General features: G+C 38.9%; 2 protein-coding genes across 2 annotated transcripts; both read right to left on the bottom strand.

Moving 5' to 3' along the window:
* Positions 1 to 7,624: 7,624 nt before the first annotated feature.
* Positions 7,625 to 10,307, bottom strand: TMCO2 (transmembrane and coiled-coil domains 2). Its single transcript, XM_065896616.1, has 2 exons — positions 10,016 to 10,307; positions 7,625 to 8,022 (listed from the first exon to the last, which is right to left on the bottom strand). Exons 1-2 carry the CDS (start codon positions 10,235 to 10,237, stop codon positions 7,708 to 7,710), a joined length of 537 nt encoding a protein of 178 aa, XP_065752688.1. The 5' UTR covers positions 10,238 to 10,307; the 3' UTR covers positions 7,625 to 7,707.
* Positions 10,308 to 16,789: 6,482 nt separating this feature from the next.
* Positions 16,790 to 97,405, bottom strand: RLF (RLF zinc finger). Its single transcript, XM_065891765.1, has 8 exons — positions 97,172 to 97,405; positions 65,196 to 65,350; positions 64,184 to 64,265; positions 60,428 to 60,560; positions 53,945 to 54,147; positions 32,308 to 32,444; positions 26,431 to 26,572; positions 16,790 to 21,908 (listed from the first exon to the last, which is right to left on the bottom strand). Exons 1-8 carry the CDS (start codon positions 97,403 to 97,405, stop codon positions 17,259 to 17,261), a joined length of 5,736 nt encoding a protein of 1,911 aa, XP_065747837.1. The 3' UTR covers positions 16,790 to 17,258.
* Between the last annotated feature and the right edge of the window lie 20,364 nt (positions 97,406 to 117,769).

The following is a 117,769-nucleotide window of genomic DNA, read 5'->3' as shown; positions in this document are numbered from 1 at the left end:
CCTGGCAGAGCCGCGGACTCTCCGCTTTCTAGCCTCCCGAGTGGCAATTTCTTCTCTTCGTTCCGGGGCTTGCCCTGGCTGGGCTGCAGCCTGCGCCGTTCTTTCCGCGGTCAGGACCACTGGTCTTCGGGCTAAGCGGGAACGGACAGAGTGGGCCGCCGCTCCGGCCCTGAGGTCGCTGGGAAGAACAGCAGAGGAGCCGGCTTCCCAGGCTCTAGAAATCATTCCTCTGAACTGGTGCTTCTCGGACTGTGGTGTGTTCATCCCTGGGATACCTTAAGACTGAAGTTAAGAGCGGGACTAGGCATTATAAGTGTGTTTTGGCCTATATTGGGCTGTTCTGAATTCAGGCATATTAGAAAGTGGGTAATGAGTTTTGTTTTTATTTTGAACCCCTCGTGCAGCTTGCAGGTCTTAGTTCCCCCACCAGGGATTGAACCCGGGGCCGCGGTAGTGAAAGCCCAGAGTCCTAACCACTGGACCGCCAGGGAAGTCCCGTAGGCAACATTTTTTGTTTACTGAAATGGCAGGCAGCATTTTTTTTTTTGTCCACAAAACCAAAGAATTGATTAATATTCTAACAAAACTACAAGTATTATCATACATTAATGTGAGTAATATTTCTCGGCACCGTATCTACTAAAACAAAAAAGAAATAAAATTGAAAGTGGACCCTGCTTATCTAACAGTAAGAAACAGTCATTCAGATACATGAATTAATTGGTGGAGAAGCCCCATCTATCTCACTGAGAGATGCATTTCCAGTAGAATTTTACCTTTTATGTTTATGTGTTATCGAATTTGTAATCGTGTCAAAAGAGCAGCTACATGTTAAAGGTAATTGTAAAATTACTCAGTTCAGAAGAATTCTTTCTAATATGTAGAGCCATACAATTACAGGAAAAAAATTTAAATTTTACTTTAATACATACATATTTTTATTGCAAAGATGTGATCTATAAAATGTTTTTCAAACATAAAAAGTGTTACATTTGGATAACATGGGGAAGTGGAACATAAATATAAGTTATAAAGGAACAGTGTAGAATTATCGAATGTTAAAGAGCTCATTCATGTACTTTTAAATGGGTGGTGGTTATTCAATTGTTACGTAGATTCTGTTGGACACACTATGAAGAAAGATTTAACAGTTTTATCTTATATTGTCATTATTTACAATTTGCCAGAATTTACATCCATTGCAACTATTTCAATTTATGATGAAAACTTTTAGATATCAACTTAAAAATATGAGGGGATAAACATTTTTTCAGAATGCTCACTTGGACTATCACTGCTATGTCCTCTTCAGTCTTGTCTTCTCCTGTCTGGGTCCACCCAGCCTGCTGCAGTTAGTCCAAATCCTCACAAAGCCCCTGCCACCCAAACTGTGTGGCTAAGGGCACAGGTTTAGAGTCATTGTTTACGTTCTAGTCACAGCTGCACCACATATTAACAGCGCAACCCCTCTGTGCATCACTTCCTCATCAGTAAAATGAGAATAATAGTATTTACCCCTCACACTGTGAGGATCAAATAAGAAAAATCATATAAAACTCTTAGTCATGTGTCTGGCTCTGAATAAGTGTCCAATAAGGATTAGCTACTAGCTCACCATACTTGGGAGAATTGCACCATAGTTGATCTGTCACCATGTGTCTGAGGAGATAAGGGATCAGGAAGCTGGTATGAGGTTTCTAAAAGTCAAAACTGGAATTCACTCATTTATTCAACAAATACTGTGTGTCTGCTAAGTACCAGACAGGGTTCTAGGTGCTGGGGATATAGCAGTGAACCAAAGCCCCTTCCTCTCCTGAAACTTAACATTCTTAGTGGGCTAGGGTGGATGAGGAGTTGACAGATAAGAAGCATATATGTAACAGTAAAAGCAGAGGAGGTGGTAAGTGCTATGAAGAAAAAGCAGGGAAAGAGGGATGTAGTGTGTTGGCAGGGGCGCTGTAAGATGGGCAAGGAAGAGCTCTCAGGTTGTTACTCAAAGACTGGGTCACCTCTTGGTGGGTATCGAGCCAAAACACACAACCAATGGGAATTCCCTGGCGGTCCAGTGGTTAGGACTCCATGCTTTCACTGCCGAGGGCCTGGGTTCAGTCCCTAGTCGGGGAACTAAGATATTGCAAGCCGCAAGGCACAGCCAAAAACAAAAACAAAAACAAAAGACACAACCTAGCCAAAGAGTGGGAGAAGGAAGGATTTACTACTTGCAGCAAGTAAGGAGAACACCAAGGATCTTTCCCAAAGCAGTGTCTCCCCGAACAGCAAAATTGGGGAAGTTTAAGCATATTCGTGAAGGAGCTTGAGCAGAGGAGAATTCAGCATAGAATTGGGGCAAAGGTTGCCAGAGCCCAAGCTCTAGTTGACTGAAGTCATGAGGATCAGAAAAGGTCAACATCATCATTCCTTTGGTTCCACCCAGTTTGGGATCTTTTCATGTAGTTACCATCCTTCACCAGGGTGGGGACTTAAGTTCCTGAAGAACAGCTCAAAGATATGTACCAGATTCTTACAGGAATCTGTTTTAGCACTGAACTATTGTTTCTTTTCTTTCTTTCTTTCTTTTTTTTTTTTTTACTGGTGTATAGTTGTTTTACAATGTTGTATTAGTTTCTACTGGACAGCAAAGTGGAGTTCCCTGTGCTATACAGCAGGTTCTCATTAATTATCTGTTTTATACATATTAGTGTATATACGTCAATCCCAATCTCCCAATTCATCCCACCTCTCTTTTCCCCCCTTGGTGTCCATACGTTTGTTCTCTACGTCTGTGTCTCTATTTCTGCCTTGCAAACCAGTTCATCTGTACCATTTTTCTAGATTCCACAAATATGTGTTAATATACGATATTTTGAACTATTGTTTCTTGACTGCTTTTCCTTTGTTCCTGCCTTCTTTTGTTCCCTTAAACTCATTAATTACTGAGACCTGTTCAAGGGCAAGCATTGTGGCCAGGCTTAGATCACAAAATGGCATAGGCCTAAAATGGCTTCTCTTATATCAAGAAAGCCATGCCTGGTTCTTTTTCTCTGGGGTCCCCTACCCTATCTGCTTACAAGATTAGCTGACATTTGAGTACAGACCAAAAGAAAGTAAGAGAAGAAGCCAAGGCGTGTGGGTCTGGGAGAAGTGTGCCATGCACAGTGAACAGCAAGAGCAAAGGCCCTGAGGTGTGACAATGCTTAGCATATTTGAGGAGTAGTAAGAGAGTGGGGAAAGAGTGAAAAAAAATAAGAAGGAGGGGTATGCAGATCATGCCGTAATGCAAAGTCTTTTAGTTAAGAACTTGACCTTTACTCAGAGGGAAATAATAAGCCATTGAAAGGTTTTGAACAGAGAAGTAAAATGATCTTTTCACCTACTCTGTAGAGAATAAATTGAAAGGGGACACAGATGGAAGCAGGGAGTCCAGTTAGGAGGCCAATTCATAAATCCAGGTGAGACATGCTGGTGGCTTGGACTAGGGTGGTAGGGGTGGAGGGAGAAGGGAATCATGGAAAGTAATAACTTGTTCCCCTTTGCAGAAAGATAGTGTTAATAGATGGGCTGGTCCGTGTGGAGACTGACATGGGAGCCTCAAAACAGGCTATTGTCAGGGTTTTGCCAAAGAAGAGGGTACGAATGCTCCTCCCTAGTGTGTGGCCACTGGTGTAAGGTAGTTCATCTACCCCATCTAACCTGAATGATAAAATGGCTCTCAAACCCTTTCCCTATTTTGCCTTGATTCTCTGTTTGCCAAGCATCCAAGATCTCTTAATTGATGCCTTGGACATAAGTGATCTGATCTCAAGAAAAGAATGACCCCCCACTAGGAATGAATACTTGGTATCAATCTCTTATGATTGTGGTGAGAATCATTTATCTTTTCTGGGGAACTGAGGGCCAGGAACAAGGTGACCCCAAAACCGTGTAACTCAGATTGGGACTTGCACCCACGGTCTTTTAACTGAGATCACACCTGGTCTCAGGACTTAATGAAGCTCAGGTTCTTGATGTCTCATCACAGAAAGAATTCAGTGAGAGACAAAGTGATAGGTAAGAAGTGGATTTATTTAGGGAGAAACACGCTCCACAGACAGTGTGGGCCATCTCAGAAGGTGAGAGTGGCCCCAGGGTATGGGGTTGTCAGTTGTTATAGGGGTGGGTGATTTCATAGGCTAAATGAGTGGGAGGAGTATTCCAGGTATTTTGGGGAAGGGGTGGGGATTTTCAGGAATTGGGCCACTGCCCACTTTTTTTTTTAATTTAATTTTATTTATTTTTTTATACAGCAGGTTCTTATTAGTCATCATTTTATACACATCAGTGTATACATGTCCATCCCAATCTCCCAATCATCACACCACCACCACGCACCCACACCACTTTCCCCCCTTGGTGTCCATACGTTTGTTCTCTACATCTGTGTCTCTATTTCTGCCCTGCAAACTGGTTCATCTGTACAATTTTTCTAGGTTCCACATATATGCGTTAATATACAATATTTGTTTTTCTCTTTCTGACTTACTTCACTCTGTATGACAATCTCTATATCCATCCACGTCTCAACAAATGACCCAATTTCGTTCCTTTTTATGGCTGAGTAATACTCCGTTGTATATATGTACCACATCTTTTTATCCATTCGTCTGTCGATGGGCATTTAGGTTGCTTCCATGACCTGGCTGTTGTAAATAGTGCTGCAATGAACATTGGGGTGCATGTGTTTTTGAATTATGGTTTTCTCTGCGAATATGTCCAGTAGTGGGATTGCTGGGTCATATGGTAATTCTATTTTTAGTTTTTTAAGGAACCTCCATACTGTTCTCCATAGTGGCTGTATCGATTTACATTCTCACCAACAGTGCAAGAGGGTTCCCTTTTCTCCACACCCTCTCCAGCATTTGTTGTTTGTAGATTTTCTGATGATGCCCATTCTAACTGGTGTGAGGCGATACCTCATTGTAGTTTTTTTTTAAATTTTATTTATTTATTTTTATTTTTGGCTGCGTTGGGTCTTCGTTGCTGCATGCGGGCTTTCTCTGGTTGTGGTGAGCAGGGGCTACTCTTTGTTGAGGTGTGCGGGCTTCTCATTGCGGTGGCTTCTCTTGTTGTGGAGCACTTTTTGACCTTTATGGTCGGCCTTGGAACGGTCATGGTGCCTCTGGCTGTGTCATTTAGCACGCTGTATTACAATTAGTGTATACTGAGGCTCAAGGTCTAGTGGAAGTCGACTTGTCCGCCATCTTGGACCTATTTGTTTCTAATCAGTTTATGTTGTGTCCCCGGGCTATGTCATTCTTTTAAAGGTTGTGCCGTGCCCCCTTCCCTACTGTTTCAACCCCATCAGTTTCTTTTGCATCTAGCTCATTCTATCCTCTGTCTCCCACACAGACTACCAAATCTATGTTACTCCCCTGTTTAAAAACCTTCACTGGGCCATTCCCAACAGTATGGCATGAACTTTAAGGCCCTTCATTACCTGACATCACTCTACTCTTCTAGACCTTCTTCTGACACTTTCCTTTGATATACCCCAGAGTGGTAACCAAGACAAAAAGACTGGAACTGTGCACGAAGGCAACTGAAATTTAGCACAAAAAATTGAGACACTGACTTTAAAAGATTGCGTGGCACTCCTTCAGCAGCACAGTTCAAAACCTTCCCACCTACACCGTCAGATAATGCACATTGTTGATAACTCCCATCTGTTCTGTTCACATCAGAAATTAAAGCTGATCTGAGGATGAGGTTAGTGTGTCCTTCCCTGAAGCCAAAATCCTTCATTGTCGCTCTGGAAATAGGCAGTTCTCAGTCACCCTGAAACTCTCCTTGCCCTCCAAGTAAGCCATCCTCTCTCTCACATGGCTCTGTGGTAAGCCCACCAGCAGGAATACTTTCCATTTCAGTGTCTGCCTGTGTAACCCCTTATGGGACAACTCAAGTGTCACCTCCTCTGCCAAGGCTTTCCTGGCCACGCCCTGTATTCACCAGCCTGTTCTTGCACTACACAGTGAAGTCTCACCTTTATTCAGGAGTTGCATTCTAACTCCCATGCACTGGACAAAAATTATGACCAGAATTACCTGCAGAAATCCCTTAGGAAGATGTCACTTGTCATGCCAAAACCTTGGTTCTCTGTACACCGACGCCAAACAGAAATACAGCGACAGAGTTATGGAGGAGAAAGAAAGAGTGGCTTTATTTCTTTGCCAGGCAGAGAGGGAACACCGCAGGCTAGTGCCTCGAGAACTGTGCCCCCCCTCGTCCGGGGTAGTGGTCAGAGGTATGTGATAAGGATCTAGGCAGCGACAGTCTTGCATTCTTCTTTCTTCAGCAAAGTTGCAAAAGGGTGGGACTGCTGACAGGATTAGGGTGTGTGGAGGGTCTCTGGTGGTCTCCTAATCTTGATGAGCTTCTCTGGTCCCTTTAATCCTGCCTCAGGTGGTTTCCTGGCTGCTCCTCCCTAGATGAGCAACTGTTCAGATCTGCCCTTTGGCACTCAGGGAAGGTCATGGAGGCTGGAGTCTTGCCTACAAGAAATGGGGGACAAAAACCCCTCCATGCCCGGGAACCCCACAGGGCCCTGCTTGGCATCACTTGGGAGACTTATGTGTTGTCTCCTGTGGAACAAGGCAGCCAGTTTTCCTCCAGCATGGCAACAAACCACTGTTTATAAAGTATTTCATTTAGGTGTCAGATGGTTACAAAGTGTTTCAATGACTGTAATCACATTTACTGTGGCAAAATGCGCACACGATAAGGCTTGTAGAATCTGAGACCCACTGAGACAACCATCTACCACCATCTCCCCAGTACGCCATCTTTCTCAGCAGGGGACACACTCATTGAGTGGAATGGCAGGTAGGTGCCTCCTTCCCTTCTTCCCTCCCTGCTAAGCTAGGATTCACACGAGGAGAATTCACCTAAGCTAAGATATGACCCTTGTTCTGTATTATGTTTTTTTTTTTTTTTTTGGCTGCACGGCTGCGGGATCTTAGTTCCCTGACCAGGGATTGAACCCACGACCTCGGCAGTGAAAGCGCGGGGTCCTAACCACTGGACCGCCAGGGAATTCCCTGTATTATTTTTATAATCCCTTGTTCTGAAATGACCTGTCCAACCAACCAAACTGAGTGCTCCAGAAGCACTCAGAACAGATTCCCAAGGATGATCACAATGCTTTCTTAGCACAGAATAAGAATTAGTAAAAGTTGGATAAAATCAAACAATCTCCTTTATGTCCAGCCCCACCCTTGCCCACCTCTGAATAATTAATGCAGGGAGACTCCAGGCCACGTATTTATCTTTAGGCCAAAAACCAGCACAAGAGCCAGCCTCCCTCTTTATAGGACAGTCCACAGCATCACCCTTAACAGCACTTTCTTGCTGTTTTTATTATATCGAATCCAACCTCTTCAGCATGGAGCTCAAGGCCACATCCCTGACCACTCTCCCTTCTTTTCCCACTCCCATGATTCCTTTTCTATATGGCTGCTTAGGGTCTCCAGCCTGCCAAGTGGGCACCACAATCTCAGACATTTTTAACCACCACGATCCCCCACGTAACCCCACCACACACACAAGTGGAAGCTGGGCCCTGCTGAATAGAGAGCCAGTCCTGGCTGGGTAATTTCAATATAGTTCTCTGTCTTTATTGATACACCACTGCACACATGAGGGAAACAGTGCTTTTCTAGAAAAGATTGGAGTCCATCACATTTCAGATGTGGATGTAAACCCTGATGTAAGTAAGGGACTCTGGCAGTCAGAGCAGCTGCAGTTGCGCTCAGAGGAGCAATCCCTCTTTGTGGCAGGTTTTTGGGAAATGATCATCCCTTCCAGGTCCTTCATTTTGTTTTCCACTGTCTGAAGCTTTTCTAGAATTTTCTCTTGCAGACCCAAAGATAGGAAGATATTATTGTCTTGAAATGGGAGACCATTCCCTTCTGGGTTGACCAGCAAAGCCTGAAAAAAATCTGAGCCTTTCTTGTAAAGTTTGTAGAGTATGATTGCAAACAACAATATTTTCTAAAATAAAACAACAGAAGTTGAACGTTACTTGTTTATAAATGTGAAATGCCACAGTTTACTGTAGATGCAAAAACAAAAGATGACTCTAGAAGTAATAATAATCCCTCATTCCTATGCCAAGCCTTCTGTCTAACAAAACATCTTCACACCTATTTTGTCTTTTGATCTTTATCACAAAATGGAGTGGTAGGCAGGTCAGGGATTATTGTAATTAATATAATTTTAAAAATAATAGTAGATACTGTTTGCTGAAAGTCTGCCTCATGCAAGGCTCTGTGCTAGGAGTTTCCTTCCCTACGCAGGACCTATTTATGTAGAAAAAAACAGAGCTGGATAACCATTTAGATGCCTTGCAGTTTGGACTCTGTCATTGTCCAAGGTCATATATTTGGAAATGGTAGAGCCAGGACTGGAATCCAGGAATTCTGATTTCCATGTATATTCTCTTAGGACACAGTGGTCTGAAACACTGGATTTCCTGGTCATAGAAAAAAAATTTTTTTAATGTGCTAGGACAGAGTCCTGGTGGGAAAATAAAAAAAATCATCTTTTTTCCTTATAATAACTAGCACTGCTTACTGAGTACTACTGTGTGCTAAGCTTTATACATACAAGATCTCCTTTAATCCTCACCAAAACCCTGAGGGAGGCACTGTTAGCAAACCGATTTCACAGATAAGGAAACTGGGGTTTACAGGCTAAGTGACTGCTCTCACATCACACAGCAAGTGATAGAATGAAGAAGCCCCCGTAGTCTGACTCCAGAGCTTATTAACCACTCTGTTATACTACCTCTTTTTCTTGGCTGAGGTGTCTGGAGGGCTGCAAAATTCATCTTTCTGATTGAATTAAACAATAACCAAACAAGAGCAGAACCCAGAAGTACAGATAAGAGTTTGGTGTTTTGCCTTCTATTCTTCTATATTCTAACTGAAATACATGTATATGAATATGTAGACACACAAGTCCCTGTTGGGGATTTAGGTCAGTTGGACTATATTAAATGAGATTTTTGGAGAAGAATTTAATTTAGAATCCTAAAAATTGGGTTCAAATCTCAGCTTTTACAATCTATGTCACCTTGGGTCAGTGATAACCAAGTTCGCTCACCTACAAAATGGAGATAATAATCCCTGCCCTGCCTACCATGCAAGGTTTTGAGAGATTAAGAGAATGCACGTGACTGATTTCTCAACAGTAGTGACATGAAAATAAGTGAGCGCTACAAAATAATCCAGTAATAACTTATCTCAGCATTTACCAAGTAAACCAGTCACCCTTTAACAAAGCCCTCTTTAAGTCCCGTCTCCTTAACTTTAGGCTGAACCTCAGTGCACCTCAGTTTCCTAGTTCGTCATATGAAAATAACCTCTATTTCATGGAACTGTTGGGATTCTCAAAGCATTTTAACTATATTGTCAATATAGCTATAATTGGTAATTAAACAGAGGTATGTTTGTAAAATCCTAAATGTTTTTCATAATCCCAGCCAATTGTACTCCTATTCCCCAAAAGAGCCCCTGTATATTCATTGTGATGACTAAATAAATATACACGCTTCCTCATCAGTTACAGAGCAAAGGCACAGTAAGAACAGAAAGGCGAAACCCAAGATCCCAGTTATACTTGCAGTGCTATTCTATAAGAGGTACTCCACACGGTGTCTGGCACACGGTTAGACACTCAAAGATGAATACAAATATATGATCAAATAAATTTGGAGGTAAGGCTGCCTTCTCAGATTATGAACTTCTTTAATGTGTTTTATCTTAAGACAAGCCAAAGATCATTGTGAGAAAGACCATTTTTATGCCAAAAACCTAACCGGTGGAAGTTTTTAAGGATAACGTACTTTCAACCAACTTCAGAGACAAAGGTTCACTCTGGTTTATATGCATGGTCTTAAAACTGGGTGGCAGCAATATGGGAGGGAACTGACCAAATTTCAATGTAAAACTATTTAAATTTCTCTGTAACGAAAGAGTATAACCTGAATTGACTGAACACTTCGTTTCCATAAGGCATATACTCCTATTCCCAACAAAATCAAAAAGGAAATCCCCAGGATCACTTGCAGAGCCGGAACAAGATTATCTAGTAGCCCCAAACTTGCTTGCTGAGGCACCCTAGTCTCTCCCAGAAAAGTTGCTTGTAGATAATTCCATATCGAGCTCAGAGAGATGATGTCCCAGATAGAAGACAAAGGTGACATTTTAATATAACAGCAGCTCCAGGAACTGCATGTGCAGAGGCTTTAGGAACCTAGATACGAGTTAGGAAGAGTTGTCTGGGAGTCCGGTTCTGAAGCCATTGTGAGCTGTGCTTTGTGATATCACGGTTCTGAAGCTCAGCTTGTTTCCCACTCACCCACTGAACCTTCTCACTCAAAACCAAGCAGACAGTCGTCTGAATTTTCAGTTCAGTCATAGCACTCTCTCTAATCTTCGGCAAGTCCTAGCTCTAACACAGCACTGTCCGACAGAACTTTCTGCAATGGTGGAAATGTTCTATATTTGCTCTGTCCAACGTGGAAGACACTAGTCACTTGAAATGTGGACAGTGTGGCGGAGGAACTGAATTTTACATTTTATTAAATGTAAATGTAAGTAGCCACGTGTGGCTAGTGGCTACCCTCTTAAACAGTGTATAGAACATTTCCAACAATCCATGGGATGGAGAGCAATTATTTTCACATTTCAACTGAGAAAACTGAGGTTAAGTGGAGAGAGAAGAGACAGGATTTAAAAAGGGCTTTCCTAAAGAGCGAATAGTTTACTTGGTAAATGTGGAGGGAGGTTCTTACTGGATCATTTTGTAGCATTTCCTTTTTCATATGTCACTACTGCTTAGAAATCGTGATCTTTGGAAAAGCTTTTGACATATTTGAGCCTCATTTTGCTCATCTGTTTACATCTCCTTCATAAGATTTATACTAGGAACAAATGGTATAATTTCCTAAGCACTTTGTAAACAGTAGCATGCTGTACCATAACCTATATGCCATGTTATCAAATCCATTATTTACTGACTAGTACCTATCTACTCAACAAGGAGGTATGAAAGTATAAAATATAAGGTCTGTTCCCAAAAATCTTACATGAAAAAAAGGTAGTTCACACACAAGCGTATAATATAAATTGTGAGATCATTTACCAAGACGGCAAGAATCCAAAAGAGGGTTTGCATCAAGAGGAGGGGGGGGGGCATGGTAAGTAAGGAGAGAAAGGGTCAGTTATGACAACTTTTAGAAAAATATTGTCTGATGCTATTCTGATTTGTTCATCTGGTTGACTGAAAGAAAGAAGATGAATAGGGAAGCCTGATGGAGAAAGAATAACTGTTTTGTTCTTGCAGGAATCAGAGGTATGGCAAGTTGCTTGACGTGTCAGGGACACATCCAGGAAGCGGAGTCTAGAATGTTGTTGGATATATAGTACCATGTCAGGGCGAAATGACCTACTGATTTAGGAGCGGCTGCTAATGATGTTAAACCCATAGTCTGCTAGTGACTGACCACAACCAGAATCTTTTCTAGAAAGGAATACAAATTACTCAGATAAGACTTGGGATTTTACTATAACAAGTTAAACATATGTCAGAACCCATTAAAGAATGATAACCAAAAACTTTTAGGAGAAAAATATGGTTGTGACAACCGAATCATTACCCAAGACTTCCTATACTAGATGAGATCCCCCTGTTACATGGCACCTTAGACTTTACTTTCAAAGCACTTGACACGATTAAGGTTATTTGTGCAATTTTGGGTTTAATATATCTTCCCTGACTATTGTAAACTCAAGGAAGACAAGGACAAAGTCCATTTTATTGACTACTGTATCCCTAGTGCTTGGTACTTAGCAGGCATTCGAATATTTTTAAGTAAATACAGAGTCCCCTAGAAGAATTCCAGGTATCTTTATAGCCCAAACTGGTCAATCATCAAGTGCCTATTACCACATTTGTGTACTCGTTTCTATAGAAGCTTTATAGGGTAGCTGTTAAGAGGATAGGCCTTCGGGAGTATAATGGATCTGGGTTCAAATTCTGGCTGTACTATTCACTAACTTTGTTACCTTGGGCAGGTTACTTAACTTGAGGCTCAATATCTTCATTGGTAAAGTGAGAGTAATTCCTACCTTGTAGGGCTACTGTAATGAGAATTTGATAATTTGTGTAAAAGAGAGCAACTATTATTTACAGTGATGTTTATGACCAAATGCAAGGTATTGTGGATCTCAATAGTATAATGTCCCTCAAAGAGAATCTAGTCTGAAAACCCATTTATTGTTTGACTCGCCTCTCGGCCGCCAGAACACCTCCAATGATGCATTTATCACCATGCGAGGTATCTCAGCCCACCTTTAGTGTCATCCATCCATCCATCCATCCCTCAGTCACTTCCACTTTGTGCCCTATTAGGACTTCTTGACTTACACTGCAACTTATGATTTATGCAGTGCCTACTTTCAAAGCTTCACTAGGTTCTTCATTGTCCTTCAAACAAAATCCAAAATCCAGACCATAGTGACAGGCACTAAAATACCTGGCTCCTGCTGACCTATCCAATCTTCTCTCCTACCCCTTTCCCTTTTATTCTCTTAACTCTATAGCTCTACTAGATTTGTCAATGTCACTAACACACCAAGCTGTTGTACCACAAAGCCTTGGCACATAATTGGATTATCCTAACTCCTATTATTTCTTCAGGTTTAAACATTGCTTCCTTTAAGGAAGATTTTCCTGTCCTCTTTTTTGGTTCCCTCAGTCAGGGCATCTTTTGTAGCACTTTTACTTAACTAATTTTTTGTAGTGTTTTGTTTAATGTCTGTCTTCCTGACTAGACTCTAATCTCCAGGATGCAGGAAATGTACCCTGTCATGTTCAACATTCTCCCCAGAAGCTGGCAGAAGGTGTGTGCTTAGTAAATATCTGGCTATAGCTTTCCTATGCCTCTTGGCTTCTCTTTTCCAGGCTAAACCTGCCAAATACAGGTTGACAGGTTTTTAAATCTCCTGACTATCCCAGTTACTTCCTCAGAGAGGTTCAGGCCTCCAAATGCAGGCCGTCACAGGCTATATTTCTGCAAGTGTAGACAAAGCAGGCCTGCTAGCACAGTGGGCCACTCTTTGCAGACTCAGCTGTACATAATAGGAGGTCGTGTCCCGAATCAGGAGTAGAAAGCCGCGAGGCCTCACAGTCTACCATGGGGGTGAAGAGGGGACACCAAGCAACTTGTCTGATTTTCAGAAGTTTCTTTCCGGAAGAAAAACTGACTTTTCCATAAGTCACACGATATTCACAGAAACAGTAGTTTCTCCTTTCCACCTCTTTCTCAAATGAGTAACTGTCAACACCGGACATATGACTGGAGTTGGATCTGCATGACCTGGCTTTTTACCTGTGCTTCAAGCTTTATTTCCCACTGCTCACTTTCACAAAAATTACAGCTTAATTACAGAACTGTGGTATTTGTGGTACTTTAAATACCACCTGCCACTTTCCATCTTTCTTCCTTCACAGTAAGTTCCCCTCCCTGACATTTTTCCAGTCAGATGAGATTGGAAACTGGGCTCCACCTCTTCCCAGCTTTATCAGCTAGGCAAGACACTTCATCCCTCTCCTAAGTTTTTATCTGTCAAATAAGAATACTAACAGTACTGACTTCATGGAGTTATGAAAATTCAACAAGGTAATTTTATGTAAAGTGCTAAAAAAAAAAGTGTAATTATCCTGCATTCTCACAGCACTTCCCACTTCGTATTCTGGGCCACTGCTTCTAGAACTTTTCTGTGCCTGTAAGTCATCTGGAGACCTTACTGAAATGCAGATTTTGGACCAGGAGGTCTGGACTTGACATTCTACATTTGAACAAGCTCCTAGGTGATGCCCATGCTGCTGATCCATGACCACACTGTGATTAAAATGTTTAAGCTATGTCAGCTCTCACATTAAAGCTCCATGATAGCAGATCCTGTAACAAATCTGCTTTGTTATTTTTATCTCCCAAAACATCTGGAATTATCTTTAAATATTTGGCTAATGACTAACTCTGTTGTTCTCCAGTGACTGTCCTTCACAGTGCAGGTCAAAAGTAGGTAAGCTGGGACAGGCTTCCCTGGTGGTGCAGTGGTTGAGAATCTGCCTGCTAATGCAGGGGACACGGGTTCGAGCCCTGGTCTGGGAGGATCCCACATGCCGTGGAGCAACTAGGCCTGTGAGCCACAACTACTGAGCCTGCGCGTCTGGAGCCTGTGCTCCGCAACGAGAGGCTGCGATAGTGAGATGAGAGGCCCACGCACCGCGATGAAGAGTGGCCCCCGCTTGCTACAACGAGAGAAAGCCCTTGCACAGAAACGAAGACCCAACACAGCAAAAATAAATAAATTAATAAACTCCTACCCCCAACATCTTCTTTAAAAAAAAAAAAAAAAGTAGGTAACCTGGGACCGAGGGGATAGGTTAGGGATGAAATCCCTAGGAAGGCTAATCACTAATGATTCGCTCTCTTTCACACATGTGCTCATGAACATGGGGAAACATGGAAGCAAGAGAATTCTCGGTAAAATTCAAGAATCAAAGTGTCTGGCATTCTCGACTTCCACCTATCATTTTAGGGGGCACAAACTCAGTGCTTCCAGGTCTGTGTCAGGGGTTGGGGCCAAACTCCAAAGAGACATCAAGTAAAAATGACAGTACTAAAAACTTCAAAAATAACCCTCTGATCTTCTGTATTATCATATAATCACACATGCTGGTTTTTAACAGAACATTGTCTTCAATAAAGATCAAACGAAGCAAGCCGCTACAACTGGAACAGAAAATGATCTTAGGGTCATCTTAAAGCAAACCTTCAATTGGGTTCTGAAAACCAGGGTTTGGTTCCACTGCAAATGGACTCACTTGGTCCTTCCAGGAGGTAGGAGTTAGAGGTGGTTGAATGGATATAGTTGAGTGTATTTTATTTTGGCTGAACTGGGTGGCATGTGGGATCTTAGTTCCCTGACCAGGGATTGAAACTGCCCCCTGCAGTGGGAGTGCAGAGCCCTACCCACTGGACGACCAGGGAATTCCCCTTTATTTTTATTTATTTATTTTAAAATTTTATTTTTGGCTGCGTTGAGTCTTCATCGCTGCGTGCAGGCTTTCTGTAGCTGCAGCGAGCCGAGGCTACTCTTCGTTGCGGTGCACGGGCTTCTCGTTGCGGAGCACGGGCTCCAGGTATGCAGGCTTCAGTAGTTGTGGTGCACGGGCTCCGTAGTTGTGGCTCGCAGGCTCTAGGGTGCAGGCTCTGTAGTTGTGGCTTACTGGCTTAGTTGCTCCGCGGCGTGTGGGATCTTCCTGGACCAGGGCTCGAACCCATGTCCCCTGAACTGGCAGGCGGATTCTTAGCCATTGTGCCACCAGGGAAGCCCTCCCCTTTATTTTTAAATTTTTTACAATTTTTTTTTTTGGCTGGATATAGTTGAGTCTTAAATAAATTAGCAGCTTTCTCTTGGTCTGATGTAAAAATCTCTAGTATTAGGAATTTTTTAAATGAGGCCACTGGTTATTTCTCATGCTCAGATCACAGATAAGGACCTTTCAAAATCATCACCTACACCGCCTCACTTCGTAAGTGAGGAAACTGAAGCCCACAGAAGAAATCAGCCAAAGATCCCAAAGGAGTCAGGAGTGACCTCAACCTCTCAGATGTTCTACTGTCACTTTTTCTTTCAACAGAATCTTGTTTGAGAATCCTGTTACCTACTACGACCTGAGCCAAGGAATGACTTGGGCTTGGGGGGTGCTTCAGACTCTTAGGGTGAGGAGGTGGCAGAATGAAATCCCTGAAGAGCTGATAAAACAAGGTTTAAGGGTTAGAGAAAAGATCTTAAAATCTTAACCAGAGGCATAAGAAAGGGATATTAGGAGTATGAGTCGTTCCATTGCTAGCTAATGAAAGTGGCTGCAAACTTTAAAAGGAACAGAGAATAAAGCTGCTGTATTTATAAGAATACATTCCATCCTCTTCCCCCAAATCCATTTCTTCCTTTTGTAGTCCCACCTCAATTGGTTGTATCACTACTGAACCTTAAGTTTTCCTCAAAACGTTTTCTTCACCCTCCAACATCCAATAATCCTCTTGAATTTTTCAATTTCGTCTACTCATCCCTCTGCTGCAGTTGTCAGTACAGACTCTCACCAAGTTTGCCTCAATTACTTCAACAGTCTTAATATCTACTGTTTCAATTCTCAGCCCCTGAAATCACACTCATTTCAAGTTATCTATAGATTATTAACATGAATGTTTTGTTTAAAATTCTTCAAAGGCTCTCAGCTGCCTATGGACTCAAGTCAAAGTCCTTAGTGTTCATGGTTTGGTTCCTGCCTATCTCTACAATAATCTCATCCGCTCCAGTGCTCCCCTTTTACTGACAGCCTATCAAATTATTTGTAGTTGCCTGGAAACATGACTTTACATCTCTGAATTTGCTGTGCCCTTCACATTATGTTCGGCATACGCTCTCCTTTCTACCTGGACAACTCCTGGACATCCTCTTCTGGCAGCTATCTTGACTCCCAGAGTTAATTATTCTGTCTCGGAATTTTCTTTCCACAAAAATTTTAAGACAATAGTCATTCAAAAGGAAGCTTCATCTGAATGGTTTGGTTAATAAGAAACAAAAAACTACTGGGGTAAAATATAAGTGCACATTCCAGAAAATATAAGTGCAATTCCAATTTATGTGTGGCATGAAAACTCATTATGACTAAACAAAAAATGGGTGAAAAATTGTAATTTATTGAAACTCAACTCAAAAAATATAAGATGCTGTAGTGTACAATATATTACACAGAGCACCCTCAGGTGCACATTCAAGTCAAGTAAGAACATATCCCTTTCCCTAGCCCTCCCACCCTGGGATCTTAGTATTTGTTCCATATACAATCATGCACACTTAATTTGAAAAAGGAAGCCCCAATATATTTTGATGTATTAATTAGCACCAAACAAGAATACAGTTCCATTTTTTTTTAATAAACAAACAAAAAAAAACCAATCAATAAACCAACTGGAGAGCTAATGGACTCAGCCAATACTGCTGACATAGATATTATACATTCATGTAAATACACAGCCTATTCTACCCTAAACAATGGTGTGGCTGGTTCTCAGCCTTTGTTCGAGTTGGCAATTGTCCCCATGTTGCAGTGTTGGAGCCAGTCTGTTTCTAAAACAAAATTGCTATTTAGGAACTTCCTACACAAAGCTCATCTGTCTTTTTTGTTGGAAACAACTCTAAAATTGGTGTGGAAAACTTAGATCTTTCAAGGACAACCACTGGCCGAAGATAATGAAGCTGTTTTAAGGCGAGTTCTCCACAGTCTGTTAATGCTTTGTCCAATACGACCCTCAGGTTTTCCAAGGGAGGAACTGTTGTCGTCTCAGCTACTATTAAAGGTGGGATTGCAGTCAGGTTCTCGTGAATTGCAGAGTCACTGGAAGAATGAGGTATGTCAACTTCAGGGTCATTGTCATTCACCATATTATTTGCCATAACACTCCCTGTTAAGTCATTACTGGGTTGTGAAGAATTACTTAATGGTAAGTGCTCTGAAGGCTCCCAGTCATCAAAATCATCTTCTTTCTCTTCACTCTCCTGAATAAATTTCAGAAATGAAGATTCAAATCCCATGGGTTTGTAAGTCTTCAAATCAAATGACCTGGGATGTGGATGCTTCCTAAAATTCTCTTTTGGGACATGGGTTGAATTTTTTACAGTGTTTTCTTGCCCTGAACTTTGCTGCCCGGTTTCTGAGTCTTTGATCCTTGGTAAAGGCAGCTGGAAACTTGTGAAATAAGTCCCACTTTCAGTCCCATCAGGATTAGGTATGGAATTTTCTATTTTACAAGGAGGAGGCTGAACTGTGTTACACTGTTCCAAAGAAGTGGTTTCTGAACTATGGTTACATTTCAAAGTTCCTCTGTAGAGCAGAGTATCTGCATCAAAAACCGAGTTGCTTTCTGTACATCCTTTCTGACCTCCATCCCTTTCACCTGGATAAAGGGAATCGGCGGTCTGGACAGGTATGCTACTGTCACCTGGGGAATGGCTGTGCTTTGTGAGCTCTGATTCACAGCTTCTATCTTCTTCTTTCTTTATACAGGGCTCTGCTTCAGAAGGGGGCTCCTCCTTAATTTTGGTACCGTACTTAACACAAACGACAAGATTTTCCATCTGTTGCTCTAAATAGGCACTACTCATCTGATGGGTACGTTTGTAATGCCTCACTATGCTGCTCTCCAACTTCACCACAGATAAGCATCCCTGAACCATGCAAGGGTACTGCGTGTGCTCAGAATGCTCCACACACATATGGAGGGCTTCAGCTCTTGTTTTAAAACTAATCGGAGCTTTCTTTTCTTTGATTAAGCCACATTTTTTAGCCTTAGCATTAAACGATCTCCTGGTAGTCTGATGTTCATGCCCCTGAGGGTGAGTTTTTTGACACACCTTTTCACTCCTTAGTAGCCTTTCATTTGCCACTTTCTGGCTTCTAAACAGATCATCATAATAGTCCTTATGTCGATAATATACATGTTGAGAATAATTACTGCGATGGGTGAAAATCTGGCCACAGCCATTAAGATCACAATGAATTTCATAATCTGAGTGTATTTCTCCTTCAATATTATGCTGTTCCATCAAGTGGTGCTTCAACTTGCTGAATGTATAAAAAACAGCAGGGCACTGAGGCTGGTTACAGGAAAACCTGGCCGCTGACTCTGCTTCAGAAAGCACTTTCGGCTCTTCAATGTGGTCTAGGTTATGAGAGTCACTACAGTGCTTAGCAAGAGCTTTAGAACACAGGAAACGCTTGTTACATTCCTTATATTTGCAAGCAAATATCTTTTTGCATTTGACAAGTTCCCTTTTGGTTCTCGCTTTGTCTTTCTCTAAACATAACTGTTCTTTGTTGTATTGATGTACAGTCCTGTAATGGCGAATCAAGCCTTTTAGATTGGTGAATGAGGAGTTGCAAGTTTTATGGATACAATGGAATGGTTTGTGGTATTTATTCAAAATATAGCAGAGATTTCCTTTAGCAACAGTTCTCCTGCTACCTCTCCCCTCTCTTCCTTCTCCTTCTTCTCTGTGGCTACCTATTGGTGATGATATATCAGATGTTTTACTTTCTGTTTCTTCGCAGGATGACTCCAAATCTGTTTCTGAACTGCATTCATCCTTTTTAGAATGACAGTGTGGCTTCTCAGAGTTACTGTTGGGATCACCTCCAAGTTCCACGGAACAATCACCTTTCAACCTGTCTACTGAGCATGGGCCTTCATGATCACATTTTTCATTATCTAATAGTTTCTGAGTTACTCTGTCACTGCCAATTTGATGTTTATTTTTATAATGAATCCTAAGGTGTGTTTTTCTCGTAAATGACCTTTGGCAGATATGACACTGGAACGGGGAATACCGATGTTGAAACATGGTTAGCTGAAGGACTTTTTCTTTTGAGTAATTATGTTTTTTAAGATAATGCATTAACAAAGCCTCTCTGGTCACAAATTCATATTTGCATCCTTGAAGCTCACAGAAAAAAGGCTTGGCTGCCAGCTGTGCCAGGTACTGACTTGGCATATTTTCATCTTGATTCTGAAAATTAAGGTCTGAGATTGTAGGTGACACCGCTTGAAGAGACTTAGCACCACTGGATGGGTACCCCTGCAATGACCCTGAGAAAGATCCATGTGTTATTGAGTTTTTCAAGCTTAAATGCTTCAAGCGTAACAGAAGTTCCAACATGGTATCCTCTGTACATGGCCTTTTAGAAGCACAAATGGTGGCTTCTGAGGAATAACCCTGATGTTCTCGTTTACATTTAGTATGAATATTGTGATCTAGACCTTCATCTGGGGAGTCACTGTTTGTATCTGAGCTAGGTTTAGGTTCTGTATCAAACTTTTCAGTTGTTGGATTATGTTCATTACCCAAACAGGGAAAGAGATCTTTTGTCTTTACCTTTTTGGGTTTGAAATGGTATGGATGAACCTTCCTTAGATGCTTCTGCATGCCTCTTGCGTTTTTGTACGTGGAACCACAGCCATCAAAACCACAGGTAAACTTAGTCCCATCAAAACAAACTGCCACATTGGAACATTTTTCTTTTAAACCGGAGGGCACAAAGACTTTCTCGTGAGACAATAATATATCTTGCATGGTTTCAGAGTGATCCAGTGTGTCAATTAACTCTTCATTCATGGAAGCTGAAGAGCTATGACTTAACTGATCACTAGAATTACTGTCACTGTTTTCTTTCAGATTTTCTGCAGTTTCTATTTGAGAACTAGCTGATCCTGCACAGAAAAGAAGATCCTCTGGTAAATGTGATTTATCAGTTTGGTCAAGTAGGTGGGGCTGATCAATACAATCTTGCTTGTCACCTGCTGCAGGCTCAAGTTTCACTGATTTCTTCACATCGCCATTTGAACTTTCGACATTATGCATAGAGAGGTGATTCTGGTATTCAATTTTGGAATAATAGAACTTTTTACAGCCAACGAAGTTGCATGTGTAAGATGCATCCCTAAAGTGTTGTGCTTCATGGTGGTAAAGCTGTCCCAAGTCACTGAAAACAATATTACAGCCATTTAATTCACATTTATAACGCAGATCATCATGCTTTTGTTTATGGTTAAGCAGTTCATTCACTGATCCAAACCTAGCATAGCAATCTATAGACACACACATATAAGGCTGAGGACCACAGTGCACTTGCTCATGCTCCCGCAGGTGAAAAGCAGACATGAAATGTCGTCGACAGTAAGTACACTTCTCTCTTCTATTTTTCATATCTAAGTAGTGCTTGGCATTTTCATCATTATTTTGGTGTTCAGCTTTAAGATGCACACTTAAGTATTTAAACTGCTTAAACACACGGGAACAGTCTGTGCCAGGACATGGGTACAAATCTCTGTCTTGCAGGTGGCAATCTTCTAATTTGCTGAATGTGACATACTCATGTGACTCTCCTTTGGCTTGTTCATTCAATGACTGACCTTGCTCTAGCGTTGCAGAAGGGCTCTTGGGACAAACTCCCTTCTGAGAGCCTTTCAACAGTAACTTCTTTCTAGAGCGGTCCCTTCTGCTTGGTGGCATTTTAACATGTTCCATCACATGAGGAACAAATATTTCTTTTCTCTTGAATTTTTTAATACAAACCGGACAGGTGTAAATTCCATCTTCCATATGCATCTTAGAATGATGAAGAATCCTGGCCTCTATACATTCCCGCTTACATAACAAACAGAAAAATTTATACTGAAGCCATCTCTGGTATCTTTCAGAAGAACCAATGGGTTTTTTGTCTCTTTTCTCCTTTTGGTGATCTGTCAGATCTCTTCTTCTATATTGTTTATCTTCTTTACTTTCCTCATAATCACTAAGAAATGACTCTAAAACATCTGTGTCATTAATAGACAGTTCATAGCCACTTAGGTCATCATCAGAATCTGAGGCTTCTTGTCCCAAAAGTTGGTGGCAGTGTCGTTTTAAAGTTTTCCAGTCCCAAAATTCAGGATCAAAAGGCCAGTGGGCTTTTAAAGCTAGTAAAAGCTCACATCGGAGAGAATTCGGAACTGGTGCATTTTCTTCATCAAATTTTTGATCTGGTTGAGAATACAGTTCTTCCAACATATTAAATCCATCCAAACTGGGTTCAATTAAGAATTCTGTAAGCTGACAGGCTCGTCTAACTTCTAAGTCTTCTGGTAAAAGACAAGCAATTGTTTTACAAACTGATGCCTTCATTTCTTCATCCTCACTTGATCTGAGTTGAAGAGCTCTGACACATAGTAAAATCGACACCCCAAGACCAGCATCTTGTGCCTGTTAAGAAAAATAGGGAAGAAAAGGTTTTTTTTCCCCAGTTTGGAAACATTACATAACTTTCACTGATAAGACACACACATACACACACACACACACACACACACACACACACACTTACTTCTTAAAACTTAAAGTTCTTAAATCTTTCTTCCTGCAAGTTACATTTAGATCCTCCTTCTTTCAACACGCAAAGGACTGGATTAGATGTTACAACCATGAACAACAACAATGTACATTTATAGAGTATCCAACTTTATAAGGCACTGCATATTAAAGCAGTCCTTAACCCTCAAGGAATTTATCTGTGTGCCAAATGTATAAAAGCACATAAATTCAAAGGAGCTCAGTCAGGATAAATAAGGTCACTGAAGGATTCAAAAAAGAATTGTCTCAAGCTGGGCAGGAAGGATAGGGCTTAAATAAATGGGTGCAAGAGGAAACACATGTATAAAAGTGAGTCTAAGATTGAATTCGATTTAAAAAACTCATATGTCTATGTCATGAACAATTGGGTGTTTTCAAAACCTCAAGGCTTAGAATAAATGATCCTTTCCATTTCCTCCTAAAAGAATTAATACTCTACAGTTACAGGTATACTGAAATCTCAGTTTCCCATGGAAAAACAACAGAAAATTTCTCTATTAGCAGGAGGTTCTCAGAAATCAGTCAAAAGATCACAAAAAAGATCTGGTTGTATATGATAAAAGGTAAGTGCATTTAAGATGATTCTTTCATGTGAGAGGCTGAAAGGGTGCGTGAAAATAATATAAACCAAGAAAAGGAGGATCTTATGGCAGAGTGGCTTAAAATACGGTACTTAAGAGCACAGAATTTTGAGTATGACTCTGACTGACTTTGAACCCCAGCTTCACTACAGTGAGAAGTTTTTAACTCCTCTAAGCCTCAGTTTCCTCATCTGTACAATGATAATTATAGTGGCAGTATTGGATTTTCCTCCTAATGCTGTTATAAAAATGAAATAAGGTAACCCAAAATGAGTATTACAATGTTGGAACATAGTAAATATTCAACAGAACCCCATAAAATATTTGAGGATAAATTCCACTGTTCAAACATCAATATGCTAAGCAATTATTCTCGTTGGGCACCATTCTAAATGCTGAGGACACAAAGAAATAATTGCTATCAATTTACAGACTCCTTACTACATCCTAGGCACTATTCTAAATAAACTTTTTGCATACATCATCCTCATTTTATAGATGAAGAAACCAAGGCTCAGAAAATTAGTTGCCAATGTCACCAGCTAGTGAACAGAGGAGCAAGAATTTAAACTTAAAGCATCTTTTCCCAGCGTCTGAGTCTTAACCACTTCACACTCTACACCAATTCCAAAGTTAATTGACTTGGCGATATCCCACATGCCCTTGATACAATATGCCAAGGCACTTCTTCAGCTTCCTGGTTTAAAACCTATCAAATCATTCATATCTATCAGTTTCTTCAAAATTCGGCTCCACATTCCATATCCTAATTCTAATTTATTCATCACTCCTTTAACAAGTAACTTCTTGGTATATCTGTTCAGAATGTATAATGGTAGTTATTTTCTTTTTGAAAAGTGTTCTTAATGATTTCACAAATTTTACGATTCCAACTACATTAGGCTGTTTAAGAAACAACACACATTCTTTGCTGTTTATCTCACAGTCTTCCAAAGGGGTTAAGTAACTTGTTAAGAACCTATGATTTTAAAACTTAACAGACTTTCTCCAAAAGTCACGCATCTCTAATTTTCAGCTTCTTTATTACTAAAGAGAAAGGATTAAACTAAATAAAGTCATGTTTTGCAAAACAGTACTACTTTTATGTTCCACCAAAAAGGGCCCTAAGGCCAAATAAACTGGCTTCAAGATTATCCCTCTTCTTATGCCTTCTACTTCAAATATAACCACATCCACATCCTTTCTTCTGTCATACTATTTTTGAAGTCTTGAGAGAGACCCTGGATTCTCTAAAGTCATCCCTTCCAATATGACTTTCTCAAGTCACAGAATCAAAATTTAACAACTCTGAGCACTTTTAATTGATCATTTGGTTTAAGCTCTTTGTTTACAGAAAACTGAAGCCCAGAACATAAGGAGGTTCTATTACAAGGCCCTCCTTCCGCAAGAGACCCAACGCCCACAAAAGCTTTTCAGCATCATTAACCTTTTCCTTCGCAAGGTTGCTAGCTGTGCTAATATCGTTTCACCTCTTCTTTTACAAAAACAGAACACCTGGTTTTATCTGGTTACAGTCACCTGGAATAATCAAATAATCAACATATCTCCTAGCTTTCCCCTGCAGCTAGATGTAACCGTGTCTCTCTGTGTGTGTGTGTGTGTGTGTGTGTGTTGGAAGGAGTGGGGGAAAAGGTGTGTCATAGTGTGGTTTGCTCTCCACTTCTCGCTATCTGGAATGGAGACATTATAGCTGGGATTGGAATATGAGATGGAAGCTAAGTGTTAACAGCAGATAAAAGGAACCTGGGTTTCTGATATGTGGAGCCATGAGAGCAACCCTGGCCTGTCTACCTGGGTTATCTACCTGTATAGGAGAGGGAGAAACTTCTATCTTCTTTACACCGCCATCGCTGTTGGATATCTACCATTCACAGTAGAACTACATCCCAACTGATACAGGTTAGATCACCTCTCTTTTAAAAAGCTAGAGGTTAAGTCTCTCAATTTGAAAAGAATTCCACATTCACTCCCCTTCCACCTACCAGTCCATAACTTTCCTACCCTTCAGGACAAATATAAACAAGGATTACAGTGGAAAATGTCCTAGACTGAGATGAAAAAGAAATGGGTTTTGGTTATACAAATGGACAGCAAATTCCTTGGTCTGTGTCAGAAGCCCACCTTCCCTAATGCTCTAGCATCTTTCCCATTTTTTGTGGTTCCTTGAGGTAAACAGAAATCTAAGATGACTCCCACTGACCTTCACTTTTGTATAATCTCCTTGCTTTGAGTATAAGCAGAACCTATAAATATCATTCCTATAATTATGTTACGTTACATGGCAAAAGGGACTTTGCAGATGTAATTAAAGCCTCAAATCCACTGATCTTAAGACAAGTGGATTACCTAGACCTGACCTAATCACTCAAGCCCTTTAAATCTAGATCTGGAAGTCAGAGGTAGAGGAGGTCAGATTTGAAGAACTCCTAGTGCCTTTGCTGGATTGAAAATGAAGGAATGGCATGAGGGTGGCTTCTAGGAGCTGAAAACAGACTGTGGCTGACAGCCAGCAAGAAAATGAGGACTTCAGCCCTATAACTGAAAGGAACTGAATTCTGTCAACAATAAAAATGAGCTTAGAAGTGGATTTTCCACAGAGCCTCCAGATAAAAACTCAGCCCGGCCAACACCTCAATTTCAGCCTTGTGATACTGAGCAGTGAACCATGCCACACTGTGCTGGACTTCTGCCCTACAAAACTGTGAGCTAATAAATGGGTGTTAACTGAAGTGCTAAGTTGTGGTAATCTGTTAAGCAGCAACAGAAAATTCATACTTCCCTTAAAGATTGGGAAAAAAACAGCAACTTTTTAAAGGCCAGTTGTACCACTAATTTTTTTTTAAACAAGGCAAGTTCTGTAATTACTTGAACATGTTCTCTATGAGATAGGAGACACAACTTCATTTGCAGTGATTAGAAATAATTATCACCTAGCTTATCTGACCATAAATTTGCTTCAGACAACTTTTACCTTTTCCTGTCTTCACTGGAGAAGACTAGATACACGTATTTCAAATAAAGTATAGGATATGGAAGGTTACATTAAAGGAGATGGGAGGTATCAAAGATACAACCCATAAAACATACACATAAACCATTACAGATATGGGTATATAGAGATCTCAGTCATGAGTAGGTATTAAAAACAAAACAGAAACAGAACATAGCACAAGAATCATCTCAAATCTCCAGGCTGGCAGTCTTAGCATACATTTATGGGGCTGAACTAAAAAAACAAGGCACTTCATTTCATTTTAGGAAATATTTATTTCTTTAAGAAAAACAAAAAACGAAAAAAACCTAACTTGTTTCCTAATTTGCACAGTTTATAATTTGTGTACAGTCGATTCTGGAACTGTTCTGTTAGTCCAAAACCTAGAGAATCTATCACTCCATCCTGAAGGAGCTGAAAAATACAATTTTACTTTCTTTCTTTGTAATTATTATGTTAATTTGCAAACAAACATGCCTGTATAAAATACAGAACACTGTTCTAGGAAAAGGAGATATAGGGTGGTTGAGGTGACAGCCAAGAAACATAATCTTTCCCTCCTCCAGTGGTCTGTCAAGTCAATCACTATTTCCCATGAAAAAAAATTGCAGATTCCTAGGAAGTAAGTCTGTAGAAACAGCTAGATATGTCCCACTCCATAACCTTATTAAACCCCATTATTTCTCATTTTCCCTTATTTAAAAGGAGTTTCCTGAGAAGTTATCTCCCCACTCATTTCTTCCCTCCACAACAATCAGCATAAAAAGCATAAACTACTCACTTCAGTTTGTATAACTCTAATCAGGCAAAATAAATGCTGCTGTGTTTTAGCTATGACACCAAACTGACGACAGCGCTCCAAAAAAGTGTCTATAGAAGGATCGATTCTTCTTTGCAGTTTACTCCAAAAGAGAGTCAATTCCCTATAAAAAGAAAGATTATGGTAAAACATTTAAAGCAACTGGTATTTGCTACCCCAATTTTTTGGTTTGTGAAAAAAAGGTGACAGTAAGTAAAACCTAGAAGAAAAAAACTGTCTATATTCTGCTTCCTCTCAAACTAGTAAAATTATTAAGAAGAATCCTCCTTGAAAATTCCCCCACTTCTTTCTTCTTTGTACCTGGGCAAAAATAAAAACAACAAAAGACTACTTCCTTTATGCTGACATTTTCAAAGACTTACTTAGATCCCATCTTGTTCCAAAAGGTTTTACCCCTTACATTGGTAATTATACTGACTGAATTAAGCCCTGTCCTAGTGGGCAAGGATCATCAGACATCAATACTCTGCCAACAAAGTGTATACAACTATGAAATATTCTAATGGTATAGTACTTCACCACGTTAATCTCATGGGCCCTTTCCATCTCTAAAATGTCATGATGCTACTTAGGCCTGTATCTTGGAATGATAATATCTTAAGTATTACTAATAAAATTATTAAAATGGCACTCTTGGAAATGGCTAAAATACAAGAATCCCACAAATATTCATTATGAAAACTAAGGAAAGCTTGAAATGAGTAAGTTAAATAAAAGTACTGAATGGGTTAAGAGAAAACTCTAAAGGAAAAGCACTAGAAACTGAACAAATGCCCAGAATAGAAATGCTAATGTTAATATGAAATGTGAATTTAAGGAAAGTTCCTTAGCAAAACAGAAGAGAATGTTATCACTTTAAAAAACGCGACTGGGGACTTCCCTGGTGGGGCAGTGGTTAAGAATCCACCTGCCAATGAAGGTGACACGGGTTCGAGCCCTGGTCCAGGAAGATCCCACATGCCACGGAGCAACCAAGCTTGTGCGCCGCAACTACTGAAGCCTGCACACCTAGAGCCCGTGCTCTGCAACAAGAGAAGCCACTGCAACGAGAAGCCCGCGCACTGCAGCCAAGAGTAGCCCCTGTTTGCTGCAACTAGAGAAAACCCTTGTGCAGCAACGAAGACCCAAGGCAGCCAAAAATAAAATAAATAAATTTATTTAAAAAAAATTTTTAGGGCTTCCCTGGTGGCGTAGTGGTTAAGAATCTGCCTGCCAACGCAGGGGACACGGGTTCGAGACCTGGTCTGGGAAGATACCACATGCCGCGGAGCAACTAAGCCCATAAGCCACAACTACTGAGGCTGCGCGTCTGGAGCCTGGAGAGGCCGTGACAGTGAGAGGCCCGCACACCGCGATGAAGAGTGGCCCCCGCTCACCGCAACTGGAGAAAGCCCTCGCACAGAAACGAAGACCCAACACAGCCAAAAATAAATAAATATATTTTTTTAAAAAAAGTTTTAAAGTGACTCTTTTCTGTACAACCTCAATGGATACTGTGTATTTGTTAAATGATTTCCATTAAAAAATAATATTATTTTCACAAGCCAGTTTTAGAACACTAATATCCTATTATTGCTATTAACACAGACTATTCCAGGAAACGATACAAACCCAAAGCTTAAGAAATGAATACACCTCTTTTTATAATAGATTTAAAAACAAACATGTTTAACAGAACGTATTTTCTTATATTTTTAAGGAGGTAACTGGGATTCTCATATGGTAAAATTCTTACGTAGATATAAAACTTGCTTCAAAGATTGAAACAAAAACATGTCTCAAGACATATATGATTAAAGCTTATAATGATGGAAAATTTGAGCTATATATAACAAGTAAAATTAACTTAAAATGCCTTTAAATATTTGTGTTTGGTGACTAGCATTGCCTTCCTAACCAGAAAAAGTAAAAACTGAGAACAGCTACCAAGCAGGCAAGTAACTGGGATGACTGTTCATTTTTAAACTTAGAAGACTGCTTCATTCACATGTAAGCATGTTACTTATAAAACTTTAGAGAATAATGCAAAGTTCTGAATAACAAAGGAAATGGAGAATTACATATGCTCTCAGATAAAGTAAGTACCTACCAAAATATATGTGAAATCTATGCTATCTGAGAAGAACAAAATTATCAAAGCTAGTAAAACCTGATTATGAAGATAAAAGGGTAAAGGATATCTACTATCTAAAACTCACCAGCTGGCTACAAGTTTAAAGTTAGGCAAATCTGATAAAGTGATAAAAGGCAGGTTGAGAAAGTCTCTCAAAATGATTTTTTTAAAAAAATCAGAATGTCTAGGGCTTTATTCCAAATTTAATATTTCAAACTCTAGTTAACTCCAAATAACCACGATCAAAAAAGAACATTTCTATCACGTGTTTTATATCTGTACATTTATTTCCACAGTTACAACTGAGTGATTTAAAACTATTACCAAAACAAACTAAAACTACTATTACCCACCCAAACATACAAACATGCCTGACACCATGAAAACTGGTAGATTACTAGTGAGAATGCCAAGATGTCACTTTAATCATCCATTCAAATCTGCACACTGGAACACTGAAACCACCAACAGCAACTTATAGCCTCCTGGATCATACATGCACTAGGACAATACTTCTTCAACCACTACAATGATGTGATTTTTAAAAAAATGGACCACGATTAAAGAATGTATTGAAAATGATTCTACTATATGGATGCTTCAGATGATTTACTGCACCCTCAAATTAGCCCACCGCCTACCTCAAGACAACAAATTATATACAAATTCATAAAAATTGGAGAGGAAATTTAGTTCTATTAATAGTAGGAAACACATTTTGGTAGACATCTAGCTACCAAGCAAGAACCTTAAACTGCACTGTTTCTGCAAAGCAGGAGGCCCACAATGTCAAACTGTGATCTAGAATTTAGGTATTTTAGAAATGAGGCAAAGAAAACTTTGTGGAATTAAGGAATGACCACTCCCTAAAGAGGGCTCCTGCAAATACAGATGATTCTCATGACTTCATTTTTCCTCTAAAAAATTCAGTTAAATAAAACATGAATGGATATCTGGAACTGGTCTTCGCCAGGTGCTGGGGACTGAATTGTAAATTAGACAACATACATGACAACCCTGGTATATCACAGTCTAGTTGGGAGAGAAGCGACACAAAATTACATCTGAAGAAACACAAACATACAACATAAAAGATTTAAAGCTCAGAGGTGTTACAGAAACCAAAGGTCAACCTATCAAATACTCACTGAAAGCTTAGTGTAGAGGTTTAAGGTTCAACTGTATCATTTTATTTTAAAGAAGCAGCAGCAATTACACATCTGTATGTACACTGTCCCATTCAAAAGGGTTATCTTTCTCACTTGCATGGCTACTCTAATTATGTTACCGTTGCTAGACAAATATAGGGAACTCATTCCTCCAGCACTTCTTTGATTTTTGCAAATATCTTTCGGGGTTAAGCTTAATGGATAAACTGAGTGATATACATTTTGAGATCAGTAATATGGTAATTGCTATAAAGTAATGATATATTTTATTGTAATTTGTAAATGTCTCTGAAGGAAATTTAAAAGAAAAAAAAACTGTTTTGGGTGATAGTTACATAGTTTACCTTTCAAATATCTTCAATGGTGACCAAATTCAAGAATGACACTTAATAAATTCTAATATGTGTATTTAAAATAAGTGCCTGCTTTTATTATCATATTCCAACTTTACTGTCATCAATAAAATACCAATTAATAAAAAATTTTTTTCTTTTCTAGACAAATACTCCCAAATAGCCTACTATCTTCAACACAGGACACCTCTAGCACAACAAAAGAATCTATCCTATTTGAACAGAATTCCTGGGACTCATTTTCCTTAGTAAAATTCACTGTTTTAATGTTATGGCTATGCTAACTCCAATATCCCACTACCACCGCCTCCCCACCCACCCACCCCCAAAGCCTTTGAAAACAACAGAAGAGCGAAAAAAATGTTTTATAATTCTAAAATTTTATATTCTATTTCCCTCTGAATTGCTTGGAAGAAGCTTACTTTTAACAAAGTGTGAAGTGATTTAAGATTTTCTTTCCTCTCCTTTACTCATTATAGCTCCTCAGGAGGCCAATAAGAGGGAAATCCCTTTTAATCCCTTCCTGCTGCAGGAGAACAGCATTAATCCTAGACTCACTAAAAAAAAGGGAAGCTATATCAAGAATATTAAAAGAACTGTGTGACTCTAGTTTGAAAAACACTTTATAATCTGTAACACATCCCATATGTGATTTAATGTATTCTTTGCACTAAAAACCTCGCTATAGCTAGCAGATATTTTTTTCATTATAGGCAAAGAAAACAACTGTAAAAAGAAAAAATGGGGGTTATTCCACAAGTAAATACATCTGCTTTACTGAGGTTAAATCTCTAATGAATGAAAAACAAATTCTTCTACTTGATAGTGATCAAAAATCTCACTGCTCTGCTAAAATTCTTTTTATTTATAGCACTTTTTTTTTTTTTTGGTTAGCTAACAAAATGCCCACAATGATATTTAAGCCCCTATCCCAGTATCTCCTTTCTCAGAGGAGATATAAATATGGCACAGAGGACTCAGTAGAAGACTGCGATGTGAATTCTGTCCCTGTGCCAAGAAAACAACTTCACAGAAGAAAAGCACTGTACTAGGGGTCAAAACGCCTGGGCTTTACTCTCTACCACTGTAGCTCTGAGACTGTGGGCAATTATAAGACTTCTCAGATCCTGTTGATCCTCCACTGCCTTATCTGTACAATGGTTATTAGGAGGATTGGGAGAGATAATTTAAGGAACTCAAATACTATTTGTATAAAAATTAGTAAATAAACAGAAATACAGCAACATAAAAAATACTAATAATTATAAAACTTTACAGATATACACAGATGCTCCAAAGGAAGATCAATAAGGGCTGAAGTATATGAAAGGTTTTATTAGGTTTTCCTATAAACAAAATGCTTACTTCCAACTTCAAGCCATTCTTAGAAGCTCCTCTAATCAAGGTTATGCAAATCCAACCCATTCTTTGAATTAAAGCTCAAATACTACCTCCTCCCTGACACCTTCCTTAAACACTGGTATACAGTGAGCACCATTCTCTAATCTCTTACAGTGTTTTCTGTACCACTAATCTGATACTTATCCATAGAGTCTTGCATTTTAGAGGTTTCCTGTGTACCAAATTTGTCCTGCTGTCCTTAATAGTTTCAATACAGTTAGGATGAAAGAACCAAGGGTTACACTTACTGTGACCTTTTTAGCAACTAAGTACTCTGTAGGCAAACAAGATATAAATTGAATTAAAACCAAATAATGCAATTGTGCTAAATAGTACCAAAGTTGCAAAAAAAGATTACAATTCAAATGGGTTTCCTTCTCTAGTGCAAGTTTGACCTAAAAACCTAGATAATTAGTGAGTTTCCAAATAAGAGGGGAAAAGTGACTATCAGAAGATGTAATAAATGTAAAGGAAAACAACCTAACGCCAATTTGGTTTATACTGCCATAATTTTATCTTCAAAGAAGAAGATATATATTGAAGTTAACAGACAACTCTCCATGGAATAATCAAGAGGAGCTCAGACTTTTTACTCTTTCTTTATTTTTGGACTCTCCTGGAAAAGATTAAACCAATAATATTTTTAATTGAATGGTTTAGCTTTTAAGAAAGATTTAATTCTCATGTCATCATTTAATCTGCTTAGTCTTCAAGTTTGAAATAAACCAACATTTTACATAAACCCTAAATGCTATATACTATGTACTAACAAATAAAGGGAATAAAAACTAAATATACTTACCAAGAACAATATACACTTGCAGTTTGGAGCTGCTGGGTAAGGTAAGTCGTACAAAGAACAAATGCTGTGTTATCCTGACCCTCGGATTCCAGATTACATATGATGTCTAGTACCTCCTTGCAGTCGACCTTTGCAATCTATCAAAAATGAGATGACTAAGTCAAAAAGAAAATGGTGACTTTTCTGTAAACTTTGTTATATAACATGAAGCTTCTTTGTAACATTTTCTATCTTTGGTAATTGATGAGGCAAGAATTAGGGAGATATAATTTTCTTCTACTAACTAATAGCTGAGTCTTCTGGAATAAAAATTTCATATAAGAAATTATTAAACAGAGAAGAGAACAGATGCTATGAGGAAGTTTCACTGCAGTCCCAACACAGATAAAACATTTTTGTACAGTTAAAAAAATTACTCATGAACATTGTTACTATATAAAAGAATCAAATTATGTATAACTTCAGGTTATTTTCACCTTTAGTACCATCAACTTTTTTCCCCCTGTTTTTTCTTTCTTTTTCAATTTAATTCAAGTCCCTCTAGTTATACAGAAAAATAACAAGCTTACCCTTACTCCCAGTAGGGCTAAAGGAGGCCAGCTGAGAAACTTTTAAATATAAATACTATATCAACATATCATTTTCTCATGTAATTAAAGAAAAACTATTTTGTATAACTGAGTTTTTCACACAACTAACACTTTTCGAAACACATCTTTTTCATTTACACTATTTATAGGAATCTTAAAAAAAAACAAAAACAACCAACCTCTGGGCAAATCAGTAGAATTTTCCGGGGCTCTTTTTGTATAGTGGTAAAACAGTAGATTAAGACTTCTGAAGACCCTTTCTCACTCTCTATTTTATCATTTCCCTGTCTTAATAAACAGAATATGAAGAACAGAGTCTATTTCATGACTGTGTCAGCATTATAAATGTCAATTATACTAGGCACCAAATATACAAAACAGTGATACTTTCAGGACAAATGAAGTGTGTATCAGGGCAAATGAGGCATATAGAGTTTAGCTCATCTCCTTCCAGAGTGCTATGCAGAACCACTCTGGTGGTTCTAAGTCTCTAATTTTAGTTACACCCTCAGGTAGGCAAAGAAAGGCTTCTTTCTCAGCTTAGCTCAAATGCCATTTTCTCACTGAATCCTTCCCTAACTGCTAAAAGCACGTTTGAATCCCTGGCAAAAACTCTACTCTCAAATTCTCCTTTGTAGCATTTACCACAGCTGCAACTCAATCATTAGTTGAACAACTTATTAGCATGTCTTCTCTGCTAGAATATAAAATCCATGTGGTCAGGATTATGTACATCTTGTTCAAAACTCAGCACTTATCACAGTGTCTGGAACATAGAAGACACTCAGTAAATACGTGCTGATAAATGGAATAAATGAATCACGTTTAATTTAAAGGTAAAAAGTTCATGTTTAAAAAGTGAAACTTATTTAATACTGTGTTTTCTAATCTTTGGAAAGACAATGCAATGACATAATAAGCAGTGTAGTGCAGTGGTTAAAAGCAATTATTGTAGAACCAGACTATATACATTCTCTTCCCAGCTCTATAGCTACTAGCTGTGTGATCCTGGATAAGTTACGTAACTTTTCAGTAACTTAGTGCCTCAGTTTCCTCATCTTTAAAATGGGAATAACAGAACCTTCCTCATAGTTATTATAAGAATTTTTAACATGCTTCGGTACAGCACAGTGACTATAGTTAATAATACCATATTGCATACCTGAAAGTTGCTGAGAGTTTATCTTAAAAGTTCTCATCACAAGAAAATAATTTTTTGTAACTATGTATGGTGACAGATGTTATCTAGCTTTATTGTGATGATCATTTCACAATATATACAAGTACTGAATCACGATGCACACCTAAAACTAATATATGTCAATTATACCTCAATTTCTAAAAATGTGCTATGTGTACCTATTAGAGCTAAATTTAAAAAATATATATGTTTTAAAAGGGATTGGCAGGGCTTCCCTAGTGGTGCAGTGGTTAAGAATCCGCCTGCCAATGCAGGGGACACGGGTTCCAGCCCTGGTCCAGGATGATCCCACATGCCGTGGAGCAACTAAACCCGTGCGCCACAACTATTGAGCCTGCACTCTAGAGTCCGTGAGCCACAACTACTGAAGCCCACGTGCCTAGAGCCCACGCTCCGCAACAAGAGAAGCCAGCGCAATGAGAAGCTGGCGCACCGCAACGAAGAGTAGCCCCCGCTCGCTGCTACTAGAGAAAGCCCGCGCGCAGCAACGAAGACCCAGCACAGCCAAAAATAAATAAAATTAAATTAAAAAAAAAAAGGGATTGGCAAAAAGGAAGCACTTTAAAAGTGCTGTTAAAAATTGTTTTCATTGGGCTTCCCTGGTGGCGCAGTGGTTGAGAGTCCGCCTGTCGATGCAGGGGACACGGGTTCGTGCCCCGGATTGGGAAGATCCCACATGCCGCGGAGCGGCTGGGCCCATGAGTCATGGCCGCTGAGCCTGTGCATCCGGAGCCTGTGCTCCGCAACGAGAGAGGCCACACAGTGAGAGGCCCGCATACCACAAAAAAAAAAGAAAATTGTTTTCATTAAAAGTAATAAATAAAATGCTAGACAAAAAAATTGTTTTCACAAAATCTATGTTTTAAAAAGAAAAAATAAAAAAGAAAGTGAACCTTAAGAATACTAGAAAGTGGGCTTCCCTGGTGGCGCAGTGGTTGAGAGTCCCTCTGCCGATGCAGGGGACACGGGTTCGTGCCCCGGATTGGGAAGATCCCACATGCCGCGGAACGGCTGGGCCCGTGAGCCATGGCCGTTGAGCCTGTGCTCCGCAACAGGAGAGGCCACAATGGTGAGAGGCCCACATACCACAAAAAAAAAAAAAAAAAAAAAAAAGAATAATGGCTTAAAATTCTCCTGTGACAAAGCACTTAGAAATCCTGGATAAAACACAACAAATATGTTTCTTAAATACATAGCTGAAAACTCAAGAAAGAAGTTTAAGTGTGAATGGACAACTGCCTTAACTTGCTGGGTTGTAGATAATTTCACTAAGAGGCTTGGGTTTTACAAGTCGTGATTAGGAGATGATAAAGCCTGAACCTGAGAAGTTGGCACTGAGCCCTTTGGCATAAAGTTGGAACCCCTGAAGAACTAAAAACTCAGAGAAAGTGTAGACTAAAAAAAGGTGGGCGGGGGGGGCAGGGATATAACAGGAAAATGCATTTGTCCACCTCAACCTGGGTTCTTGTGGGATCAAAAAAATTTTGAGAATTTATAATCTTTCCTCGTTCAAACTTGGAGTCTGATATAATACTATTGTCTAAAAAACCCAAACTGAGAAAAACAAATAAAAAGAAGATTCTGGCTGGTAATATCTTTAAATCACCCGGCAGAAGCAAACATAAACGTGATTTATACAGATATATGCTAACTAAGGCCTATGAGAATCCTAAGACATAAAGTATTCCCTACCCCCACTCAACCCGCCAAAACTGAGGCTCACAATCCCAAACTATAAAAAGCACAAATAAACAAGCCACTCCAGAAAATGTCAGCACATACAATAAACAGCAAGATTAGATGCCTGAGAATTGCAGATTACAGAATGCACAGCACAAAGACTGAACCCTAACCATGGACTTTGGTTGGTTAAAAAAAAATTAAATAAGGGCAATATGAGCTTGATAATAACTCGGGAAAGAGAGAGACAGAGACAAAAACATGGAAGAACCTTCAATGCCAATCTGAAGCCAATCTGAAAAGGCTACATACTACATGATTCCAACTACGTAATATTCCGGAAAAGGTAAAACTATGGAAGCAGTAAAAAAATCAGTGGTTGCCAGAGGCCTGAGAGGAGAGAGTGAGGGATGAATAGGTAGAGTATAGGAAATCTTTAGGGCAGTGACACTATTATATAATATGATACTGTGATGGTAGATACATGTCATTATACGTTTGTCAAAAGCCATAGAATGTACAACACCAAGAGTGAAGCCTAATGTAAACTACGGATTTTAGTAAATAATAATGTACTGGCTCACCTACTGTAATAAATCTAACACACCAACTGCAAGACGTCAATAGGTGACTCTGGGGGTGAGGGAGAACATATGGGAACTCTGTACTTTCCACTCAATTTTTCTGTAAACCTAAAACTGCTCAAAAAAAATCTAACGATTAAAAAAACCCTTTGATCATTTAAAAAATTAAATTGTCTTTTGATTGCTGATTTTTAAAGAGTTCTACATGTATTCTGGGCTCAAGTCCTTTATCAGATTATATTACATATATATGGTTTGCAAATATTTTCTCCCCTTCCGTGGATCAACTTTTCACTTTCTTGACTGTGACAAAGTTGGATGAAGTCCTATTTACTTTTCCTTTTGTCACCTCTGTTTTTGGTGTCACATATAAGAAACAACTGCCTAATCCAGGGTCTTAAAGATTTATTCCTATATTTTCTTCTAACATGTTACAGTTTTAGCTATTACATTTAAGTCTATAAGTCATTTGGAGTTAATCTCTACGTGTGGTATCAAGGGTCAAACTTCATTCTGTTACAAGTGGATACCCATTTGTTAAAGAACGAACTACTGAAAAGATTATCCTTTCCCCCATTGAATTATCTTGGCATCCATGTAGAAAATCAACGGGCTATAAGTGTGAGGGCTTATTTCTGGACTCCCTTTTTTTCTTTGGTTGCACCACACAGTATGCGGAACTTCCCTGACCAGGGATCAAACCCATGCCCCTGCATTGGAAGCACAGAGTCTTAACCACTGGACCACCAAGGAAGTTCTATTTCTGGACTTTCAATTTTAGTCCATTGATCTTTTCGCCTACCCTCTTGCCGGGAAAACACCGGCTTGATTACTGAAAATTTTTAGTGAGCTCTGAAATAAAGAAGTGAGTCCTCCTACTTTGTTCTTTTTACAAGATTGCTTTGGCTATCCAGGGTCCCTTGAATTTCCACATGAATTTTAGGATCATCTTATCAATTTCTGCAAGAGAGGAAGGCAGAATTTTGACAGAGATAGCATTGAATCTGAGGATCATTTTGAGGAATACTGCCATCTTAACAATACTATCTTCTGGCCCAACAACATGGGATGTTGTTCCATATACTTAGCTTCTTTCAACAATGTTTTAAAGTCTTCAGTATACAGGGGCTTTCCTGGTGGCGCTAGTGGTTCAGAGTTCGCCTGCCGAAGCAGGGGACTCAAGTTCGTGCCCCGGTGCGGGAATATCCCACATGCCGCGGAGCGGCTGGGCCCGTGAGCCATGGCCGCTGAGGCTGCGCGTCCGGAGCCTGTGCTCCGCAACGGGAGAGGCCACAACAGTGAGAGGCCCGTGTACCGCAAAAGAAAAAAAAAATAAGTCTTCAGTATACAAACAAGTCTTGTACTTGTTTTAAAAAAATTATGCTGGGCTTCCGTGGTGACGCTAGTGGTTGAGAGTCCACCTGCCGATGCAGGGTACTCGGGTTCACTCGGGTTCGTGCCCCGGTGCGGGAAGATCCCACATGCTGCGGAGCGGCTGGGCCCGTGAGCCATGGCCGCTGAGCCTGCGCGTCCGGAGCCTGTGCTCCGCAACGGGAGAGGCCACAACAGTGAGAGGCCCGTGTACCGCAAGAAAAAAAAAGAAAATCTTCAGTATACAAACAAGTCTTGTACTTCTTTTAAAAAATTTACTCTGGGCTTCCCTGGTGGCGCAGTGGTTGAGAGTCTGCCTGCCGATGCGGGGTACACGGGTTCGTGCCCCGGTCCGGGAAGATCCCACATGCCGCGGAGCAGCTGGGCCCGTGAGCCGTGGCTGCTGAGCTTGCGCGCCCGGAGCCTGTGCTCCGCAACAGGAGAGGCCACAACAGTGAGAGGCCCACGTACCACAAAAAAAAAAAAAAAATATTCTAAATATTTTATTCTTTTTGATGCTATTGTACATGGAATTGTTTCCTTAATTACATTTTTTGTACTGTTCATTGTTAGATGTATATAAATAAAAATGATCTTTGCATATTGATATTAGCATCATATATACAAGATCGTGATATATGCAATTAGAAATACACATCTTCCTTTCCAATCTAGATGCCTTTTAACTATTTTCTTGCCTAACTGCTCTGGCTAAAACTTCCAGCACAATATTGAATAGAAGTGTCAAAAGCAGACATTCTTGTTTTGTCCCTGATCTTTGGGGAAAACCACTCAATCTTTCATCACTAAGTATTATGTCAGCCGTGGGTTTCCACAAATGCTCTTTATCAGGGTGAGGAAGTTTCCAGCTTATTCCTAGTTTGCTGAGTGTTTTTAACACGAAAGGGTGTAGGATCTAGTTAAATGCTTTTTCTGTCTCTTGTGACAAACATGTAGCTTTTGTCTTTTATTCTATGGCACAGCATTTACATATAACCTACACACATCCTTCTGTATACTTCAAATCACTTCAAGAATACTTATAATACCTAATACAATGTAAATACTATAGAAATAGTTGTTGGAGGGGGCAAATTCACGTTTTGCTTTCTGGAACTTCCTGGAAACTTTTCCCCTGAAGATTTTCAATCCACAGTTGGAGGCGGAACCCATGGATACAGAGGGCAGACAGTACTCCTTTTTCTATACTGCTGGATTTGTTTTGCTGGATTTTGTTGAGGATTTTTGCATCCATATTTGTTACAGATATTGGTCTGTACCTCTCTTTCTCTTGATATCTTAGTCTGGTTGTGGTTATCGGATAATAATGGCCTCACTGCATGAGTTTGGAAGGATTCCGTCCTCTTTTATTTTCTGGAAGACTTTGCGAGGGACTGGTGTAAATTCTTCTGTATATGTTTTGTACAATTGACCAGTGAAGCCATGTTGGTGTGGGTTTCTCTTTGTGGGAAGTTTTTAAATTACCTACTCCATCTCTACTAGTCATGGGTATATTCAATTTCTTTGTGAGTTAATTTCAGTAGTTTGTTTCATTCTAAGATTTGTCCATTTCATCTAAGTAAATCTAACATTTTGGTGTATGCTCATGGTATGCTCTTATAATCCTTTTTATTCCTGTAATATCAGTAGTCACGTCCTTTTATTCCTGATTTTAATAATTTGAGTATTCTTTTTTTCATGTTCAGTCTAACTAAAAGTTTATCAATTTTGTTGATCTTTAAAAACAAACTTTTATTACTTTTTGCTACTGATTTTGTATTCTCTATTTCATTTATTTGTACTCTAATCATTATTATCTCCTTCCTTCTGCTAGCTTTGGGTTTAGTTTGCTCTTCTTTCTAGTCTTTTAGGGCAGATGGTTAAGTTATTAATTTGAGACCTTTTTTTTTGGCCACACTGCGCAGCTTGCAGGGGGATCTTAGTTCTCCGACCAAGGATTGAACCTGGGCCACAGCAGTAAAAGCCCAGAATCTTAACCACTAGGCCACCAGGGAACTCCCAAGATCCTTTTTAAGATTGACATTTTACAACCGTAAATTTCCCCTAAGTGCTGCTTTAGTTGCATCCGATAAATTTCAATATGTTGTGTTTGCATCATTCATCCCAATGTGTTTTCTAACTTCCCATTTTTTTTCTTTGATCAATTGCTTATTTTGAGGTGTTGTTTAATCTCCACGTATCTGTGACTTTCCCAAATTTCCTTCTGCTACTGATTTCTAATTTCATTCCACTGTGGCCAAAAAACATACTTTGTATGATTTCAATCCTTTTAAATTTATCAAAGTTTGTTTTATGGCCTAACATATGTCTGTCCTGGAGAACGATCCATGTGCATTTGAGAAGAATGTATATTCTGTTGCTCTTGGATATTCTATAAATGTCTGCTAGGTCTAGTTGGTTTATAGTACTGCTCAAGACTTCCATTTCCTTGTTGTCTAGTTGGTTTATCCACTACTGAAAGTGGGGTATTAAAGTCTCCAACTATTATATCTGAATTGTCTATTTCCCCCTTCAACGCTGCCAGCTCATGTATTTTGGGGCTCTTCTGTTCCTCAGATTGAGTAATCTCGATCGACTTCTTTAAGTTTGCTAATTCCTTCTTCTGCTAATTCAAATCTGATGTTGAGCCTCTTCAGTGAATTAATTTCAATTATTGTACTTTTTCACTCCGCAGTCTCTATTTGGTTCTTTTTTTCTATTTCTTTACTGCTATTGTCTACGTCTTGAGACATTTTTTCTCATACTTTTCTTTAGTTGCTTTAGTTCTTTGAATATAGTTAATCTTCATTATTTGCAGATTCTGTACTTATAAATTAGCCTACTTGATGAAATTTATTTTTAACCCCCAAATTCAATACTCACAGTGCTATCACAGTCATTCACGAACATGCATATAATGGCAAAAAATTTGAATCCTTTCTTGAGCATGTTCCCAGCTAAGGTCAAACAAGGTGTTGCTCTGCCTTTTTGTTTCAGTTCTCATACTGTAACAAGTATCTTTTTCATGTTCTATTTAGTGCCACTCTTTAATGTTTTTGTATTTTTCACTGGTGATTTCACTGTTTAGAATAGCCCCTAGTTGTAGTGCCAAAGTGCTGCCTAATTTCCTAAGTGCAAGAGACTGTGATGTGCCTTATGGAGAAAATACATGTGTTAATAAGTAAGTTTCAGGGGGCTTCCCTGGTGGCGCAGTGATTGGGAGTCCACCTGCTGATGCAGGGGACACGGGTTCGTGCCCCGGTCTGGGAAGATCCCACATGCCGCGAAGCAGCTGGGCCTGTGAGCCATGGCCGCTGAGCCCGCGCATCTGGAGCCTGTGCTCCACAACGGGAGAGGCCACAACGGTGAGAGGCCTGCGTACGGCAAAAGTTTCATGCAGGCATGAGTTACACTGCTGTTGGCTATGAGTTCAATGTTAATAAATCAATAATATAAATTAAATAAGGTATCTTTAAATGGAAGCACACATAAAACAAGGTTATGTATTGATCAGTTGACAAAAATTATGTGACCAGAGGCTTGCAGGAACCTAACCTTGTATTTCCCCTAGGAGGAATGGATTCAGTATAAGCTAATGCAGTGTTTGCAGTGACTATATAGAACATAACTACCACAAATTGAGTGTATTTGCAACAACTGATTTAAAGTTCCTTTTCTAGTAAGTCCAGCACCTGGGCATCCTAAGTTTCTGCTGGCTGCCTTTTCCCCTGTGTATGGACTACCATATTTCTTTATAATGATAAGTGGATATTTTAAATAATATATTGTGGCAACTCTGGAAATCAGAATCTTTCACCTCTTTGGGGTTTATTATTGTTACTGTTTGTTTAGTGACTTTCTTGGAATAATTCTGTAAAGCCTGTATTCTTTGTCATGTGTGGCCACTACAGTCTGCTTGGTTAGCTTAATTCAAGATGTTGAATATGTTGCTTAAATGCCTTGAACAAGCAAGTCTCTCTGCTTTTGCCAAGCAGCTGTGTGTGTGTGTTGGGGAATCCTTTCAATATTTCAGCAGGCAGTTTAAAGCTCTAACCTGCCCTTCATTCCCTACTTGTGTGAAGCCTCAAGGTAACCAAGAGGTGAGGGATTAGAGCCTTCTCAGGTCATTCCTTGGCAGACATACAGCACTATACATTTGTGTTACCTGCCAGAGTACTAGGAATATATCAGAGGTTTTCTAAGTCCTCTATGGACATCTTATATCCCAGTTTTTCTTTTTAATTTTTTTGTCAGTCTTGTTAAGCCCAACTGGTAATTCCTCCTCAGACAACTGTCATGTTAAACAATTACCAATCATTATTTTTGATAAATGCCCCGGGACAGAACTTTTGGTAGAGTGAGCTCTGAGTCAAATAAAGACAAATCCTGAGAACACAGCTTTTCAGAAAGTTGCCAGGTAGGTCAAATAGTGACAATTCTGTGGGGATGGGCTTTTGCAGAGTTCCAAAACCATTCTGCTTCCTCGGGTGGCTGCTAGGCTGCTGGTTTTCAAGGTTACTGTGAAGCTAGGGAGAGGGAAATGAGAAGTAGAGCAAGTTAAAATGCCACCAAGCTCACTGTTCTGAGATTCATGCGTTTTTCTTGAATAAAACTTCCAGGATTATGGTAAGCCTTTAGTTAATTTCCAGAGTTCTACAAAGTTAATGCCCTCCACTCTCTGGTTTCAAATGTTGATAACCTGGAACTCAATTTCCAGCACAGACCTTTCCCCAAGCCTCACATTGTGTGAATACTGTCTGCTGTTGCTCTCCTTTGTGTCTTTTCACCTCTGTATTCCCAGTGCCTAACACAGTCTCCAGTGAATATGTATTAAGTGACTGGAAGGCATGACTGTATTATTTCTTACAATAACATCTGAATCTAATATTATCTCAAAATAAAATGCCTAATTTCATTTAAAAAAGAAAAAGATCACCTCAGCTATTTCAGAGAATGAATTTTGGGGACAAGAACAGATGCAATTAGAAGGCTTTCATAATAATCAGCGAATTAAACAGCAATGGTATGACAGGTAGCCAACTGGCATAAGAGAAGGTGGGTAGAGGTGGCTTATTTGTCTTCTTAAGTTATCTTCATGCTTAGGCTAACCAAGGTAAACTAGTATTCTGGCCAGTGCCATTACTGGAATATTTTAACATTTATCTTTCTCTAGAACTATGGTTTTCAATCTAGTATTTTCTCGATCAGTTCCAGGGTATAATGCAAATAATTTGTTTCTAATAATGGATTTTAAAAAACAAGCTGGTAAATGGTTTTTTCAAAAAGGAATCAAAGTGGAAGTTATCCACATAATAAGATTTCTCTCACTTGCATCCCTGAGTAGGAGAAAGGGTGGAGTCAGTTAGCAAGCCTCCATTTCATGTAACCCTGGGTCTACTTTTGAGAGAATCATCCCTGTTAGGTTCATAGACATCACCTGGAAAAAAGGTTGTGCTTCTAAAAACCAAGTTTCTTTTAAACTGCAGCAATACCACAGACCAACACTATGCTATTGAGTGGTCACTTGTATGTTTCCTAAAGATATAAATGATCACTGATGCTTCTAGTTAAATCCTATGACTCTGAGTATCTGAGAGAAGCCTGAACTGTCCTACTGAATTCTTGAAAATGACTGTGCCTGACTAACTCTCCATGATGACCCCTCCAATATAATCACATATCAACCAAAATACCCATACATAACCCATGAAAGTAACAGCAGAGATGAGATCCAAATATATACTAAGTTTTAGGAAGATGTCTCTTCAAAGCTATTTAAAAGAACTCCGCTTTCGGAGATAAAATATTTAAATAGGCAAATCTTCCACTTCTTCATAAAGGCTTCTACCTTTAGTGTATTTTCTGAAAGTACATCTCATTCACGATATGACCATAAGGATACATAAAGTAATATTATCGATTTTCATTTTAATTATACACTTTATTATTCCTTGTTCAGGATCCATCTTAATGTTCTTATTTAAGGTACATCTGGGGACTTCCCTGGTGGTGCATTGATTAAGAATCCGCCTGCCAATGCAGGGGACACGGGTTTGAGCTCTGGTCTGGTAAGATCCCGCATGCCGCGGAGCAACTAAGCCTGTGCACCACAACTACTGAAGCCTGCAGGCCTAGAGCCCTTGCTCTGCAACAAGAGAAGCCACCGCAATGAGAAGCCCGTGCACCGCAATAAACAGTAGTAGCCCCCTTTCGCCGCAACTAGAGGAAGCCCGCGCGTAGCAACGAAGACCCGACACAGCCAAAAATAAATACATAAATAAAAATGTAAAAAAAAGGTACATCTGGAATCTCTATGCTGTTGTCTACTGTTTCTTCTACTCCCAAACTGGATTCCTAATGGGTCCTGTTTAAGTGTCTTTGCTCTGTTTATCATTTATATACCTAGTGACTGTGTCAATTCCCAACAGTGTTAGACTGGTGAGTAAATCGGGTCCTGTTTATCTTTTCCTTTCCTCATCAAGAGAAGAAGCAAGCCTTGTAACCACATCAGACACTGAAGATGCAGTTCATTCAGGGATCAAGACTGAAATGAACCACTTCTTTATCTGTGCCAAGAACTCTGCAGACCGATTTCTTGCTCTTCATAATAATAGAAGTGCTTCATGTTTAAAACATCACTATCCTTTATACTATATGTGGGAAACTTGACCTTTGCAAAGATTTCCTCTTTCAGTAATAAAAAATATACACATAGGAAACATCCACTTGCGACACTAGGCCATGGCCAAGTCTGTAACTTTCCTTAAAATCCTTTCATATGTAGGGACTTCTCTGGCGGTCAGTGGTTAAAGACTCCACACTCCCAATGCAGGGGGCCCGGGATCGATCCCTGGTCGGGAAACTAGATCCTGCATGCCGCAACTAGGAGCTGGCACACTGCAGCTGGGGATCCCACACACCACAATAAAGATCCCTCGCGCAGCAACAAAGATCGCCTGTGCCACGGCTAAGACCTGGTGCAGCCAAATGAATGAATAAATAAATATTTTTTAAAAAATCCTTTCATATGTAAAGTGAATAACAGTGTCATCTCATCCAATTCTAAATAAGGTATTTACAACCTAGAACTTGAGGATTCCATGGAGTTCTAAATTTGGGGTTCTGAATTCTGGCTTTCAAGCTGACCCCATCAATTAATCTTAATTGTACGTGTTTGGCTAAATCTTCCCCAGCAGAGGTTTCCTATTACACACACCCATTATTGTGATACCCACAGGTGCCAAAATATAAGTACTTTTATTCCCAGTTGTTACTCAAGTTAATTTGACTCTTCTCCTGAACTCAGCTGAAGTAGATGGCAAATGTTGTGTATATCTTTGCTGCCTTAGAACATGTGCTGATTTTAAACTCCAATTAATGAACATCTAGTGATTCACTGGTCCTTTCCCAAAGCAAATTTTTAAAGATTTCTTTAATTCTGCTCTCACTTGCTAAAGAAAGCATTGCTGGATAAGAGACTAATTATGATGGTACCGGTGTTCCTTTCAAAATAATTTTATGATGTGTGCCCAATGTTGTCACATTGACATATTTAACAAATGAATCCCAATCATTATAAAAATATTTTAAGTTGCACCTATACATAAATGTATAACTATGAATGGAATGAAAATACCACCAAAATGTTTCCTGTTAGAACATGAATCATCAGTGTTTACCAACTAGAAGTAAGCTGTACAGTGTAAAGAGAGCTGGCCAGGGAGCCAGGAGATCTGTGTTCTAGCATGGGCTTGGACTTAATAATTAGCTTAATGAAGGTAGGGCCTTGGAAACATTACCTCTTGGCCTCAGTCTCACCATTGGTAAATCATGGAAGGTTAGACTAAATGGTATTTAATGGTTTTAATACACTAGGAAATCTGAATCTTGCATAGCAAAGGTCAGCAAACATTTTTTGTAAACACCCAGACAGAAAATATTTTCAGCTTTGCGGGCCAGATGGTCTTGGTTACAGCTATTCAGCTCCACCATAGTAGAGCAAGACCAGTCATAAACAATAAACAAATAGGCGTGACTGTGTTCCAGTAGAACTTTATTCACGAAAACAAGTAGCTGGGTGGATTTGATCCACAGACCACAGTAAATCAGATCACATTTCCAATAACCCAGTTCCTTGCATTCTCCACAAATTTGTTGAAAGGAATTAATTCTATAACTTCAGGAAGAAATCCTGTTTTCTTGATTTGTTATTAATAAACCAGGAAAGATCCTGTACAAAGCATCCCATATCCTCCCTGTTCTCCCATACCCCCCTCTTCTTTGCCATTCTTGTCAGTAGCAGAGCACCCCCATTCTTCCAGTCTCCCAGGTCTTATGGAGCCTCTTAAAGGGATCTCTGCACATTATCCCTTATTTTTGTCCTGTCAGCAAGTCCCATCCTTTCTCCTCTTGCTAACTTCAATCTCTTCTCCTAAATCTAATATATACTCTTTCTGTCTATGCTTCCTAAAACACTGTTTCAGTCATTTCACTTCCTATCTTCAAAACCTGCCTAATTTCTACCGCATTGAATCTAAGTTCAAATGCAGTGGAGTTTCCAAGGCCTTACTTTTCCCTATGCAACAGGTCTTATTTCTCACAAGACCTAAACATCCACTCTCTGCCCCAGGCAAGGTGTTCCCTAGTGGTTCCCTACAAAGTCCATATTCATTTCTGTGCCTTTACTACCACAGTCAGTTATCCCCAAACCATTCTTTCTACCCACCCAAACCCCACCATTATTTCAAGGTCCAACTCAAGGATCAATTTTTATAAAGCCTTATACGCCAGTCCACAAAGATATTCTCTACCTCTACACTTCTACAGAATTCAGAGGCACTATCGTATGGCTTAGTACTTATCTTCCTATTACTGTTTCTGGCAACCAAACTAGGCCATGTACACCCTTATGTATTTGCCAATGCTTAATACAATGCTAAAAACAAAACAGGTTTTAAATAAACAAAGGTTGAGAGAGAGAGGAATCAAATCCAAGGTCTAGCATTTTTGCTTCTCCTGAATTCTTTTGGCATATATCAGGTGCTGAGAATAACCATTACTCCATCTTATTCTGATTAAGCTTCCCAAACACATGATATTGCAGCTGTTATTAGAGGTAAGCAGTCTCCCATCTCCTTACCCCTCCCAATATTGCAAACAAATACATTTACAGGCTTATATATAGTCCCTACTATGTGGCTACGTATTTGTCAAGGATGTAGAGATACAGCAATGGACAAACTTATGTCCCTGTCCTTACAATGTTTTCAATCTAGTGGGAGGAAACAGAGAATAAGCAAATATTATGTCCAGAAATAGTGGTATGTACTATAAATAAAAACAGGTAGGTAAGGGGGCAGAGAGTGACGGGGGCCATTTTAGATGGATTTGTATATATTTATAATAATTGACAGGAGATATTAAAGAAAAGCAAGACTGAGTAGGGGGAGATAGGGTATTATTTTAGGTGGGACAGTGAGGAAGGACTCTCTGATATGGCAATATTAAGGAGAGTTGTGAATGATGTAAGGGAATGAGCTATCCAAACTATCTTGTGGCAGGGCATTCCAGGGAGTGATCTAACGCAAAACTCTAAGGTAGGAATATGTTTGGCTTGTTCAAAAAACAGTAGAGACAAGAGGGCTGGAGAGGAGTGAGCATTAAGCTGTACAAGATATAGTCAGAGGGCTTCCCCGGTGGTGCAGTGGCTGAGAGTCTGCCTGCTGATGCAGGTGACACGGGTTCGTGCCCCAATCCGGGAAGATCCCACATGCCGTGGAGCAGCTGGGCCTGTGAGCCATGGCCGCTGAGCCTGCGCGTCCAGAGCCTGTGCTCCACAATGGGAGAGGCCGCAACAGTGAGAGGCCCACATAGCGCCAAAAAAAAAAAAAAAAAACAAAAGTGATATAGTCAGAGATGGTTAGACAAGTAGCCAGGGGCCACAGCACACAGAATATAAAGACTTCTGGATTTATTCTGAGAAAGACAGAAAGCTATTGAGTGGTTCTGATCAAGGAAGTGACATGGCCTGATTTAAGTTTTAGAGATTATTCTGGCTACTTTGGGGAAAAATAAAATGTAGAAGGCAAGAGTGAAAGCAAGTACACCAGTTCAAAGGCTTCTAGATTCAGCTTTGTATCTCCAATGCCTAAGACAGCATATGACATACAGACACTTAGGTATATACCACCTAGAATAGTATTTATCATCCTATATCTTTAATATAATATTAGTGGTAGTACACCAAACTCAGGTTTGAATCTCAGCTTATCTACTTTAAGTTTTATAACCATGAACATATTACTTAATCTGAGCCTCACTTCCTTACCAAAATGGAGCTACCTAAGAATTGTGAGAACTAAATGTGACAGTGTATACATAGCATTTAGCATAGTGCCTAATACATGGTAAAAGCTCAAAAAAGTGGTAGCTGGTTATTCTCTACCCACCTCCTCCCCCTCCAACAATGAGAATATAGTTGGAAGGCAACTGACTTCATTTATATTTATTCTTATTCTTATATTAATTTTTATTTCTTAACTGTTGTCTTTTTTTAAAATGAATTTTTATTGGAATATAGTTGTTTTACAATTGACTTCATTTAGAGGAAAGCTCATAAAAACAAAACAAAGCCCTAATACCAGGAATATCAGGAGCTTAGTTATGGACATGTTAAGTTTAAGATGCCATTAGCCATGCAAGTCGAGATGGTGATTAGGCAGCTGAATATATGAGTCTGGAGCTCAGAGGAGAGGACTGAGCTGGAGATAAAACATCTGGGATTCAGGCCATAATTGGCATTTAAGACCATGAGCCTAAATGAGATCACCAAGGGAATACGTGTAAATAGAAAAGAGAGGACACAAAAAGAGTCCTAGAGTAATATAACATTCAATCATCAGAGGGAGGAGGAGGAAGAGCAAGTAGAATGAGAAAGATCAATCAGCCAGGTAGATAGAAAACCAACAGAGTATAGTACCCTAGAAGCCAAGTGGAAAAATCTGTTAAAAATTTAAAAGACAGAGTTAATAAGTCAGATGGAGTAAGGTGAAAACTGGGAAGTCATCGTTGGATTTTTTCCTTCCAGTTGTACTGAGATAATATTGACATACAGCACAGTATAAGTTTAAGGTGTACAGCATAATGCTTTGACTTACATACATCTTGAGGCCATTATCACAATAAGTTTAGTGAGCATCCATCATCTAGTACAGACACAAAATTAAAGAGATAGAAAAAAAACTTTGTTCTTGTGATGGGAACTCTTAGGCTTGACTCTTTTAACAACTTTCATATGTAACACAGAGCAGTGTTAACTATATTTATCATGTTGTACATTACAATCCCGGTACTTACTTATTAACTAGAAGTTTGTACTTTCTGACTGCTTTCATCCAACTCCCCTTCACTCCACTCCTCACCTCTGGTAACCACAAATCTGATCTCTTTTTCTATGACATTGTTTGCTTTTGAAGTATAATTGACCTACAACAGTATGTTAGTTCCCGTTTCACAACACAGTGATTCAATGTTTCTATACATTTCAAACTGATCACCACAATAAGTCTAGTTATGCTATGTCACTATACAAAGATATTACATAGTTATTGACTATATTCCCCATACTATATATTTCATACACATGACTCGTATATTTTGCAACTGGAAGTTTGTACCTCTTAATCTCACCCATCTATTTCTTTCCTCCTCCCTGCCCACTCTCCTCTGGCAAACACCTGTTTGTTCTCTGCATCTAGAACTCTGTTTCTATTTTAAGTTTGTTCACTTGTTTATTTAGCCTTCACATATAAATGAAATCATACAGTATTTGTCTTTCTCTGTCTGATTTATTTCACTTAGCATAATACCCTCTAGGTCCATCCATGGTGCAAAAGGCAAGATTTCATTCCTTTTTATGGCTGAGTAATATTCCACTGCATATATGTATATGTATATGTATACACACACAATGTGAGATATATATATATATATATATATATATCACATCTTCTTTACCCATTCATCAACTTAGGCTGCTTCACATCTTGGCTACTGTAAATAATGCTGCTATGAACATAGAGGTGCCTATATCTTTTCTAATAAGTGTTTTGGTTTTCTTCAGATAAATACCCAGGAGTAGAACTGCTGGATCGTATGGTAGTTCTATTTTTAGTTTTTTGAGGAACCTCCACACTGACTCCATAGTGGCTGTGCCAATTTACATTCCCACCACCATTCCCTTTTCTCCACATCCTCGCCAACCTTGTTATTTGTTGTCTTTTTGATAACAGCCATTCTGACAGGTGTGAGGTTATACCTCATTGTAGTTTTGATTCAAAGTTCCCTGATGGGGCTTCCCTGGTGGCGAAGTGGTTAAGAATCCACTGCCAATGCAGGGGACATGGGTTCGAGTCCTGGTCTGGGAAGATCCCACATGCCATGGAGCAACTAAGCCCATGCGCCACAACATCATTTACTGAAGAGGCTGCCTTTTCCCCACTGTATATTTTTGCCTCCTTTGTCATAGATTAATTGACCATATAAGTGTGGGTTAATTTCTGGGCTCTCTATTCTGCTCCATTGATTTAGGTGTCTTTTTTTGTGCCAGTACCACACTGTTTCGATTACTGTGGCTTTGTAGTATAGTCTGAAGCCAGGGAACATGATACCTCCAGCTTTGTTCTTCTTTCTCAAGATTGGTTTGGCTACTCAGGATCTTTCATGTTTCCATACAAATGTTAGAATTCTTTGTTCTAGTCCTATGAAAAGTGCCACTGGCATTTGATGGGGTTTGCACTTTATCTGTAGATTGCCTTGGGTATGGTCATTTTAACAATATTAATTCTTCCAATCCATGAACACAGTATATCTTTCCCCCTGTTTGTGTCATCTTCAATTTCTTTCACTGGTATCTTACAGTTTTTGGAGTACAGGTATTTTCTTCCATAGTTAGATTTATTCCTAGGTACTTTACTCTTCGATGCGATTGTAAATGGGATTGTTTTCTTAATTTCTCTGATAGTTCATGTTAGTGTATAGAAGTGCATCAGATTTTGTATCCTGCAACTTTACCAAACTCATTGATGAGCTCTTCTAGTTTTTTTGTGGTGTCTTTAGGATTTTCTACATATAATATCATGTCATCAGCAAACAGTGACAGTTTTACTACTTCCTTTCTAATTTGGATTCTTTTTATTTCTTTTTCTTGTCTGACTGCCTTGGCTAGGACTTCCAATACTATGTTGAATAAAAGTGGTGAGAGCGAACATCCTTGTCTCGTCCGTGATCTTAGAGGAAATGCTTTCAGCTTTCCACCACTGAGTATGATGTTAGCTGTGGGCTTGTCAGATATGGCCCTTGTTATGTTGAGGTATGTTCCCTCTATACACACTTTTTTAGAGTTTTTATCATACATGGATGTTGAATTCTGCCAAAAGCTTTTTCTGCATCTATTAAGATAAAACATATAATTTTAATTCTTCAATTTAATGTGGTGTGTCACACTGATTGATTTGTGAATACTGAACCATACGTGCATCCCTGGGATAAATCCCACTTGATCATGGTGCATGATACTTTTAATGTATTGTTGAATTCAGTTTGCTAATGTTTTGTTGGGAATTTTTACATGTATGTTCATCAGTGGTATTAGCCTGTAATTTTCTTTTTTTGTGCTGTCTTTATCTGATTTTACTATCAGGGTGATGCTGGCCTCATGTAATGAGTTTGAAGTATTCTTTCCTCTACAAGTTTTTGGAACAGTTTGAGAAGGATAGGTGTTAACTCTTCTCTAAATGTTTGGTAAATTCAACTGTGAAGCCATCTGGTCCTGGACTTTTGTTTGTTAGGAGTTTTTAAAATTACTGATTCAATTTCATTACTGGTAATTAGTCTGTTCATGTTTTCTATTTCTTCCTGGTTCAGTCTTGGGAGATGGTAAATTTCTAGGAATTTGTCCATTTTTTCCAGGTTGTCCATTTTATTGGCATATAGCTGTCTGTAGTAATTTTTTATGATCTTTTGTATTTCTCTGGTATCAGTTGTGACTTCTTTTCCATATCTGAATTTATTGATTTGGGCCCTCTTTTTTTCTTGATGAGTCTAGCTAAAAGTTATCAATTTTGTTTTTTTCCCAAAGAACCAGCTCATTGAAAGTTTCACTGATCTTTTCTATTGTTTTTTTAATCTCCATTTCATTTATTTATTTATTTTTATTTTGGTTGTGCAGGGTCTTAGTTGCTGCAGGTGGGCTCCTCAGTTTCAGCTCGTGGGCTTCTTAGCTGCAGCACATGAACTCTTAGTTGCGGCATGCATGTGGGATCTAGATCCCTGACCAGGGATCAAACCTGCATCCCCTGCATTGGAAGGCAGATTCTTAACTACTATGCCACCAGGGAAGTCCCTCATTTATTTCTCCTCTGATTCTTTACAATTTCTTCCCTACTACTCACTTTGGGTTTTGTTGGTTTTTGTTTTTGTTTTAGTTCCTTTAGGTGTAAGGTTAGGTTGTTTATTTGAGATTTTTCTTGTTTCCTGAGGATGTTATAAACCTCCCTCTTAGAACTACTTTTGCAGGTGGATTTAGTGATGTGGTGGACTGGCACAAGTCAATGCCATATTAGAATACGTTCAAGGAGAAAAATGTTAAACAGTAAATTCAGACGATGGTTCAAGAAATTACACTGAAAGGGCAGGAGAGAAATGGGGTGGTAGCTGGAAGAAGAAGTCTTTCTCTTTTAAAAATGGAAGAAATAACAGCATAAATGCTGATGAGATAGTGACAGCAGAGGGGGAAATTGATAAATGCAGTAGAGAAAGGGAAAACTGCTGCAGCACTATACTTAAGGGGGCAAGCGCAGACGGGATCTGATACCGAAGTCAAGGGGATTGTTGGCCTTAGCAGGGGAAAACAGATATAGTTTATCCTTAGTAACAGAAGAGAAGGTGTAAATGCAATAAATGCAGGTAGGTGAATAGATGTCATGGAAATTCTCTTCCAACTGTCCCAGTTTCCTCAGAGAAATAGGAAGAAAGTTCATCAGTGGAGACAGAGATGGGACAGAAGGTATTGTAGTATAGGTTTAAAGAAAAAGGAAAAAGCATGAAATAGTAATCTAAGGGAGTAGGAGAGTGAATGAACTCAAGAAACACAGTGTGACTGAATTAAAGTAAAATCAGTTGCCAGGTTATTCTCCACCTAAGTTTGGCCCCACTGGTGCAGGTAAAGATACAAAACAGGTGGAGATGAAGGGATAATGAGGATACAGGTTAGTCAAAGAAGTACAATTAAGGGAGAGACCAGCAGAGGAATCGAGGGTGTATGCAAAGGAGTGCTAATAATGATTGACTATGGAAAAGCAGAGTAAGAAGAGTGAAAAGCTGATCAGACTGATAGACTGTTGGTCCTGGTGGAGTCTGAATATTAAAGGGAGTGAAGTGGAAAGGTGGAGAGTTTCATTTGGAGAGTAAGATATTTACAGCTGAAATTGTCATAAAAGGTTAAGAATTACTATAGCATAGAACCAGATCCTTGGGATTCCTACATTTAATAAGAAAGTTCAGTGTAAAGGTAAAATGAGAATCTATATGTAAGACCTGAATGGCAGGTAAGAGAATTAAAGGTAGATGATGGAATATAGCCTTGGAATTCCTCATTTTCTCTGTATAATTTATCAAAAACTCTTAGAGAAAACTAATTCCAACTTTTCTAAGGAAAACAATGATTCAGGTTAAAAAAGAGAAACCCTGTTTGTCTGCTTAATCATTGTTCAAAATGTACTCATGGCTTCTAAAGTCCTACACCTTTCTGCTTACAGAGTTAAATATATAAACTAACTTAAATAAAGTTAACTGCCATTCTCTTTAGTTTATCTCTTGATACCAGTATTAATAATTTCCACATTTCCCAGAGAGAAATCATTAGTTTAAGAAGAAAAAGCAACTTTCATATTTAAAGATTTCAAAGCAAACCATCACCCAAATATATAAACATTCATCTGCATATTCTTTAATTATCTACTTTTCAAATCCACCTACAAGACATAACTTTATATCCAAGCTGTTGAACAGTTAAATATACAATTAAAATGGTACTTTTCATAGCCTGAAAAAAAATGAGTCTTGGGAATTTCAGCCTGGCATACAACAATTATTAAAATCTATTAAATTCATAGTTAGTGTGAATAACAACAGCAGTTATTTGCTTTACTTACCTCCTTAATAGCATCTTCATTAGGAAGAATGGAACATAAGCACGTCATATAAGCTTGCTGAAAAGATGACACATTTGAAATTTCTTTAGATTCTGCACATAGTTTTGATAAAGCAGTAGCCTGGGGGATGCAGTTAGATTTCAACAAATGTTTTATTCGCATTTGCAGAAAGAAAGGTCCTTCTTGTGCAATCAATTTATTGACTAGAAAAAAGGAAAAATAAAACAGTTTGATAACATACCACATTAACATGTCAAGGTTGTAAAGATGAAAGTTTGATATCTTCTGTTGTTGCTTGTTTTTAGTGGACAAAAAGTCAGCTGATATAACTGGAAGTTTATTCTGATCTCAGTACTCATCTAACAGAGCAAAGAGCAAAATAAATTAATGTTGCTAATTATTCCCACATTACTTAGTAGTTTTATTTTGAACACCATACCTTTTAAAAAAGCTACTACTAACATTTCATCAAAATTCATTCTTTCACCTTCTCCTCCCTCACTTTCTTATAAGGATAGTAAGGAACAATGAAATGAACTATAAACTTAAGTACAAGGCAAAAAGGCAAGTATCCTGTGTAATATTAACAACTACCACTTGTACACTTATGAGATACCAAGCTTTAAGCTGACTGTTTTTATATACCTCTCATTTATTCTTCACACCACCACCAAGGCAAGTATTGTTATCCCCAGTTTAAGGTTAGGAAAATTAATACTCAGAGAAATTAGGTAACTTGCCAAGGATTCCAAAGCCAGTGGTGGTCTTTCCTCTAAACCAGGCATTTCTCAAAGTGTGTTCCACCGACCAAAAGACCTGAGAGATAGTCCTAGAAAAAAAAAGGATTCCTTGGTCAAATCTCTGAACAGTCCTGCAATGAAGAAAACTGTTCACTTTTATTTAACCCAAGGTTTCCCAAACTGATTTGACCAGAGAACCCTTTTACACATATCATTAGCACAACGTAAAATCTACGTTCCTGGTTCAGTACACACTTTGGAAAATGCTGCTCTGAGCAGTACTCAATATTAAGCACCTGAACATAGATTTGTACAGTGTTCTGGACAAGCCCTCGATTTACAAATAGTAAATACTTAACAAGTGTGTGGCATCGTTACACAGTATTATTTAAAGAACAGAGGTGGGAATATACATGTCAAGATGAGTGGCAAGCAAACAAACTGCTTTAGGTGGTTCACCTAAAATGGTGTTCCTTAAACTCAAAAGTGCCTTCTGAACCACCAGGGGAATTGTAGTAGAATGCAGATGCTAATTCAGTAGGTCTGGGATGGGACCTGAGACTGTGCTTTTCTAATAAGCCTCTCAGGTAATAGCCATGCTACTAGGTCTACAGGCCACATGTGGAATAGAAATCATTAATATTAATGATAAACCACCAGGACGGTGGGGAGGGGAGGGAGAGACCACTGGCCCAATCTTAACTACATATCAGAATCAACTGTAGAGATTTAAAAATTCTCTTTTGTAAAAAAATGGGTAACACCATATACGCAAATGACACAAAATTCAAAAGGCACACCAAAAGGTATACAGTTAAAAGTTGTCTCCCTCCTACTCTGACTCCAGTCCCCTAGTCTCTCTTCCCAAGAAACAATAATCATTTCCAATTTTTTGTTTACCCTTCCAGAAACATTCTTAGTACAGAAGACATATTTCTTTTCCCACTTACTGTATCATACAGGTCATTCTATCACATCACTGTACATTGAGAGCTACCTCAATACTTTTAACAAATAAGTATTGTTCCACTCTAGGGATATAATTAATTTAACCAATCCCCTCCTGATACACTTGCAAGTTGTTTCCAATCTTTGACAACTGTCAATAATGCTACAATCTACAGTCCTGTACAAAGGCCATTTCACACATGCACGACTGTTATCTATAGCAAAAATTCCAAGAAGTGAAATTACTGCCAAATTAATCTCCAGAGATTGTATCAATTTACACTCCCAGCACTTATAGGTGGAAGGTGCCTGTTTCCTGTGGCACTTCAAAAAGGTCTGTATTCCAGACCTCCAACCCTGGAGATTTTGATTTAGCAGGTAGTGCCTGGACCTTGGGGGTGTGTGTGTGTTTTGGTTTTAAATTCCATAAATACTCTAATACACAGTCAAGGTCAAAAGGCATGGACAGAAAATAGATCATTTGCATTTGGACTTTTCTCTATTTTAGTCCCACAAGCACTAAATCCCACAAAATGAACTCACAATCATATCTCAAAAAGCTCCTTGTTCCTTACTTATTTTCAGTAATGGTATTCTCTCAATCATAAAGAAATGAAATTTTGGCATTATCCTTCCTTGCCAACTCCTTTCCTAAGGAAATCAACTTAGTTACTGTGTCCTAGCAATTCTTTTTAAAATTCTCTCCAACCTAGTTCCTCCATATTATTTCCTGCCACATCTGTCCCCTACATCCTAAACTGCCTAATATCAGATTATGCTCTATTCATCTGCTCTACCAACTTGTATGCATTTTCACAAATCTCACACCTGAAAACAGGCACGTTATCTATACAAGCCACTCCCTTCTAAATTCCCACAGCATTTTACTTCTTTTGCCACACTTAGCTTTCTCTTTAAGTACAATAATAAATGATTAGAGTGTATGAAGGTTAAGATCTCAGGTTGTGGAATCACAAAACTGAGGCTGAATCATGACTCTCACATATACTAGCTGTGAAGCCCTTGGAAATTAGTAGACCTGTCTGAGCCTCAAGTTTCTTCATCTATGAAAAGGTTAGTAATATCTACCCCAAAGAGATGAAAGAGTCATAAATGAAATACCGGAATGCAAGTAAGACACAAAGCACAGGGCCAGGCAGAGTAAATGCTCAATACTACTTGCTATTATTTGTCCCTGATATCCCCCTTATTACACTGTCAGCAATTTGTGTACAAATACCATGCCTTGTTAACTTTTGTATTCCCTACAGCGCTAAGCACAATGCTTTATATATTACAGATGTTTAATAAAACCATGTATTTAGCAACCAATGGTTATCACTTTAATCAATCAAAAACTTTTAGATATCTCCTCATCTGGGCCCAGATCCTGCCTCCACAGTTTTAACTACACAGCCTTGGGCATGTGTAATCTCTTGCCTGTTTAACGGATTACAGGAGATAGAAAGCACTAACACTGTGCCCAGCACACAGCAGGCAATCTATAAATCGTAGCTATTATTTCTATGAGGTAAAACTATTTTACTCAACATATTACAGCCACAGTTAAACCACTATATCAATTTTTAACACACAGATCAGACTTGCATTTTAAAAATCATTTTAAGTTATGTTAAAATCAATACTTAACTGTATTTTTAAAAAGGAAATCCATCCATACATTTCAATATTTAAAATGACACAATGAAGTGTACACTAAGATGTCTCACTCCCAACTGTGATCCCTTCTGTATATTATTTTTTCTAAACATTTTAATACAAAAAAAATGTTTAATCATATACCCTCTCCTCCATCTAGGTTCAACAATTGAACTGTTTTGCCATATTTCTTTATCTCGCTTTTCTTTTTCTCAGTCACTTAAAAGTAAGGTGCAAACATCATGACAGTTTACCTCATATATACTTCAACATGTAAAAAATGGTAACATTTTAGGTCCAGCTAAAAATTTTGTTTTCTTTTTTAACAGAAGAGAGTGTTTTTGTTTTTACTGAAGGCTCAGGTGGCACATGACAATTCATAAAATGGATTCAGAGGTAGGTGGTAGAAGGGAAAAAATGAACTGGGGTGGGAAAGAAAAACCACCAGGAAGAAGTAAGAGCTGGCTGGTTCCTTCGCAGCTTGATTTAGGGGAGGAAGTTAGTACCTCTGAACAATTAGGATGGATCTCTTCCTTCAATCCTTGGTAGGGGAGAGAAAAAAAAGAACAAAAGGCTGCTGCTTTGGCCCTCCTGAGTCTCAAGAAAAATGGGGAAAAGCCAGTGCCTTGATGTCATGAATTAAGGGGGGGAAGGAGGGTGCTGGGTAGGGCACAGGTCAGCTGGAAAACTGGCAGATACCAGATGGTAGCTCTGGGTTTCCTCTAGTTGGAACCACTCTAGTACAGTGGAAGGGGGGGTCTCCAAGGTTGATGGGCCTGAGGTCTTTAGGGCTGTGGGCTGCTGCCATCACCATTGGAACCAGGGGTGGTTTGTGGGCACTGGGGCTCAAGTCAGGAACCATCAGTGGGGCTGGGCTTGGTCTTGCCAGCCCTATGTTTTGTGGTAGGCTGCTGGGGTGACCTGAGGTAGAAAGGTGTTTGACACCTGGGTGGGAGGACCTGCTCATTTCCCTGCTGATCATGCCAGGCAGAAGTGTCAACAACTGGCACTTATTACGTACTTCAGTAATTGTTTTTTGGTGGGGACGGGGTTACAAAATTCAAGAATTTGTGGCAGGAAAAATAAAATTCTTATACACTTTTTTTTTTAATTCAAAAAACTAAACCAAAAAGCATTTATTGAGTTACTTGGGAGGCTAAACATTTTGTACTTTTATGCTTCTGATTACTATGTTATTGAAAAAAGGCAATTAATGAAATGATAGTCACTGCTTTCTAGCATCAAATATGTTGATATCTGGGCTGCAAGGGCAATGGAGCTATAAAGGAGGCTTTCTAAATCTGCTGACCTGAAATTAGTAAGGGCCAGTTGCAGAAGTAAGCAGGCAATAGGCTGCCCACCACTTATACTGTGGTTCTCAGAAAAATTCCTTACATATGTAGGTAACCTATACCCATTCAGAGTTTACAGATAGTGGGTACTTAACTTAATCTTTATTGAATATATAGGATACCACGGAATATTAGGTAAACAGTGCTTCTCCCCATTTCTTGATTTTTTCTATGTGAAAAGAAATTGAGTACTGTTAACTCCTGGGGTGGGAGGGATACATTTGATTAGTACGTTGGGGAAAATAAATTGGGGACATTTAATGCAACTCCATCTTTTCCCTCTGGGGCTTGGGCCTATCTACAAAGGTCACGCATTCTTCACTCCTGGAGCCTTATCTGGACTGGGACCTGCCTAATTCTGGGATCCTTTTGCAACTATTTGGCCCTGTCCTCTAACAACTTTTAATAATAATAAGGGCAATAATTTAGCCTCCACCTGCCTATATTTACAAAAGGATGCCATTTACTGGGAACCTAAACAGAAAACAATAAATAGCAATCTATTTTCTATTTAACAGCTATTCTCCTTATTCATTTTTTTTCTTGTCCATGTAACTGATAAGCAGTAGAATTATCAGAGGAAAGGGACCAAGAGAAAATCTAAACACTCTTATTATCAATCTTCTGACTATACAGAAAAACCCAAACAGCATGTATACAATAGGTGATCAAACTTGGTGAATGAATAAGCTAACTGTAATATTTTAAGATATCAACATTCAAAAGGCCTGTTCTGAGACCTGAACTAAAGATCTATAAAAAATGGGACTTCCCTGGTGGCGCAGTGGTTAAGAATCCACCTGCCAATGCAGGGGACACGAGTTCGAGCCCTGGTCCGGGAAGATCCCACATGCCGTGGAGCAACTAAGCCCGTGCACTACAACTACTGAGCCTGTGCTCTAGAGCTCGCGAGCCACAACTGCTGAGCCTCCGTGCCACAACTACTGAAGCCCGCATGCCTAGAGCCTGTGCTCTGCAACAAGAGAAGCCACCACAATGAGAAGCCCATGCACCGTAAAGAAGAGTAGCCCCTGCTCACCGCAACTAGAGAAAGCCTGCGCGCAGCAACAAAGATCCAATGCAGCCAAAAATAAATTAAAAAAATTTTTTTTAATAAAATTTTTTTTAAATCTATCTAAAGTGTAAATAAAAACTGTTCTGAAACTCATTCTTATCCCAGAAACATACTTAACAGAATGTGATCCTTTTTAACTTTCCACTAACTTAAAGCAAATGAAATCATAATTGTTGGACATATAAAATGAGATATTTTGTGTGTCTAAAATGCAAATGTCAACTATGTCAGCTCAAACCCATAAATCTTCTCGACTTAAACTGACAACTTTGTAAGAATTTTCTTTCTTTGCATATCCTATAAAAACGCTAAATTCCAATGTTTCATAAATTTAAAATAAGTAATTTTTTTCATAATCCTCAGCTGTAGTAACCAGTAAACAAAATATCATTATAAGCAAAGCTCTACTATATACCAAGGACTGGAAGCAGATTATTAATTTCTATCTCAGGAACTCGGCGTAAACATTGTCAGTCAATGCAACATTTAAAAACAAGTATAAAGGGATACTTTTAAAACACTACATAAATATTCAAGAATCCTTAAGCAAAACATTAAGTGCTAATGGTTAGTTTTTACTATTCAAAGGATAAGAGAACGATTGGTTATAGATACACAGGTGAAATTCACAAAATTTTAACACAGAAAAAAATTTTAATTCTCTTAGAACTAAATCCTCCTTCAATAGTCAGTATAGTTTTAAGCTTACCTTCTTCTGTTTCTACTGGCTGTTGAGACAGAATTTTAAGAAGAACAGGGTTTTTCCACACCCCCTCCTTGGTAACATGAACCAGTATTTGTAGGTTATTATTCCCAAATTCCAATAATGCATCATGTGACTCCTTAAAAAAAAGAAGAAAAAAAAAGCATATCCATAAAACAGGCAATATAAAAAGTCATTTTGCCCTTTCAATATATCTGAATGTCTATGAAAAGACCTATATCTTGGATTTCCTAAAAATAAATAAGCAGAAAAAAAACTATCCTCAAAGTTTTGTGAAATTCTGTTGCTGCTTTTTAAAAAATGAAACTAGGGCATTTTCACTAAGTTAAAGAGTACCTTTAAAATGTTTTCCTGAATTCTCCTAGGTAAAATGATCACAATTCAATTTCCATCCTTGAATTACTCAATTATTTTAAGGCCACTGGCACAGATTTCTTTTAAAAAGATTCTGCAGTATTCACACAGGCAACCTATTCCTTCTAACAGAAGTATGACTTAATGACATCTATTGTTATATATCTTTTTAATTGTTTAAATTCTTCTATCAAAGGACTTTTAAAATGATAGATGGCTCCAGGGACTTCCCTGGCGGTCCAGCAGTTGGGACTCTGTGCTTCCAATGCAGGGGGCGCGGGTTCAATCCCTGGTGGGGGAACTGTGATCTCACATGCTGCGCAGCCAAAAAATTTTAAAAGTACACAGAAAAATGATAGATGGCTCTAGCTAAAAGTCATGGAAATGCAAGTTATTAGCTGTCATTCTATCTCCTCAGAAAACAAACAAAATATAATTGCCAATAGTTTATTCTTTAAAATACTTATATACACAAAGGGCGGGGAGGTAAGAGGTCAGAAATTTAACTTGACATAAATAATTAAGCATATATCTCACTGTCTTTTATTACTAGTGAGGATTATTGGTTGTTTCCATATTCTAAAATTTTAACTTGTTTTCCCTTATTTTAGACTGCTGAAATTCTCAAGGAACATAAGCTTTCACTGGTAGCAGTACTTCTTTGGAAAATAAAATATAGGTTAAAAATGTTCATAGACCTAAGACTATAATCTTATATTCACTTAAATAAAATATAAAGTTTGCTTTTTTCCCCTTAATTTTCATGTCAGAACGACAGGGTTTTAATACACACACACATGCACCATATACTGAGTTATCTTCTGCTAAGAAAGGTTTTAAAACTGACACAGAAAGTGATATTTCCAAATAACAGTTAACTAACAGCAATATTTAAATGCTATAATTTTCCTTTAATGGCTTGAAATGGCTTGACCTGTCCTCAGGCTTCTTTTTCCTTAACTTAGGACAACAGGCATTTACTTTGCAGTGAAGGTGAAGATTCTATGTCAGAATGTGCTGTGTCTGGTTAACATATTTGTAACACCTAACAGCCCTATACCATTACACTTTAGCAGAACACTGTCACCCCCATGATACATAGCAACTAAAATAAAAAGCCACTGTTTGGGTTAAAAACAAAAACAATTTTCTAATTTTTCATCTGTTCAAAATACAGTTTATTCTGAGTAAGAATGATGTGTAATCCTTTATTACATATATATACACATACACATATATATATTATAGCAAAGTTACTTTTAAAAAATAACATTAGGTGGTCCAGTGGTTAGGACTCTGCGTTTCCACTGCAGGGGGCATGGCTTCAACCCCTGGTCAGGGAAGTAAGATCCCACAAGCCTCACAGTGCAGCCAATGAATGAATAAATGAATGAATGAATGAAGAGAGAAGAAGGAAGGAATGAAGGAAGGGAGGGAGGCAGGGAGGCAGGCACTTTAAAAAAATAACATTAGAGTCCTTAAAAACTATGGTGGAATTTTAAAAGTAATTTAAAAACTTAGATTTGTTTCTTTTTTAAGGTAAAACTATCCACATCTTGAAATCTACAATACAGAAATACTAGCACAAGACGTTCACTCTACCACTGTTTACAATAAACAGCAAAGAGATTTGGCCAAATAATTTATGGTGCAACCACATAACAGAATCCCAGGCAGTCATCAAGGGAGAACTACATATGCAATCCTAGATACATGTCCATGTTAAAATCATTAAGTTTAAAAAAGTTGCAAAAAAACAGGACCTCATTTTTCTTTATTTAAAATTTCATTTCAGAATGTATTTTTATATCCATAATGAAAAGGTCTGGAAGGGTTACACAACTATAAACAGTGGTTGAGAATGCTCTCTGTGGCCTGCTCTTGTAAAACTATTCTCTTACCAAAAGTATCCTCAAAACTACCTGCTGCCTTATCCATTTATCACCTAAAATAAGAAAACCTCAAGGTTTTATGTCTCAGATTTCTACAGGGACCATGTCTTATATTTATCTGTACCTCTACTGCATTTATTAAACACATATTCAGAAATGTGAATATATATATCCTAAATGTCTGATAAATACCGGGCAAAGTTACACAGGTCGGAGGGAAGGCAAACATTTTATTCAGGCATACAATCTAAGAAAAGAATGAAGAAATATGAGAGTATTCTCTCTTCAAAGGATACTACTAATAATAATAGTAACAGCCTTAATAAGAATAAGTACACTTGCCCTTCTAGAATGTCGTATGCCAGGACAAAACTACTGGCAGGCAGAATGACAAAATCAATATGCTCTGTATGAAAGATGATTTTAACAGCAGCTGTATGAATATGTGAAGAGTTAGGACATTACAGGGATTAAATCAGGCCAAGAGCATGACGAAGAATTCTTCTCCTCAAACAGAAAATCTAAAGATTAACATTATATCATTTCATTTTGGATTTTTTATCCTAGAGGAAAGAAATTTCCAGATAACGAGGTGTGTCTGTTAACATGCAAATCTTTACTTATGCCTTCATGAAACAAGTGCAAGCTACTATGGAGTTTGTGTCCTCGAGGAAGCGGTTAAACAGAGCAAGCTCTAGGTATTAATCTAGGTGTAACTTTGGGCAAGCTAATTCACCTCTCTATGCCTGTCTCCCCATTTATAAATGGAGATTCAAATGATCTCTACGGTATAAGGTTTGCAATTTGATTAAAAGATACAAAATGTAAAAACAATGTAGAGTACTGTTCGGTACATAACTAATGATAATAAATGAATGGTAGTTATTTACTTATTATGTCTATTTTCTTTAAATAGTTTTTCTATCTCTACTGGTAACAGGCAAATTTGCTTCCTATTGTTTTTCCTCCTACCTTACTCTCCCCTCCCCAACTTCCTGCTTTCTGATCTGCTCATCTAAGAATTCTGATAATCAAGCCAATATAAGAGCCAACGTAGCTCTCCTGTTGAAAATGCATGCACACAATCTCTGATGACTATTTTGACGGTTTAAGAGACTTAGCATTGTAAGTCCCTGAAGTGTTAGGGGGAAATTACTAGATAAGTGTACTATCAATGAAGCAAATACCGCTACCTTATAAACATATACAATTTTACATTTTAATAGCTTTATTCTGCCTAAAACTTTGTGTCTGAAGAATGAAAACTTTTTTTGTTTCTAAGCTATGTAAAGGCTAACAAAACCAAATGATAAGGAAAAAAAAAACTTTTAGCACACTCCCTTCATCTGGAAGGCCTCCTCATTTCATGAACTTACTACCAATATATAATGAATTTGTTTTTGTTCTAAGTTTCCAATTTTAGTTTGCTGGGAGAAATTAACTACATGTCTTGAATACCTAAACAGAGACCTTTTTTGAGGCCACATCAACTCACCTGTAAAGACTGAAGGAAGAGTACCCAGGCTTCACATGGCAGTTCACTTTCAGACACTGAAAGCAGTAATTCAAAGCAACTCCTAGAATATGAATAACTAAGTCAGTATATAATGGTGGTTATAGTCATAATCAAGTACAGTATGACAGTGATACTGAATATACATTTTACATTTATTTAGACTATTTTAAATTTGTTTTTCACTCTTCAAAATTTCATTCAACATTGTTATATTTTCAACTTTAAAAAAGAGAAAAAAGAAAAACTATGAGGCTTTAGAGGAGGAATAATGGGATTATAAAACCAGGAATGTTTATGTTGCAAAAAAAAAGTATAAAGTTAGAGGTTTGGGGTTTGGGAAAATAGGAAGGAAAACAGGTAAGACCAGAGAAAAATAAAATGGACCACCCAGACTAGAATTTATCCCACCAAACAATCTGCAAACTGAATCAAGGTGATTCCACAACTAAAAACTAACAGCTGTTGTATTTTTTCAATTTGCAAATAAATACATTAAAGGTGTAACTCTGTCTGCTATTAGGCAGCCAAATATTAAAACAGCAGCTAGATTATCATGGACCCTTGGGGTGGTAATCTTATACTGTACCCTGATATTTTCTGCTAGTGTAATTCTTAGTTCAAATAATATAATTGTATTGCAGAATTTCACAGTGTTTCCCCCCAAAGTGTTCCTCAAAGACCACCACAGCTTCCAGATACTCTTGTCACTTCACTTGATCTATTCCTAAGGACAGAGAGAAAATGCATCATTCTAAGCCTGAGAAGGAAAAGAGACTCGAGGCAATTAAAGATTATGTTGCTTGGCTGGAGCTTCACTTATACTTTATCTCCTCAAAATGTGAATATAAAGGCTCAGAGCTAAGGAAATTTCATTCAAAGGTATGACCCTGATGTTGCTTTGAACAATGTGATGCCATAGTAAAGAGAAGTCAGGCAAACATTACAACCAAAAATACTCAATTTTAAGAGGGATTTAAGTTCTTAAACTTACAGTACTAATCTGCCAAGCACTAAGAGGACATCTTCGCATTCAGTAGTTAAATATGGGCGAGCACTGGCAAAGCTTTGGATGGCAAGTCGATATACCTCCAGAAGATACACAATATGTTCTGATGCATTCTTGCTGCTTGCATATTGCAATAAGGTCTAAAAAATAAAGTTAGAGTTTTAATTATTAAAAAAAAATAAAGACAATGAAACACACAAGACTATCTTTGTTCTCAAATGCACTACCCCTTCCTTTTTGTCTAACAGATGCATTCACCTTTTATTTGCCTTTTTGTTTTTTTAACATCTTTATTGGAGTATAATTGCTTTACAATGGTGTTAGTTTCTGCTTTATAACAAAGTGAATCAGTTATACATATACATATGTTCCCATATCTCTTCCCTCTTGCGTCTCCCTCCCTCCCACCTTCCCTATCCCACCCCTCTAGGTGGTCAGAAACCACCTAGCTGATCTCCCTGTGCTATGCGGCTGCTTCCCACTAGCTATCTATTTTACGTTTGGTAGTGTATTTATGTCCATGCCACTCTCTCACTTTGTCAAAGCTTACCCTTCCCCCTCCCCATATCCTCAAGTTCATTCTCTAGTAGGTCTGTGTCTTTATTCCCGTCTTACCCCTAGGTTCTTCATGACCTTTTTTTTCCCCCTTAGATTCCATATATATGTGTTAGCATACGGTATTTGTTTTTCTCTTTCTGACTTACTTCACTCTGTATGACAGACTCTAGGTCCATCCACCTCATTACAAATAGCTCAATTTCATTTCTTTTTATGGCTGAGTAATATTCCACTGTATATATGTGCCACATCTTCTTTATCCATTCATCTGTTGATAGACACTTAGGTTGTTTCCATCTCCTGGCTATTGTAAATAGAGCTGCAATGAACATATTGGTACATGACTCTTTTTGAATTACAGTTTTCTCAGGGTATATACCCAGTAGTGGGATTGCTGGGTCGTATGGTAGTTCTATTTGTCGTTTTTTAAGGAATCTCCATACTGTTCTCCATAGTGGCTGTATCAATTTACATACCCACCAACAGTGCAACAGTGTTCCCTTTTCTCCACACCCTCTCCAGCATTTATTGTTTGTAGATTTTTTGATGATGGTCATTCTGACCAGTGTGAGATGATATCTCATTGCAGTTTTGATTCGCATTTGGTTTGTTTAGAGGATTCTATTTTCATCACTTAATGAATTGTTTCTGCTGAGTTAAAGAAAAGGCAGACTGCTCTTTTGACATGAGAATAAATCTAAGAATAAAGCCATAAAACGCCTATAGTTGTTCTCACTAGAGGTCTGGAGTTACCATCTCTGAAATTCAGTAATGTTTCATTAATACAACATTAAATTGAACATCAACCATGTGCCAATACACTGGGTATACAAGGATAAGAATATGATCCCTGACTTACACAAGAGACTTATTGCTGAGTGTAGCCCTCTCAGCTCTTTTTTCTACACACGTAGAACTTATTAGGCTTAATTTATACTTACCAATTTATAAAAGGTTGAGGTTTTTATTTTTAATGAAGTTTATTTCAAAAACTAATATACATGCCAAATGCCAGTTCATTTGTTTACAATGGGGGACAGTCATATTACCACCTATGGTCCCCATTCCCCATACTTTGACATAAGAGGTTATCTGGTGAGTTTAAAATCTAAAACAAAGGAAAACACAACCACAATAAAGCCTGATAAATTACATGTGTTCAAATGACGACAGAAAGCTGGCTTCTGTTCTCTTTGGACAGTGTGGAAAATCTGCCAAATTCTGGTTTGGGGTCTCTCTTTCTAGGTTCCACAAAGTTGCTCTCCCTACTATTAATATATTTCTTTCCTCTAACAACTGAATAGGTTTTGCTTATGCTTAACTGATACATCTCGTTAGGTTAAGACTTGAATTGTGCAAGTTTTCCCCCCCTAGAACACACATTCGGACTGGGCTAGGGAGTTAAGGCTACTTCAATAATAATTTCTTCTAACTTCCTGTCTTCTGATTTTCTGCTTAGCAAACTACCAACAGCTGTGGTGGCACTGCAGGATTCCACTGATCTTCTGCAGTTTTCACAATAACAGTCCCTATATCTGTTCTGATAATTAAGAACTGACTGGTCTTGATTATTTAAAACAAACAAAAAAACTTAACAGGGAAATATATGATCAACCATTATACCATATACAGTAAAAGCTCTCTTAACTAACACACTGGATTATCTGATCTTTGCATACTTGAATGATCAAGCCAGTTAAGCTATTTTAGTACACCCATTTCAATTCAGTATCTTGCTGCTTTATCACAGTCACTTTAGAGAAGTGGGCTCTTTCTGTATTTTCAGAAAAGCATTATGTCCCCATCTAATCAAATCCCAAATTTTAGTAAAATAAGAAAAAAAAATAATAACAGGATCATAAAACTGACCCCACAACAATCCTTTCTAGCTAAAACAGTGAAGAGAAGGAATGCAGAATCGTGTGCTTATCAGTTACATAAAAAAGATTTCACATAATCTCTCTGAAGAAATGTATTAAAATCTATGTCAGAACGAGATTGTTTTAGATCAGCAAATTACTTACTGTCTGCATTGGTTAATCCGAAAACCAGAGGGCTTTACAAATTTATATTCAGTAGCAGATTTTATGCTCCGGAGGTCAGATTTATCTTATCAATCTTTACAGGCCTAACACTCTTCTACCCCCTTCCATCTCCATAGGACATTCAAGTCTCATTAAATGTTTACTGAATAAATTTACCATTTTACTGAATAAACTCATCATTCTATTCATTTGACAAATATTTTTTGAGAGCCTACTCTAGTAAGGAGCTAGGTACTGGGGGAAAAGAGATGGGGGCCTATCCTCGTGCAGCTTTCAGAGTAAGTCAACACAGCATGATAGTTGAAACCACACATGCAAATTAACCAACTACTGGCTAAAGTATGCAAAGAGAAGGGCATAGTGCATACAGATGAGGTTATTCTTTCCACAGTCCACCTTCCCACTCAGAAGCTCCTGCCACCAATCTAGTATCTTCTGACACGGACATTCCATTAAGACTCCCAACAAGTTACACAATTTCAAAGATTCAATACCCCATGACTATTTATGTTTACGTTTTTCCCTATACTGATTTATATATTTTTTATATTCCTAAATGTTTTCCCCCCTTATATGTTAATCACATTAAGGAGGTGTCCTTAACATGTCCACTATGAGCATACTCTGGACATTGGAAGAATCACTGGAACAATCTTCATTATCATCTTTTTTAAAAATGCAAGATGAAACTGAATGAATTACAGCCATCCAAATGACATTTTAAGTACCTCATGTAAACAAAATTCCATGAGAAGCAGAAAAGAAAAATGGAAGTCTCTTATTTTTCTTTAGACATTTAAATTTTAGACACCAACAAAACTGAATAAGAAAGGGGCAATAAATGATAACTATGACTCCCTCAAGTTCACTGGCATTCTTCAGAGACCAAATTAATGGCCTCTTCTCTTTGTTTCAGTAAATGCATTTACGCTACAAAAGTTTACTATGTGGCAATACTGTGCTGGGTACTAGAGATGAAGACTCTTATCCTGCCCTTAAAGAACTAAATACACTGAGAGGTCAGATAAATTAGCCCAATCAGGTACCATCTTTGATTATTTTAAACATTCTTACTGGGGTGCTCTCATTCATATCCAAGGCAGATTATCTCTCAAGTCCTTGCTATATACCTCAAATGCCTGTTAGACATTTCCATCTGGATGTCCTAGTCAAATCTAAAATTCAACATGTTGAAAACAAACATCTTCCCCAGCAAATATGTTCTTCCTCCTATGTTCCATCTGCTTCTTTTCAGGAGCCAGAGCTAAAAAAACCTGTCCTTGAAACCACCACACCAAAGTTTGCTGATTCAACTGCAGAAATACCTTTGTCTGTGATCTTATGCTTTATTTCTACAGACAGTGACCTAGACCAGGCCCCCAACATCCCTCACCTGGAATGCTACAACAGTTTACTTCTCTAGGCTAAATATCCTCCAGTTCTGTGTATGTGTTGTAGTCATAACGTATTTGTACCCAAAAAAATTAATGCACAGGGAAAATAACTAGAAGGAACTCAGCTAATACGGTTATTAGCACTGGAGTAGTAGTAGGATTATAAACAATTTTCTATATTTTTATAATTTTCTGAAATTCTTCCCAAATTTTCTTTAATAAGTATTATGTTTACAGTGAACGAAAGAATCTCTTCCCTATCCCAATTCTATCTATATTCCTCACTACATGGTTTCATACATTCCTTACTACATGGTTTCAAAGAGACCGGTAGCATCCTATTCTCTGAAACTATCAAGGATGGAGAATTCTTTTCTTCATGATGGTCATATTTTATGCAGGGATGCATTCCAATTTAAAACTCAAATGGTTCAAGACTAATTTTTCCAGTGGAATAACCATAGTTATTGTTTTTGAGCACACAGTATGCACTAGGTATCTTCCTAAGAGCTTTACATGCTACGAACATGTAATACAACAACCTGAAGAGCTAGGTGATTTATCATCAGCTCATTTTTTTTTTACATCTTTATTGGAGTATAATTGCTTTACAATGGTGTGTTAGTTTCTGCTTTATAACAAAGTGAATCAGTTATACATATACATATGTTCCCATATCTCTTCCCTCTTGCGTCTCCCTCCCTCCCACCCTCCCTATCTCACCCCTCCAGGCGGTCACAAAGCACCTAGCTGATCTCCCTGTGCTATGCGGCTGCTTCCCACTAGCTATCTATTTTACGTTTGGTAGTGTATATATGTCCATGCCACTCTCTTTGTCACAGCTTACCCTTCCCCCTCCCCATATTCTCAAGTCCATTCTCTAGTAGGTCTGTGTCTTTATTCCTGTCTTACCCTAGGTTCTTCATGACATTTTTTTCCCTTAAATTCCATATATATGTGTTAGCATACGGTATTTGTTTTTCTCTTTCTGACTTACTTCACTCTGTATGACAGACTCTAGGTCCATCCACCTCATTACAAATAGCTCAACTTCGTTTCTTTTTATGGCTGAGTAATATTCCATTGTATATATGTGCCACATCTTCTTTATCCATTCATCCGATGATGGACACTTAGGTTGTTTCCATCTCCTGGCTATTGTAAATAGAGCTGCAATGAACATTTTGGTACATGACTCTTTTTGAATTATGGTTTCCTCAGGGTATATACCCAATAGTGGGATTGCTGGGTCATATGGTAGTTCTATTTGTAGTTTTTTAAGGAACCTCCATATTGTTCTCCATAGTGGCTGTACTAATTCACATTCCCACCAGCAGTGCAAGAGTGTTCCCTTTTCTCCACATCCTCTCAGCATTTATTGTTTCTAGATTTTTTGATGATGGCCATTCTGACTGGTGTGAGATGATATCTCATTGTAGTTTTTTGATTTGCATTTCTCTAATGATTAATGATGTTGAGCATTCTTTCATGTGTTTGTTGGCAGTCTGTATTATCTTCTTCGGAGAAATGTCTATTTAGGTCTTCTGCCCGTTTTTGGATTGGGTTGTTTGTTTTTTTGTTATTGAGCTGCATGAACTGCTTGTAAATTTTGGAGATTAATCCTTTGTCAGTTGCTTCATTTGCAAATATTTTCTCCCATTCTGAGGGCTGTCTTTTGGTCTTGTTTATGATTTCCTTTGCTGTGCAAAAGCTTTAGTTTCATTAGGTCCCATTTGTTTATTTTTGTTTTTACTTCCATTTCTCTAGGAGGTGGGTCAAAAAGGATCTTGCTGTGATTTATGTCACAGAGTGTTCTGCCTATGTTTTCCTCTAAGAGTTTGATAGTTTCTGGTCTTACATTTAGGTCTTTAATCCATTTTGAGCTTATTTCTGTGTATGGTGTTAGGGAGTGATCTAATCTCATATTTTTACATGTACCTGTCCAGTTTTCCCAGCACCACTTATTGAAGAGGCTGCCCCTTCTCCACTATACATTCCTGCCTCCTTTATCAAAGATAAGGTGACCATATGTGCGTGGGTTTATCTCTGGGCTTTCTAACCTGTTCCATTGATCTATCTTTCTGTTTTTGTGCCAGTACCATACTGTCTTGATTATTGTAGCTTTGTAGTATAGTCTGAAGTCAGAGAGCTGATTCCTCCAGCTCCATTTTTCATTCTCAAGATTGCTTTGGCTATTCGGGGTCTTTTGTGTTTCCATACAAATTGTGAAATTTTTTGTTCTAGCTCTGTGAAAAATGCCAGTGGTAGTTTGACAGGGATTGCATTGAATCTGTAGATTGCTTTGGGTAGTAGAGTCATTTTCACAATGTTTATTCTTCCAATCCAAGAACATGGTATATCTTTCCATCTATTTGTATCATCTTTAATTTCTTTCATCAGTGTCTTATAATTTTCTGCATACAGGTCTTTCGTCTCCTTAGGTAGGTTTATTCCTAGATATTTTATTCTTTTTGTTGCAGTGGTAAATGGGAGTGTTTTCTTGATTTCACTTTCAGATTTTTCATCATTAGTGTATAAGAATGCCAAAGATTTCTGTGCATTAATTTTGTATCCTGCTACTTTACCAAATTCATTGATTAGCTCTAGTAGTTTTCTGGTAGCATCTTTAGGATCCCCTATGTATAGTATCATGTCACATGCAAACAGTGACAGCTTTACTTCTTCTTTTCAGATTTGGATTCCTTTTATTTCCTTTTCTTCTCTGATTGCTGTGGCATCAGCTCATTTTTAAAATGGGGAAACCAAAGCACAGAGAGATTAAGTTATTTTCCAAAAGACACCTGGTATTAAATGTTAGGATTTGAACTAGTGTCATCTGACTCCAGAGCCCACACTTAATTACTGTGCTACGAGACTTTTCAGAATGCACAATTCTACAACTATTTTAGGTGTGTTTTAAAACTCTACTTTCCCCACCAGGTGTTAACTTTAATCTTTTACAGTAAGTAGTATCATGGTCATCATTTGGCCTTCTTCCTGAGAGTTTACAACATATAATTTCCATTTAAAATGACTGCTTCTGGGGAAAGTTTTCCAGCAATAGTGCTGATTAATATTCTACAGTTCAGAATGCTGGTGGTTCACAAAGAAATGACAAAAAAATATCTGGTACTTGTTAAAGCTGCATGTCCTGTGGCAACAGGAAATTATGTGACTTTTAATAGAGGAGGATTTTCATTATTTCAAATTTTGCACATAAAACGAGAAATCTTACTGATTTTAATTTCTCAACTCATGAAATTCCCAGAATTACATAAATTTGAGTAAAATGTGATTGCACTATGACAGACAGGCTTTCAGCAGGGGGTAGCACTTGAGCTGGATTTCTGAGGTACAGGTCAAGTTTGAAAATTCAAAAGTGAGGGGAACAGGACTCCAAGTAGACAGTAACTTGAACAAAGTCAGAAAAGACCAATAGAACAGATAGGGCAAACAGTGACAAGACTTTACATCCGTTGGTGAGGAAGCACGGGAGGTTTCCCTAGAAGAGACTAAGCTGGGTGTGAGATGGAATGGGAAGAGAACAGCTGGCTGCTTACATTCAGAAAGTGGCTAGAGTAAATTACAACTTTTAAATCTTTTACATATGTTGCTATTAGGCCCCACCTCACACTTTCTACATTGGTTACAGTTGTTTCTTTAAAATCTAGAAAGATGACTTACTTATTACTCTATCTACCTACCTATTCATCTATCCTGGATTCAGTTCATCATCCCAGCCTACCAAGATTATTTTTAGATAGTAATTCTGTCATGGGATTTAACTATGCTTTCTAACTTCATTTCATTTTCAAAAATATCTTTTGCTGTTTTTTCATAAAATTAATATCCTTTATTGTTTAAGAAATATGGATCAATAGAGAAGCAAAAATAAAAATGTCAACAATCTACACTATCACTACCCAAAAATAGACCACTGTTAACAGGGTAATATTAAGTTTGAGGGCTTTTTAATGCCTAAATAGCAGTATTTTAATGGACTCAAACTATACATTGTTTTGTAAAATTTTCTTCAACATCAGTATTTTTATAGTTCATGTGTGTATCACAGTTTATTACTCAAGTCCCTGTTTCTGGGCATGATGGTTTCTAACTCTGCATTATTATATATAATATTTAGGACAATGTTCTATAAATGGAATTGCTGGGTCAAAGGATGCATAATTCTTTAAGACTTTACATAGTGCCAAATTCTGCACCAGAAAATTTGTTCCAATTTACATTCCTATTATTTATGTAAGATAGTAACAGACTGAGGAACTGTCACAATTATTGTACATTACAACCTAAATACAACTTTTTGAGGGTCAACTGGATAAGGGAAATACATTATTTTTGTTTACTCAATTTATCATCTTTTCATTACTACTGTGGTTGAATAAAAATTTTCATGTTTCCTTTACAGCACCCATATGGTATCTTCATTTCAGTTATCAATAACAGTAAGGAAGAGAGCTTGGATGAGAACAGCATCAACAGTTAATCTTCCCAAAAAACTGAAGAGGTAATACATCCTAACTCATTCTATGAGGCCAGCATTACCTTGATACAAAAGCCAGACAAAGACTACAAGTAAAGAAAACTACAGATCCATAGGCCTTATGAACACTGATACAAAAATCATCAACAAAATACTAGCAAACTGAATTCAATGGCATATTAAAATGGATTATACACTATGACCAAGTGGGATTTATTCCTGGAATGCAAGGATGGTAAAGCATATAAAAATCAATTAGTGCACTACACCACGTTAAGAGCATGAAGGGAAAATACCTCACATGATCACCTCCACTGATGAAGAGTGTTTGAAAAATTCAACAATCTTTCATGCATGATTAAAAAAAAAAACACTCAACAAACTAGGAGTAGAAGAAAATTACCTCCATATAATATAGACCACGAATGAAAAACCCTAACATTATACTCAATGGTGAAAGAATAAAAGCTTTTCCTTTAAGGTCAGGAAGAAGGATATCCACATTCACCACTTCTATTCAATACAGTACTGGAAGTCCTAGTGAGAGCAATTAGGCAAGAAAAAGAAATAAAAGGCATCCAAATTGGAAAGAAAAATACAGTATCACTGTTTGCAGATGACATGATTTTACATATATTAAATATTCCACACCAAAATACCTATTCATATAAACAAGTTCAGCAAAGTTGCAGGATACAAAATCAACATACAAAAACCAGTTGTGTTTTTTGTTCTTGGCCATGCTGCACAGCTTGCAGGATCTTAGTTCCACAACCAGGGATCAAACCCGGGCCCACAGCAGTGAAACCACACAGTCCTAACAACTGGACTGCCAGGGAATTCCCTCAGTTGTGGTTTTATACACTAACAATAAATAATCTGAAAAGGACGTTAACTATTCCATTTACAATCACATCAAAAAAACAGGAATAAACCAAGGAAGTGAAAGACTTTCACACTGAAAACTATTAGAACTTGATGAGAGGGCTTCCCTGGTGGCACAGTGGTTAAGAATCCGCCTGCCAATGCAGGGGACACGGGTTCGAGCTCTGGTCCGGGAAGATCCCACATGCCGCGAAGCAACTAAGCCCATGCGCCACAACTACTGAGCCTGCGCTCTAGAGTCCATGAGCCACAACTACTGAGCCTGAGTGCCACAACTACTGAAGCCCGCGTGCCTAGAGCGTGTGCTCCACAACAACAGAAGCCACTGCAAGAAGAAGCCAGCACACCACAATGAAGAGTAGCCCCCGCTCACAGCAACTAGAGAAAGCCCGCGCACAGCCACGAAGACCCAGTGCAGCAGCAATCAATCAATAAATAAATTTATATATTAAAAAAACTTGAAGAGAGATATTAAAGAAGACACAAATAAATGGCAAGACATGTCATGAAAATGTCCATGGATTGAAATACAATATTGTTAAGATGTCAATATTATACAAAGGAACCCACAGATTCAATGCAATCCCTAACAAAATCCCAGTGACTTTTTTTGGGGGGGGGTAGAAATAGAAAATCCATCCTAAAATTAACATAGAATCTCAAGGGACCTTGAACTGCCAAAACAAACTTGAAAAAGAAGAATGAAGTTGTAAATCTGATACTTTCTGATTTCAAAATTTACTACAAAGCTACAGTAATCAAAGCAGTGTGTACTCAAGTAAAGACAGACACACAGACCAATGAAATAGAGGAGTCCAGAAATAAACCCTCGCATATATGGTCAAATGATTTTCCAGGGTGCCAAGACCATTCAGTGGGGGAAAGGACAGTCTTTTCAACAAACGGTGTTGGGAAAATTGAATATCCATATGCAAAAGAATTAGACTCTTACCTTATACCATAAATTAGCTCAAAATAGATCTAAGATCAGACTGCAAAGCCAAAAGAAATAAAAGCAAAAATAAACAAATGGGACCTAATGAAACTTAAAAACTTTTGCACAGCAAACAAAACCATCAACAAAACGAAAAGACAACCTATGGAACAGGAGAAAATATTTGCAAATGATGTGACTGACAAGGGGTTAATATCCAAAATATACCAACAACTCCTACAACTCAGTATCAAAAAACCAAACAACCCAATCAAACAATGGGCAGAAGACCTCAACAGACATCTCTCCAAAAAGACACACAGATGACCAACAGGCACATGAAAAGATACTCAACATCACTAATTATCAGAGAAATGCAAATCAAAACCACAATGAGATATCACCTCACATCAGTCAGAATGGCTATCATCAAAAAGTCTACAAATAACAAATGCTGGACAGAACGTGGAGAAAAAGGAACCCTACTACACTGTTGGTGGGAACGTAAACTGGTGCGGCCACTATGGAAAAAAGCGTGAAGATTCCTTTAAAAACTGAAAATAAAGCTACCATATCATCCAGCAATTCCACCTCTGGGCATATATCCTGAAAAGACAAAAACTCTGATTTGAAAAGATACATGTACCCCAATGTTCATAGCAGCATTATTCACAATACCCAAGATGGAAACAACCCAAGCGCCCACCAAGAGACAACTGGCTTAAGAAGATGTGGTATGAGGGCTTCCCCGGTGGAGCAGTGATTGAGAGTCTGCCTGCCGATGCGGGGGACACAGGTTTGATCCCTGGCCCGGGAAGATCCCACAGGCCGCGGAGCGACTGGGCTCGTGTGCCACATCTACTGAGACTGTGCTCTAGAGCCTGTGAGCCACAACTACTGAGCCCACGTGTTGCAACTGCTGAGACCCATGTGCCTAGAGCCTGTGCTCCGCAATGGGGGAAGCCACTGCAATGAGAAGCCCGTGCACTGAAACAGGGAGTAGCCCCCACTCGCTGCAACTGGAGAAAGCCCGTGTGCAGCAACGAAGACCCAACACAGCCAAAAATAGATAAATAAATAAATAAAAATTTAAAAAAAAGATGTGGTGTGTGTGTGTGTACACATACACACACACACACACACCACACAATAGAATATTACAGTCATAAAATAGAATGAAATATTGCCATTTGCAGCAACATGGATGGACCTAGAGAATATCATACTAAATGAAGTCAGTCAGACAGAGAAAGACAAATATCACATGATATCACTTATATGGGGAATCTAAAAAATAATAAAAATGAATCTATATACGAAACAATCACAGAAAACAAACTTATGGTTACCAAAGGGGAAGCGGGGGATAAATTAGGAGTACTATGGGATTAACAGATACAAACTGCTACATATAAAACAGATAAGCAGGGCTTCCCTGGTGGCACAGTGGTTAAGAATCCGCCTGCCAATGCAGGGGACACTGGTTCGAGCCCTGGTCCAGGAAGATCCCACATGCCGCGAGGCGAGTAAGCCTGTGCGCCACAACTACTAAGCCTGCACTCTAGACCCTGCGAGCCACAACTACTGAAGCCCATGCGCTTAGAGCCCGGGCTCCACAACAAGAGAAGCCACCGCAATAAGAAGCCTGCGCACCGCAACGAAGACCCAATGCAGCCAAAAATAAATAAATTAAAAAACAAAAAAAAAAAAACAGATAAGCAGCAAGGATTTACTGTATATCACAGGAAACTATATGCAATATCTTGTAATAACCTATAATGGAAAATAATCTGAAAAATATATGTATAACAATAATTTTGCTGTACACCTGAAGCTAACACAATATTGTAAATCAACTACACTTCAATTAAAAAAAGAAAAGAAAAAAGGAAAAAATAGATCTAAGAGCTAAAAATCATAAAACGCTTGGAAGAAAACAGTGGAAAAGCTTCATGATATTGGACTTGGAAATGATTTCTTAGTCATGATACTGAGAGCACACGTAACAAAAGTATAAGCAGATAAACTGAGCTGTATCAAAATTAAAAACTTTTGTACCCCGAAATTTGGATACTATCCATGTGGTAAAAAGAAAACCTGCAAAACAGGTGAAAATATCTGCAAGTCATCTGTTAATGGATTAATATCCAAAATATATAAAGCTTTAAAACTCAACAACAACAAAACCCAATTAATAATGGGCAAAGGACTTAGACATTTCTCCAAAGAAGATACACAAATGGCCAATAAGCACATGAAAAAATGTTCAACATCAGTAAGTAGGAAATGCAAATCAAAATCACAGTGAGATACCATTTCACACTCATTAGGATAGTTATTATCAAAAACAAACAGAAAATAACAATTGTTCGCAAAAATGTGGAGAATTTGGAACCCCTGTGCATTGCTGGTGGGAATGTAAAATGGTTCAGCCACTGTGCAAAATGTATGATGGTTTCTCCAAAAATTAAACAGAATTACCATATGATCTAGTAATTTCACTTCTGGATATACACCCAAAAGAACTGAAAGCAGTGACCTGAAGAGCTATTTGTTCCCATGTTCATAGCAGCATTACTTACAATAGGTGGATGCAATCCAAGAATCCATCAAGGGGTGGATGAACAAATTGTGGTATATAAACAGTGGCATATTATTCAGCCTTAAAAAGAAAGGAAATTTGACACATGCTACAATCTCGATGAATCTTAAAGCTATTACGCTAAGTGAAATAAGCAAGTCACGAAGAGACATAGGTTTCCACTTATAAAAATACACCATAGTCAAATTCATAGAGGCAGAAAGCAGAATGGTGGTTACCAGAGGCAGGGGAGAGGGACGAATGGGGGATTAATGTCTGGTGAGTTCAGAGGTTCAGTGTGGGAAGATGAAAATGTTCTGAAGATGAATGGTGGTGATAGTTGCATAACAACATAACATACTTAATGCCACTGTGAACTGATGCTTAAAAATAGCTAAAGTGAAAATTTTTATATTATGCATACTTTACTACAATATAAAAAAATACCCAAAAAAGTAAACTTTATGTCTTAAGATTTAAGAAGAGCAATTTTCAAGAAACAGAAGTGCATAAGCATGATTAGGAAGACTGGGGAAAGAGAAGGATAAATTCAAATACCCCACATTTCTGTTTCAGTAAGTCACTAGTACTAAAGAGACTGATCTAGAATACCTTTTAAATCTTGAGATTTTTAAATCCAAGCTTTATCACACTGGAGAAGAGGATCACAATTCTGAGGCAGTTGTGTAATAGAGTGAAATAACATGCCTTTCGGCTGTGGATTCAAACCTCTACCCCCATCATTTGCCAGCTAACCTCTCTGGGTCTTGATTTTTAAAAATCACTTAACTGAAATGACTGAGTACTCATTTTGCACCAGACATTGCACAATACAGCTTAAAAAACTGTGGCAAAATACACGTAACAAAACTTACTACCTTAACCATTTTTTTAAGTGTACAGTTCTGTGACATTAAGTATATTTACACTGCCGTGCTACCATCACCAACATCCATCCACAGAACTTGTTTCATCTTGCAAAACTGAAACTGACCCATTAAACAATAACTCCCCATTTCCCCTTCCCTCCAGCCCCTGGCAATCACCATTCTACTTCCTGTCTCTATGTGTAATATAGCTTTCATAACATTGTATTTTCTGTTTGAAAAAAGCAACACAAGAGTGTGGTAATGGCATCAGGGTATACAAATAGATCAACAGAACAGAATAAAGTCCAGAAACAGACCTACATACATATGGCTAATTGATTTTCAGCAAAGCGCAAAGGCAATTTCTCAATTCAATGGGAAAGCAGTCTTTTCAACAAATGATTCTGGAACATTGAGATGTTCATATTTTTAGAAAAAGGACTTCCATCCATCACTCACACAATACACAAAAATTAACTCCAAATGGATCATAGATCTAAATGTAAAACCTAAAACAGTAACATTTATAGAAGAGAACATAGAAAACCTTTGTGCTCTTGGGTTAGGCAGATTTCTCAGACATAACATGAAAAATACAATCAATAAAAGAACAAGTTGGGCTTCCCTGGTAGCTCAGTGCTTAAGAATAGGCCTGCCAATGCAGGAGACACGGGTTCGAGCCCTGGTACGGGAAGATCCCACATGCCGCAGAGCAACTAAGTCCGTGCGCCACAATTACTGAGCCTGTGCTCTAGGGCCCACGAGCCACAACTACTGAAGCCCGCACGCCCTAGAGCCCGTGCTCTGCTACAAGGGAAGCCACCTCAATGAGAAGCCTGTGCACCGCAACAAAGAGTAGCCCCTGCTCACCACAACTAGAGAAAGCCCGCACACAGCAACGAAGACCCAACACAGCCAGAAATAAATAAAATTAATAAAAATAAATAAAAGAACAAGTTAATAAACTGACCTTTATCAAAATTAAGAACTTGTGTCCTTCAAAAGACACTGTTAAGAGAATAAAAAGACAAACCACAGCCTAGGAGAATACATGCCAACAAGCAAGCCATGGCTTGGCTGCTCTTATGCCCATCTAGTAATGCGGGACATTTCGTTCCTGTTAATGTCTCACCCAGTTTTTCCCTGAAGTTCTTGATAGTGTCTCTCATGAGTTTAGAACAGTTCTGTCCACAATGTGTGTCTGCCACCATGTTGTTCTGCCTCAGTTCATCCTTGTCATGATCTGCTCCTTCTAAGCTGGTAGAGAGCACCTCAGGCTTTCTCCATGCCCACATCAACACAATGGAATCTGTGTCACAGCCAAGAGTGTTCCCTCCAGAGATCCCAAGTGAACCAGAGGCAGAATGTGTGTAACTTAAAAGTGATACAAATCACCATCCCCAATCTGTCTACCTTTTGCCACCTAAGTCACAACATTTAAAGAAGGAAAAAAAAGAAAAATATATTGCATAAAGGACTTGGGTCCAGAAACACACACATATACACCCCTCAAAACTCAACAGTAAGAAAAGAGACAATCCAATTCTTTCAAATGAGCAAGAGTTGAAAAGATACATTCCCAAAGAAGATACATGGTTGGTAACTAAGCACATGAAAAGATACTCAACAGAAGTCATTAGGGAAAGGCAAATGAGAACCACAATGAGCTGCCACTAATTTTAAAATGGCTAAAGCTAAAAAGACTGGCCACACCAAGTGCTGATCAGGAGGTGGAAAACTAGAACTCTCATACATTGTTGGTAGGAATGTAAAATGATACAACTACTCTCAAAAACCTGACATGTGACCCAGCCATTCCAGTTATTTACCCAAGAGAAAGAGAAGGCGTTTGTTCACACAAAGACTTACACATGAATGTTCATAGCAGCTTTGTCTGTATTAGCTAAAAACTGGAAACAAGCCAAATATACCAACAGGTGAATAAACAAATCATGATAAAGCCATAGAATGAATACTCAGCAATGAAAGGAATTAATTATTAATATATACAACAACATAAAAGAATTTCAAAATAATTATACTGCAAGAAACCAAAAAGAGACTTACAGGTTTATTTATGTAAAATTCTAAAAATGCAATATAATCTATATATAGAGACAGCAGCATAGCTGAGTGAGGATGTTATGGTTATGTACGGGAGGAAAGTAAGAAAGAGGAAATACAATGGGAGTAGAAAGAAAGTTCTAGGAGTGACGGATATATTTGTTATCTTGATTGTGGTTTCATGGGTATACAGATATGCCAAAGCTTATCAAATTGTTCATTTTAAATATGAGCAGTCTACTGTATGTCAATTATACCTCAATAAAGCTTTTTTAAAAAAACACAATGCTCCACAAAATGCACAAAATCATAAAAGGAATTTAAATAAATTTTACATTTCAATTGTCAGATTTACTATTTTTACTGCAATAAAGTGTAAAAATTCTGTGCATAAAAATAATATAAGGGACTTCCCTGGTGGCACAGTGGTTAAGAATCCTCCTGCCAATGCAGGGGACACGGGTTCAAGCCCTGGTCTGGGAAGATCCCACACGCCGGGAGCAACTAAGCCCACGAGTCACAACTCCTGAGCCTGCGTGCTACAACTACTGAAGCCCACATGCCTAGAGCCCGTGCTCCACAAGGGAAGTCACTGCATTGCAATGAATAGCCCCCACTCGCCAAACTAGAGAAAGCCCGCGTGCAGCAATTAAGACCAATGCAGCCAAAAATAAATAAATGAAATGTTAAAAAAAAGTTTAAAAATTACCTTAAAAATGATATAAAAAGTGAAAAGATAAACAGAAGAAAAGATAATTCCAAAGTAATGACCAACAAAAAATTCGTATCTAGAATATAATTTCATAAAAACTGTTAAGAAAATCCAAATTAAAAATGAGCAAAAAATAGGAAAAAGTAATTCAGAAAAGAGGAAATCTGAATAGCAATAAATATAACCAAAAAGATAAGCAACTCCTCACAAGTAAACAGAAAAAAAAATTAAAACCACAATGAGATACCACAGTCTATCCATCAGAACGGCTACAATTAAACTGTTGACTATACAAAGTATTGGCAAGAATGAAGGGCAATGGTAACATTCATACACTGGTAACTGCATAAACTGCTACAAATACTTTGGAGAGTAACTTGGCAGTATTTATTATAGTTGAAGATAGGCTTATATATGAAGCTAGCAATTCCACTGTAAGCATATACCCTAAAAGAAATTCTTGCACCCATGTATAAACATATAAGGAAAAGATATCTACCCCAGCAGTTAATGTAAATGCCTCTAAATCCATCAGTAAAAGAATGGACAAATGAACTGTGATATATTTACATAATGAAATACTACACACCAGTGAAAAATGAAAGTATCAAGACTATACATACCAAAAAGTATACATACATACTAGATACACCTTAGAAACATTATGCTGAATTCAAAAAGCTTCAGAATACATACAGTACATCATTTAAGCAAAGCTGGAAAATATAATAAATAATATTACACATTATATTAAAATACACAAATACAAAGTAAAGAGATGGAGGAGAGATTAAATAGCAAAATCAGGATGATGGTGGGAGGGAGATGATGTCTGTAACAGGGTACATAGGTAGCTTCAATTATTTTATTTCTTAGGCTGTGTTCATTTTAGTATGCACTTTACTACCTGTATGTTGGAAATATTTGATTTTTTGAAAAGTAACATACCATTCAAAGTTCTGAGCAAAACTGATTTTCAACCTAGATTCCTACACCCAGCCTAACTAACACAAAAGAGAGGGGAAACCTCCTCAGGAAGCTACTGGAGGGTAACTCCTCACACCCCAAATAGGGGAGTAAAACAAGACAAAGACAGGAGGACTAGGAAACAGTATCTAACAAAGGAAAGAAGCAAAGACAAGTACTGAAACAATAGTTGATAAAATGAAAATTAATTTAAAAGGGTAATATATAAGTATAAGCCGTACAAAAACACAAGAAACATAAAGTGAATGTCCCACTTATTCTTCACTGAAATGCAACAAATGATAACACTTTAACTGTCTTTCAAAACTTTTTCTATACATCATTGCTTTATAAAATGGGATACTATATAGTTTTCTGTTTCTAAAACAACAGATCTTGGATACCCTTTCATACCAAGACATATAGTACTACCTTTTTGCCTGTTTAAATTTTATTTGAAACATACTGAAATACACCAAAAAGGGAAAATCCACTCATAATTCCACCACTTTAAAATTTTCTATGCAACAAAGAAGTGAAAGATCACCCCAGTGCCATCTAATTCTACCCCTACTCTCTATCGCCAAATAACCCCAATAAATAAAATTTGGTACATATGCCTTATATACATAAACAAAAGCTTTCTAATTCTTTGTAATAATCTCCTGTGCTCAAATGTTTTATGGCTCTGGGGTGTTCAAAGGGTACTTATTTTTTGGCATTTCCAAATCTAAAATATCTTATAAAAGCCCTCATCTAGTCCAAGATGGATTCCTGGCATTCCTGCTCTCCCTTAAACTAGTAGGGTCTTCCCTTCTTAACCATACACTTGCTTCAAATTTTCAGTTTGGCAACAAACACTAATGAAGCCGATTATAGAAAAGTGGCACGGAAAATCATTTCTTTATAATCTATACCAATTGGAAAGAGCAATAACGTTGCTTACTCAAAACCATTTATGTTAGACCTAAAAATTATTATGTAATAGTTAAGCAAGGGAATTGTTTTGCTTATGTTCGTGTTACCTAAGGACAAACTAGTTGGAAGGTAGATAAATACATATAACCGTCAAACACTGACTACTGCACTTTTGTACCAATAAGCATATGTAACAGGAAAAACTGCTTAATATTTATCTTCTCCACTAGACAATAAGCTCACTGCAGACCAGAACCCCAAGTAGCACATAACAGGTATTTTGTAATTATTTGCTTTTGATTCTTTGCCCAATTATTAAAGGATATGCTAACTTATTTTTGAAGTTCGATTAAGACAATTTTTCTGATACATATCTTTGATTAGCATGAAATATGCCTGTATACTAAAACAAATTCAACTAAGTAGATTGAACTCCCAAATTCTCACTGCTTCCTTCAAACCCTGTAAAGGAGGAGAGCAGCATAATATTGACCAAACTGCACTTGTGGGAGTTTTAAAAAGAAAATGCTTAAGATCACATTATTTTTTAGAAAGGTGCTCACATCAGATTACAATGATAATCAATTTTGCTTGATAGTAAATAGATATGTCAAAGTTCAGAACTTTATTGATATTACAGCTGTTATATAATATCACACAATATTGATATAATTATTCTGATCCTCAGCTAACATCCTCGACTGAGAGGGAGTTTCTAACTTACAAGTTTTAAGCTGGAAAGGGAATGGGGCAGAAAACCTCCAAAGTTCTTCCCCCAAACATAAGATTCTACAATTTTATGAAAACATGGCCAACTTTTTCCCAAGAACTCAAATCCATGTTACAAAGTCAAATCACTTTTGATATATGCACGTTTCAATAAAATGAAACACATAATTTAAATGCCAAACAATAAACCAAGTTAAAGCCAACAGCCAAATGAATAAAAAATATTTCATATAGAATGATCTATTAGTTGCAACACGTCAAACGCATTATACCTACTATAAACCCCAAAAGGCATCCATATTGCTTCAATGTAATAGAAAGTTACTGTAAATTACACTTCCAGTCTACAAAACTCATCATAGGCTCTCTGAATCTAAAACTATGTTAGCAAATGCTCTGAAAGCATTTAGGTAACTTTTTCTTTCAGTGAGCTCTACATTGACAGGAAAATGGAGAAAAACCACGCTACGTGAAATACTTCTTTGAGAGTCTGCCTGCCGATGCAGGGGACACAGGTTCGTGCCCCGGTCCGGGAAGATCCCACATGCCGTGGAGCGGCTGGGCCGGTGAGCCATGGCCGCTGGGCCTGTGCGTCCGCAGAGGGAGAGGCCACAGCAGTGAGAGGCCTGTGTACCGGAAAAAAAAAAACCAAAAAAAACCAAAAACAACATTCAGTATAGAAACGAAATAAAGAAACAGACACGCTGGGTACCTATCTGCTACTACCAAAAACTATGCTAAGGGTACTGTAATATTGTCCCATTTGATCCTCACAACCACCTACGGGGTGGCTGTCTATTAACCCCCAATTTTATAGACAAGAATATAGACTCACGGCAAGGTGTAAGATCACAAAAGTGTTGGAATGAGGATTTAAACCAAAACCTCTTAACTTCAAACTTAAAATGTACTTTCTATTGTATATGTTCTCCATTTCATAAGACAATAAAACATAATATTGACGAAACATGATGTTTTACCCACATTTACTGTTAGAACTTCATTGGATAATTTGCTCTAGGTTTAACATTTTCATTTACCAAAATCAAGCTTTCATTATGAAGGAAAGAGTCAAATAAGGATAGTGAGCATAACAACTAATGTAAACAAATAATTTCAGCTCCAATTAGTAGAGTCGTTTCCACTGGGATGGGCATGTACCCTAAAGGTGTAAATGATAACCCATCAAGGGGCAGAAATATAATATTGAAACTTTTATTTAAATTAGTTTTAAAAGTCTCATCCCTTTTATACTTCTGTGTTTGCTTGTAATTTATATATTGGTACTGCATAAATAGAACATTTAAAATTTATTTATTTCAATAAGGATACACAAGGCAAATGTTTGGAGATGACTTAGAAAATAATCCTTAGCAAATGTTTCCCAATAGACTTATGTAGTTTTAGAGGAGAATCACACCTAAAAGGTCATCTTATTTAAGCAGCAATTTGAGGCCCCATAACAAACTGATTTGGTGCAAGGTAATACAGCCATTCAGTGACATTTTATCTGAAAACATATAAAGATAACAACATAAGAAAAAGTTAGCTAATGTAATGCACTAGGGTCTTTCCATTTATTCAGCTATGACTCAGTCTTCCCAAAGATTCCCAAATCTCCCCAAAGTAGTAATGATCGATAAATGTTTGTTGGAAATAAGTACACTGACAAATCTCTCACAACAACAATCACTAAATTGTATGATACATTCTGATGGCCTCAGGTTAGGCTGCAACTAACTCTCTGTAGTATGTTCTGCTTCTTGAGAACCTCAAAGCAGCATGGAATCTTAAGATTACAAGGTCACACTCGATGATTAGACACAACCAAATTTTAATGACTTTTAAATAATAACATTTTAAAACAGAAGTATGTTTTTTAAAAAAAGGTAAAGACAAACCTCACAGGAAAAAAAAAGTAAATATCTAATACACATGAAAAAATAACAAGGACTTCCCTGGTGGTCCAATGGGTAAGACTCCGTGCTCCCAATGCAGGGGTCCAGGTTCAATTCCTGGTTGGGGAACTAGATCCCGCATGCATGCCGCAACTACGAAGCCAACATGCCACAACTAAAGATCCTGCATGCCACAACGAAGATCCCGTGTGCCACAACTAAGACCCGGCGCAGCCAAAATAAATGAATATATAAATTTTTTAACGCTGTTAAAATACAAATTAATAGTGTGATAGCAATTATCTGCCACTATCAGATGGGCAAATATTAAAAAGTTTAGTAATACCAGGGTTGGCAAGGATATAGTGAAACAGGGACTCCATAACACTATTGGTGGAAGTACATACTCAACTTCTCGTAGGCCAGTATGTATCAAAATTTTAAAAAAACATTCTCTTTAGTCCAGTACTGTAATGTCAATGCCAGGAATTTATGCTATGGATATAAATAACTAATGCTTAATGTTTAAGGTTGTTCAGGTCAACATTATTTGCGGTAACAACAAAAAAGAATACAAATTATTTAATTATGGTAATGTTCAACATGCACTGATACAGAAAGTTGTCCTCAGTATATTAAATCAAAATGTAGGGACTTCCCTAATGGTCCAGTGATAAAGAATCCGCCTTACAATCAATGCAGGGGATGCGAGTTCTATCCCTAGTCAGGGAGCTAAGATCCCACATGCCGCGGGGCAACTAAGCCCGTGCGCCACAACTACCGAGCTCGTGTGCCTCAACTAGAGCCTGTGTGCTGCAAACTACAGAGCCCATGCGCCCTGGAGACTGTGCGCCACAACCAGAGAAAAGAAAACCCGCACACCACAACTAGAGAGAAGCTTGTGCACTACAACGAAGAGCCCATGTGCCGCAACAAAAGATCCCGCATGCCTCAAGGAAGATCCCAAGTGCTACAACTATGACTCGATGCAGCCAAAAATAAATTAAAAAAATAATAACTCTTTTCAAAAGTTAATTAAAATGTAAATTGCAGAAGAGTGTGCATTTTAATTTTTAAGAACACATAAGACACCGTTAACTGCTGTGGGGAGTGACTGGAGGAACTGAAGGCAAGAAAGGGCTTCTACTTTTTCCTAAAACCTTTCTGTAGCTTCATATATTCTGCCTTGAGCATAGCTTTTACAGTTTAAAAAAATTTTTAATTAAGATTTTTGAAGGTTTTGGGACTTCCCTGATGGCACAGTGGTTAAGAGTCCGCCTGCCAGTACACAGGACATAGGTTCGAGCCCTGGTCCGGGAAGATCCCACATGCCGCGGAACAACTAAGCACATGTGCCACAACTACTGAGCCTGCGCTCTACAGCCCATGAGCCACAACTACTGAAGCCTGCACACCTAGAGCCCATGCTCCACAGCAAGAGAAGCCACAACAATGAGAAGCCTGCGCACTGCAATGAAGAGCAGGCCCTGCTCACTGCAACTAGAGAAAGCCTGCACGCAGCAGCGAAGACCCAACGCAGCCAAATAAATAAATAAATATAAATTAGAAAAAAAAAAAAGAGTGTTGAAGGTTTTGCTACTTGCATAATTTAAAATCAATGCAGTTTTGGACTTCCCTGGTGGCACAGTGGTTAAGAATCCGCCTGCCAATGCAGGGGACATGGGTTCAAGCCCTGATCCAGGAAGATCCCACATGCCGTGGAGAAACTAAGCCCGTGAGCCACAACTACTGAGCCTGAGCTCTAGAGCCCGTGAGCCACAACTACTGAAGCCCATGAACCTAGAGCCCACGCTCCACAACAAGAAAAGCCACCGCAATGAGAAGCCCACGCACAGCGATGAAGAGTAGCCCCCGCTCACCGCAACTAGAGAAAGACCCATGCACAGCAATAAAGACCCAACGCAGCCAAAAATAAACTAATTAAAAAATAAAAATAAAATCAATGCAGTTTTCAATGGAATACTATGCAGTTTTTTTAATGTAGTTAATATGTGTGTTCCATATGAAAAGGTATCTACAATATATTAAATGAAATAAGCAAGTTTTAGTATATAAACTTGACACTATTTTTCTAAAAATAATACATATCATATGGAAAAATTCTGTAAGTATACATTCCCAAACTGTTAACCTAAGAAAACGTAGTACTGAAGTATAGGGAGTATATGGTAGTTTTCATCTTAACTTTCTCTTCTTTTACGTTATTCTAAGTTTTTACAATTAGAATGTGTTCATGAGTTGCTTGGGCAACTAAAATTTTTAATATTTATATAGACACATATACTATATGTGCTTTTCCAAAAATCAGAATAATACATCAAGTTATTAACAGTGAGGCTACATGGTATTTCACTTTTTACTTTATGCATTTATACATCTTGTCTTAAGCTTCTAGAATGTGCATGTATCAGTTTGGAGTCACAAAAAACAAAAACTATATATAATTAGTTTTATTTCTTTAAGATACCTTTTATATATATATATATATATTTTTTTTTTTTTTTTTTTTTGGCGGTACGCGGGCCACTCACTGTTGTGGCCTCTCCCGTTGTGGAGTACAGGCTCTGGACGCGCAGGCTCAGCGGCCATGGCTCACGGGCCTAGCCGCTCCACAGTATGTGGGATCTTCCCAGACCAGGGCACGAACCCGTGTCCCCTGCATTGGCAGGCGGACTCTCAACCACTGTGCCACCAGGGAAGCCCAGGATACCTTATATATTTTAAACATACATATGGAAAAAAGAAAATGAAATCCCAAATTAAAATATGCCTGTTTTACACAACCATATATCATAAAAATACAATTCCCAAGCTAAGTCATTCATTCTATCCTATCTGGTAATAATTCTTATAAGTGTCCATATTAGAAGGCATTACTGTGCTGGCTAATGTGACACACTCAGATTATTTCTTTGGGAGTAAAAATACAATGAGATCAAATGTCAGCACAATAAGCTACTAGATCCCCCCAAAAAGAATAAGAAAAGTCCTCTAAAAAACACATTAGCGAAATCAGGCGCAGCACAAAAGTGAGGAGAAAAGACAAATACATCAGTAGTTCCCAAGCTTGCTATGTGCAGAAATATAGGTAAACCTAGATGAATAAATAAACTTGAACTCAAAATATGTCTGAAATGTAATTCATTCTCAACTTCCAAAAAATTATAATACATTAAAATATTTTTCATTTGGGACAATAAGTATAATCTAACACCTGCGAAAACTTTGGAGGGAAATTGTTTTTATAAAAAGCTCACAGTCAGGACTTCCCTGGTGGCAGAGTGGTTAAGAATCCACCTGCCAATGCAGGAGACACGGGTTCGATCCCTGGTCAAGGAAGATCCCACATGCCACAGGGCAACTAAGCCCGTGCGCCACGACTACTGAGCCTGCACTCTAGAGCCCATGAGCTGCAACTACTGAGCCCGCGTGCCACAACTACTGAGCCCACACACCACAACTACTGAAGCCCACGCGCCTAGAGCCTGTGCTCCACAACAAGAGAAGCCACCGCAATGAGAAGCTCGCACACTGCAACAAAGAGTAGCCTCTGCTCGCCGCAACTAGAGAAAGTCCAAGCGCAGCAACAAAGACCCAATGCAGTCAAAAAGGAAAAAAAAAAAGCTCACAGTCATGTTTAGGCTAACAACAGGAAATCAAAACTTGGTGGTGTGCAGAAACATAAAGCAATCAACTCTTCACCACACTAATTTGCTTTACTATAATGAAAGTAAAGCATGTGATTTGGGGGCTGACATAAGGTTTAGAACATGGCAAAATGTTTCATTTATTTTTTTAAATTAATTTTTATTGGAGTATAGTTGCTTTACAATGTTGTGTTAGTTTCCACTGTACAGCAAAATGAATCAGCTATACATATACACATATCCCTTCTTTTTTGGATTTCCTTCCCATTTAGATCACCACAGTACATTAAGTAGAGTTCCCTGGGCTATACAGTATGTTCTCATTAGTTATCTATTTTATACATAGTATAAATAGTGTATATGTGTCAATCCCAATCTCCCAAATGTTAAATGTTTCAGACACCTTAATTTTGGCAAATGTTGTACAATATTTAAATGTCTCTCTAGAAGAGTCACAATGTGTCATATTAAAAAAATGTTTAGGGACTGCTCTGGTGGCGCAGTGGTTGAGAGTCCGCCTGGTAAAGCAGGGGACACGGGTTCGGTTCCTGGTCCCGGAAGATCCCACATGCCGCAGAGCAGCTGGGCCCGTGCACCACAACTACTGACTGAGCCTGCGCTCTAGAGCCCGCGAGCCACGACTATGAGCCCACTTGCCTGGAGCCCGTGCTCCGTAACGGGAGAAGCCACCGCACTGAGAGGCCCACGCACTGCGGCAAAGACACCGCAGCTAGAGGGGGACCGTGTGCAGCAACATGGATCCAAAGCAGCCAAAAATAAATTAATTAATTAAAAAACAACAACATTGGGCTTCCCTGGTGGCGCAATGGTTGAGAGTCCGCCTGCCGATGCACGGGACACGGGCTCGTGTCCTGGTCCGGGAAGATCCCACATGCCGCGGAGCGGCTGGGCCCGTGAGCCATGGCCGCTGGGCCTGCGCGTCCGGAGCCTGTGCTCCACAACGGGAGAGGCCACAACAGTGAGAGGCCCACGTACCGCAAAAACAAAACAAAACACAACAACAACAAAAAACGTTTATCCCAACATTTTCCCAACTTATATGAACAAATAATCCTTATTTCAAGAAGTACTTATGCATACATATATTTCATGGAACAAAACATAATTTAGGAAATGCTGATATAAGAAAAACAGCATGGGCTCTGGAGTCAAAGACTTCGCCACAGCTGTGTGATCCTGGGAAAGTTTCGTAATTTCCCTGGGTCTGTTTTCTACCGTAAAAGGAAAATACCACCACCTACCCAAGTGCCTGGCACACAAAAGATGCTCAATAAATTAAATATCCCTCTATTTTTTCATATGGTTTCTATGTTGGCTTATGTCAGCAATGAAAGTTTTAGGAATCTATTTTTTATACCATCTTGCAATCTATGTTTGGGTTGTAAAGTATGGTGTCAATCATATCCAAAATAAATGCTTCAATCTGGCTAAGAAAGCTTGCTGAAAAATTCATTACTTTAAATATTTGTGGAATATAAGCAACCAGGGGAAGTTCTTAGAAAATATAAATAAAATTAAAATGAGGTTCTACTCTTAGTTAATTAAGATACAAAGAACAATAAAACCTGATCCCTACTAGGAAGCAGCATAAACCTGCTGACAAGAAAAGTTCCTATTTCTTGATAAAGATAAGCTAAGTCTTGCTTGTTACTCTTAAGAAGTCTAGTCAGGGATTTATGGAAGGAAGGAGATAAAAGATCAATAAATACTGACTGAATAGCCATTAAGTGCCAGGGACTATCTAGGCACTGGGTAAACAAAACAAACACCCTCATGATGCTTACCTTCCAGGTGGGGATACAGACAAATACACATATCAGACAGAGTCAGTGATTAAAAGAAATATAAAGCAGTGTAAAGAAGATGGGGAAGTGCTGTTTTAGATAAGATAGTCAAAGAAGACCTCTGGGAGAGATGACAGATGTCTACAACTGAATGAAAACAAAGCACATTTTAGTTTGCCAATGCCTTTGCAGTCTTGAAATAAGCGGTGTGTTCTATCTAGACTTTTTAATTAACATTGTTCAGAAGAGCATGATCCACAGGTAGACACAGAAGTCACTAGGGACCACAGTACAAGAGACTGGGTGGTACCACAGTAAATAACAGCATCCAAAGTTCTCACTGCTTCACAGGTCACATTTATAATAATATGTTTTGGTTACACACACTGAAAAGCTAGCTTTTGCTGTTATAACTGTCATTTAGTTCCTATTTAGACATCTCCCAGGAGAAGGCAGCACAAGAAGAAAAGCTAATGCATTAAATAAAAGCCCTTTAAAATAAATAATTGAAAAAGGTAAAAATAAATGAAAGAGGTAATGCTCAAGAGTCTTCACGGCCACCAACCTCAAAGAGTTAGGAAGACTGATCCTCCCTATCTCAACAACTCCAAACTGTTGTCCTATTAGACTGGTAACTCTTCCTCAATACTATATAATGCCTCCTATTTTCTCCCTTCATCAACACTAGTCCTCAACCCACACATGTAAATGTGTATTTTATTGTATTTATTATATTAATGTAAGCTAAGCTGACAAGTATTGTCTCTAAGAAAGGACCAAAATCTCCTATCCTGTTCCTTTACAGGAATTTCTTATGGTAAAACTGCCTTTTAACATACTAGATTTTACATTAGGTGTTTTTTTTTGAAGTACTCATCTCTTGAGTATATTAGGAAGTTCCTACAATATAATTCATTCAACAGATTAGTTTTGTGGGCCAGGCATTGTATTAATTGCTAGGTACCAGGTATACAACAAAGACTCGTTGGCTTACTAGTCAACAGAAGAGATGAACATGGACAAAAACATTGAGGTACCATGCCGATGTACAAGATGCTACTGGAGTACATATTCTAAGTGAAAGAATCACCTCATTCTGTCTGCTGAAATCAGAAAATGCTCTAAAAAACTTATTATTTGAGTTAGGTCTTAAAGGATAAATAAGCAGATGAGGAAGGGGTGACCCTGGGGTTAATCAAGTGGACTGAGAGATGAACACTGGGATGAAGGTAGACAAAAAAAAAAAAAGTTGGGTGTAAGGGGTGGAGCAAGTCCAGATCCTAAAAGACTTTGCATGTCAGGCTGATAAGTGTGAATTTTATCTTGCCTTTGGGGAAAAAACCATTGAAGAATTTTAGGGAATAAAATGACTAACAAGATTATGTTTATAATTTAAAAGGAACATCAAAATGCATTGCTGATAAGGCCAGTAAGAAGGCAAGAAAGATTAGCGAAGAGTTGCTGCAAAAGGACATTATGAAGCCTGAACTAAGACGGTGACAGCAAGGAAAGGAGTTAAAACCACAGGTATGTGCAAAGTGTCAAAAGAACACAAACAACTAAGAGGAAATCTATCTAGTAAAATCAAAGAAAGCTTCACAGACAAGGTAACATTTGCACTGGGCCCTAGAGAAGGAAAACTTGTCATGCAGAAAATGAGAGAAAAGGATAGAACAGCACAATGAAAGGGAAAGACATAAAAATGCTTAATGAGCTGAGTTTTTGTTAAAGGAGTAATTCCATCCTTTTGTAGATCAGTCACTTGGGAAATATTTACTGAAAACCTAACATGTGTCTTGGATCTTGAAGAATCCAATGAAAATTAAGGTCATCTTTTCCAAAATAATGCACCTGGAAATTCACAGGCAAAATTTTAATCATAGGAGTAACTGAGATCCCAGTTTGATCCATGAACTCCAAGTACTCCTGAATAAGTAACAGTAGAACTGGGGTGATGGGAAAGGCTAGGTAAGAGCTGAAAAGTAAGCTGGGGGCAAGACTGTTAAGACTTTTTATTCCAAAAAATCTGGATAACTCAGATAATTCTGGGGCCATTGTTTTTTACAGAGATTGTTTTATTTAGTCCATACAACAGTGTACTTACATAGAGAACAGTAAGTACTGTTATCATTCCATTTGCAAATGAGAAAACTAAGGTTTAAAGAAAATAACATGCGCCAAGGTTACACAGCTAGTTTAAATGGTAAAGCCAGTATGCCATCTGATTTAGGCCCTTTGAACTCAATCACTAATCTAGGGGAAAATGAAATATTCAGTACTTACCTAATTTAACATTTAAAAGTCTACAAAGTCACTGTTAGTTCCAGAACTCAAAGTGTCTCATAAACAAGGTTTACTCATAAAACTACTCTGCTTGATAGTCTCTAACTATAATTTCAAGTTATTAATGAAGTCTACTTTTAAAAAATGTTCAAAATTTGTGTTACAAATACAACAGCCAGTTGGAAAACTTCAGGACTCTGGGTTCCCAAAATATAGCAAGAATTTGAGAGGATATCATCAATTTTTCAGCAAAACAAAGAAAGACTGTTTTCTGGAGTTAATCTTATCCACACTGACTGTCTGGCAGACAATGTTTTCAGAAAAGGAACTGAGGGAAGGGGAAAACACACACACACACATACACATACACACACACCCCATAATCACTGAATACAAATTTTCATGGACTACAACTTCATCTAAATATTTTCTTAGTAACTATTACTTCTGAAGTTTCATTTTGATCATCTTCACAAACTTCTGAAAATTGAAAACATGCCCAGAATGAAACAAGCTTCTCTATCCTTTCATATGTTAGTTTATTTCTTGATTTGGTGCAATTCCAAAGACAGAGCCATTTCTTTTAAGTGCTACAAGAGCTAGAGAGAATACGGTCCCAGCCTGTTGCAGGAGGGATCTACTTGGCACAGTATAAGTCCTTAAGACAATATCTCTAAAGTAAACACATGATGGAAATAATTTTGTGGCAGTTAAGCATCCCAGAGAGCACAGGTCAGGCCTTTATGATAATGTAATACAACTACATCTCTCTACACATTCATTAGGTGCTCCTGCAGAGCAGGCTCTATCTCCAGCACTTAATGCAATGTCAGGCACACACACACAATCAGTAGATGAATAAATTTTATTCTGCCTTTCAAATGTGAAACCAAAAGCTATTCAACCAAATTTGGATAGTGAAATTATTCCTACTTCATCATAAAATTTTAAAAAACTTTTCTGAATCTGGTAAGAAAGGATACCCTACTGATTTTATCTGGGCTATGGGGAAAATGTAACAACAATATTGTGATAAATACTGTGAAGGGTTGAATATAAACTTTCTGTCTGCTGTTCGTATAAAGCACTACAAGATAAAGGTCAGAAAACAAAACAATCTCACAGTCATAGTTTGCCCCAGGTTATTAGCTAGTAAGTGGTAAAGTCATAATTAGGACCCAACTAACCCGCAATCCAATGTGCTTTCTATTACAACATACCATCACAGATACTCCTTTTATTTTGTTAGTGCAAAACATTGTTTTGGGAAAACTTCAGGCCAAAAAAAAGAACTTCATAAAAAAGACAAATTACAAAAGTACTTCCTTTTTAAAATTCTTCTGTGCCCTCACATATCTAAGTATCACTAAGACTCAATACATTAAAATTCAGTTAAAATAAAATCAGAGCTGCCAGCAGTAGGCATAAAGCAGAATATATATGTTATCCTCTGACAAGCTTCAATTTGATGGGTTATATCCATTCTTGCTATTCTTCTAGGAAGACAACGCAAGCTTAGGAGGCTTACCCAAAACCAACAGTTTTTCTGCTCTCCTCCTCACTAATCCGGGTCCAATTAGCTCCCTCTTCTCCCAAAGCACTGTTTTCCTTCTCATCTCTACCTTTGACACTGGAATACCACCCCCTTCCCCGATATTCAAGACTCATTTTCATCCCTTCAGCCACAGGGCCTTCCCAGGCCACCACATCTAAACTGGCCTCTCCCAGTATTTCTACAACGCCTCCTCTTCCATCATCACCAAAACTGCATTGACAATACTGTTATTTCTACTACCGCCTCCCAACCGTAAGCTCATCAAGGGTAAGTGCAGTCTTATTTACGTTTCCTCAGCACTTGGTAAAGTGTTTGGCACCATCCTATGGAGTCAGTAAAAGTTTGTAAAGTAAATATGTGTACTAAGAATGTTCACTGCTAGTGAAGAAGCAAAGAACACCTTAGTACTTCAGAGTTCAGGGAAAGGCTGACGGTTGTAGACATAAAAACTGGAGTGATACAACGTATGGAAAAGATTAGCAAGGACAAAACCCATTTAGAGATGAAGTGCTTCTGGCTCAGCAGAGAGAAGGGAGAAAGACATTCAATCAAGTCAATTTTTGATTCTTCTCCGGACCAACAGAGCAAACTGTCCCTCAAAATTATAACTGTGGAACACCACAATTTATTCAGCACACTCAACTACTCATTAAGAGCCCAAGTGCCAACGATTATTTTGCATTTTCTAAGGTGCACCAGGTGAGAAGCAGAGGGGCGGCTCCAAAACCTGATTAGAACAAACAAGCAGACATAGAAATAATAATGGCACACCTTTAAATTTATAAAGAAAAATCTCGGCGTGATCCTGGAAACGAAACTAAGCATACCAAGAAATATGTAATCATAGGTTTAGGACCTACTACGGCACAGAAATGGTCACAGAACTGCCAAAAGAGACCACACTTCTCATCTTTCCCAATCCTCTTCTACTCAAAGAGCCTAATAACCACTACAAGGATCACGAGCTTCATTTCTGGCAGCAGAATTCTCAAAGGAATATAGAAGAGGCTAAAGAACAGCTCTGATGCCCCCCCCAAAAAAGGCAGCAAAAACCAAACAGCCAACCAGCTCCACAATCCTTAAGCAGAAAGCCCTAGACGTCTTTCAAAGCCAACTGTCATACCTTTTAGGGGCCCAGAAGACGTTGACTCCAAACATAAGTCTCTGGCCCCAACATATATCTCCGGATTATTTAGGAAAACCCAGGTTTTCCAATTTGGAGATCTGCACTCTACTCAAAAAAGCATCTCCGGGAAGGAACGAGCGAGCAATCAATCCCTCAAGAGGCAATGGCGCTCCAACCACCAGCCGGGGGGACAGGCAACGACGACAGGGCACGGCCCTTCCAGGGAGCTGCCGGCGCCCTTCGGGCTCTCAGTCTAACCCAGCGCAACCTGCCCTGGCGGTGGCCGAAGTCGGGCAGTGGCTGAGGGGGGCCAGCGGTCGGGCTTCCGAACTGGGCCTTCCCGGCCCGGGGGCGCGGCAAGACATGGAGGTGGCGCCTTTCAGTCCAGCCCCGGCTGCAGCAACGGGTCCGGGGCCTCTTCCCCTGGCCTCCCCGCCCTGCCACCCTCAGCCAGCCAGTCCGCCCCTCACCTGGCAGAAGCTCCGGCAGTAGTTCAAAGATGAGACCTCCGACACCTCCTGCTCCCTCAGCTCTGTCTCCAGCTGCCACAGACAAGGTCGCAGCCCTGAGGCTCCCGGCACCGGAGATGCAGGGCTATGACCCCGAGCCATGGACTCTGTCTCGGTTCCGTCTCCGGCTCCGACTCCCGCCGGAGCCTCAGCCCCAGCCCCGGCGGCGGCGGCGTCTCCCTTTCCGTCCGCCATCTTCCCACGGCCCAGCAGCGCGTAGGCAACCAAGCCACGTGACTCAGACCTGGCCCCGCCCCCGGTCGACCGCGCTCTGTGACGCACCCCTGGGCGACTCCGGCGCCCGCTGGATTCCGTCACTGGAACTCGGGATGTTCCTCCCCTCCGCGGCCTCCCCGACAGCCGCCCGGGCAACGGCCTGGCAACAGATGAGCAGTGGCTCCTGTCCACTGCAGTCCTTCCAGACCTTTTGGAGTCGTGGGGTCCCCGAGACGGACATACCTGTACATATAATCTAGATATGGAGGAATGACATTTGAGCTGCGATCTGAAGAACGAGAGAGATGCAGCCCTGAGAAGAGCGTTAAAGGAAAGCATCCCCAGTAGAAGAAAATAAGCCAGTGGAGGTTGTGAGGCCGAAATGAAGACTAGCCCATGGGAACGTGGTTTATAATAGGGCATTACAAGTCAGTAGGTAAAGGGTGAACTTTTCAATAAATGGCGCTGGAACATTTTTTTCCAAAAGGGGGAAGAAAAAGTTAAATTGGATTTTTACCTCAGAGCATATCCAAAAATTAAATGCTGGATGGAATAAAGAAAGTATAAATATCTTTATGCTATCAAAATAGAGAAGACTTTCTTAAATAAGATCCAAAAAACACACACCATAAGGCAAAATATTGTTAGCTTTACTGCATTAAAATTTGTTAATTCTGTAATAACAGAAGTTTTAAAAGATGGCACACAACGACAAGCCAAAGATTAGACAATATTCACCATATATATAGCCATCAAAGGATTAATATCCCAAGAAGTTCCCAAAATCAAAAGGAAAAAAGCAAACAATCCAATAGAAAAGTAGAGAAAGGATATTGAGGTAGATCACCAAAAAAAGAAACCCAAATGGCCAATAAACCCATGACAAGATATTTAACTTTACTGTAACTATCAAAGTACAAATTAAAACAACAGTGAGAGATAATTTCATACCCATCAGATTGGCAGAAATTTTAAATTAGTACCATGTGTTAGGAGTTAGGAAAATGGAACTTATGTACTGCTGGTGGAAGTATAAATTGCTACATCATTTAGGAGAAGAATGTGTAATACTTAGTAAAATTAAAGATGCACATGGACTTCCCTGGTGACGCCATGGTTAAGAATCCACCTGCCAATGCAGGGGATACGAGTTCGAGCTCTGGTCCGGGAAGATCCCACATGCCGCGGGGCGACTAAGCCCATGCGCCACAACTACTGAGCCTGTGCTCTAGAGTCTGCGAGCCACAACTACTGAGCCTATGTGCCACAACTACTGAAGCCCGCACACCTAGAGCCCGTGCTCCGCAACAAGAGAAGCCACCGCAATGAGAAGCCCACGCACCACTACCAAGAGTAGCCCCCGCTCGCTGCAACTAGAGAAAGCCAGCTCGCAGCAAGCCAATGCAGCCAAAAATAAATAAATACAATAAATAAATTTATTTTTTAAAAATCCCTAGCCCATCAAGAGAGCACCCAGAAATGTATAAAAATTAAATTCAGTCATCTTTGATATTTTACCAATTTTCAGTCACACACATAAAAATATTACAGTTTTGTAATGTATCTTTTATAATTTCATGGTTGTAAAGGTGCATTTATTAAGTTAGAAGGATAGAACGTGTTTTATCTAACAGTGTGTTGTTAGCTTGGTTATAACTCTAAATAGTTAGACGTATGGTGTGTGTGCCTCCATTTATGCTCATGCTACCAGGCCCTACAAATAAATAATAAAGGTGGACATGCTATCACCACTGCCCTGAAATCCAGCCTCTGCCCCCTAGCTATCTCCTTTGGCAATCTAGTAGTCATCTCCCAAGAAAACATGTCAAAACTGCTCCTCTCTCAGTAAGTGACCCCTCTATTCATTCAGGTGCTTAAGCCAAAGACATTGGATTCGTGCTCAACTCCATTTTCTCACACTCCATAGCTAATCCCAACTCTAAATTGAATATATATTCTCAAATCTGACCCTTTCTCACCTCCTCAAGATCTAGCACCCTAGACCCCTCCACTAATACCTCCCATCTAAACTTAGGTAATAACCTTTTCAGTGAACTAGCTATTTCTATTCTTGCCCTCCTCCAGTCAGTTCTCCACAGGATAGCCACATAACTCCTTTTAAAACATAGTTCAGGGACTTCCCTGGTGATGCAGTGGTGAAGAATCCACCTTCCAATACACAGGATACGAGTTCGATCCCCGGTCAGGGAACTAGATCCCACATGCATGCTGCAACTAAGAGTTTGCATGCCACAACTAAGGAGCACACATGCCGCAACTAAAGGAGCTAGTGAGCCACAACTAAGGAGCCCGCCAGACACAACTAAGACCTGGCGCAACCAAAATAAATTAAAAACAAAACAAAACATAGTTCAGATCACATCACTCCCCCCTGCTCAGAACATTCTAGTGGCTCCCCGTCATCCTTACCAGAGCCTACAAAGTCCTATCTGTATTTGCCCTGTTACCTCTCCAAATGCTCTTCCCACCACTTCATCTCACTCATTGGGCTCCAGCCACACTGACCTTGCCATTCTTAAACAAGACAGACAAGCTCCATGACTTTTGTACTTACTGTTTCCTCTCTCTGGGGAATCCTTCCTTTTTTCATTTCGTTCAGGTTCAAGTATGACCTCACAGGGGCAGATGACCCTGTCTAAAATAGCCTTCTCTATCCCTTGCTGTCTTTTCATTTTGTTCATATTAATTGGCTTTACATTATCACTATTTTGTGTGTCTCACCTGCTAGAAGGTAAGTTCTTTGAAAGTAGGGTGACTTATTTTACTCAATGCTATATCCCTAGTGTCTGGTAAGGTAGTTCCTGGCATGTGGGCAATCAATATTTGTTAAACAAAAGAAGAAAATGTAAAAGTTTATGGTATTTAAGTGGTACTAGATGAGATTACCTGGGGAAAGGTAAATCAGGCGTCATAAACTCATATTCCTACGTGACTTAGACAGGTGACCTAAATGAGTAAAGCTGGCTGGATATTAGATGTTTGGAATTAGCGAACTGGTTAAGGAATGACCCAGGCACGCCAGGGAATTCCCAGGTTTGGTAACTTTTAAAGAGAAATATAAAACCTTCAACTTACCCACTTTAACATTAAAAATGAGGAACATGTCTTTATTCAAAAATTACAACAAATATAAAAATGGAGTAGCCTAAGACAGTAGAAGGAATGTTGGATGAGAAATTAGTAGAACTGGGTATGGTTCACTTTTTTAAAATTTATTTTATTTAGTTATTTTTTGGCTGTGTTGGGTCTTCGTTGCTGTGCATGGGCTTTCTCTAGTTGTGGCAAGCAGGGGCTACTCTTTGTTGCATTGCGGTGGCTTCTCTTGTTGTGGAGCACAGGTTCTAGGTGTGCAGGCTTCAGTAGTTGTGGCGAATGGGCTTAGTTGCTCTGTGGCATGTAGGATGTCCCAGACTAGGGCTCAAACCCTGTCCCCTGAATCAGCAGGTGGATTCTTAACCACTGCGCAACCAGGGAAGTCCTGGTTCTCCTTTCATTAACTAGTTTTATAACCTAGAAAAGGTTGCTTAGCCTCTTTGGTGCCTCATTTTTTTCAGGTGTAATATGAAGCCCACCCCATGCTCACTCACTCATTCTTTCAAGAAACACTGATTACGCCTAACTGTTGGGAGATATTGTCATGAGAAGTGAGATGACAGGAGACTTTGACTTTCTACTTACACATTTCTGTATAATTTGATTTTTAAAAAGTATAGATTACTTTTATAATCAACAAAGATCATAAAGATGTTATGGGATGAATTTTGCCCCCTAAAATTGATAATGTTGAAACCCTAACCCCCAAGTAACTCAGAATGTTACTGTTTATGAAGACAGAGCCTTTAAAAACACAATTAAGTTAAAGTGAGGTTGTTAGGGTACTAATTCAATCTGACTGTTACAAAGCATGATATTAACCCAATCTGACCAGTGTCTTTATAAGAAGAGGAAATTTGGATGCACAGCCACCAGGGATCCATGTGCACAGACGAAAGACCATGTGAGGACACAGTGAGAAGGTGACCATCTGGAAGCCCAGGAGAGAGGCCTCAGAAGAAACCAATCCTGCTGACATCTGGATCTTGGGTTTAAAGACTCTATAACTGTGAGAAAATAAATTTCTGCTGTTTAAACCACACACACAAAAAGAAATGACCCAAGGGCTTCCCTGGTGGCGCAGTGGTTGAGAGTCCGCCTGCCGATGCAGGGGACACGGGTTCGTGCCCCGGTCCGGGAGGATCCCACATGCCACGGTGCGGCTGGGCCCATGAGCCGTGGCCGCGGAGCCTGCGTGCCCGGAGCCTGTGCTCCGCAACGGGAGAGACCACGATAGTGAGAGGCCCACGTACCGCAAAAAAAAAAAAAAAAAAAAAGAAATGACCCAGGCAGAAGGTACTCAGCTCCAGCAAATTACAGCAGTGTGAGAATGCAAACCCTATTTTGCTAGATCTAATTCTCCAAGAGAAATTGGAAATATGGGTTTGTTTTTTTTTAAACACAATTTCGCATTGTAAAAACTGCAAGACATATAATACCCACATGTGAGTTCAGTTTGGGTGATGAGTTGACAGTTTGTGACCTCAAACAGAAAAAAGAGGAGAGTCCTGGACCACTCCAAGATCAACATGTCAGAAGAATAGGATCCAGCCAGCAAAGAATGTTGAGAAGAAGCAACCAAAGAGGTGGAGGGAAAACCAGAAGAATGTGATATTTCTGAGGACAAAAGAATAAAGTAGCAGGAAGAGAATAGTCAGTAGTGTAAACTGTTAACAAGAGTTTGGGTAAGATGAGGACAGAAAGTGATCATTTGATACGACATCATGAGTATTGTTGATAACCTTAACTACAGAAGTTTCTGTGGCTGTCTGGTATGGACCCTGACTAGAGAGGGTTGAAGAATTAATTCAAGAAGAAGTGAAAAGCAAAGGGATAAGGTGGGGAGAATTAACCCCTTTGAGAAGATTTTTCTGTGAAAAAGGGCATAAAAATGGGGTTGTGCTATAAGGGGATATGAGGTTGCTGCACTTGTGCTTTCTCTAGTTGTGGCGAGTGGGGGCTACTCTTCATTGCAGCGTGCAGGCTTCTCATTGTGGTGGCTTCTCTTGCTGTGGAGCACAGGCTCTAGGTGCGCAGGCTTCAGTAGTTGTGACGCACGGGCTCAGTAGTTGTGGCGCACGGGCTTAGTTGCTCCGTGGCATGTGGGATCTTCCTGGACCAGGGATCAAACCCGCGTCCGCCACACAGGCAGGCGAACTCTTAACCACTGCACCACCAGGGAAGTCCCAGGCTAGAATTTCTAACTTGCAAATTCAAGAACTTGATTCTGTCATTTCACCTAGGTGGTGATTAAATCACAAGAGCCCAATTTACTAATTTATCCTAAGAAATATAATGGCATACCTATAGAAAAGTTGGCTTGGGAAAAATATTAGCATCAGAAGGTTGCTTACGGAGGGTAAGAGTCAGTGTAAAGGCAGCTAAAAGACCTTAAATCACCCCTGTTCCAACACCCAGGCTTCTCTCATAATTATTTTCTATTCTCTCTTTCCTTTCCTCAAAATCTAATCAAGTTAGATGCCAAATCCTATCAATTTGTCCTTAGGAAATTTTCTTCCACCCATGTCTGACCTATTTCCACTTAGCCATGCCCAGGGAAAGAGAACATATCTTCTAAAGGTCTAAGAAGAGCTTGGTGGGAGGGAGTAGCTGCCACATGATGTAGCAGTATTTATACCCTAGAACCTCCTTTCGAGTGATTATCCCCCATGACTGTCACCACTCCTTCCCAGGCCCTCTCCTTTGGACTTGCTCTCACCAGCTCACGGGAACCCCAGGAACTTAGGTATTCCTTGCTAGGAGGCTTTGTTGCTGTGTTTTGATGAAGAGTCAGGGGCCTCAAAGGTAGAGAACCCCCAAAGGAGGTGGAAACTCTGGAAACCTCACAGACACTGTTTCAACCTTTTCCCTCCTGCCAGAGATTTCCCCTGGAGAACTCATCTTTGCTCTTCCTTTTGGGGAATTTTATATCTGTTGGATATAAGGAAGGTGCAGTTCCTTCATTGTACCACCTACCCTCAGGCAAGTCTTACTTTCCTCTTGCTTGGGCTATTGCAAGAGCGCTCCAAGGATATCGCTGTTTCCAGGTCATCCACTTACTCCCTGGCCATCTTCCTAAATTTACCTCCACTGTGTAAACATGTTAGCCCCTTCTTGCTTCAAATAGAATAAAAATACTCAACCTGGCTTTTAAGTTCAACCGCTTGCTACTCCTAAGAGCACAGAGTTGCTTGTTAGCTCCCCAAACATGTCACCACTCCGCCACACTTTATAGTTTTCCTGCCTTTGTGTCTTTGCTCAATCTGTCCCCTCTTCCTGGAACTCCCTCCCACTTGCACTAAACGGAATTGAGACACAGTATCATCCAGTGATAGTTGAGCGGCCCCAGCTACACTGGCCTTCCTTCAACTCCTCAAGCCCTCATTTGTTTTGTTTTGTATTGTTTCTTTGTTGTTTTTGTGTTGTTTTTTTTTTTTGCGGTATGCGGGCCTCTCACTGTTGTGGCCTCTCCCGTTGCGGAGCACAGGCTCCGGACGCACAGGCTCAGCAGCCATGGCTCACGGGCCCAGCCGCTCCGCGGCATGTGGGATCTTCCCGGACCGGGGCACGAACCCGTGTCCCCTGCATCAGCAGGTGGACTCTCAACCACTGCGCCACCAGGGAAGTCCCTCCACTTTTCCTTCTTATGCTACATGACAAATTTACTCTCTCATAAAGAATGAGGAAAAAAAATGAATTGAAACAAGAACATGGTCAAACTATGCACTTTTTTTTTTGTGGGCCAGCATTTGCTTTTTGATATAATAGCAAAATACAGACTTTCTGTTAATAAATTAAATGTGTGTAGTTAAATATATTTGAAATCTATTAATAGATGGTAATGTGATTATTTAGTGGTTGCCAGTGGCCAAGGGTGGGAGGTTAAAATTGATTGAGAAGGGGGGACCTAGAACATTTTGGGGTAACAGAAATTTTTAATCTCTTGATTGTGGTCATTACATGTGTACATACGTTTGTCAGAATTCATCAAACCCACTTAAATGGGTGTTTTATTGTTTGTGTACTATTCCTCAATAGAGTTAATTTTTTTTAAATTCCAGTATTTTTATAGGCTTTATTATTTTAACAGTTATCTCATTTAAATTAGTTTAATAATTGAATTTGAAATTTATCATTTTTATTATTCATTAATTTTTATGTTTGACATTAAAGAATTTAATACAGTTTAATTTAACTGAGGTAATATCAGTAATAGCAATGGAAATGAATCAATGGGGGGAAGGCTATTTTTATATATGTATAAAGAGCCAAAATTACGACTCTGACCTGGACACAGTGCTGGGCTCTTGGAGTACAAATTGAAACGGATGTGGTCCCTGACCTCAAGCAGTAACTTACTGTCTAAGGAGGGGCATACCTACATAAGCAGATAATTTCACCTTTAAAAAATTATATTTTTCTCTCTTTTTTGGCCTCACCACGCGGCATGCGCGACCTTAGTTCCCTAACCAGGGATCAAACCCATGTCCCCTGCAGTGGAAGTGAGGAGTCCCAACTACTGGATGGTCAGGGAATTCCCCCCCTGCCACCCCGCCAAATTAAATATTTTTGAATAATTAAAATATGCACTTAGTTTTTTAAATTAGTACAAAAGAATAGATAGTAAAAGTGTCTCCCTTACATCCCTGTCTCTCAGTCTCATAGTTTCCCTCCTTGAAAGTCACTACTGCAAAACAGTTTATTTTTATCCCTTCAGAGATACTTTATTCACAGCTTTGTATACAGTAGCTTTATTCCCTTTATTCTAGTTCTTCTCCTTATTTTTTTTTATTTTTTCACTGAACAGTCTACTCTGGAGATAATTCCACAACAAACATATAAAATAGATAGTTTTCAATATAAGAAGTGATGACAAATTGAAATTATAATGGGGGTAATCACAGTTCAGGCATACAAAAATGAAGTCAGGTGACCATTGAGGATCTGGTCTCAGACACCTCTCTGCATCACTGAGAACGTGAACTTTCTTTGAACCATACTAGACCCAAGAACACTACCAGCTGTATTCTGAACAACACCTGCCAGCTGCAACCTTATGGTCTCAAGGTCTCCCTTGTAACTATGCAACCATTTCTGATCCCAACCAATCCTTACTTAACAAGCACCCTTACTGCTTGCCAGCTCCAATTATAATTCTTGATAAACAACTCATGTAACTAACTGTAACCTTGCAGTTTTGGCCTTTATAAGCCTCCCTCATTTTGTAGTCCGGTGGAACACAATTCAAGTGCTTCTTGAATCTGTCTCCTGGGCTGCAGTCCTAACAAACCACAAATAAACACCTTTTCATTTCAATCAGGTCTTTGTTTCTAAAATTTTGGTTAACAGAAGATAAAAATACTGGTAGAGGAATGAAAAGAATGCTGTGGGTGTACAAATTACTGGCCAACTATGTAAAGCTTTCTGGAGGATGGCATCTCCTTTATGAGTATTCCGAGATAAAAACACATGAACTAATTAGTAAACTAAACTCTCTAGTTGTAGACTAAACTGCGTGCAACTGTCTGTAACTCTGACAGCTCTTTGGAGGGGAACAAAAGCAATATGTGCAGGTCAAGGGCAGAGAAAAGGTGTGGTACAGAAAGTAAGCGTAGAAAGGGGCACACCTTGTGCCTTTGAAGCAGAAGTGTGAGGTGGAAAGAACTCAGTACAGGAAGAGCTAGGAGCCCAGCGTGGGCAGGGAAGTCTTGAGTTATAGATGGTGTTTCAGGATTAAAGGAAGCTTATTTGTAGTTCTCTCTAACTAGAATTGCCGGATTTTGGCAAATAAAAATGCAGGACATCAGTTAGATTTCCAGTTCAGATAAATAATAAATAATGTTTTATTATTTACAAGCATGTCCCAGATGGCAACCCACATGACTGAGTCAAATTGATGGCTTGTCACCATGCACTTAAAAACAATAGGGAAATAAGCATTTTTAATGGGAAGGGTAGACAAAGAAGGAAATATGAGGAGCTAAGGTCAAGATTTGGCTGGTGAGTTTAGGGCAGGTGGGGCCCAGGCCAAGGAGGCAATTCCGATGGCCTGGGCTGGCAGGGCTGGGGCTTAGGTATAGCTTGAAAGGTCTGTCGGGACCAGTAGGTCCAGGGCCAGATAGATGGCCCTCATGTTCAGGGCAAAGGAGGCAGTTCTCTTGGTCAGGGTCAGCGGAGACAGGGCCAAGGAGATGGTTCATGCAGTCAGGAGAGTGAGTAAGTAAGTCAATATATTGAGAATAATGGGAGTCAGGTTTCTTACTACTGGAGAAGAGAGTTACAAATATAGAAACAGGAAAGACTAGAACAAACTGTGTGATGTTGGACTAGAATTAGAGGTAGAGGTGTGAGCCCAACGGGTGTATGTATGTGTGTGTGTGTGTATCTGTGTGTGTGTGTATACTTATGTATATAATATCAAATATTATGTATAAAGAGAGAGAGAGAGGGTATGTGTGTGTGATACATATGTAGTAGTGTGCTGGTAAAGTGGCTTTCTCATTTAAAAAAAACATTGATTTTAAAGAAATAAGAAAAAAACCCACTGATTTGTAATGTTTGCTGATTTCCATGGTGTAAATATTCCCACCATAGCTTATTCAAACTGCCATTAGTTTAACAGTCACTCACAGAATTCCTGAATATATAACTATTGGCTTTTGCAAGCCCATACAAGTTGACTCCAGCCCAACACTTCAGAATGCACGCAAAATATATGAGTGTATGTGTGTGTATATGTGTGTGTGTACCCATACGTTATTTCCTAGTTGGTGTCCTATTTCCTAGTCCTAGTGAAAGGATGTACAAGAATGACACCCTAGTAGCAATAAGCCCACCTAGCATCTACATTTTGACTTTCAAATATCATTCTTCAATAAAAAGGAACAAAAACTTCTGGAGAAACGGCTGATCCCATGACTGGGGCAGTAAAGCATGTTACTGGTTCCTCATTAAAGAAAGGAAGTGGTCAAAGAATGAGGAGGTAGTAAGCTAAATAATGACCCCCACAGATATCAGGTTCTAATCTTTGGAACCTGTAAATGTTACTGTATATGGAAAAAAGATCTTTGCAGATGTGATTAAGTTATGGATCTTGAGATAGGGAGATTATCCTGGGTTACCTAGGTGGAGCATAAATGCAATCACAAGTGTCCTTTTAAGAAAGAGGTGGAGAAGGATAACATGGAAGAAGATGACAAGGCAGGAGGGAGACTGGAGGGGTGTAACCACAAGGCAAGGAATATCAGCAGCCACCAGAAGCTGGAAGAGGTAAGGAACAGATTCTCCCCTAGAGCCTCCAGCATGACCTCTCGCCATCCAGTGGACTTGCCATTCTTATCAAAAATCATTTGACCATATATGCAAGGGTTTTTTGGGGGGCACCCTATTCTTGTCCATTGGCCCATATGTCCGCCTTTATGCCAGTACCACACTCTTTTGATTACTGTAGCTTTGGATTAGCTTTGAAATCAGGAACTATGAGACCTACAACTTTGTTCTTCTTTTTCAAGATTGTTTTAGCTATTGGGGATTCCTTGAGATTCTATATGGATTTCAGGATGATTTTTTAATTAATTAATTAATTAATTATTATTTAAAAATTTTTTTTGGCTGCGTTGGGTCTTTGTTGCTGCACACGGGCTTTCTCTAGTTGTGGCGAGCTGGGGTTACTCTTCGCTGCAGTGCACAGGCTTCTCATTGTGGTGGTTTCTCTTGTTGTGGAGAATGGGCTCTAGGTGCACGGGCTTCAGTAGTTGTGGCTCACAGGCTCTAGAGTGCAGGCTCGGTAGTTGTGGCACACGGGCTTAGTTGCTTCGCAGCATGTGGGATCTTCCCGGACCAGGGCTCGAACCTGTGTCCCCTGCACTGGCAGGTGGATTCTTAACCACTGCCACCAGGGAAGTCCCCAGGATGATATTTTTACATAAAAAAAAAAATCAAAAAAAAATTTTTCTATGGAAAGAAATGGTACACATTCTTTATTTTTAAATATTTATTTATTTATTTGGCTGTGCTGGGTCTTAGCTGCAGCACGCAGGATCTTTAGTTGTGGCATGCGGGAATCTATAGTTGAGGCACATGAACTCTTAGTTGAGGCATGTGGGATCTAGTTCCCTGACCAGGGATCACACCCGGGCCCCCTGCATTGGGAGCTCAGAATCTTAGCCACAGGACCACCAGGGGAGTCCTTTTTTTTTTTTTTTTTTTTGCCATGCCACACAGCCTGCAGGACCTTACTTCCCCAACCAGGGATCAAACCTAGGCAGGCAACGACAGTGAAAGCACCGAGTCCTAACCACTGGACCGGCAGGGTATTCTCAGGTACACATTCTTATAATTCAAGAGTCTCCTTAGAAAGCTCGTGACTAGCCACACACGTGAAATTAGGGACCCTTTTGAGACACGCCTTAGTGGTACTGGATCCCTGTAACAAAGAATGTTGAAAAGCCCAAGACAGTATTTTATGAGATCTCCCATCCCTGTTTCTACCCATAAGACATCAGGCTCAATAACCCTCCAGGTCCACTTTCCCCAAGGCTATTACATCAAAAAGAGAGCTTATCTGTCATTGGTGTTTGTTCCAAAGACATTTTCAGAGTTATGAGGAGTTTAGTGGTTCTCGATAGGGTTGCTTTATCCTATTCATGGAGAAAAAATAATTCAACAAATACTATACAATCACAACATCTTTAATGACCCTGTATCATTCAGATGTATAAAATGATCTTTGATTAATTTGCTCAAACAATACATTTGAAATCAAATCATTCAACATGACCCTTCTCTAAGACAAGAAAAATAATAAGTAATATATATTTTAAAAATATGCATACAAATTCTGGCTCTGCACTTAGATGTCTCTTAATTTCTTTGTGTCTCAGACCTTTAAAATGGAATAATGATAGAAATAGCATCATGGGGGCTTCTGTGGTGGTGCAGTGGTTAAGAATCCGCCTGCCAATGCAGGGGCACGGGTTCGAGCCCTGGTCCGGGAAGATCCCACATGCCGTGAAGCAACTAAGCCCGTGCGCCACAACTACTGAGTCTGCACACTAGAGCCCGAGTGCCACAACTACTGAAGCCCGCATGCCTAGAGCCCATGCTCTGCAACAAGAGAAGCCACTGCAATAAGAAGCCCGTGCACCGCAAGGAAGGGTAGTCCCTGCTCACCGCAACTAGAGAAAGCCTGAGCACAACAACAAAGACCCAATGCAGCCAAAAATAAATAAATAAAATAAATAAATTTATTGAAAAAAAAAGAAATAGCATCATGGGATTGCCTGAGGATCAAATGCATTAATATATGCAAAAATTTTAGAACAATATTATATAAATGTCAACCATTATTACTGCCTTATCAAGCATTGTGAAGATTAAAGGAAATGAGATAACCCTTGTGAAGCTCATGGTACAGTGCCTGACACATAGAAAGTGCTAAATAAGTGTTGGCTAACGTTATAAATAGATATTTCTGTGATTTCCTATGAAGCCCACCACTTTATTAGGTACATCTTGCCTTTCTTCACAACTTGGACATATGAGGAATATGTTATCATAGTAAGCATTGATTTTTTTTCCACAGTTATTCTTCAGCCAAGCAACTCATTTTTTTTTTTTTTTTTTTCAGTACGCGGGGCTCTCACTGTTGTGGCCTCTCCCGTTGTGGAACACAGGCTCCGGACACGCAGGCTCAGCGGCCATGGCTCACGGGCCTGCCTCTCCGCGGCATGTGGGATCTTAGCGGATCGGGGCACGAACCTGTGTCCCCTGCATCGGCAGGCGGACTCTCAACCACTGTGCCACCAGGGAAGCCCCAAGCAACTCATTTTTGAGACCTTACGTCTGCATTTCCAAACATGGTAGCCTGTGGCCGCATATGTCTATTGAGCACTTGAAATGCAGCTTGTACAAAATGAGACGAGCTATGATTGTAAAATACACATCAGTTTTTAAAGTCTTAGTATGAAAAAAAAGATTGAAAAATCTCATTAATAATTTTATATTGATCACATGTTCAAATTGTTATATTTTGAATATATTGGATTAAATAAATATATTATTAAATTAATTTTAATTTTACCTTGTTTTTTTAATGTGACTACTAGAAAATTTAAAGTTACATATATGGGACTTTCCTGGTGGCACAGTGGTTAAGAATCTGCCTGCCAGTGCAGGGGACACGGGTTCGAGCCCTGGTCCAGGAAGATACCACATGCCACAGAGCAACTGGGCCAGTGCACCACAACTACTGAGCCCGCGTGCCACAACTACTGAAGCCCATGTGCCTAGAGCCTGTGCTCCACAACAAGAGAAGCCACTGCAATGAGAAGCCCACACGCCACAATGAAGAGTAGCCCCTTGTTGCCACAACTAGAGAAAGCCCGGGTGCAGCAACGAAGACCCAATGCAGCCAAAAATAAATAAATAAATAAATAAATTTATTTTTTAAAAGTTTAAAAAATAAAGTTGCATATATGAGAATGTGGAGAAAAGGAAACCCTATGCACTGTGGGTGGGAATGTAAATTGGCGCAACCACTATAGAAAACAATACAGAGTTTCCTCAAAAAATTAGTAATAGAACTACCAGTGGATCCAACAATTCCACTACTGGGTATTTATCCAAAGAAAATGAAAGCACCAATTCGAAAAGATATATGTACCTCCATGTTCATTGCAGCATTATTTAAAATAGTTAAGACACAGGAACAACCTAAGTTGTGGCCCTAAGTGTCCATCAGTGGACGAAAGGATAAAGAAAATGTGATATATATGTATAATGGAATATTACTTGGCCATTAAAAAGAATGAAATCCTGTCATTTGCAACAACATTGATGGACTTTGAAGTCATTATCCTAAGTGAAATAAGTCAGAGAGAGAAGACAAATATTGTATGATCTCACTTGTATGTGGAATCTTAAAACAAATAACAAATGCACTGAGCTCATAGATATAGAGAATAGAGAGAACAGACTAGTGGCTGCCAGAGACAGGCATGAGGGTTGGGGGAGGGGACTGACAAAATGAGTGAAAGGAGTCAAAAGGCACAAATTTCCAGGTATAAAATAAGTCATGAGGATGTTTAAAAAAATAGAGACTTACTATAAAGCTACAGTAATCAAGGCAGTGTGTTATTTGTGAAAGAATAAACAAATAGATCAATGAAACAGAATAGAACACCCGCAAATAGAGCCACATGAGTATAACCCACTGATCTTTGACAAAGGAACACAGGCAACATAACGGAGCAAACATAGTCTCAAACAAATGGTGCTGGAACAACTGGACATCCACATGAAAAAAAAAATCCAGACACAGACCTTACACCCTTCACAAAAATTAACTTGAAATGGATCATAGACCTAAGTGTAAAATGCAGAACTGTAAAATTCCTAGAAGGTAACAGGAGAAAACCTAGATGATGTTAGGTATGGTGATGTCTTTTTGGATAAATTACCAAAGACACAATCCATGAAATAAAGAATAAGCTGAGCTTAATTAAAATTAAAATTTTTTGCTTTGTGAAAGACAATGTCAAGAGATTGGAAAGACACCACAGACTGGGAGAAAATATTTGCAAAAGATATATCTGATAAAGGACTGCTATCCAAAATAAACAAAGAACTCTTAGACTCAACAGTAAGAAAACAAACAACCTGATTAGAAAATAGGCTAAACATCTTAACAGACACCTCAGATGGCAAATAAGCATATAAAAAGATGCTCCACATATGTCATTAGAGAAATGCAAGTTAAAACAATTATAAGATACCACTATACACCTATTGGTATGGCCAGATCCAGAACACTGACAACATTGAACGCTGGTGAGGATGTGGAGCAACAGGAACTCTCATTCATTGTTGCTGTGACTACAAAGTGGTAGAACTACTTAGAGGACAATTTGGCAGCCTCTTACAAAACTAAACCTACTCTTATACAAACCAGCAACGTGCTCCTTGGTATTTACCATTTACACAAAGAAGTTGAAAAGTTATGTCCACAAAAAAACCCATGTACGAACATTGATAGCAGCTTTATTCATAATTGCCAAAACTTGAAAGCTACCAAGATGCACTTCAGTAGGTGAATGGATAAATAAACTCTGGTATGACCAGACAACGGAATACCGTTTAGGTCTAAAAAGAAATGAGCTATCAAGCCATGAAAAGACATGGAGGAAACTTAAATGTATGTTACTATGTGAAAGAAACCAATCTGAAAAGACTACATACTGTGATTCCTCTATGACATTCTCAAAAAGGCAAAATTGTGAAAACAGGAAAAAGATCAGTGGTTGCCAAGGCAATAGGGAAGAAGGAAGGATGGATAAGTGGAGCACGAAAGATTTTTAGGGCAGTAAAATTATTTTACGTGATACTATAATGGTGGATACATGTCATTATACACTTGCCAAAACCCATAGAGTGAACAACACCTAGAGTGAACCTTAATGTAAATATCGACTTTGGGTGATAATAATATGTCAATGTAGGTTCATCAGTTGTAGCAAATGTGCCACTCTGGTGGGGGATGTTAATAATGGAGGAGGCTGTGCCTGTGTGGGGACAGGGGGTATATGGGAAATCACTGTACTTTCCCTCAATTTTGCTGTGACCTTAAAACTGCTCTAAAAAATAAAGTCCACTAAAAATTTTTTTTCATAAAAATAAAGTTACATATGTGGTTAACATGTCATTTCTACTGGACAGTGCTGCCTCATAGGATAATAATTTTTGATCGTTTACTCAAGTCACGACCACAGCTTTAAACTGGACTTCTCATAATTTCGCTTAATCAATAAGTAATATTTCCAAATGTTTATAAAGATATATCAATAATTTGCCTCTACAGTACCATTATATTTTAACCATACTTCATGTTAAGATCTCTTTTTTTCCATATTATCCTGGATTCACGGCAATTTTTTTTTTTTTTTTTTACGGTACGCGGGCCTCTCACTGTTGTGGCCTCTCCGGAGCACAGGCTCCGGACGCGCAGGCTCAGCGGCCATGACTCACGGACCCAGCCGCTCCGCGGCATGTGGGATCTTCCCACACCGGGACACGAACCCGCGTCCCCTGCATCGGCAGGCGGACTCTCAACCACTGCGCCACCAGGGAAGCCCCCAAGGCAATTTTATAGCTTCAACTTGTTCCAGTTGATTACAGTCATTGATTTTCAATATTCAGCTTGTCGTGCTTGACTGTCCCTGGGTGTGAAAACTTTCTTCTCAAACTGGCCTGTTTGCCTCCTCCAACGCTATACATGAAATCCCTAAAGAATTGCTGCTTCCCATCAGTAACAAAACGTACCAGGAGTTTCTCTGCCTGGAGATTTGGCACTGGCTGCCTTCCAAGAAGCACTGTTCCCTTTTAGTGAGGGGTAAACGTGAAGGATTTAGGCCCTAGGGCTGCGTTTGTATCATTCTCAGTGACTGTTGGGTGTCAGCTGGCCAAAAATAAACATTAACCATTTCACTGGCTGAGTAGAAGCCTTTCAGAGTCATGAGTTCAATTTAACCCCAACCTCATTACTTTTATCTTAGTCTAGCATAAATAATAATTCTAAATAAAAATTTTAATTCTCATCATTTAACAGTGCAATTTCCGCTCTCCAACATTCCTGATCCCTCCTCTCCTGCTCTATTTTTACCACGGTACTTATATTTTCCAACATACCTCTCTCAATTTTCATTTCTTTTCTTACCTAAAACTGTCAGCTTTAAAATTTTTAATACATAATATATTTATATCACAAACATTCTTAATATCATGAGAAAGTGAAAGCAGTACCTAAATGCTTTCTGGAACTGTCCTGACACTCACATCCGGACCTTCGCATAGCTAGGAGCTAGCCTGGTACTCACAGCTTGGCCATCGTGTTCTCCTGTTGGACATAAACACAAATGTCAGATAAGGCCACTCTGATTTTGACAGAGGCAGACAAAACAAGACCACTCCATAATCATGTCTGAGCAGACGGAAACAAGAGTGTTGTCTAAACCACAATAAAATATTCCGTTTTCCTGGATAATATGAGTGACTACTGCTTCTTTCCCAAGTACGGCTTTAACTCTGCTTTATTCCTCCTGCCTTCTGGGTAAAAACCACAAGAAAGGAGGAACTTCCCTGGTGGTCCAGTGGTTAAGACTCTGCGCTTCCAACACAGGGGACATGGGTCTGATCCCTGGTCAGGAAACTAAGATCCTGCGTGTCGTGGAGCAAGGCCAAAAAAAAAAAAAAAAAACCACAAGAAAGGAAATTTATTTATATACATTAGAATTTATTATTTGGCTTTGCTCTGAATAATAATTACATAGTCAAAACAACAGAAGTATTATGTTGTTGATTTTCACTTTTGGAATCAACTTATACACAGAGCACAGAAGACCAGATGTAAGTATTTCCAATCTTGATCATGTAAAAGTGAAAATACAGAGGATAGAAGTTCGGGGGGTGAAAGTGGGAGAGATGCTGAAGGGTAGAGGTTCATGACAAGGGTCAGAGGGGAGGAGGGTTTGTTCCAGGGGACATTTGACATTGGCTGGAGACATTTTGGGTTGTCTCACTGGCAGGGTGCTACTGGCACCTAGTGGGGAGAAGCCAAGGATGCTGCTTACCATCTTAAAATGCACAGGACTGTCCTCCATAACAAAGAAATATCCAGCCCCAAATGTCAATAGTGCCATATTGATCTAGAGTAAAAAGCAAGGTCCTTACCATGGCTGATACAGCTCTACCTGCCCTGGGCTGGCTGCCTCTATTGTCAGCTCCTTCCACTGTCCTTCAGTCACACTAGTCTATTCTTCTTTCTCACCAGGGACATTTCTGCCTTGGAGGCTTTGCATGTGTTAGTTCCTTTAGTTAGAAGCCTCCTCCCCAACTAACCACATGGCTAAATCTCCCTCCTTCTACAGGTTTTGAACAAATGTCCCTTCTCAATGAGATCTACCTTGACCATGCTACTTAAAATTGCAACACCCTCACAGGCACTAGCAATCCTTGCCCAGTTCTATTGTTTTTTTAATTCCATTTTACTTATTGCCTACTAACATTATTTACTTTACTTATTTTTTGTATTTATTGCTTGTGTCTGTCTTTCCTATGATAAGCACCACAAAGAACTTTGTCCAGCTTGCTCACTGACCTATCCCAAGTGCCTGGAACAGTGCCTGGCATATAACAGCTGTCAATAAATATTAATTGCATGAATTCAATGAGTGAACTTGATCATTTCCAAAGCCTTTTAAAGCATATAGGTATTGTCAATGCCATTTGCAGCAACATGGATGGACCTAGAGATTATCATACTAAGTGAAGTAAGTCAAAAGAGAAAGACAAATACCATATGAGATCACTTATATGTGGAATCTAAAATATGACACAGGACTTCCCTGGTGGTGCAGTGGTTGAGAGTCCACCTGCCGATGCAGGGGACACGGGTTCGTGCCCCAGTCCGGGAAGATCCCACATGTCGTGGAGCGGCTGGGCCCGTAAGCCATGGCCACTGAGCCTGCGTGTCCGGAGCCTGTGCTCCGCAATGGGAAAGGCCACAACAGTGAGAGGCCCGCGTACCGCAAAAAAATAAAAATAAAAAATAAATAAATAAAAATAAAATATGACACAAATGAACTTATCTACGAAGGAGAAACAGATTCACAGACATAGAGAACAGACTTGATAAAATGGATAAACAACAAGGTCCTACTGTATAGCACAGGGAATTCAATATCCTGTGATAAACCATAATGGAAAAGAATGTGGAAAAGAATGTATATATATATGTATGAATGAATCACTTTGCTGTACAGCAGAAATTAACACAACATTGTAAATCAACTATACTTCAATAAAGTAAAATTTTAAAATATATAGGTATTCTCTATTCACTACCAATTCCAAATTTCCAAAAGACTTTTAAAAATCAAGAATTTTCAAAAAATCCATATTACAAATTATACCTAACAATACACTCTCACCTGCAGACAAGACTTTTTTGAAAGTCCATGGATTGAAGTAGGAAACGATCAGACGATCTGTGCTGGTCTCCAGGAGATAAATTGCACAGCCAGTTAAACTCTAACTGGGTTCCCAGAATCTCATTGTTTCCATATTAAGGATTCAAGATAAAATTGCATTCTCATAAAGCAGTGGGCCAGCCTGCTTACCCCAGCTCTGTCTATTACATTTTGAAAATGCATTGCATTTAGATATTAACAAAATTAATTAAGTCAAACTCTGTTCATTTTTGGTTTTGCCCCCAAATTTTCCAAGTAACTGCAGACACAGAAAGCACACCCCCTGTACAAACATCCACGCACATGCACACAAATTACAGGGAAAATTTCTCCTTAAAAACAATAGTTTTTTTGTTCATAAAAATTTGGAAAGCTCCCAAATTATTTCCATGAGTCAGGCAGCTCTTATTTAGCAGTCAACAACCCCACCATATCGAATCAAATAATTAATTTTTAACCCATAATAACTTAAAAATTGGTCAGGAAGACAGCTTTTGCTTATTTTTCAGTTTGTAATATATTCGGTCAACAAACATATTATTTTATTTTATTTTATTTTTCATTTATTTTGCAGTATGCGGGCCTCTCACTGTTGTGACCTCTTCCGTTGCGGAGCACAGGCTCCGGACGCGCAGGCTCAGCGGCCATGACTCACGGACCCAGCCGCTCCGCGGCATGTGGGATCTTCCCGGACTGGGGCACGAACCCGCGTCCCCTGCATTGGCAGGCGGACTCTCAACCACTGTGCCACCAGGGAAGCCCTTGTTTTTTATTTATTTATTTTTAAACATATCATTTTAAAACTTAAATGTTGATAAATTATGAATTTTCTTAAATAATTAAGTTGAAATAAGTTAAACAGTGTGTGTCAGTTGTCAAATTGGAAAAAGTTTATCTCTCTGTCATAAATATAATTTAAAAACTGTGCTAAAAATGAGCTTTAAAATAATAACATATTTAGAAATGCTAAACTAAAAGAAGCTTTACTAGAGTATAGGTTACACTGAAAGGGGTTCAAAAAACAAGGTGTGTTAAATGTTGATCTCTAGCATGAGTATTTCAATATATTTTAACGTTACTTTATTCTATGCTTTGCTCAGTACATGTCTTATAGCTAATAAACTAGCTTGCTAAATTTGTATTGTCTTAAACTGAAATTTAAGAGTATTTTATTTTCATATTAAATATGGAGCTGTTGCCTACAACT

The sequence above is a fragment of the Phocoena phocoena genome, chromosome 1 (assembly GCF_963924675.1).
Source record: "Phocoena phocoena chromosome 1, mPhoPho1.1, whole genome shotgun sequence".
In the NCBI taxonomy this organism is placed as follows: Eukaryota; Metazoa; Chordata; class Mammalia; order Artiodactyla; family Phocoenidae; genus Phocoena; species Phocoena phocoena.
Note: the sequence above shows the minus strand (reverse complement) of the source record. Positions and strands in the feature narration are given on the sequence as shown.

Bases quoted from the DNA above. Each gene is read 5' to 3' on its own strand.
- TMCO2 (XM_065896616.1), bottom strand. From the start codon at position 10,237: ATGTCACCTTTGTCTTCTATCTGGGACATCATCTCTCTGAGCTCGATA. The intron at 8,023-10,015 runs GTTATACTCTTT...GTTTTATTTTAG, and splicing joins GAAGTGTTCAGTCAATTCAG to AAAATATTGTTGTTTGCAAT.
- RLF (XM_065891765.1), bottom strand. From the start codon at position 97,405: ATGGCGGACGGAAAGGGAGACGCCGCCGCCGCCGGGGCTGGGGCTGAG. The intron at 32,445-53,944 runs GTAAGTAAAGCA...CATTTTTGATAG, and splicing joins ATGAAGATGCTATTAAGGAG to ATTGCAAAGGTCGACTGCAA. The intron at 26,573-32,307 runs GTAAGTATATTT...TTCTTTTTATAG, and splicing joins GCAAGTGTATATTGTTCTTG to GGAATTGACTCTCTTTTGGA.